The sequence below is a fragment of the Nuphar pumila genome, chromosome 14 (assembly GCF_984573655.1).
Source record: "Nuphar pumila chromosome 14, dmNupPumi1.hap1.1, whole genome shotgun sequence".
NCBI classification, from domain to species: Eukaryota; Viridiplantae; Streptophyta; class Magnoliopsida; order Nymphaeales; family Nymphaeaceae; genus Nuphar; species Nuphar pumila.
In genome coordinates, this window is record NC_143262.1 from 53,152,725 (window position 1) to 53,276,974 (window position 124,250).

The 124,250-nt window shown below is 37.6% G+C and overlaps 1 protein-coding gene, 1 long non-coding RNA gene and 1 pseudogene across 2 annotated transcripts; all 3 read right to left on the bottom strand.

Annotated features, from left to right (window-relative positions):
• Positions 1–882: 882 nt before the first annotated feature.
• LOC149816828 (HIPL1 protein pseudogene) lies at positions 883–35,049 on the bottom strand (annotated as a pseudogene).
• A 23,462-nt stretch (positions 35,050–58,511) lies between these two features.
• Positions 58,512–59,394, bottom strand: LOC149816829 (uncharacterized). The gene is made up of 3 exons (XR_016427581.1): positions 59,348–59,394; positions 58,849–58,923; positions 58,512–58,761 (listed from the first exon to the last, which is right to left on the bottom strand). It is a non-coding gene; the product is annotated as an uncharacterized LOC149816829 (long non-coding RNA).
• An 18,703-nt stretch (positions 59,395–78,097) lies between these two features.
• LOC149816830 (uncharacterized) lies at positions 78,098–79,486 on the bottom strand. The gene is made up of 2 exons (XM_089986973.1): positions 78,487–79,486; positions 78,098–78,438 (listed from the first exon to the last, which is right to left on the bottom strand). The coding sequence occupies exons 1-2, from the start codon at positions 79,484–79,486 to the stop codon at positions 78,098–78,100; spliced, it is 1,341 nt and encodes a 446-aa protein (XP_089843099.1).
• Between the last annotated feature and the right edge of the window lie 44,764 nt (positions 79,487–124,250).

The following is a 124,250-nucleotide window of genomic DNA, read 5'->3' on the forward strand; positions in this document are numbered from 1 at the left end:
ATTTTTAATATATTCATGACTATGGCCATAAATATATCTCAAATTAATTTATATTTTAAATTCTGATAGAGGAGAAAAAGGATATCCATTATTAGAAAATATGATATTTTTCAGAAAGGACCTAAAGTGTAGGTCAAATTTTATTCCATAAAAGATAAAAATCCTAAGTATTGTTCGCATTCTGACTATGGCTATAAATGTGAATCATTTACTTAGGGTTATTTACCTCTTATTAGAATGGTGCGCGTGTCATTCGTGTTATACCATAGTGCCTTTTGAAAAATAAAATAAAATAAAACATCACAAGTAATTACGAGAATTTAAAGTGCAACTATATGCTCATACATTCTAATCTAAAGAAAAAAGTAAAAATTCTCATTAATATGAAATTATTACAATCTTTAATTGAATATTGAAATTTCCTAATCTAGGAAAAGAAATCAGGGTCTTCCATGCTTTCCTGCAAATATGAGATAGCATAAGGCAACAAAAATGCAAATATAGAAAGAAATTGAAAATGCTATGTTAAAGCTAACATACATATGATTATGCCTATGCTTTTATAGAAATACATATGCATATGTGAAGATGCAATGCCTATGCATGAATGAGATGCATATGCATTTGCCTAAGTACCATGTTTATGCTAATAAGAAATGCATATGCATTTGCTTAAGTGCAATGCTTATGCTAATGAAGAAATGCATATGCATTGGCCTAAGTGCAATGCTTATGCTTATGAGAAATGCATATGCATTTGCCTAAGTGCAATGCTTATGCTAATGAAGAAATGATATGCATTTGCCTAAGTGCAATGCTTATGCCTATAGAAAGATGCATATGCTAAAGTGAAGATGCACATACTGCTAAAATGGAAAATGCCTAGGCTGCTGAAAGAGAAAAATGATTGTATTCCTGGCCAACATCTGCACAAAGGAAGTATATGGGCCTTTTGGAATCAAAATTGCAACGCCATGGATTTCTAAGTCCAAGGGCCCATATTTCAGGTCGCAACTGATTATCTTCAGAAAATGGATTGTCTTTTGGAATTGAGTAATTTCCCCAGAAACCTTATTTGATTATATCAGCAACACTTGGAATGTTATCAATATCAAGGCGCATGATCTTTCCAAGCAAAGATTTTTTATTTTGAGCAAAATTGAAAGGGTCACCCCTACTACCACCATCACCCATCATAAAGTATAAGTATCTGTCTGTGGGACCAAAAGGAATCTGTCCAGCATTATCAGATGTATAGGGAAGACCCATAGTAAATATTCTCTGTATTTCCAAAGAGTTAGCAGTTATTGCCTAGGAGGGTGGTATTGTGCCATTTGCAGAGTACTCTACAACAACACTGCCATATTGGCATGTTGTGGAACCACTGTCTGAACCAAACTTAGCAGGGTCACAGTCTACCGCAGTATTACATGCGCATCTTCCAGAACAACCTGGTGTCTTCGTCTTGCCACAGTTGTAAGAAACAAAAAAAATGCCCATTTTAACCAAATCTAGATGAAATGCTATTTCCATTAGGCCAAAATCTGAATCAAAATGTACTACATCAGTTATATCAAGAAATGGATTGGACTCATCAAGCTACAATGTTTCACCAGACCCAGCTTTAGGAACTATTGCCAACCATATTTTTCCAGCTTGGTTGGATAGAAATACATGACTGCTACCATCAGGATGGATCGCCATGTGGAGATAGGAACCATTATCAATTTTATCAATGTAAAGGCCCTTTGAAGGTGAATCTACAAAGTTAGATTTCTATCCATTATCAAAGGTCAAGGCACCTGACCTATATGAGTGTTTAGAATCAATGGAGTCAGTCTACCTACCGACAATGGTCTCACTCTGTAGATATGTCAACACAGTTGTGGAGTACAGTAAGACACTAACTCCTTATAAGGCTTCTTCAATGATTAAACTCTTGAAAAAGTATTGGGTAAAGAGAATAGAACATTGGCAAAGCTACTTTATGTTACTCTAGGCTCGATCTGTTCTCAGGCAAGGCTCTGTATTAGATCACAAAAGTGCAAAATACATGGGATATGGCTTTAGACCTCAACAACTATTGGAAGGCTCGCCATGGAGGATCCTAATCTTCAGTGTGTTGAACATACACTAGAATTCCAAACCCTTTCCAATAGCAAAGATAATTCAAGTATGAAATATGAATGATGCATAAGATGCTGATGCAATGGAGAAAACATGATCGATGAGCTAAGATGATATTTATATGAAGATGCAGCAGTAAGAGAAAACATCAGATTGCCTAATGAGAAGGAGAAAGAAGTGTAAAGAAGATGAAAAAGGTCTTAAGTGTACATGCTGCTTTCAAATAACAACTCATGGCTGAGATGCTGATGCTCAACAAATTTTGCATTGAATGTGATTCATCATATTAATGCAAATGAAATCAATGGATGTCGATGAACATAAAATGCATAGATGATGAAATGCATATGGAAGCAAATGTAGATGCAATTATTAATTGAAAATGCATCATGAATGAGATGTGCACATGTAACAATGCAATGTAACAAAAATCAAATGCAACAGAGAAATAAATAATGATTCAATGAAGCAATCACAAAAAACTGCAAGAGGGGAAGGCAACACAAACTGAAGGCACTTAAAACAGAAGACAAAATGATACATATGATGATGCAGTGAGGTTGAGACATCGAATGATATGCTATGAACGATGGATGCTCATATGTTACTCCTGAATCAAATCCAAGGCATTCACAGAGGGGTGCAGTGGACTAAGTCGATGCAAAAGTATTCATATTGTGCATGGATGGTGCTATTGCAGAGACTGGATGTAAACAAAAAGATGCCTCCCAGGAAACTGAAGCCAAAAGAGAAACAACCCTGATCCTGGATCACATTAAATGCGAATGAACTGCTGGACTTAAATGCAATGTTGAAGACTAGATGCAAATATGGATAAAAATATGTTTGCGGGATTGGAGAATGAAATGCACAAGATAAATGTCTAAAAATAAAAAAAGATATGAAAGAAAAGAAATGCAGAGTTGTGAATGTAATAATGTGATGAACAAACGGTTGATGCAGATGATGTATTGGGCTGATGATAAACAGAATGTTCAATGATGCAATACGCAATGTGCATTGATGCAAATCCGAGTGTAATAAATGATTGATGCTATGAACAGAAACTAAGATGAGGTGCAAATAAAATGTGAGGGAATGCTAAATCCCGCCCCCACCCCCCAAAAAAAAGAAAGAAAGAAAGAAATAAAAACAGACAATAAACAGAGATTGAATTTGCATACATAATCAATGGCAATGGAGAATGCTGGAGCATAAGTAATGAGAAAAGAGGAATCCACACCTTGTTGCAAACATGCATATCGATGCTGCAATGCATATCGATGCTGCAGTATATGCCTCCAATGGATGGTGGAAATTGAGGTAAAAGAGATGACTGATGTGGTGCTTATGAGGCACTGACCATTGCAATACATATCACAACATTGAGATCAAAGCAAAAGATAAAAGAAAAGAAAAGATAAAAGAAAAAAAAGAAAAAAAATGAAATGAATAGATGCTAAAGGGAAATAGCATAAACAATTTAACAAAATGGAAATTAGCAGATGAGAAGCAATCGACGCATGCAAGATCAAAGGCTGCTTAATACGTAATTTCACAAAGAAACAAAGAGAGAGAGAGAGAGAGAGAGAGAGAGAGACTCACCGTCGGTTGGTTGAGAGGAGGGGATTGCTCTTCTTTGCACTATGGCCAAAACGTCCTCCTTTTGAAGTTCAGATTCGACCAAATCAAGAAGAGAGGAGAGGGAGCTCTTCTTCTTTATGCTTCTGATGCTTGATTTTCTTCAACCATGAGAAAGAGAAATGAAAAAGTTAAGAAGAGAAAAAGGGGAAAGAGAAGAAGAAGAAGAAGAAGGGAGGAAGAGAGGAGGGAAAGAGAAAAGAGGAAAGAGGAAAGAGGAAAGAGGAAAGAGGAAAGAGGGAGAAGCAGAGAAATCGGGGGAGCTCCCCTTGTAGTGCTAGATGATTCTCCTTTGCAATGCTCGATGGTCTCCTTCCTCCTTCGTAGGTGGTTATAAAGGAGGAGGCTGTTACATTTTTTTCAAAAATGGTACAAGAATTTTTCAAAAAGGGGGTAAAGCTACTTTTTGAATTTTTTTCTTTTATATTTTTGAAAGAAAAACCTAAAAATACGAGGGAGGGGATCCAGATGAAGTTTTTAAAAGATTTTGTAAAATATTTGCTTTGAAATTTGAAGATTTTTCAAAAGGAGGGTTTTTCAAATAACAAAGTTAATTCTAAAAATTGAATTTTCAAAATAGATCTGGATTCAAGGTTTTGAGTAAATATTGAATTTGGATCTCGAATTAAGGAAAAAATGAGAGGAATGGATCCAAATGGAGATCGGACCTAGATGAAATACCTGAGCTATGTAGAGAATTGATTTTGAATTTTTTAGATTTTGAATTGAAAATAGGAGAATCGGGATCCGAATTGGATTTGGATATCTGATCTGGATCTAAGATTCGGTCAAAGATATAAAATGAAATTGGGCTTTAGATCTTAAAAAAGGAAGTGAATCTGAGAAATAATTAGAAATTAACCCAATTGCCTTTCTGACTGGCTCAAAAGGTGGGTCCTAGGGGCAAAAAAGGAAATTTTAAAACTTTGAAAAATTTGGGGTGTTTACAAATGCCCCTCTTTGCTGCTAAGTCGGTTGAAAGCCGAGCTTAGTGGCAAATAAAACACACCAAATTTAAAAAAAATGCCTCAGTCAGAAAATCTGAACTAAGTGCAGAAGAAATTGATTGTGAAAATGATTCTGATAAAGAAGAGTGGGGACATTGGGGATGAAAGTCTAAAAACTGTGAAAAGAGAGATTTTGAAGAGGTCACATGGCTGAGATGGAACAAACTTTTTGAAAAGGACTCAGGCCTAGCCCTTAACCTGGATGGGATGACAAATACCTTATAGAATGAGGCTCAGGTTTAACTCTTAACCTGACCGGGAATGGAAAATACCTCATCAGAACGAGGCAGCCACAGGCACAAAAATGAAAATGAGATTTCCTAAAGCTTTGGAAAAGAGATTGATTGGGATCTCTCATGATTTGAGACTGAATAGCTTTCTGAAAGATGTCCTTTTTGAAAATGAATCAGATTTAGCCCTTATCCTGAAGGGGAAGAAAGAAATATACCTCGTCAGAATGAGGTTCAGGTTTAACCCTTACCTGAACGGGAATGAAAGAAATATGGATTCCTCGTCAGAATGGGGAAACTATATTGGGAATGAAAGAAATACCTCATCAGAATGAGGCTCAGGTTTAACCCTTACCTAAACGAGAATGGAAAATATAGATTCTTCATCAGAATGGGGAAACCATGATGGGACGATTCTAAAAAATATCTCATGAGACGAGGCTCAGGTACAATCCTTACCTGAATGAATATGAAAAAATCCTTACCTGAATGAATATGAAAAATATGGATTCCTCATCATAATGGGGAAACCATGATGGGACTTCCAGATTTTGCACAAAGGATCCGAAAGGGGTTGTAAAAGGTAGGAAAAATTAGGGCCCTGAAACTTAAAAAGGGATACAGAATGGGGCGTCTCATGACTGAGACTGAAATAAGCTTTTAAAATGATCATTTGCGAAACCAGTCTTGCTTTTGAGCCTGAAAAAAAAATAACTGTCTATGGCGGGACAGTGGGAAAAGCAGAGAAATGTGTATATTTGAGAGCCCGGGCGCTCAGATTAGACAGAAGGGAAGGATCTTGAGAACTCCTGTTATCAAGTCCTAAAGAGGGATAAAAAAGGGTTGCCAAGATATATTAAAGGGAAATCAAATTCTTATGTCAGGAAAGCCTAAAAATTTTGCCAACAAGATAAAACTGTAGCTGATTCAAATGTTGAAAATGTGCACATATGTGCAGAAGATATTCCTTCTTTTACCCAAAATATTTCCTCCAACGAGGTTAACTCTATGGAATCCAGAGTCAAATTCAAATTTTGTTGCTATTGGGATTATTCAAGAAAGTTATCCATTTCCTTGATATAAAAAGAGAGGAATTATTCTCAGTTTCATAAAAAGCAACAAATGAAAAGATATTAATGAAGAAATTTTGCATAAGAAAAGATGATTTCTGGCAATTTTAGCAGTTTGATATCTAGTGTTTTTCCGTGATGATCTTTTTGCCTTCTTTTTGAGACATAGAAATTGAGCTTTCTTGGGGTTTGGCGAGAAGTTCATCACATCATCTTCATCTTGGAGATGTTCTGATTTTCTCTAGAACATCACACGTTCATTCAACTTGGAGGTGTTTCAAGCATTTCTTTGCCTCAAGAATTATAATGATGATATTGTCTCTTTAATTGAAATCTCTTGATGATAATCAAATATCTTTTATGGTTTGTCGGGAGGTCCATCGCATCAGCGTTCAACTTGGCTATGGTTTGAACTTTCCCTAGAAGGATCCGCCACATGCTCCTTCAGCTTGGAGATGGTCTGAATTTTCTTTGTCCCCAGGGGTCTAACTTGTCTATCGATCTTCAACTTAACGATAGTAGAGAGATCTCTTTTGCAGATAATCAATTATGCTTGCATTATTGAGAAAATGGAGTGGATTGTTTTATCGCTCAGGATATTTTCACTGCCTTATTGCCAGAAGAATTGTCTTTGAAAATGCGTCATATCTATGATCAATATCAATTCATTTCTGGCTTTTCAAAATCATTTAATGTTCCTTTGCGATCATATCAGGGATTTTTTTTCATCCTTTTGGTTGACCAACAGGAAAAAGAATTTAATTTTGCGCTTTTTCATTAAGAGTTTCACCCTTTTGAAAGGGATACTAGACGTAATTTTGGAGGTGATTCTTTTGTGCAATAAGAATTTTGAAATCAATAGATAGTTTTAGTAACAAATTGGCAAAATGTTCGAGAATCCTTTGTGAAACAATTACTCAACATCAATTTTGATGGGACTTTGGGCTGAAATTTGGAAGAAATAATATAAAAATTAGATTTTGAAAATCCTGATCAGTAAAAACTGGATTTTGATAATCCCGACCAGTGAAAATACTGGATTTTGGTAAATCCCAACTAGTTGTAAGAACTGGGTTTTGAAATCCTGAACAGTAAAAACACTGGCAATTGTAGAAACTGGATTTTAAAATCTTGACCAGCTATAATAATTGGATTTTGAAATTTTGACCAGTTGTAGAAACTGGATTTTGAAATCCAGACCAGTGAAAACATTGGATTTTGAAATCCTGACCAGTTGTAGAAACTTGATTTTAAAATCTCGATCAGTTATAGAAATTGGATTTTGAAATCTCGACCAGTTGTAAGAATTGGATTTTGAAATCCCGACCAGCTATAATAACTAGATTTTGAAATCCAGACCAGATGTAGAAATTGGATTTTGAAATTCGGACTAGTTGTAGAAACTGGATTTTGAAATCCCGACCAGTGAAAACACTGGATTTTGAAATCCTGACTAGTTGTAGAAACTGGTTTTGAAATCCTGACTAGTTGTAAAAACTGGATTTTGAAATCCTGACTAGTGAAAACACTGGATTTTGAAATCTCGACCAATTATAGAAACTGGATTTTGAAATCCTGACCAGTGAAAACATTGGATTTTGAAATCCTGACCAGTTGTAGAAACTGGAATTTGAAATCTCGACCAATGAAAACATTGGATTTTGAAATATCGACCAGTGAAAACACTGAATTTTAAAGTTCAACTAGCGAGAGTTGAAACCTTTTGAAATATTGACCAGCGAGAGCTGAAACATTTGATTGACTGATCAACGAGAGCTAGAACCTTTGATTGACTGACCAGCAAGAGCTGGAACCTTTGAGAAACTGATCAGTGAGAGCTGAAACCATTGAAATTCTAACCAGCAAGAGATGGAACCTTTGAAGTATTGACCAACAAGAGTTGAAACCTTTGAAACATTGACCAACGAGAGTTGGAACCTTTGAAATATTGACCAACGAGAGCTGGAACCTTTGAGAAACTGACCAGTGAGAGCTGGAACCATTGAAATTCTGACCAGCGAGAGCTGGAACTTTTGAAACATTGACCAGCGAGAGCTGGAACCTTTGAAATTCTGACCAGCGAGAGCTGGAATCTTTGAAATACTGACCAGTTAGAGCTGAAATCTTTGAAATACTGACCAACAAGATCTGGAACCTTTGAAATTCTGACCAGCGAGAGCTGGAACCTTTAAAATTCTGACCAACGAGAGTTGAAACCTTTGAAATTCTGACCAGTGAGAGCTAAAACCTTTGAAATACTGACCAACGAGTGCTAGAACCTTTGATTGACTGACCAACGAGAGTTAGAACCTTTGATTGACTGACCAACGAGAGCTGGGACCTTTGAAATAGTGACCAACGAGAGCTGGGACCTTTGATTTACTGACCAGCGAGAGCTGGAACTTTTGAAGAAAGTCAAATTTGGAAATTTGGATTTTTGAAAGAAAAGTCTGAGTCAAAACTCAAAACTTTCAAGAAGCCCGAGTCAAAACTCGGAGCTTTCAAGAAGAACAAACCAACTTTAAAAGTGGGATTTAGGAGGACTGATATTTGACAAGATTGTAACCCGAAGGTTTGTTTGCAAAAATTGGTTGACCTGAAGATCTGAAAATGATTGATTGAACTAGGATCTTAATGAAAGATCAGGTTAAAAAAGAATTCAACTTAAAGATCATGTTTTTTAGGAAGAAATTGGTTTAAAAAAGAATTCAACCTAAGAACCACAATTTTGAAGAAGAAATTGGTCCAAGAAGGGATTCAACCTAAGACCAACAATTTTGAAGAAAAAGATATCACTCCAATGACTAACCTCGAAAAATAGGCTTGATCTAAGATTGAAATTTTTGAGAAATAACCAGTGTGAGGACTGGGTTTTGCAAATGAGCTTGATCTTTGATTGAAAGTTTTGAGAAATAACCAGTGCAAGGACTGGGTTTTGCAAATGAGCTTGATCTTTGATTAAAAGTTTTGAGAAATAACCAGTGCGAGGACTGTATTTTTCAAATGATTCAACTTGCAAGCTGAATTTGGAAAATAAAGATTCTTGATGAAACTTTTGAATTCGATAGACCATCATAGTTAACCGTATGTGGTCCACTTTCAGGATTATCCCTTTATCCCGAATGGGTAGAAAGAAACTATTTAAGAGATGACAAAAATTGAAGGTAGAAAACTCTCTCAATCCTGTATGTCTACAGGATGTTATGGTTGAAATAATGCTTTAGAATTGCCCCTTACCCTGAATGGGGATTAAAGAAATACCTCGTTAGAATGAGGCGCAGGTTTATCCCTTAACCTGAAAGGGAAAGAAAGAAAGTTTGATGAGAATTATTAGAAATTGATGAAGAATTGTTGACAAAAAAAGATTTTGCTTGATCCTGCTCGCATATAAAAATTTTAAAGTAAGATGAATATATATATATATATATATATATATATATATATATATATATATATAAATGCCCCTGTATGATAGAGAAGAATGATAGGATAACAGAAGATCATTGCTATTAAAAAAGGCTCTTTTGAAGAGTACAAAGGATAGACTGAACATTTTAGGTATAAAATTTCTTCAAATATAGAGCATTGATAGTGTCTGACAATTCCACCCCATATGCGTTGATCAGACGATATGCATTGCAGGGAAGTGCTTCATTGACCACATAGGGACCTTCCCAATTAGGCGACCATTTGCCTTGCGAGCGATGCTTGAGATGAGCTGTTGATCTGAGAACCAGGTCATTAACTCAAAATCTTCTTTCAATGACTGACTTAGCATATTGTCAGGCTATCCTTTGCCGATAAGATTGAGCATGTTGGGCTGCCTTGAGCCTTCTTTCATCCAACAAATCAAGTTGTATCAACCTCTGTTGTTGATACTGATCAAGCGACAATTCTATAAGTGAAGCAAATTTGAGAGAAGGTTTTTGAATGTGGAGAGGTAAAATCACCTCAGTCCCATAAACGAGCTCTGAAGGAGTGGCATTGGTCGTAGTCCGAATAGTAGTTCGGCATGCCCTAAGTGCATGATGAATTTTCTCATGCCAATCATGACCCGTTCCCACGGTTCTTTTCAAAATATGATCAAAATCTTGTTGGTGGCCTCTGCCTGACTGTTCCCTTGAGGATAATAAGGTGATGGTAAAATTTGAATTTTGAATAGAAGGTTTTCATCCTCTTATTTTTAAAATGAATGTCATTGTCTGAAACAATGTCATGTGGTATGCCAAAATGATAGAGAATATTCTTGTGAATGAAGGAAACCACATGGCGGCCTTCTACTGTACGCAGAGTAATAACTTCAACTCATTTGGTGAAATATTCTGTTGCGGCAAGAAAATATTTATGACCATTGGAAGTAGAGGGAGTAATTGGGCCTACGACATCGAAACCCCACATAAAAAATGACCAAGGAGATACGACTGATTGCAAGTATGCGACCGACACATGAATGGAAGGTGCATGCATTTGGCATTTGACACACTTCTTCACAAGGCGATAGCAGTCTTGCTGCATAGTTTTCCAATAATACCCTGCCCGGATGATCTGCTTGACAAGAGTTTGGTAACCAACATGGCCACCGCAAATACTTTCATGTGCTTCTTGAATGGTTTTCATGGCTTCATCATTGTCTAAGCATCTGACATACTCAGCACTGAATCTTCAACGATAGAGAACATCGATGAGAATGAAATATTAAGCAGACATGTGCTGAATTGCTCGTTGTTCCCTTCTTGACATTCTTGGCGGAAAATCACTAGTTTCAATAAAATTCTTGATATCTTGGCACCAAGACTTCTTCTTTTGCTTAACTTGATTTATTTGCACAAATAAAATGAAAACAGGTTGATCAAGCCTACCAACTTCAAAAGAATGAAAGGATTCATTGTCTTTAAAGGATAAAATGGAGCTCAGGCTAGCTAAGTCGTCGGCTATTTGATTATGTTCCCTCCTGATGTGATTGAGCTAAAATTCTTTGAAGTTGTCTACAAGAACTAGGATAATCTTTTGATAATGGATTGATTTTGGATCCTTCACCTGCCACTCTGTTAACTTGACTGACGACAAGCAATGAATCGTCAAAGGCATGTACTCTCTTAACATTGAAGTTTTGCAAAATTTTGAGGCCTTGTATTAGAGCTTCATACTCGATCATGTTATGAGTACATTGGAAACCAAGCTTGAGAGAATAAGGGATCATGTCTTTCTCTGGTGTAATCAATAAGATTTCGATCCATATGCCAGACATATTCTTAGAGCCATCGAAGAATAGGTTTCAAATTGGAGACTATTGAACATGGCAGATGCGCTCATCAGAAAAATCATCCTCTACTTTAATTTCTTTTGTCAAAGGAAAATATGTCAACTGATCTGCGATAGCTTGGCCTTTGATTGACTTTTGATAAACATACTCTAAGTTATATTGCATTAGGAGGACTTGCCATTTTGCAATCCGTCCAGTGATAAATGGTTGTTCAAGAATGTATTTGAGAGGGTTTAGCTTTGATAAAATTTTGACTTCTGATGCCAACAAGTAATGCCTCAGTTTCTAACACATTCATACTAAAGCTAGACATGTCTTTTCCATCTGAGAATATTTCTTTTCATGAACAATGAAAGTTTTGCTCACATAATAGATGACATGTTTTATTCGACTACCTTCTTCATACCACGCAAGAAATCCACCACAAGCAACTTGATTGACTGAAATGTATAGTAGGAGCAACTTTCCCAATTCTGATGGCTTCAAAATGGGTGGATTAAGAAGATACTGCTTAATGCGCTCAAATGAAAGCTGACATTCTGGTCCTCATTCAAATTTTACTCATTTTCTCAACAAATAATTAAAAGATTCACATCTTATTGCCAAATTGGAGATGAACTGTCGAATAGACTGAATACGCCCCTGGAGGCTTTGCAACTCTTTGAGATTAGTTGGAGGTGGCATATCAATAATTGCTTTTGCTTTAGCAGGATCCACCTTTATTCCTTTCTTACTGATAATGAAGCCAAGCAATTTACCTGACTCTACGCCAAAGACACATTTTTGAGGGGTGAGTCTTAATTTGTAGAGAATAAGCCTTTCGAAGACTTGACCAAGAGCATCGAGATGATCCTCTTCTTCTTTAGATTTGACCACGATGTCATTCACATATGCATCTATGTTTTTATGCATTTGATCATGAAAAATAACGGTCATTGCTCTCTGATAGGTCGCCCCAGCATTCTTGAGTCAAAACAGCATGACTGTATAGCAAAAGGTTCCCCACGGTGTGGTGAAGGAAGTTTTTGACTAATCACGAGCGGCCAACTTAATTTGATTGTAGCCAAAATATCCATCCATAAAAGAAAATATGGCATGACTTATTGTGCTATCGATTAGAAGATCAATATTGGGGAGTGGATAATCATCTTTTGGAGTAGCCTTATTGAGATCTCTTAAATCAATGCAGATTTGAACTTTGGCGTTCTTTTTAGGAACTGCCACAATGTTTGCCAACCAACCCAAATAATCAATGGTTCGGATGAATCCTGCTTTTAGTAAATCTTCAAGTCCTTCCTTGACTTGCTGCTCAACTCGAGGATCCAATTTTCTTAGTTTTTGCTTGATTGGCCTGGAATCCGGTTTTAATTTGAGGCGATGCTCAACCAGCTTGGGATCCAATCCTGGCATATCTTCATAAGTCTAGGCAAATACTTTTTCATGCTGCTTAAGAAAGTGGATGAGTCTTCCTTTCTTATCTGAATTTAGACTTCAACCAATTTCGAGGATTTTGGATCATCTTTTGAACCAATGTTGATATCTTCTGTTGGATCCTGAACAAAAGATGATGGTTCATCTTGCTTCTGAATATGAGCAAATTCTTGCAATTCTTGAATAGTCGAGTCAAATTCTGCTGACTCTTCAATCTGTTATGTCACTTTGCTGACCTCTGCTCTTGCCTTTATCTTATAAATCTTTACTGGTGTGATTGTTGCAAAAATTTTCCCTTTTTCTTTTCTTTTCTTTTTCTCTTTTCCCTTTTGAAGAGAAAAAAAAAGAAAGAAAAGAGAGAAGGAAGGAAACTCTTTACAAGGTCTCACTTGACCTTTTTGAAAAAGATTTTGAAAAATTAACTCACCTCCATTTTGAAAATTTTGTGAGAAAAATGGAGAGACGGGATTCGCTCATTGGAATGAGGTTCAACCATTTCTGGCACCTTTACCTTGGGTAATTGAACCAAGGATCGAATCAGTGCCTTTTGCGTTGCCTAAATTTGTCTAAGTAATTATTCTGAAATCCTAAATGCACATTGAATCATACTTGTGCAATGAACTTTGAAAATGATGATTTGAAATATGATGCATACTTTGGAAATATTTCAAAAATTTGGATTTTCCAAGTAATTTTAAAACAAGTTTAAAAATATCCTTGAAGAAGTGGTTTCAAAATTTGAACTTGATTTGAGAAATTTTAGATCTAAACTTGGATCTGAAATGAATCTGAGATTTGAAAAGGAAATTTGAATTTTGGAAGTTGAAATTGTAACTGAAATCAAAGGTTGAAATGGAATTTTGAGAGTTTTTTTTTTAATTTGAAATTTGAATTAAAAAAGAAAATTTGAAATAAAAAATGAATTTTGGAAAAGATTGAAATTTGAAGAATAAGGACTGAATTTGGAGCTTTGAAATTGATAAATCAAAATTTTGAAATTGAAATAGAATCTTAAAATTAAAAAATTTGAGATTTAGAATTGAAGTCTAATTGAAACCTGGCTTTGAAATCAGAATTTAAAATTGAATTTAAAAGTTGGAATTTTAAAAAATGAAATGGAAATTGGATTCAAATTGGGATTTTGAAATTGATTTTGAAATTCGATTTGATGTTTGAAATCAGAATTGAACTTGGAAATTGGATTGGAAATTCAAATTGGAACTTTGAATTGATTTTGAAATTGAAATTTAACTTTGAAATTGGAAATAAATTTAGAAATTTAGAATTTGAGATTGAAATTGGAATTGGAATTGGAATTTAAAGAATGAATTTAGAAATTGAAAACTTAGAATTTAACATAAACTTTGAAATTGGATTTTGAAATTGAGAATAGAATTTGAATTTAGACTTGGAATTTGGAATTGAAATTGAATAGGAATTGAGCCTTGATTTTGAAATTGGAACTTAAAAATGAAATTCAAGTTAAAATATAGAATTCAAAAATGTGGAATTCAAAAACGAGAATTGAAAATTGGAATTTTGAAATAAGATTTTAAGAACTGAGTGGAATTGAGAATAAAAGATGAATTTGAATTTATAAATGGAAGTTGAAAATTATTTTTGAATTTAGAAATGAAAACTGGGTTTTTGAAAGTTTATTTCAAAATCACTTGGAATTTTGAAGATCACTTGAAATAATTTGAGAAAAAAATGCAATTCTATCCTAAATGATGAATGCTTTAAAATTTATTTAAATATTAAAATTTAAAAGCAAATTTTATTCTTTAATAGAATTGAAATAAGATTAAATCATAATACATTCATGACTATGGTCACAAACATATTATAATCTAATCTCTATTTAAATTCTAATAAAGAATAAAATAAATTTTTGTGCCTTTATAGGGTTTAAAATAAAATTAACTTTTAATATATCTATGACTATGGCCACAAATATATCTCAAAATAATTTATATCTTAAATTCTGATAGAGGAAGAAAATGTATTTAGAAAAATATGATGGAGATCAAATGTTATTCTATAAAAGATAAAAATCCTAAGTATTGTTCACATTTTGACTATGACCATAAATGTGAATCATTTACTTAGGGTTATTTACCTCTTATTAGAAAAATGCATGTACCATTCGTGTTATACCACAATGCTTTTTAAAGAATAAAATGAAATGCCATAGAAAATTATGAGAATTTAAAGCACAACTATATGCTCGTACATTCTATTCTAAACTGAAAGGTAGAAATTCTCATTAATATCAAATTATTACAGTCTTAAATTGAAATTGAAATATTAAAATTCCTAATCTAGGAAAGGAAATCAGCATCTTCAAAGCCTCCCTGCAAACATAAGATAACATAAGCAGAAGAAATGCAAAATACAGGAACGAAATTGAAAATATCCTATTAAAGCTAATATGCATGCGATTATGCCTAAGCTATAATGAAAATGCACAAATTAATGAAGATGCAATGCCTAATGCATGAATGGAATGCATATGCATTTGCCTAAGTGCAATGCTTATGCTAAATGAGAAATGCATATGTCATGCCTTATGCTAATGAGAAAATATATATATATATGAATATATATGCAATACCTTAGATTAATGAAAATCTATATAAGAAGATATAAGCAATGCCATAAGCTAATGAAAATCTATATGAGAAGATATATGCAATGTCGTAGGCTAATGAAAATCTATACGAGAAGATATATACAATGCCTTAGGCTAATGAAAATCTATATGAGAAGATATATGCAATGCCTTAGGCTAATGAAAAATACATATACATTTGCCCAAGGCCACGTACATACCTACTGATGGAATGCATATGAGAATGCAATGTATATATTTAATGAGAAAATGCATATGAATATGCATATACAAGGCTAATGTTAATGGGAAAATGCAATATGAGAGTGCATTATGCCTAAGTCCTTTTTATAATGAACTGCAACAAAGAGTTGACAAACATATACTGTGGAGGCAACAAATGAAAAATACTATAAAATTTCGATCTCTAGCAAATATTAGTTCAGCAATATAACAATAAGTTCTTCCATTTTAATCTAACTACCCATCAGCTAAAGCTAAGAAATCTAAACTATCCTGTCTCAAAGAGCAAAATCATTTGAAAGAGACAAAACAAAAAGAAAGTAATTCACCTACTGTGTGAGAAAAGAAAGCTGCAGAAAAGGTGACTGGACCGATACTTATCATTCACTGAAGTACATACTCTTTGCCTAGGAGGAACGACCAACAAATTGTGCAGGAGAACAACTGCACCACTTAGAATACTCTATTTTCCCTTCCCATGGTACTCTTCAGGTACGAGCAGCTCACATTTTGCCAGTTCTTCTTTAATTGTGAAACAAGGAAGTTAACACTAAGTTGCACATCTAGAAGATCTGCTTCTCCTCCATGGCACAATTCCCAATAGCAACTCCCATGCAGGGGTCCTTCTTAAGTTGGAACTTAACAATTGCTTTGGTTTCATTCACCTTTGATTCGAGAGACTCCTGGCATGAAACAAGGGTTGAAAACTTCCCAGCCTTGTTAAGACCTGGACCAAGGAACCTAGGAATCTATTTGATGATAGCTTCTGATGAGGAAAAGCATGATACTCCTTGGCAAGCCTCTTAACCAACTTCTTGTAATATGCTAATGATAATATACATGAGATGGAAGTATAGCAGCTCATGAGCTGCTGTGAGTGTTTATGAAATCACAGCAGCCAAGGGGCTCCTGTGCTATGAAGGCACAGGAGGCCACAAGAGCCTGCAGGGCTGCTGTGCTATGAATGCTTGGGATGAGAGGATATAGCAGGTGATGCTATGGTGTGCACAAGAAGTTACAGGAGAACATGAGAGTGCAGCAGGGTGCAACGGATGCACAGGTGTTGTAGGGATATACAGGCAAGTAGGAAATGAATTATATGCAGTGATTGATGATGTACAGGTAAAGTGTAAGTATGCATAAAATGTGCTTATGCAATACACAGTAGTATAACCAAATGACATATAATAAGACAATGTAGCAACATAACATAGTAAAATGATTATGCTATGCATGATAAATTGATACAGATGAATCAATTTTCACATAAATCGACTTCAGCAACACTATTTGAGGTTGCCAGCAGAACCATCTTTGGTATTTCAAGCACTAGTCCATACCGTTTGAAGTCCGGTAGGCCCTCAAGGATGCCATGCTCAACCTCATGACACCAAAATTCCTTTTCCATTAGCACGGTATCTGATCTTTTATCCAATCTCCCATTTCTAGCATAGCTATTTCATGCCAATACTACCTGAATTGCCATTTCCCTGCAACTCCCAACCTCGATAGCTATGCCAAGTCTTTAAAGATGACACCTTGTCACAACTGTCCTGGCAGGTCTTCCATCAACTACAATAGCCTTCCTACCTTTGATTCCCATAGGCAGTACCTCAAAAGAGGCATCTTCAGATCATCCAACAAGCTTGTATCACATCTACTGACATCAACAACAAAAGTGAAGATGCTTCGAATGTGAGGTTGACTGATGAAGTTTATTTCCTCATATGTTCTGGAGTGGATGAACCATCTGAACCTGGTGATCAAGAGAACTAACTCTTTTCTTTTCTTTTCTTTTCTTTTTTATATATGTATCAAGACTCATGATACCAGGAGATGAACCATTTTGTTTCTATAAGCAATAAGTTCATCAACACATACAATCAAAGCAAAACCTATGACACCTAAGCCCCAAACCAGATGTAGGAAATGAAATTGGATTTTGGATCTTTAACCAGTGAATTTGAGAAGTGAATAAAAATTTATATAATTGTCTTTCTGAATAACTTAGAAGGTGAGTGCTAGGGGCAAAATGAGAATTTTTGAAAATTTAAAAAATTTGGGGTGTTCACAGATGCCCTCTTTGCTGCTAAGTCGGTTGAAAGTCAAGCTTAGTAGCAAAGAAAACACACCAAATTTTAAAACAAAAATTGCCCCAGTCAGAAAATCTGAACTGAGTGCGGAAGAATTGTTTTGTGAAAAATTATTCTCAAGTTGAGCACCTTATTCTGAATGGCTTGAAAAAAGATGAAATCCTTGAAAATGAGATAATTAGATAAAAGGAAATGAGGAAATCGTAATTGGACTTTTGGATGAAGATCTTAAAATTATGGAAGAGAGATTTTGATAAAGTCTCATGGCTGAGACAAAATAAGTTTTTTGAAAAGACTTAGGTTTAGCCCTTAACCTGGATGGGACGAAAATATCTCAAAAATCTGAGATTCAGGTTTAACCCTTACCTGACTGAGAAATGAAATATCTCAAAAGCTGAGGTTCAGGTTTAACCCTTACCTGAATGAGAATAAAAAATATGGATTCCTCGTCAGAATGGGGGAAACACGCTGAGACATTTTTGAAAAATACCTCATGAGATGAGGCTCAGGTACAATCCTTACTTGAATGGATATGAAAAATATGGATTCCTCGCTAGGATGGAAAAACCATGATGGGACTGAAAGAAATACCTCATCAGAATGAGGCAACTCTTTTATAAACCATGCTAGGTTACATCAAAATAGACATTGAGTATTTATTTCATGTTTGGTTAGCCAAAAAATTTCGCCAATAAGATGAAATTGTAGTTGATTCAAATGCTTGAAAATGTTCACGTATATGCAAAAGATATTCCCTCTTTACCTAGAGTATTTCCTCCAATGAGGTTAACTCCCCAGTTTCAAGAGTCAAACTCAAATTTTAATGTTGTTGATTTTCTTCAAAGAAGCTATCAATTTCCTTGCTATGAAAAGAAAAGAGATATTCTCAATTTTTATAAAAACCAGTAGTGAAAAGATATTGATGAAAGAATTTTGCATGAGAAAATATGATTCTTTGCAATTTTGGCAATTTGATATCCGAGATATACTTTTTGCACTTCCTGAGATATAAAATTGACTTTTGTCGGGGTTTGGTGGGAATTTCATCACATCGACCTTCAACTTGGAGATGTTCCATTTTTTCCTAAAAGAACACTTCATACTCCTTCAACTTGAAGGTAATCAGGATCTTCTTTGTACCCAAAAATTGATAAAAATGTCTATTTTGATAGTATGAATCAAATATCTTTTAGAGTTGATCAAGAGGCTCATCGCATCGGCCTTCAACTTGGCAATAGTTTGAACTTTCTCTGGAAGAACATGTCATATACTCCTTCAGCTTGGAGACATTACAAGTCTTCTTTGGCCCCGAGGGTCTAACTCGCATATCAGTCTTCAACTTGACAATAGTTGAGAGATCTCTTTTGTAGATAATCAATTATACTTGCTTTATTGGGAAATTGAGTGGATTCTTTATTGCTAAGAATATTTTCATTGCTTTCTTGCCAGAAGAATCATCTTTTAAAATGCACCATAACTATGATCAATATCAATTCGCTTCTGGCTTTTCAAAATCATTGAAATTTTCTTCGCTCATCATACCAAGGATATTTCTCTTATCCTTTCGGTTGATCAACAAGAAAAAAGTTTGAATTTTGCCCTTTTTCTCAGCAAGTTTCACCTTTTTGGAAAAAAATACTAGAGATAATCTGAGGTGATTCTTTTGTGTAGTAAAATATTAAAATCAACAAATGTTTTTAAGCAAATTGGCAAAATGTTCGAGAATCCTTCGTGAAACAGATTACTCAATATCAATTTTGATGGGACCTTAGGTTGAAATTTGGAAGAAATAATATGAAAATTAGATTTTGAAATACCTACCAGTGAAAACACTGGATTTTGAAATCCCAACCAATCATAGAAACTGGATTTTGAAATCCTGACCAGTGAAAACACTGGATTTTGGTAATCCTGACCAGTTGTATAAACTAGATTTTAAAATCCTGACCAGCTATAGAAACTGGATTTTGAAATCCCGACCAGTGAAAACACTGGATTTTGAAATCCCAACCAGTTGTAGAAACTGGATTTTGAAATCCTGACTAGTAAAAATACTGGATTTTAAAATCTCAACTAGGTTAAAGCTAGATTTTGATAATCCCGACCAGTGAAAAATACTGGATTTTAAAATCCTGACCAATGAAGACACTGGATTTTGGTAATCCCGACCAATGAAAACACTGGATTTTGAAATCCTGACCAGTAAAAATACTGAATTTTTGAAATCCCGACCAGTGAAAACACCAGATTTTGAAATCCCGACCAGTGAAAACACTAGATTTCGAAATCTCGACGAGTTATAAAAACTGGATTTTGAAATCTTAACCAGTGAAAACACTGGATTTTGATAATCCTGACCAGTTATAGAAACTGAATTTTGAAATCCTGACCAGTTGTATAAACTGGATTTTGAAATCCCGACCAGTTGTAGTAACTAGGGGTGGCAATCAGGTCGGGTTGGCGGGTCGACCCGGCAGGTTGGCGGGTCGACCCGGCAGGTTGGCGGGTCAGCATATCTCAACCTGAACCTGACCCGTTTATTAAACGGGCCTGCTGTGGCAAACACGAACCCGACCCGCTTATTAAAGGTGTAACCCGACATGACCCGCCAACCCGTTTAATAAATGGGTTGGGTCGGGTAAACGGGTTGGCGGGTTGGCGGGTCGGGTTGGCGGGTTGACCCGCCTGCCTAACCCGTTTATTAAACGGGTCAGCCGGGTTGGCATACCCCTAACACGAACCCGACCTATTTAATAAACGGGTTAGGTGGGTTGACTCATTTATTAAACTGGTTAGTTTAAGCCCACCAGAACCCGCCTAAGAGGCGGGTTGGCGGGTCGGGTTGGCAGGTCATGTCAGGTTTTGCCACCCCTAGTAGTAACTGGATTTAGAAATCCTGACCAGTTGTAGAAACTGGATTTTGAAATCCCGACCAGTTATAAAAACTGGATTTTAAAATCTCGACCAGTGAAAACACTGGATTTTGGTAATCCTGACCAGTTATAGAAATTGGATTTTGAAATCCCAACCAGTTGTATAAACTGGATTTTGAAATCTCGACCAGTTATAATAATTGGATTTGAAAATCCCGACCAGTTGTAGTAACTGAATTTGGAAATCCTGACTAGTTGTAGAAACTGGATTTTGAAATCTCGACCAGTTATAAAAACTGGATTTTGATATCCCGACCAATGAAAACACTGGATTTTGATAATCCCGACCAGTTATAGAAACTGAAATTTAAAATCCTGACCAGTTGTATAAACTGGATTTTGAAATCCTGACCAGTTGTAGTAACTGTATTTGGAAATCCTGACTAGTTGTAGTAACTAGATTTGGAAATCCTGACCAGTTATAGTAACTAGATTAGGAAATCCCGATCAGTTGTAAAAACTGGATTTTAGAATCCCGACCAGTTGTATAAACCAGATTTTAAAATCCCGACCAGTTGTAAAAACTGAATTTTGAAATCTCGACCAGTGAAAACACTGAATTTTGATTGACCTGAAGGTTTAAAAATGATTGGACGAACTATGATCTTAATGAAAGATCGGGTTCAGAAAGAATGCAACTTAGAGATCATGTTTTTGAGGAAGAAATTGGTCCAAAAGGGAATTCAACACCATAACCGCAGATTTAAAAAAGAAATTGGTCCAGGAAGGGATTTATCCATAGACCAACAATTTTGAAGAAAAGATATCGGTATGAGGACTGACCTCAAGAAATAGACTTGATCTAAGATTGAGAATTTTAAGAAATAGCCAGTGCAAGGACTGAGTTTTTCAAATGAACTTGATTTTTGATTAAAATTTCTGAGAAATAACCAGTGCAAGGACTGAATTTTGATCTAAGATCAAATTTTTTGAAGATGACCAGTTCGAGGACTGGGTTCTGACAATGGTTCAATCTAGGATAATTTTTTTAAAAAATAACCAGTTCGAGGACTAGGTTTTGCGAAGGATTCAATTTGCAAACTGAATTTGGAAAATAAAGATTCTTGATAAAGATTTTGAATTTAATAGACCATCATAGTTAACTGTATGTGGTCCGCTTTCAAGATTATCCCCTTATCCTGAATGGGTATAGAGGATAGAAGAATTGATTTGATTTTGCCTGCATATGGGATTTTTAAAGTAAGATGGATATATATAAAAATAAAAATGTCCCAGTATAATGGAGAAGAATGTTAGGATGACAGAAGATCATTGTTTATTGAAAAAGGCCTTTTGAAGAATACAAAGGCTAGAATAGGCATTTTAAGTATAAAATTTCTTCAAATGTCGAGCATTGATAGGATCTAACAATTCTACCCCATCTGCGTTGATCAGACGCTATGCATTGTGAGGTAATGCTTCTTTGACCACATAGGGACCTTCCCAGTCGGCCGACCATTTGCCATGTGGGTGGTGCTTGAGATGAGTTGTTGATCTGAGTATCAGGTCATTAACTCAAAATCTTCTCTCGATGACAGATTTGGCATAATACTGAGCTATCCTTTGACGATAAGCTTGAGCATATTTTGCTGCCTTGAGTCTCCTTTCGTCTAGTAGATCGAGTTGTACCAACATCTGCTGTTGGTATTGATCAAGTGATAATTCTATAAGTGAAGCAAATTTAAGAGCTGACTTTTGAATATGAAGAGCCGTCAACTATTTGATTGTGTTCCCTTCTGATGTGGTTGAGTTGAAATTCTTCGAAGCTGTCTACAAGAGTTAGAACAATCTTTTGGTAAGGGATTAATTTTGGATCTTTAACCTGCCACTCAGTGTTAACCTAACTAACGACAAACAATGAATCGCCAAAGGCATATACTCTCTTGACATCAAAATCGTGCAGAATTTTTAGGCCTTGCATTAGAGCTTCATACTCGGCCATGTTGTGAGTACATTAGAAACCAAGTTTGAGAGAATAAGGGATCATTTCTTTCTCAGGAGAAATCAATAAAATTTTGATCCCTATGCCAGACATATTCTTAGATCCATCGAAGAATAGGTTCCAAATCAGAGATTGTTGGATACTGTAAATGTGCTCATCAGGAAAATCATCATTTTCTTTGATCTCTTCTGTCAGGGAAAAATCTGTCAACTGATCTGTGATAGCCTAGCCTTTTATTGACTTTTGAGACACATACTCTAAGTCATATTGTATTAGGAGGACTTGTCATTTAGAAATTCGCCGAGTAAGAAATGGTTATTCGAGAATATACTTAAGATGATTGAGCTTTGATAGAATTTTGACTTCTGATGCCAACAAGTAATGCCTCAGTTTCTGACACATCCATACTAAGGCTAGGCATCTCTTTTTCATTTGAGAATAATTCTTTTCATAGTCAATAAAAGTTTTGCTCACATAATAGATGACATGATCTATTTGACTGTCTTCTTTATACTGTGCAAGAAATCCACCACAAGCAACTTGATTGACTGAAATATACTGCAAGAGCGGCTTTCCTAATTCTGGTGGCTTCAGAACGGGTGGATTAAGGAGATACCCCTTGATGCACTCAAATGAAAGCTAGCACTCCGATCCCCATTCAAATTTTACTCCTTTTCTTAACAGATGATTGAAAGGCTCACACCTCATTGCCAAATTGAAGATGAACCGTCTGATCGACTGGATACGCCCCTGAAGGCTTTGCAGCTCTTTGAGATTGGTTGGAGGCGACATATCAATAATTGTTTTTGCTTTAGCAGGATTCACCTATATTCCTTTCTTGTTGATCATAAAGCCAAGCAATTTACCTGACTTCACTCCAAAGACACATTTCTGAGGGTTGAGCCTTAATTTATAGAGAATAAGCCTTTCAAAGACTTGGCCAAGAGCATTGAGATGATCCTCTTCTTCTTTGGATTTGACCTGGATGTCATCCACATAGATATCCATGTTGTTATGCATTTGATCATGAAAAATAACGGTCATTGCTCTCTGATAGGTTGCGCTGACATTCTTAAGCCTGAATGACATGATTGTGTAGCAAAAAGTTTCCCATGGTGTGGTGAAGGAAGTTTTTGACTGATCACGAGCAACTAGCTTGATTTGATTGTAACCTGAATATTCATTCATGAAGAAAAACATGGCATGACTTGCATGCTATCGATCAAAAGATCAATATTGGGCAGTGGATAGTCATCTTTTGGTGTGGCTTTATTGAGATCTCTGAAATCAATATAGATTCAGACTTTGCCATTCTTTTTGGAAACTGCCACAATATTTTTCAACCAATCCGGATAATCAATGGTCCGAATGAATCTTGCTTTTAACAAATCTTCAAGTTCTTCCTTAACTTGCTGCTCAACTCGAAGATCCACTTTCCTTAGTTTTTGCTTGATTGGCCTGAAATCTGGTTTCAACTTGAGGCGATGCTCAACCAATTTGGGATCCAATCCCGGCATATCCTCATAAGTCCAGGCAAATACTTCTTGATGCTACTTAAGAAAATAGATGAGTCTTCCTTTCTCATCTGAATTTATTCCTGAGCCAATTTTGAGGATTTTTGAATCATCTTCTGAACCAATATTGATATCTTATGTTGGATCCTGAACCAAAGATGATGGTTCATTCTGCTTCTGAATATGAGCAAATTCTGGCAATTCTTGAATAGTTGAATCAAATTTTGTTGGCTCTTTAATCTGTTATGTCACTTTGCTGACCTCTGCTCTTGCCTTTATCTTGTGAATCCTTACTTACTTGGGGTTATTTTGAGAAAATTTAGGATTGATAACAATCCTTTTTATTGATTTAGGAGTCATGATTTGATAGTCCTAAAAATGCAAAAAGATTTTTTCGAGGAAAATTGTAAACCCTAAAACAACCTTTTGTACGAAAGCAAAGAGTAATGGCATAGACAAAATATAAGCAAGGATGATAGGCATCAAGATGCGAGAGAAGATCAAATTTTCATTGACTGAGAACAACGACTGAGTATTTACAAAAAAATGACAAAGGACATAAGAGACTGGGATTGTGTCGTCCCTACAGGATGACTGAAAGACAAGAAAAGAAAGCAGAAAACTATGACATTATCCCTCTCATTTTGTTCCTTTGACGAATATGGTTCCTTTACTGGATGTATGGCCGGTGAACCCCAATCTTGAACCAGCAGAATGTCGAGCATGGATGATCGGCTCCACCTCGCCGTCTTCATTCTTTCCCATGCCTTTGGAAGGTTGATAGCCATGTTTCATTAGGAGGTCAAATCCTTTCTTTATTTTTTAGAACTGGGGGAACAAAGGGTGATCTTTGAAGGAACCACAATTGAGACGTCCCCTCAGTTTGAAGAAATGAGGTCCTTGCCATTGGACCACTGCTATGACATTTTCCTCTGTCTGAGCTTCTTTCATCTTCAACATTTTTAAGTTGTCCCTGAGATTGATTTCATCGCTTTCCCTAATGCTAGAGATGTCTGCAGTAAAGGTTTGACAGAGAATCATAGGCTGTGGTAGCCTTTCTTCGGGATCTTCACCCAAAATTGTGGTGATCATTCCTCCCTTAGACCATTTTATACATTGATGGAAGGTCGAGAGAACAACATTGGCATTGTGAATCCATGTTCATCCCAATAAAAGATTGTATGTGGGTGGCACGTTGACGACATGAAACAAAACCGTATGCATTGAGTAATTGATGAAAATTTCTAGAAAGATCTTCCCCTTCGTTGTCTGCCCATGATTATCAAAACCGTAGATAGTGATCGGGTCTGGTACATATTCTTCTTCTTTCAGGCCCAAGGCCTTGGCTGTCATTTCTGGGCAAATGTTGAGGTTGCTGCCTCCATCAACGAGCACATGCGGGATGGTCATGCCCCTAGTCCTTACCACGATATACAATGCATTATTGTGAAAAGCATGCAATTTTAGCAAATCCTTGTCAGAAAAAGTGATAGGCGCATTGGTCATCGCCTGATTCATAATTTGTGCCATATCTTCTGGAGTGGTGCCCGACTTTACTTTGATTTTTTTTAAAAGATCATTTAGCATCTCTTGATGCTTTGGAGAATCATGAGTCAGTTCCAAGATTGAAACGTTGGAAAGTGCCATAACTGGCTTCTGGAGTAGGTTAGCTCTTTCTTCAGTTGCTTTAGAAGTTTATGTTTTTTTCATAGAAATCTGCCTTTTGATAATTTTTTTGGGGAAAGCAGGGATCTTTTTGGTTTCAGCTGATGAGTTTACCCGATTCAGGATCAAGGTGATGTCCATCTTCTTGAAGGCAAGCTGGGTCTGGTGAAGAACCATAACCTGATGCTGGAGACTGATATCCTCATTAGGGCATGGACATATATGATCTTGTGGTAAGAAAGGATATTCTAAAATGGTTGTTGCTGAATGATTTGGGAATGGTGTTGACAATATTTTCAGCTTATTTTCCTCTTCGTCTTCTACGAGGAGATTTTTATCGATGCAATCCTATTGTAAACACCCTAAATTTTTTAAAATTTCAAAATTTTCCTTTTTACCCCTGGCCCCTAACTTTTGAGCAATTGGGTCAAATTCTAGTCAATTCTTGGATTCAGTTCTTGGTTGAAGATTCGAAATCCAAATTCAATTTCCATATCTGACCCAATCTCGGACCCAGATCCGATATCCTAATCCAGTTCCGAGCCTGGATCTTCTATTGTCAAAAAAATCAAAAATCAATTCTCTGTATTGAATCAGAAATTTTATCCAGATCCAATCTCATCATTCGAGATCCAAACTCGGTATTGTTGTCAAAATCTCAGATCCAGACCCATTTTGAAACCCACTTTCTGAAATTAAACCATGTATTTTAACAAAACCTCATTTTTGTAAAAACCTCGAATTTCAAAAACAAATATCTTACAAAATTTCTTAAAAATCTCATATGGATCCTCTCTCTCCCTCTCTCATATTTTTAAGTTTTTCTTTCAAAAACTTAAAAGAAAAACTTTCAGAAAAGGGATTCTACCCTTATTTTTGAAAACTATCCTTTTTTTACCCTCTTTCTGAAATTTCTTGAAAGTTGAGGGACCACTTTTGAAAAATTCCCAATGGCCTACTGTTATATAAACAACCATCGGGGTCGCTTCCTCTTCATCTGTTTCTCACCCCAGCATCCTCTCCATCCGCTCTTCACCTCTCACAACAATCCCCTCCTCCTTCTTCCTCTTCCCCCTTTTCCTTCTCTTCCACTCTTCTTTTTCTTCTCTCTCTTCCTTCTCCCTCTGGTTTTCTTCTCCTTGATCGATTAAAGAAAATCACTACAGCAATAGCATCCTAGAAGGAATAATTCCCTCCTCTCAGCCTCTGCCGAGTCACAGTGAGGATCACTCTTCTCCCTTTGTTCTCTTTCTGCGAATTCACATTTTCCTTCTTTCTTTTTCTTAGATTTTCGATCTTTTGTCCATTGACGCATAACATGCAATATCAGTCTGCCTATAGCAGCACCGGTTTGCATTTTGCAACAGAATTTTTGACCCTCTTCTGGGTTACATCTATTTCATTATTGTTTTACATATTTTTGATTTTTTTTTGTATCTTATATATTTTCATTCCATTACACATTAGCGGCGGATGAATCACCACATTTCATTCTACACCATCATATGCCTCCTTAGTTCTGACAATTGGTATTGTATTTTCATTAAATCTACTTGAGATGTCACGATTTATGTTTTTCATTTGCTATATTAGCATCCGGTTCATCTCTGCATCATCATTTTAAGACTCCTGGTCATCATCATCCCATGTTTCATTTGATTATACTGTATAAACTGCATCCAATGTTCAACATAATATAGCATTGCATATCTGTGTTTGAGTCAACATTCTCGTCAGATCAGATCTCCCTTTCAGTATTTTGAATTTTGATTCTTCTGCCAGTCTCACGGTGAAGATCTGATTCACCGTGAAGTCTTTCACATTAGCCCCTTTCATTTTAACTACAATCGTTGCAGTCATCATTAAATTCCAATCACCCTAAGAGGTGGCTTCCTCTACTCAGATCCATGCCGGATAGCAATCCAATCTGATCGGCAGTGAAGAATAGATCCATTTAACCATGAGAGTCACAGTTTGTGTTTTTTTTTGGTGTTTCAATTACTTCTGATTCACCACGAGAGCTCTGTTCATTATCAGTCTTAATGTATATTGTGCATTTTTCTAGATTTGATCTTCATCTTAGCTGCATTCCTGTCTTTTGCATTTGCTTTTGCAGGCTTTTGATTGTTTCGATTGTCTATTGCATTTCGATTTCTTGTTTGCATTTGATTTCCTGTTTTGGATTGCGTTTGACTGTCCTGATTACATTTTGTTTATCTTGTTCACTATATTGTGTTCATTTTTTGCATTTGATTGTTCACTGCATCTGATGTTCTTCCCAGTTTGATCCCATGTTTCCATTTGATTTCCAATTTGCGTTTGATTTCATGCTTTATTTTATTCATTGCCTTGTATCCATTCAGCCAGCATCAGATTCTTTTGGTTCAAAGCTCATAAAGGATAATATTTGAACCCTTTTTATCAATATTTTTTTTTATTTGTGCGCACTTAGCCGTGCTGATTTGATTCAACAATACTGGTTTGATTTAACATCATACTTTCACTGTTTAAATGTTTTCCTTGCATTGAAAAAGCATATTATTAATGGATTGTATAGTGAATTGCAGAATAGAGATCAATTTAGACCTCTGTCATTGGCTGTTTGTTATTGATGATATTACCTTTTGCAGAAACCAATTTGCACTTGCAGAAATTAACGCACATAAATTATTTTATTGCTGCTGGAAGCAATTTGCTGATTGCTTGAGTTACAAAAACCAAGTCCCATTGGTCGTTTTGCCTTTTCAAGCATTCACCATGTATAGCATTTGCTGTGTCACCCTTCATTTGCTAGAACATACTCTAGCATACCACCAGCCCAAAGCCGGTTCCACCAGTCCCTATTTTTGTGGTTGTTAGCAGGTAAGTTGTCCTATACTAGATCTGTAAATTCTTCCTGGTGGTGGGATAAGCAACTTGCTAAAAGTTTTGGATGCATCCTCTGATTGGGATGTCTTGCTTACGGCATATGGTGACCCACACCCACCTCTTGACAAGCAATGACTTAAGGTTGTAGAGTTCATTACAGTGTTGTTGAGGTTGGGTGGTAAAGAGGCTGCAAAGAAGCTAGTTAGCTTGGATGCCATGTGGAGATCCAATCATATGATTGATCATCTTTTCCAACAATGCTATTCAATTAGAAAGCTTCCTGCTGCCATAAGCATATTATTTGTGAAAGGATCTGTATGTGCATTATACCTGTTACTGATGAATATGCAGCAAAGTCCTATTCAGAAATAGATGAGAGTCTCTTCAATCCATCATGTTAGATCAGCAAAATACTTGAGAAGGGTAACCAAGTTCTACCTTTATCTTCTCGATAAAGTATTGCTTGAGTGTGATTTCTCTTAATGAAACTATCATCAGAAGGTGATATGAACGTGAACTGCTTTCAAACTTATCCCACCAACCATTTCGGGTTATGTCTAGGGTTTCTGTTTCATGGCACCTGTTGTAGTCGGTTATGCCACTTGATTTTCGTTAACTTAAGGTTCAGGCTAGGGTGTATTATGTTGTCATGTAAGTTTGGTTGCAGGTCTTCAACCTATGGGTTCTCAGTTAGTTCGAGCAGTTTGTTTTATGACTTAATCACTTGTCCCCCTGTGCACAATACTTGCACACAACACCTGCATATGTCCTTCACTTCTTACACTTCACTATTCACCATATCTTATCACATTCATCACACTGCCTTCTGCATATTGTATCTGTTGCATTTATCCATCTCACATAGAAAGAAATATCACATGCCATATTGAAAAGCCTTGCTGTTAAAAGTTAGTCAATGGAGTCAACTGCTGATAGAGATGGGTTGGAATAGCTGGAGAGAGTTTCTTTGAACATCATAGTTCGGAGATTGGCAACCTTTTGACATTTAGGTGTAATGGAACCTATATTTTACTATCTGTGTATTTGGTAAAAGCCGTTGTGAGGATGACCATGTTATCATCAATGAGCAAGCTGTAAGCCGTACAAGCAAGCCAGCAAGAATTTTTGATCTTTGGAGGCCACCTGAGGTTCTTATAATTCATCTTAAGAGGTTTTCATATAACTGTTTCATGAAAGATAAGCTGAAGTCTTTCATAAATCCTACAATTCATGTTTCGGATCCATCAAGCCATATTGCTAGGAAAATTGAACAGTCTGTACACAATGAGCAACCATTATGGAAGCATGGGAGGTGGTCACTACACTGCACATGCTGTGAACCTGCGCACTCTAGCGCATTACTAGTGATAGTAATGACTATCCTTTGAAACCAATTAGCAGAGGTCAGTTTACAGGGGTCGATTTGCTATGAGCAATCGACTCATTGCAGACCAATTTGCTGCCAAGTGATTCATCAGTTTTGCAGCAAATCAGCTTGCTGTAATTAACTTGCAGCAACTCTCAATGTTGCTACCCATGGAATATACCATCCTACTGTTGATTAATTTGAAAATCTGAATGGCTGTACACTATACTCCTAATCAACTGCATTTCCTGCATATTATTAGCTTAATACATGTTGATAACCTTCATTTACATATAAGCATAGTATTCCTACAGCTCATTACACTCAATGCCACCTGTGCATTTGCATTCAGCACATCACCATTCATTCCCTGCACAACACTTCATCACCTGCACATAAGTATGTCACTCAACATGTTAATCACCTATATTATCCTTTACCTCACCACACAACGTATTCACCATGTAGACATTCCTTAGGACACTTTCCTATGTAGACACTTCATCACATCAGTCTCAGCTCATCTTGCATCAAGTGATGCCCATGATGGGCTATTACACAGTATAACACCCTTTACATTGGCATTATCTGGATTTCCTGCAAGTATATATTTCCTTCACAACTCCGGTACATTTCCTGCAAAATCGTGTTCCATCCATCTTGTGATTGACAATGCTTTGATCTACATTAGTTATTTGTCATCTAATTTTCATCTATCATGCTTTTATATATACTATCATCATTTTATTTCCTGTTTTCACCCTCATTAATGTTTCTAATCTTTGATTCATATGTTGTAGCACTATCATTAGCATTGGCATCTCACTTAGGTATATGCATATGCATTCTTCATTTAGCATAAGCATAGCATTTTGCATATGCATTCTTCATTAGAATAGGCATAATCATATACATTTTGTTTCAATATGGCATTTTTCAATTTCTCTCTATGTTTTGGTATTTCTGTTGCCTGGTGTTATCTTATGTTTGCAGGTAAGTTTGGAAGATTCTGATTCCCTTTCTTAGATTTGAAATTTTTAATTTCAATGTAAGACTAATAATTCCATATCATTGAGAATTTCTATCTTTCTGCCTAGATTAGAATGTATGAGCATGTAGTTATGCTTTAAATTTTCATAATTTCCTGTGGTATTTCATTTTATTCTTCAAAAGCACTGTGGTATAACACAAATGACACGTGTACCTTTCTAATAAGAGGTAAATAACCCTAAGTAAATAATTTACATTTATAGCCATAGTGAAAATGTGAACAATACTTAGGATTTTTATCTTTTATGGAATAACATTTGATCTCCATCATATTTTTCTAAATATCTTTTCTTCTGCTATTAGAATTTAAGATATAAATTAACTTGAGATATATTTGTGGCTATAATCATGAATATATTAAAAGCTAATTTTATTTTAAATCCTATAAAGGCACAAAAAATTGTTTTATTCTTTATTAGAATTTAAATATAGATTAGATTATAATATGTTTGTGACCATAGTCATGAATGTATTATGATTTAATCTTATTTTAATTCTATTAAAGAATAAAATTTTCTTTTAAATTCCAATCTTTAAATAAATTCATCATTTAGGATAGAATTGCATTCTTTCCCAAATTATTTTCAAGTTATTTTTCAATTCCAAGTGATTTTTGAAATAAACTTTCAAAATACAACTTTTATTTTTAAAATTCAAAAATCATTTTTAACTTCCATTTACAAATTCAGATTTATCCCTTTTCAACTCCACTCAATTTTAAAATCCTATTTCAAATTCTAATTTTTAATTCTTACTTCTGAACTTCATATTTCTGAATTCCATATTCTAACTTTGAAATTCATCTCAAATTCAAATATTAAGGTTCAAATTCTTTGTTTCCATTTCAAAATCCAAAATCTTTAAATTCTATCCAATTTCAAATTTTGAGTTTTAATTTCCAATTCAATTCTAAATTAGATTCGTTTTGAAATTCTAAATCAAATTTTGAGATCTACTTTGAATTTCTAAATCAATTTTCAAATTCATTTCTGATTTTAAATTCCAAATCCAATTTCAAATCCTAATTCTAATATCAGAATCCAATTTCAAAGTTTATTTTCAAGATTCTAAATTTGCAATTTCTAAATTCATTCTTATGTTTCAGTTTCAACTTCAATTTCAAATTCTAACTTTAATTTCAAGTTTCAATTTCTAAATTCAATTTCAAATTCCAATTTGAATCCAATTTCCATTCTAAATTTCAATTTCCAATTCCTAAATTCAATCTTGAGCTCCAATTTCTAAATCAAATTTCAATTAGACTTCAAGTCTAAATTTCAATTTCAAAATTTTTCAATTTCAAGATTCTATTTAAATTTTAATTTCAAAACGTTGATTTATCAATTTCAAAGCTCCAAATCCAGTCCTTATTCTTCAAATTTCACTCCTTTCCAAAATTCATTTTCGATTTCAAATATTCCTTTTCAATTCAAATTTCAAAACTCTCAAAATCTCAAAATTCCATTTCAATCTTTGATTTCAGCTGCAATTTCAACTTCCAAATTTCAAATTCCCTTTTCAAAATCTCAATTTCACTTCAAATTCCAAGTTTAGATTCAAATTTCAGTTTTTTTTCCAAATCAAGTTCAATTTCTAAACCACTTCTTCGAGGATATTTTCAAACTTGTATCAAAATCACTTATGAAAACCAAACTTCAGAAATATTTACAAAGCATGAATCATATTCCAAATCATTATTTTCAAAGTTCATTGCACAAGCATGATTCAATGTGCATTTAGGATTCTAGAATAATCACTTAGTCAAATTTAGGCAAAGCAAAAGGTATTGATTCCATCATTGGTTCAATTATGTAAACACCCCAAATTTTTCTCATTCATTTCTGGACAACCCTCCTCATGCAGTGCCAACCCTATTAGGTCAATGTAGGAGTCAAACCCCGAGTCGGTTTCAGAAAACCATCACTTTACCCATTTTCATTAAGAAAATTACCATTTTACCCCTAGGTCATCCCAGACCCCAGTCAGTCGGATTCAACCAAGCTCATTGGTCAGTTCAAAACAGTTAGAATATCAGTCATTTCAAGTTCACCTGAGCTCATGATGAACAAACCATTTTCATTTCTAACCATTCCTGCCAAAAATGGGATCATTTCTTCAGAAATGAGCTCATTTCTCACTCAAATCCAAGCCAATTGTCTCCAAGTCAGTCATTCACAGTCAATCATATTCCTCTGAGTCTAGCTTAAGCTCACCAGAAGTTCAAGTGCTCCAGTTTCAGTTCAAAACCATTTCCAAGTGTCCAGAAGCCCATTTCAGCTTATTTAGCTGAAATTAAGTTGAGTTCAGTTAGTTAAGCTAGTATTCGAGCTTTGATTTTAGTTTATCTCAGTATTACTGGCCTTTGTTCTAGCTCAAACCCAGCTCAGATTCGTAATTCACTTCACTCCAATGACCATTCTGTACCATTTCTCTAAAAATGACAGCTTTTCCTGAAAATTTAGTCGGAAAGGTCAGTTGAGTCAGTGTCTGGTCAGTTCACTTGAGTTCTGAAACTCTAAAACTCAGCTCAATTCAGCTCACTTCAGTTTAATTCAGCTCAAACCCTAATTTTCAGTGTCACTCTAGCTCGATAGGGCCTGAAAACCATTTCTTGAATCATTTTGCAAATTTTATCAATTTTAACACTTTTTGAACTGGTACAAGTGTCAATCAGGTCTAATATCCAAATTTCTTCATTCAGGGTTAGCATTTCGCATGGCATTTTATGTCATTTCTCATCATTTTATATCATTTCTCAGTATTTCATAACATTTCACCACATTTCATTTCATTTTCGAAGTCCAGAACTCCAGTTTTATAAATTCCAATCCAGATTGAGTTTTAAAAGTTTTCAGAAATCAATTTCAAACCTTGGGTTTTCAAAATTGACATTTTTACCCCTGGGAGTCTAAATTTAGAATTTTTTTCTCGAGAAAAACAATCTCGATTTCTTTCAAACTCAAATTTTCAAATTCTACACTGGATTTGCTTCGCAATGGGGTATTGAACTTCAAATTCCGAGCTCGTTTCAAAAACTGCCGAAAATAGCTCGTTTCGTTTGGAAATTTTTTGAAAAGACTATTTTACCCCTCGAATCTTGAAAATGAATTTCAAAATTGGAATTTGGACCCACTCTGAGATGGCCCATCCATTTACAATTTGCTTTTAATATATATATATATATAAGAAAAAAAATATTTTCTTTATTTTCTTTCTTTATTTATTTATTTTACCTAAAGTGGGACCCACTAGGAGGTCGACCCCCCTAGCCCCCTATCTTTCCTTTCTTCCTCTACTTCTTCTTTCCTTTTCTTTCTTCCTATCCTTTCTTCTTCTTCTTTCTTTTCCTTCCTTTCTTTCTTTTTTTTCTTCTTCTTCTTTTTTTCTTCTTTCCCTTCTCCTTCCACTCACATAGGATTTCCTCCAGCCCTCCTTTCTCTCTTCCTTTCCCTCTTTTGTCTTCCCTCTTTTCTTTCCTTTCATTTTCCCTTTCCTTTCCTCTTTCCTTTCTTTTCCTTCCCTTCCTTCATTTCCCTATTGCCCAGCCCATTCACGTAAACCCTTTTCTTCCCTCTCATTGACACCTACTTCCATTAAAAACTTAGGAAGAAAATATTATTTGGCCCTAAGTTAAAAACCAAAATGGGGAGGAAGACTCGAGGATGGACGTACTCTCTCTCTCTCTCTCTCTCTCTCTCTCTCTCTCTCTCTCTCTCTCTCTCTCTCTCTCTCTCTCTTTTGGCTGTAGCCCTCATTGCTGCACCTCTACCAGCCCCTCCAAGTCCCTTCCTTGGCAGCATCTGCCAGCTAGATGCAGTGTTCTCAAGTTGTTGCAGCCACCATAGCAAGTCCATCACTACAACGGCAGCCTTGAAGTAGCATCTCCAGCCGGCGCCACTTCTTCCAAGTGCACCTCCAGCCACCTCCAAGTAGCCAACCTCCAACAGTTCCAACAGCCGATCACCTCCATTAACAGTAACCTCCATCATCTTCATTGCTGCAACCATCAGTTGTACCGAATCACCGACCCCAACCCCCCAGCTGGTCCAAGGTAAAGGTCCTCTTCTATTTCATCACTTTATATTAACTTTGCTAAAACCGTGCGATGATCATCCTTGACACCCATGAGAAGGAAGCCTTCAAGCCTTACTTCATGAAGACAACATGAAGTGTATTCAAGGTGTGGATTTGCAGTAATAGAAGGTCTGCTTCAAGGGTTTAAATATTAGAAGATAATGGATCCATCTATGTTATATGTTGATGCTACATAGATGAAAGAGATCCATTCACTCTATGAATCAGATCTTCCATCTTTATAGCCAAAATAAATAAATATTATTCACACCTCCCTGAAATTTTCTTGAAAATTTGTTTGATGCATAGATTCCATGTTTTAGTTATCGTTTTAGTCTTGCTTTATCAGTTTGTACGTGTTTTATTTACTTAGTTAGTTTCATTGAAATAAAGTTGTTGGTTTATAAGTTTTGGTTTTAGATATTCAGCCCCATCATTATTTCATGCATGATTTTTATTCATAAAATTCTAAAAAAAAATTAGGATAGTTATATTATCTTGTCTATGACATCATGCCAAAGTTTTGAATCCATTCGGATTTCAAGACTCCATTAAATGAATCAAACCCTAAATCGGGTTTTCTATACTTTGAAATTTCCAAGTTCTTTTTTAGCAGACTTGTCGGCCTGAAATCCCCTAAATGGGAGATTTGAATCTCCCCCTAAAAATTGCAGTAGATTCACGATGGAACATACTAATTGTCTGAAAATTTTAAGATTTTTATAAACATATTTGACCTCTGTTAAAAATCGATTTTCCTAGACCCCTGAGAAAACCTTGATTTTTCCTTGTCAAGTTATAGACTGACTCTAATGTGTTGTGTCCGCTCAACCCATAGCTCTAATGCAAAAACACTCAACATCAAAGTTGTTCCTAACCCTTTCCCCTGTCATCTTCCAAAATTTGGGAATTTTTGGAAAAGTCTAAATATTTTTCCCGGATTTATCTTTTCTGTCTGACAGATTCTCATGCCTGAGAATTCTAGAGATCCAGGTCTCTGATAACAGTGTGCCCATTTCCAAACCGTAATCCAAATCCCAATGTTGTAAAAAAATGAATTTTGAATCTGTTTGTCAGGGACATTTTCCCATAATTACAGTCATTTTCCCATCTGTCTGCTATTTTTCCTATAGTTTTTCCCGAAATGTTTCTGTCTACCCTAAATCCTAGAGTCGCCGAATTCCGATCCGACTTGGCGGAGCTGTCCAGCTCCGACCATGGGTCAAAACCAAAATATGTAAAAGGCAAAAATCTTTGCCTAACTGTCTTTTGTCACCCCATAAAAGTTGGGAAATTTTGATAGAAGTTTAGTATCCGAAACTCAATTTAGAATCAACATTTTAGGCAAAAATCACAAAATTTAGGGTTTTTATTTAAATTTTCATATTTAAAAATACCAAAAAAATATATTTTCAGATTATATTATGTTCCTAGGGTTAGTCTAAGTGTCCATGCCAAATTTGGCTAAATTTCAAGTTCATTTGCTTTGCATGTTAGTTTATTTTTAAAATTTAGAACCGAAAATCAAGTTAAATTCAATAATTTATGATATTTTTGCCATTTTAGGTTTTTTATCATATAAATAAGCATATAGAACCATATTAGGGTTAATTTCAATGTCATTTGCATTTCGTTTCTCATTTTTGCAAAATTTATTTCAGAAAACCCTTGTTTCAAGGCCATAGTCTTGTTATCGGGGGCATTTTGGTCATTTTAACCTAAATTTCGAAATTACAATTTCTAATTCCAAAAAATTTAATTCATATCATCTTATTTTATCATATTATGTTTGATTTATTTCATTTGATTTTCAGATTTCCAAATTTTACAAAAATTCTCTCAGAAAACCCTGATTTGAAGGTTATCAGGGGTATTTTGGTCATTTTGACCCCAATTTCAAATTTCCAAGTCTATTTTTTAATTTTATTACTCATTTATAATGTTTATATCAAAGGGGGTATGAATTTCGGTTTATATCTGAATAATATCCGATAATTTTTAATATTTTCAGATAAATTTAGATAAACCTACATTTTTGTGCTAACATGTTTTCTAGTTTTGCAGGAACATTCAAGAAGAAGACTTTTATTTCCTCTTTTATTTCAATTCAATATAAATATCAAATGTAATAATTTGGAATAAAAGTTACATTTTCTGCATAGAATAGGACTGCATTGCATATAGTTTAATTTCTGCAAAATTTCAATATCTGATGTATCATGCATGTGCATGTTTTTCCAAAATCACTATGATTGACATGAATGCCACGTACACAAGCTCTTAATGAAGTTTATAAACTGGGTGAGATTTGTATTTATGGCCATAGTCAGAATACGAAGAAAACCAAGATTTATGATTTTCGTATTAGCCACATTCAGCCTACACTCTTAGGCTAACTTCAAAAATGCACTGCATTTCTCAAAAACTCAAAAGGATTTTCCCAATTCCTCAAAGAATTCTTTTTCAAATTCATATTCATTCATTCCATTTGCATCATTTTCAAACTCTTTTCCCAATTTCATTCCAGAGAAATTGATTTTCCCAAGAATTTCCAAGTCTCTCAAGATTTGATTTTCTCAGAATTCTGAATTTTCAAATAAGATTTCAAAGTATTTCCCAAGTTCAAAATCATGATTTCCCAAGATTTCCATATTCTCAATTTCATTTTCAAATCTCAAAATTGATTTTTCCAAAGTTCAAGTTTTCCTGAGAATTCATCTTCCAATGCTACTTCTGATTTCCACTAAAATTCAAAGATTTTCCCAGGAATTCCATTTTCAAGCACTTTTTCAGTCATTTTCTAAGTACATCTCAATTTTCTAAGGCAAACATCATGTTTCTCAAATTTGCATATTTTCAAAAATCAATAGCACATGCCTGACTCTTTGTTCATTCTAGGAAAATAGAGCATGATTTAGATAATTTAACTTAGTCAAAGCACACATTTGATCCTTGGTTTGATTACCCCTGGTAAATGCGCCAGGAACGGTTGAACCTCATACCGACAGGCGGATCCCATTCCATAGAATTTTCCCGCAAATTTTTGAAACGGAGACGAGTAATTTTCAAAACCAATTTTCAAAATTTTGATCAAGTTTGACTCGCAGAATCGTTTCTCTCTCGCAGAGGGAGGGGAGGAAAAATTTTGCGATGATAACAGGTTTGGCGACCGAGATGGGACCTATCTTCGTCTGATCAACAGTGTGCTTTGACTTAGCTCAATTATCAAAATCGTGTTCTATGAACTGTCAACTTCATTTTCTGATATCATGCGAACCTAGGAGCCTAGACTTGAACCTAGCTGACATGGATTGCATGTAGACTAGGCATGGTTTGGTAGGACCAATTGAGAAGAATTATTCATGCTCACTTAGACTTAGGTCTGAAATAAACACTCCTCAATCTAGGAATTGTATGAACTTGCTTCTTCAAATATTTCAAAATTATATCTCTGTTTGTCTGCATGTAATCATATTTTAAAAACCACCCCACCTATGTCTACCTGGTCTTCATGTTGTTGGGCTCACTTCTAGAACCATAGTTCGGGACAAAGCCTCACAACTGGGCCACTTATTTGGGCTAATGCCCCCTGCCACGTACCAAGGGCCATAGTCCAACGTATATTGGCAAGTGCTCAAGAATGTTGGAAAAACACAAGCTTAGAACCGAAAATGAATTTTATGCCACGTACTTCGGGTTTCAACTCAAGTATATTAGCATAGCATGATTGGACACAACTGATCTGAGCCTAGAGTCAGGATTAGGGTCCTAAAGCTCTTTCAAAATTGATGCATTTAGAGTCAGCTTCTTAGGGAATGTTGTATGTGCATAATTGTTTGTGATTGAATGTATGATATTCATTTTCATCTTATTTCCAATATTTTCCCCAATTTTTCCAAAATACTGAACAATTTTCCAAAATATCTCATTTTCCATGTTTTGTGAAATATCTTCTTTTTCTCAAAAACACTGGATGATTTTTCCAAATTATTCACTTTTTCTTCAAAACTCCAGGTGATTTTCCATTCTTCCGTTCCTCTGGACTTCGAATTTTCAGCTTTTTCATTTTATCCTGCCTGCAATTTTCAAAATTTTTGTATTTTTCTTAAATCTAATTCCAATCTTTCTTTCAGTCCAATGGCATCCAGTCAACTCGACTCTGTCTTTCCTGAGGGTCACATCTCCTACGAGGTGCAACAAAGTCTTTCCGAGCATCGAGCTCTCAGCACCGGACCTTTCTTTCCCCGGTGGTACTATACTTGGTTCAAGAACTTCTCGCGTATGTTTTCGAACCACTTGAGCGACTGTGGGTTAGAACTGACATCCGTAGTGGGAAAGTTGACAGTCAATGGCAATCTGATCCATGCACTGGCAGAACGGTGGAATCCGCGCACTTGCACATTCTGGTTTCTATGGGGCGAGATGACCCTGCTGATGGATGAATTTTCAAAGATCATGGGACTACCTGAGCCAGCCGATCAGCCTAAAGATCCATTGGAGCAACAATTTTTTATCAATGTCAAGGGTCTGGACCCTAAAGATGCTTTAGCTCGCATGACAGAGCGTAAGTCTTGGCCACTGATTAAAGAAAATGAGAATGAATATGTGAGCCTGATCGAGCCACTGATTCATAGAAGTCAGCTCGTTATCCAGGACAGCTCGAGAGAGAATTTAGCATGCGATGGTTCTATGCACTGTGGGACTCGCTTTCTTCCCAGACAGACAAAATTATGTGGATGTTAGAATAATACAACTTCTGAGGAGATGGAGAAGTCAACAGACCAGCCGTCTCTCGATAGCCATGGCCGCACTTGCTTTCCTATACAGAGGATTGACTCGCTTCACACTTGGAGAGTCCATTTTAGTCGAGGGATGTACTTACGCACTTCAGTCTTGGTTCCTTCAGCATGTGCCGACCAAAGCTAGTTCGTTCAGATACAACGGCAAGAAGCTCATTCCAGTTGCACGGTATCGATTACTGATTGATCATCTGCAGGAAGAAGTGGTGTAGGACTATTTTGATCAAGAACTATCACCTCCTAGATACACCTATGCATACGGCAAGCGGTTCAAGCTACTTGGTTCATTCTTCTGCGCTTACTATCATCTAGAATGATGTGTTCGACAATTTTCCCAAAGACAGAAGCGCATAGAGATGCGGCTGCTATCAGGAGTTGTGCAAGAATTCGACCTTACATCAGCACAGTGATCCGGAATATACCATTCTGCTAGATATGGCTGGGATTCTTTTGTTACTCTTCCACTTTTTCCCGGTCCTTGTGTCTCTGCTGATTATAAAGAGTGGTGGCAAACTGTCTGTCTGCCTCCTCTTTCCTAAGTTTATTATTGATACAATCATGTTTTCCCTTCAATGAATAAAAAACTTGCAAATTCTTTAATTCTTTGTTTGACGACCTCGTCTAGGTAACAAGGCATATTTTTCAGTTGTTTATTTTCTTTGCAAAAGAATGACAACACAATTATCGTAATCCCAGCGATGACTCAATCTCTTGTAATGAGATATTCTTTCAATTGTCTACCAAATTTTTCATCCAATATTTTCTTCCAATCAAAATCTCTCTCAAAAGCCTAATCATCGACTTTGCCCTGCAAAGAACCTTCGTGATATTTAAATGGTTCAGACGAGGTCAGGAAAGAAAACTGCACCAGTCGAAGGCATTGCATATTCAACAACTTCAGAAGAAGAAATAGACTCACCCCGATCAGTCAAAAGTCAGGGTCAGCAAGCAGATGATGGCATCGATCCTCATATGTATGTCATGTTTAAAAAGATGATGACCAAGATGCTGGCAGAACAAGCTGAAGTCAGCACAGAGCAGACCCAGGTCAAGAAGAAGGCAAAAGGCTGGGTGGTCAAGAAAGTTTTGAAGGTAGCCAAGAAGCCTGTTCAGAATAATTATACAACTGATGAGGAAGAATCAGTGGAAGACACAGATGAAGAAATTGAAACTCAGCAGGTACTCCGCAGATCTACTCAAGGGCAGGGGTCAGCCCATAAATTTAAAGAGCAGTCTGCCAATGACTCTGACCAGCCGCAATTCAGAGATGTGGTCAGAATGGTTCGAGATCTGCAGGCCCGCGACAAGGGCAAGAAAGTCTTCACCAGCGAAGACTTCTACGATGGTTTGGACGGGGATAATAATCTCGAGAATCTCCCCAGAAAGTTTATCAAATTTGACGGTTCTGGCGACCCCAAGGCACACCTCGCCATGTTCTTCGCTGAATGTGTCAAATTCAAGCGAGATAATCAGGCTCTTTTCCTTTGTTTCCCTCGCAGTCTGGAGGGAACCGCAACTAAATGGTATTCAGAGCATGTTAACCCGATTGAATTAAAAGAATTTGACAAAGTGGTAAACATGTTCATCGAGCGATTCCTCTTCAATGTTGAGGCACTTCTCACCCTCAGTCATCTCTGCGGCCTCAGTTAAAGAGAAAATGAGAAGGCCAGAGATTTTATTCACCGCTGAAAGTCTACCTGCAATAAGATGAGAGACCTCATATCAGAGGGGCATGCTTTGTCTCTAATTTTAAGCAATTTCTCACAGCCTCTAAGAGGCCTCATCTCTACTGCACCATCCAGAACATTCATCGAGCTAATAGAACGAGCTGAATGGCTCGAGTTGAGCATTGAAAATAGAGTCTATGAAGGCTTCACATTTACTAAGAACAACAATCAAAATGAGCAGAAGAAAAAGGCTCACTTCACTCACTTTGTCAAAAATAATAATTGAAACCATCGCAAAGGACAGAACAAAGATTTTTGTTATGGTGCAGGGGGTTCAAATCCCCACAAGAGTGATCAGAAAGGAAAATCTATCCCCTAGTTCAACAAGCCACTACAGTTATGACAGAAAGTTCACTCCGCTGGACCAATCACTCAAGATTGTGCTCGAGTACATGTTGACCAAGGAGATGGTCAAATTGCCCAGGCTAGTTGATCCTCCTGTGCCCATGGGGAAGTTCAAGGATCAATTCTGCAAATTTTATATAACAGTGGGGCACAATACTGAGAATTGTTTTGTTCTCAAGAATAATGTTCAGGATCTCATCGACAAAAATCTTCTGGTAGAGGGTGCCGAAGATGAAAACATGAAAATTCTGAAGAAACCATTTCCCCATCATTCGACAGTGGTCATCTCTGAACAACCCTTTCAACCACAGGAGCATATCAGGTCATGCTCTGAAAAAGATATGAAATCCTAACATCAGGTCCTTGTGCTGCAACAGGCTCAGTCAAGTATTCAGAAGATGGACCTCATCTCAGCCTTTGGCAAAATGAAGGTATCTGCAAAGCCTGCCAAGGCATCCTCTGAGGCTACTAAAGGATATCCTGAATTCCTCAAACACTTCATCAAGCCTGCCCCAGAGAAAAATGAGACATCAACTCAAAAGCCGATAACTGCCTTGTCTAATGTCTCAATTTTGGATCTAACTCAAGCTTCCGCCAAGCATCAGCAAGTATTAGATGATCTGCTGCGGAAAATCAAGGTGAAACCGAGCATAACTCCTGAAGACATGGCCCAGATAGTCAATCAGGCCATGACAAATGCTCCAATTACTTTTTCAAATGAAGATCTTCCAAAGCCTCATGTATTCCACAACAATGCTCTATGCGTTGTGATTCGAACAAGAGGAATGACAATTTCTCATGTGCTGATAGATGGAGGCAGCAACCTCAATATATGTCCAGAAATGACAGCCAAAGCTTTGGGCATCAAAGAGGAAGAATACATCCCAGACCCAATCACCATCTACGAGTTCGATAATCATGGCCAGACTGCAAAAGGAAAAATCTTCCTAGAGATCTTCATTGATTATTCTGTCCATTCAGTTCTATTTCATGTGGTCAATGTGCCACCAACGTACAATCTGTTGTTGGGACGACTATGGATCTACAGCACGAACGCGTTGTCATTTACTCTTCATCAGTGCGTTAAGTGGTCAAAAGGTAGAATGATCACAACAGTCTTGGGCGAAAATCCGGAGCAGAGGCTAGCATAACCCATGGTTCCCAGACCCACTTTCACTACCGATATCCCTAGTATTAGGGGCATTGAAGAGGTCAGTTTTAAAGAGAATTCAGGAATACTGCAGATGGTAGTACAACCAGAGCATACAGTGGCCATGACTCGATGGAGAGGCCCACAGTTCTTCAAGATTGGAGGACGGATTGATTATAACACATTCAAGGATCATCCTCTATTCTCTCAATTTATGAAGGCCAAAAAAGGGATTTGATCTGTTAGTAAAGCATGGCTATCAGACTTTCCAAGGCCTGGGCAAGAATAGAGATGGTTGCCTAGAGCCAGTAATTCCTCAGCACTATCCTCGAGGAGTCAGATTAGGCTTCAATGGCAGAAGATCACAGAAGAGCATTGTTTTCGTCAAAGGAACGCACTGAGGACATCTGCTTGTCTTTTCATTTCTATTCTTTTGTTTCCGCACTGGGATGATACCCTGTTTCATTTCAATCATTGTCATTTGATCAATTCTATCTTTCAATAAAATTGCAAATTTCCTTCATCTGTCTGGATGTCATTTGTCTCTTTCATTCTCATTATCAAATCTTTGCAAAATTGTCATTATTTTGCTCTTTTATTCTTCCAATTATTTTCTCAATAAAAGCAATTTGTTTTATGATGGGTGATTTTCCTGAATCAATTTATTCTCCAATTTTCAGAATGTCTTCTTGATCCATCAAGAAGCTCGTTCTTAATCCAAATGCCTTTTCGAAGCCGGCAACGATCCATCAGGTCAAAATAATAGCAGAATGCAGTCAGGCTATAAAGCAGTCAGAAGAACCCACAGAGTTCGATTCAGCTCTTCAAAAATTACCAGAATTTACATCAATACAGAAACAAGATGAGCCATCATCCTTAGTTCAAGATTCAACTAAGGACATCAATATTGGATCAGAGAATGATCCTAAAATTCTCAAGATTGGCAACAGTTTGAGATCGGAAGAGAAAGAAAGGCTCACCAATTTTCTCAAACAACATGAAAAAGTGTTTGCATGGACTTATGAGAACATGCTAGGTCTGGATACCAAATTGGTTGAGCATCGTCTCATCTTAAAACCAGATGTCAAGTCAGTTAAGCAAAAGCTGAGGAAGATGGATCCCTGAGTGGAACAACAAGTTAAGGAAGGTCTAGAAGACCTACTCAAAGCAGGGTTCATTCGAACCGTTGACTATCCAGATTGGCTGACAAATATTGTCGATGTTCCCAAGAAGAATAACAAAGTTTGAATCTGCATCGACTTCAGAGATCTCAATAAAGCGACTCCTAAGGATGATTATCTGTTTCCTAATATTGATCTTTTGATCGACAGCACGACAGGTCACACTATGTTCTCTTTTATGGACGGATATTCCGGATATAATCAGATCAAGTTAGCCGCTCGTGATCAGTCCAAGACATCTTTCACTACTCCTTGGGGCACTTTCTGTTATACAATCATGTCATTTGGGCTTAAAAATGCTGAAGCCACTTATCAGCGAGCTATGACCATCATTTTCCATGATCAGATGTACAAAATAATGGATGCATATGTTGATGATATTCTGGTAAAATCCAAAGAGGATGAAGATCACATCGAAGCTCTCAATCAAGTCTTCAAGCGGCTCATTCTTTACAAGCTAAGACTCAATCCACAAAAATGTGTTTTTGGAGTTGAATCAAGCAAGTTGTTAGGCTTTTTAGTCAGTAAAAAGGGGATAGAAATGGATCCCGCTAAGGCCAAGGCCATCATTGACATGCCACCCCCGACTAATCTCAAAGAATTATGTAGCCTTCAGGGACGCATGCAATTAATTCGGCGATTCATATCTAATTTGGCCATGAGATGTGAGCCTTTCAATCATTTACTCAGAAAAGGTGTAAAGTTTGAATGAGGGTCAGAATGTCAGCAATCATTTGAACATATCAAGAAATATCTTCTCAATCTTCCCATTTTAAAGCCGCCAGAATTAGAGAAACCCTTTTTGTTATACATCTCAGTTAATCAAGTTGCTTGCGGTGGATTCTTGGCGCAATATGAAGAAGGCAGTCTGATAGAGCATGTCATTTACTATGTGAGCAAGACCTTCATTGATTATGAGAAGAAATACTCTCAGATAGAGAAGACATGTCTAGCTCTGGTTTGGATATGTCAGAAGTCGAGACACTATCTGCTGGCATCTGAAGTCAAAATTTTATCTAAATTAAATCCTCTCAAGTACATTTTAGAGCAACCATTTCTCAGCGAACAGGTTGCCAAATGGCAAATCCTATTGATGTAGTCTGATCTGGAGTAAGTCTCCCAATAATCTATCAAAGGCCAAGCAATTGCAGATCAATTGACAGATTTCCCTCTAGCAGAGCATGTTAAAGTCGAGTATGATTTTCCCGATGAGCGGATTTGCAATATTCAGCAATCTCTAATTTGGAATTTATTTTTTGATGGTTCCAAAAATATGGCAGGCATAGGAATCAGGATTATGCTAATCACACTAGAGAAGGAGATGATCCTCTTTTCTCTTAAACTGGATTTTCAGTGCACTCACAATATGGCCGAGTATGAACCTTTGATACAAGGTCTGAAAATTCTACGGTACTTCAATGTCAAGAGAGTGCATGCCTATGGCGACTCTTTGCTCGTCGTTAATCAAGTCCTAGCCGAATGACAAGTGAAGGATCAGAAATTACTTCCTTATCAGAAAATCGTCTTAGCTCTTGCCAGCAATTTCGAAGAATTCCAACTTTTCCATATCAAGAGAGACTTCAATCAAATAGCTGACAGTTTAGCCAATCTGGGTTCCATTATGACTTTCAGGAGTAGAGAATCTTGTCGCTCCTTTGAAATTGACAGACTTGATCAACCCGCTTTCGTTCTAGTAGAGCAGATAAACCAGGCTGAGCAAAAAAAGAAGCCTTGGTATCATGACATCAAGAATTTTATTGAAACTGGCGAATTTCCTCCAAAACTCTCAAAGAAAGAACAACGAGCAATTCAGCGCATGTCTGCCAGATATTTTATTCTCGCCAATGTTCTCTATCATCGTGGATTCAGTTCCAAGTATTTCATATGTCTAGACGCAGAAGAAGAGAAGCCGAAGAAATTATGCGAGAAGCACACGAAGGCATTTGCGGTGGTCATGTCGGCTACCAAACTCTGGTCAAGCAAATCATCTGAGTAGGGTATTACTGGAAGACCATGCAGCAAGACTGTTATCATTTTGTAAAGAAGTGCATTCAATGCTAGATGCATGCACCTTCCATTCATGCGCTAGCGACATACTTACAATATGTCGTCTCGCCATGACCATTTTCTATGTGGGCTTTTGATGTGGTAGGCCCCATCACTCCCTCTACTTCAAATGGTCACACGTATTTTCTTGCCACAACAGAATACTTCACTAAATGGGTCAAAGTTGTCACTCTGCGCACAGTAGAAGGTCGGCATGTGGTCTCATTCATCCACAAGAATATCCTGTGCCGCTTCGGCATACCGCATGACATTATGTCAGATAATGGCAGCCATTTCAAAAATGAGAATGAGGACATTCTGCTCAAAGTTCGGAATGCATCATCACTTCTCTGCTCCTTATTATCCTCAAGGGAATGGTCAGGCAGAGGCCACCAATAAAATTTTGATTCGAATCCTGGAGTGAACTCTGGAAACAGGTCGTGATTGACATGAAAAGATCCATGATGCATTGTGGGCATACAGAACCACCATTCGAACTCCAACTAATGCTACTCCGTCAGAACTTGTCTACGGAACTGAAGTAGTACTGTCTCTACATGTTCAAAAACATGCCTTGAAGTTTGTATCACTTCTAGAATTACCTCTTGATCAGTATCAACAACAGCGGCTAGTACAACTTGATTTGCTCGATGAAAGAAGACTCAGAGCAGCAAAGCATGCTCAGTCATATCGTCAGAGAATAGCCAGACAATACGCAAAATCAGTCATCGAAAGGAAATTTCGAGTCAATGATCTAATGCTCAGATCAACGACTTATCTCAAGCACCGCCCGGGTGGCAAATGGTCGCCGAATTGGGAAAGACCCTATGTTGTCAAAGAGGCATTACCCCGCAATTTGTATCGGCTCATCAATGCCGACGGAGTGGAATTATCAGATCCTATCAATGCTCGACATTTGAAAAAATTCTAAAATTAAAATTATCAATTTTTTTGTAAATTCTCAATATACTTCTTCAATAATAGTCAAATTCTCCTTTCCCAGTTACACTGGGGCATTTTTAAAATTTTGTTTTTATCTATAAATACCCTGTATGCAGGCAGGATAAACAAATCTTTCATTTTTGCATGCATGCGCACCCATTTACATCATTTTGCATCTATTTGCATAAATGGGCATTTAATTGCATTCATCTGCGTTCATTTGCATCAATTTGCATTTGCATCAGGAGCTACTCATTCAGGATAAGGGGTAATCCTGAGACCCCAATAATCATTCTCGTTATAATTCCCAAATATTTTGAGAGCATAGATCTCTTTCCAAAAAAAATTCGAATCTCGATTGAAAAACAATGATGATTTTCAAAATCCAGTGCTCGAACTGGTACATTTTCAAAATTCAGTGTTCGAACTGGTATATTTTCAAAATCCAGTGTTCGAACTGGTACATTTTCAAAATTCAGTGTTCGAACTGATATATTTTCAAAATCCAATGTTCGAACTGGTATATTTTCAAAATCTAGTGTTCAGACTGGTACATTTTCGAAATCCAATGTTCGAACTGGTATGTTTTCAAAATCCAGTGTTCGAACGGGTATATTTTCAAAATCCAGTGTTCAGACTAGTACATTTTCGAAATTCAGTGTTCGAACTGGTATGCTTTCAAAATCCAGTGTCCGAACTGGTACATTTTCAAAATCCAGTGCTCGAACTGGTACATTCTTAAAATCCAATGTCTATGTTGACATATTTTCAAAACCTGGTATTCATACTGGTGTTCTTTCAAAATTGAGCACTTGTGTTAGTGTCTCACCAGTTGGTCGTGTCAGTCGACCTCCTGGGTTCAGTCTTCGTGTTGATCATCCATCAGAATTCAAGTTTTGTACCAATTTTGGCCACCAGGCCACCCAATTTTCAATTCCGACCTTCGGGTCACCCAATTTCCAAATTTCTAATTTCGACCTTCGGGTCAATCAAACTCCAATTCCGACCTTCGGGTCACCCAATTTCCAAATTTCCAATTTCGACCTTCGAGTCAATTAAATTCCAATTTTGACCTTCGGGTCAATCAAATTCCAACTTCGACCTTCGGGTCAATCAAATTCCAATTTTGACCTTCGGGTCAATCAAATTCTAACTTCGACCTTTGGGTCAATCAAACTCCAATTCCGACCTTCGGGTCATCCAATTTCCAAATTTCCAATTTTGACCTTCGAGTCAATTAAATTCCAATTTTGACCTTCGGGTCAATCAAATTCCAACTTCACCTTCGGGTCAATCAAATTCCAATTTTGACCTTCGGGTCAATCAAATTCCAACTTCGACCTTTGGGTCAATCAATTTCCAATTTCCAATTTCCAATTTTCAATTTCCAATTTCCAATTTTCAATTTCCAATTTCCAATTTCCAATTTCCAATTTCCAATTTCCAATTTCCAATTTCCAATTTCTAAATTCTAAATTTCAATTTCTAAATTTCCAAATTTCCAATTTCCAATTTTCAATTTTGACCTTTTCGATCACTCAATACCAATTTCAATCATTTTCTCTTGCGAGAGACCCTTTTTACAGGGAGAGTTCGAGGGAGTTCGTTCTTTTTGCATGCTATCCTTTGTTCACTTAGCCCCTTTTTAGGGAGAGTTTGAAGGGACTCGTGTCTTTGTGAACCATTTGCAAAACAAATTTTCAATTTCATACAAAGAACCCTTAGTTCAGGGAGAGCTTCGACGGAAGCTCGCTTTCCTTGTGACCACAATTTCATACTAGGCCATTTCATCATGGAGGACCCTCTTTTTAGGGAGAGTGTGATGGACTCGTTCCTTCATGACCAATTCACCGACCTCACCATTACCGGGCCCCTTTCCATAAGAGAAGCCTAATGTTAGGAAGTTTTGATGAAAGCTTAATTTCTCTTTGAAAGTTTGTTTTGCAAACACCTCATCTTCAGGGCAGAGAGAAGAAATTTCTATTTCTCATTTTAGAATCTTCTTCTTGGGCAAAGGAGAAGAAAATTTTTTTGAGAGATGCGTTGAGTCGTGCTTCAAATGCTCGTTTTCACGAAGGATTTCAAGAACATTTTGCAATTTGTCATTAAATATTTGTTGATTTTAAAATCCTTATTGCACAAAATCTTTATCTCAGAATACCTTCAATATTATTTCCAAATGGACAAAGCTTTTACGAAGAAGGATTTAAAATTCAAAATCTTTCTATTGGCCAACCAAAAGAATGAAGAATAAATTCTCGCTATGGCCAGCAAAGGAAATTCAATGTTGTCGCAAAGCTATAAGTGATTGATATTGATTGCAGTCGATGGCACATTTTTAAAGATCATTCTTAGAAAATAAAGTAGTCGAAATATCATGGGTGATACAGAAAAATCCATTCAATTTCCATATCTCCTCAATCATTTAAGCTGCAATTAAATATCTGCAAAAAAGGATCTCTCAATTGTCGTCAAGATGAAGACAAATTATGCGAGTTAGACCCCCGGAGCCAAAGAAGATTTGGATCATCTTCAAGATGAAGGAGTTTGTGACGGATCCTTCCAGGGAAAGTTCATATCACCGTCAAGATGAAGGCGACTTCGATGAGCCTCCCGACAAACTCTAAAAGATATTTAATTTCTGCTATCATCGAGATATTTTCAACCAAAGAGCCAATAACCGTCAATATAATCCCTAAGAGAAAAGAAGGATCGAAACATCTCTGAGATGAAGGAGTTTGTGACGCCCAAAATCAAACCCCTTTTCAAGCTGTAGGGACCCCAATTTCATCCTTTTGCAAAACCCCTATCGGATTCACTATGCGAAAGTCTGAAGGTTCCATCATGGGTTCTTCTTTCAAGAATCTCATAATTTTCATTCCCGGTCAGGTTAAGGGTTAAACTTGAGCCTCATTTTGATGAGGTATTTCATTTTCCGGTCAGGTTAAGGGTTAAACATGAGCCTCATTTTGATGAGGTATTTCATTTCCCGGTCAGGTTAAGGGTCAAACCTGAGCCTTGTTTCTACACGAGATATTTATTGTCCCATCCAGGTTAAGGGCAAAACCTGAATCTCACTTCTTTGAAGTAAATTCTTTCTTCTTCATTCTCTATTTCATATCTACCATTTTTCATTAGGGCAAATTTCTTCATACCCAGTCAGATCCTTCTAACTGAGACATTTTTATAGCCCAAATTTGGTGTGTTTTCTTTGCCACTAAGTTCGACCCTAAACCGGCTTAGTAGCAAAGAGGGGCATCTGTAAACACCTCAAATTTTTCTTATTCATTTCTCGACAACCGTCCTCATGCAGTGCCAACCCTGTTAGGTCAAAGTAGGAGTCAAACCTCGAGTCAGTTTCAAAAAATCATCACTTTACCCATTTTCATTATGAAAATTACCATTTTACCCCTAGGTCATCCCAGACCCCAGACAGTCAGAGTCAACCAAGCTCATTGGTCAGTTCAGAACAGTTAGAATATCAGTCATTTCAAGCTCACCTAAACTCATGATGAACAACCCATTTTCATTTCTGACCATTCCTGCCAAAATGGGTTCATTACTTCATAAATGAGCTCATTTCTCACTCAAATCCAAGCTAATTGTCTCCGAGTCAGTCATTCACAGTCAATCATATTCCCATGAGTCTAGCTTAAGCTCACCAGGAGTTCAAGTGCTCCAGTTTCAGTTCAAAACCATTTCCAAGTGTCCAGGAGCCCATTTCAGCTCATTTAACTGAAATTGAGCTAAGTCCAGTTAGTTGAGCTAGTGTTCGAGCTTTGATTTTAGTTCATCTCAGTATTACTGACCTTTGTTCTAGCTCAAACCCAGCTCAGATTCGTAATTCACTTCACTCTAGTGACCATTATGTACCATTTCTCTAAAAATGACAGCTTTTCTTGAAAATTTAGTCGAAAAGGTCAGTTGAGTCAGTGTCTGGTCAGTTCACTTGAGTTCTAAAACTCTAAAACCCAGCTCATTTCAATTTAATTCATCTCAAACCTTAATTTTCAGTGTCACACTAGCTCGGTAAAGCCTGAAAACCATTTCTTGAATCATTTTGCAAATTTTATCAATTTTAACACTTTTTGAACTAGTACAAGTGTCAATCGGGTCTAATATCCAAATTTTTTCATTCAGGGTTAGCATTTCGCATGACATTTCATGTCATTTCTCATCATTTCATATCATTTCTCAGCATTTCATAACATTTCACCACATTTCATTTCATTTTCGAAGTCTAAAACTTCAGTTTTATAAATTCCAATCCAGATTGAGTTTTAAAGGTTTTCAAAAATCAATTTCAAACCCTGGGTTTTCAAAATTGACATTTTTATCCCTAGGAGTCTAAATTTAGAAATATTTTCTCGAGAAAAACAATCTGGATTTCTTTCAAACTCAAATTTTCAAATTCTACACTGGATTTGCTTCACAACGGGGTATTGAACTTCAAATTTTGAGCTCATTTCAAAAACTGCCGAAAATAACGCGTTTTGTCTAGAAATTTTTTGAAAAGACTATTTTACCCCTCTCATTTTCAAAATGAATTTCAAAATTGGAATTTGGACCCGCTCTGAGATGGCCCATCCATTTGCAATTTGCTTTTAATATATATATATATATATATATATATATATATATATATATATATATATATATATATATTATTTTCTTTATTTATTTTACATAAAGTGGGACCCACTAGGAGGTCGACCCCCCTAGCCCCCTATCTTTCCTTTCTTCCTCTACTTTTCTTCCTTTTCTTTATTTCTCTTCTTTCTTCTTCTTCTTTCTTTTCCTTTCTTTCTTTTTTCTTTTTTTCTTCTTCTTCCTTTTCTTCTTCTTTCCATTCTCCTTCCACTCACGTAGGATTTCCTCCATCCCTCCTTCCTCTCTTCCTTTCCCTCTTCTTTCTTCCCCTTCTTTCCTTCACTGCCTTCCTTTCCCTATTTCTCAACCCATTCACGTAAACCCTTTTCTTCCCTCTCATTTAAACCTATTTCCATTAAAAACTTTGGAAGAAAATATTATTTGGCCCTAAGTTAAAAACCAAAAAAGGGAGGAAGACTCGAGGATTGACGTACTCTCTCTCTCTCTCTCTCTCTCTCTCTCTCTCTCTCTCTCTCTCTCTCTCTCTCTCTCTCTCTCTCTCTCTCTTGGCTGTAGCCCTCATTGTTGCACCTTTACCAGCCCCTCCAAGTCCCTTCCTTGGCAGCATCTACCAGCTACTGCAGTGTTCTCAAGTTGTTGCAGCCACCACAGCAAGTCCATCACTACAACGGCAGCCTTGAAGTAGCATCTCCAGCCGGCGCCACTTCTTCCAAGTGCACCTCCAGCCACCTCCAAGTAGCCAACCTCCAACAGTTCCAACAACCGATCACCTCCATTAACAGTAACCTCCATCATCTTCATTGCTGCAACCATCAGTTGTACCGAATCACCGACCCCAACCCCCCAGCCGGTCCAAGGTAAAGGTCCTCTTCTATTTCATCACTTTATATTAACTTTGCTAAAACCGTGCGATGATCATCCTTGACACCCATGAGAAGGAAGCCTTCAAGCCTTACTTCATGAAGACAACATGAAGTGTATTCAAGGTGTGGATTTGCAGTAATAGAAGGTCTGCTTCAAGGGTTTAAATATTAGAAGATAATGGATCCATCTATGTTATATGTTGATGCTACATAGATGAAAGAGATCCATTCACTCTATGAATCAGATCTTCCATCTTTATAGCCAAAATAAATAAATATTATTCACACCTCCCTGAAATTTTCTTGAAAATTTGTTTGATGCATAGATTCCATGTTTTAGTTATCGTTTTAGTCTTGCTTTATCAGTTTGTACGTGTTTTATTTACTTAGTTAGTTTCATTGAAATAAAGTTGTTGGTTTGTAAGTCTTGGTTTTAGATATTCAGCCCCATCATTATTTCATGCATGATTTTTATTCATAAAATTCTAAAAAAAAATTAGGATAGTTATATTATCTTGTCTGTGACATCATGCCAAAGTTTTGAATCCATTCAGATTTCAGGACTCCATTAAATGAATCAAACCCTAAATCAGGTTTTCTATACTTTGGAATTTCCAAGTTCTTTTTAAGCAGACTTGTCGGCCTGAGATCCTCTTTATGGGAGATCTGAATCTCCTTCTAAAAATTGAAGCAAATTCATGGTGGAATCTACTAATTGTATAAAAATTTTGAGATTTTTATAAACATATTTGACTTCTATTAAAAATCGATTTTCCCAGACCCCTGGGAAAACCTCAATTTTTCCTTGTCAAGGTATAGACCGGCCCTAATGTGCTGTGTCCGCTCAACCCGTAGCCTAAATGCAAAAAATCTCAACATCAAAGTTGGTCCTAACCCTTTCCCTTGTCATTTCCCAAAATTTGGGAATTTTTGAAAAAGTTTAAATATTTTTCCTCGATTTATCTTTTCTGTTTGAGAGATTCTCATGCCTGAGAATTCCAGAGATTCAGGTATCTGATAACAGTGTGCTCATTTCCAAACCGTAATCCAAATTCCAATGCTGTAAAAATATGAAATTTGCCTTTGTTTGTCAAGGACATTTTTCCACAATTCCAGCTATTTTTCCATCTCTCTGCTATTTTTCCCATAGTTTTTCCCGAAGTCTGTCTACCCTAAATCCTAAAGTCGTCGGATTCCGATCAGACTTGTCGAAGCTGTCCAGCTCCGACCATAGGTCAAAACCAAAATCTATAAAAGGCACAAAACTTTCCCTAACTGTCCTCTATCACCCCATAAAATTTGGGAAATTTTTATGGAAGTTTAATATCCTAAACCCAATTTAGAATCAACATTTTAGGCAAAAATCACAAAATTTAGGGGTTTTATTTGAATTTCCATATTTAAAAGTACCAAAAAAATATATTTTCGGATTCTATTATGTTCCTAGAGTTAGTCTAGTTGTCCATGCCAAATTTGGCTAAATTCCATGTTCATTTGCTTTGCATGTTAGTTTATTTTTTAAATTTAGAAGCGAAAATCAGGCAAAAGTAAAGTTAAATTCGATAATGTATGATATTTTTGCCATTTTAGGATTTTTACATGTAAATAAGAATATAGAACCATATTAGGGTTAATTTCAATGTCATTTGCATTTCACATTTCTCATTTTTGCAAAATTTATTTTAGAAAACCCTGGTTTCAAGGTCATAGTCTTGTTATCGGGGGCATTTTTGTCATTTGACCTAAATTTCGAAATTCCAAAAATTTTAATGCATATCATCATATTTTATCATATTATGTTTGATTTATTTCATTTGATTTTCAAATTTCCAAATTTTACAAAAATTCTCAAAAAACCCTGATTTCAAGGTCATTAGGGGTATTTTGGTTATTTTGACCCCAATTTCGAATTTCCAAGTTTATTGTTTGAATTTTATTACTCATTTATAATGTTTATATCAAAGGGGGTATGAATTTGGGTTATGTCTGAATAATAACTGATAATTTTCAATATTTTTAGATAAATTCAGATAAACCTACATTTCTGTGCTAACATGTTTTCTAGTTTTGCAGGAACATTCAAGAAGAAGACTTTTATTTCCTCTTTTATTTCAATTCAATGTAAATATCAAACATAATAATTTGAAATAAGAGTTACATTTTCTGCATAGAATAGGACTGCATTGCATATAGTTTAATTTCTGCAAAATTCCAATATCTGATGTATGATGCACGTGCATATTTTTCCAAAATCACTATGGTTGACACGAATGGCACGTGCACAAGCTTTTATGAAGTTTATAAACTCGGTGGGATTCGTATTTATGGCCATAGTCAGAATACGAATAAAACCAAGATTTATGATCTTTGTATTAGCCACATTCAGCCTACACTCTTAGACTAACTTCAAAAATGCACTCCATTTCTCAAAAACTCAAAAGGATTTTCCCAATTCCTCAAAGAATTCTCTTTCAAATTCATATTCATTCATTCCATTTGCATCATTTTCAAACTCTTTTCCCAATTTCATTTCAGAGAAATCGATTTTCTCAAGAATTTTCAAGTCTTTCTCAAGATTTGATTTTCTCAGAATTTCGAATTTTCAAATGAGATTTCAAAGTATTTCCCAAGTTCAAAATCATGATTTCCCAAGATTTCCATATTCTCAATTTCATTTTCAAATCTCAAAATCGATTTTCCCAAAGTTCAAATTTTCCTGAGAATTCATCTTCCAATGCAACTTCTGATTTCCACTAAAATTCAAAGATTTTCCCAGGAATTCCATTTTCAAGCATTTTTCCAGTCATTTTCCAAGTACATCTCAATTTTCTAAGGCAAACATCATGTTTCTCAAATTTGCATATTTTCAAAAATCCATAACACATGCCTGACTCTCTGTGCATTCTATGAAAATAGAGCATGATTTAGATAATTTAACTTAGTCAAAGCACACATTTGATCCTTTGTTCGATTACCCCTGGTAAAGGCGCCAAGAACGGTTAAACCTCATACCGACAGGCGAATCCCATTCGCCGATATTTTCCTACAAATTTTCAAAATGGATGCGAGTAATTTTCAAAACCAATTTTCAAAATTTTGGTCGAGTTTGACTCGCAGAATCGTTTCTCTCTCTCGCAGAAGGAGGGGGGGATTTTGCGATGATAACAAATTACTCTTGGTAAATGCGCCAGGAACGGTTGAACCTCATACTGACAAGCGAATCCCGTCTCTCCATTTTTTCTGTAAAATTTTCAAAACGAAGGCGAATTAATTTTTCAAAATATCTTTTTCAAAAAAAGGTCAAGTGAGACCTTGCAAAGAGTTTCCTTTCTTTCTCTCTTATTTATTTCTTTCTTTTCCACCTTCAAGAAGGGAAAGGAAAGGCTGAAAGGAAAAGAAGGAAAGAGGAAAAGGAATTTTTTTTTGCAATAATCACACTTGTATCAAATGCTTGAGTACAAAGCAATATTTTGTATCATGCCCCGTTGTCCTATGGAATTTGTAAAATTGTTCTTTGAATCTTCCCATGATTATGGGAAGATCTGCGATCTTAGGGAGTTTGACCATTCCCTGAGCCAACATATATTCCAAGACTTTCTCTAGGGGTTGATTCAAAGGAGTGAATGTGCGATCTCTACTCCAATTGATGTGCTTGGGCTTTTCTTGAAGATCCGCTTTCTGCTGGGGGCCAGTTAGAGGAAGTTTATCATTGTTCTTAAAGAACCTTCCTTTCTGTCCTCTGTTTTGATCCGCTTTTGGGTCATTGCCACTATTGTTTTTATTGCTCTTACTGTTATTGCCATGACTATTGCTGAAGGTATCAGTTGAGTAGGTAAAATGTGCCTTTTTCTTTTGATCCTGGGCATTCTTGACAAGAGTAATGCCTTCATATACTCCATTTTCCATTCTCATTTCGAGTCACTCGGCTCGCTCTGTCAACTCAATGAATGATTTTGATGGGAAAGTGGAAATGAGGCTTCTTAATGGCTGCGAAAAATTGTTGAGAATAATTTGGAGGGCATGCTCTTAAGAGATAAGATTTCTCATCTTATTGCAAATACTTCTCCATTTGCGGATGAAATCTCTGGCTTTCTCATTGTTTTGCTGCTTGAGGTTGTACAGATGATTGAGCGTGGGTAGAGCTTCCATGTTGAACAAGAATCACTCAATGAACAGATTAACAACCTTGTCAAAATCTTGCAATTCAATGAGGTTGATATGCTCACCATATCACTTGGTAGTTACGCCTTCCAAACTGCGAGGGAAGCATAAGAAAAGACCACGGTTGTCCTCCTTAAATCTAGCACACTCTGCGAAAAACATTGCAAGGTGGGCTTTAGGATCGCCTGATTCATCGAACTTAATGAATTTTTTGGGGCGGTTTTCCAGACTATCATCCCCATCCAATCTAACATAGAAGTCTTGCCTGGTATACACTTTCTTCCCCTTGTCTCGAACTTGTAAGTCCTTGACCATCTTGGTTAATGCCTGGATTGGATCTTCTGTAGGGACCTCGTATCTGGGTTTGTTTACTAATTAAGGCTCTTCTGCCACCTTCTTATATTGTCGTAGAGGTTTTTGGATGAACACAGGATGTTCTTCTTCTGAGTCTTCTATATCTTCAGAAGCGCTGTCATGCTGGACTTTCTTCTTGCTGATCATGACATGCTTTTTCACGGACTTCCTCTCGATCTTGCTCTTGGAGGATACTTTCTTTAGACCGGCCCCAGCTTGTTTGGATATCATCTTGGTCATCATTTTTTAGAATAATTTGTACATGGCTGGCACTACAAGAAAAACACCAAGTAGCGACGGACGCTATCCGTCGCCAATTCCATCGCTAATGTGTTTAGCGACAGATTAGCGATGGATTTGCCACGGATAACGTCCATCGCATAATTTACTCGCTAAATCCCGACAAAATTTATTTGTCGCCAGTTGGCGCTAATTAGCGATGGATTTGTGATGGCTTATTTTTGTCGCAAAGTTGTCGCTAATTAGCGACGGCCTTGCGATAGAGTATATCCGGATAAATTCTGTAGCTAACTTTTGGTCGGCAAGTTAGCGACGTATTTGCGACGAAATACAATCTGTCGCAAAACATATCAAAGTAGCGATGGATAATATCCGTCACAAAATTTAAAAATAAAAAATAAAAAAAAGAGCCCCCGAGGCGTGCGCCTCATACGCCTTGAGGCCGCCTCATACGCCTTGAGGCGCGCCTCAAGCCGAGGCGTGCACCTATAGTACAATATAGTGCAAGTCTTGTGAAAAGGAAACAATACAAATATACATAGTAGAACAAAAATTAAAAGACTATACGATCTGCAGAATAAAAAAATAAATGACAATACTAAGTTACTAACCAAAAGGTAATACAATGAAAAAGACAAATACTTTTAATGAAATATGCAAAGGAATAACACAGGTTGATATTCTCACAGCTCCAACTCAAATGTGAAACCAAAAACATCATAGAAATACTTTATAAAATCCAAGACAGACCCGACTTCATCTTTTATCTGAAAAAAATCAATACATTTGTAATTGTACCTCGAGAAGTAGCTTTTACACGTATAGAGCAGTAAAAGGCCTCATCATCTTTTAGCATTCTCCTAAAATACATCCCATTCTTAAGGCACCTTCAGAACATGAAACCAAATCTTCATAAAGGAAAACTGTGAACAGAACAACAAATGAACTACAATGTAAAACCATTTTTTTTCCAACAGAACACAAGGACAGCCAACTGCCAAAAATTCTTGCAAAGTGATCTCTTCTCTTCTACTCTGGAAGTATCTGTTAGTTATCTGCATCACCTTCTTCTTCAATCTAAGGTTTTGATGGAGCTTGGCCAGCGTCTGCTTCTTCTTGATGCCACTCACAATATCATCAATCCTCAGAAGCATGGAAGCTGCCTCAATGGCTGTCTTGAATGCATGCACTTTCACATTATAGGCATCCCAAATCTGAAACAAAGAACGGTGGCCAAAACAATAGTCAGTGCTAGAAATATACACAAGCAAAATAAATAAATAATCAAACCATACCAGTACCTTACGCTCTTTCATGTCTGCTATTACACCTGTATTTCCATCTATCCCAGCCCAAGCATTTTCACCATTGGCATGCTGTCGCAGAAGAATACAAAACATTTTGAGGAAGCAGAATGTGTATAGAACCTAGACCAAGTTCATTCAACAATAATGTAGACACAGATACCACCATTTTTCTGACTTTAGCATTTTCAAGAACTTTTTTCTCAGAAAAGGAAAATTTGGTATTTCACTCAGGAATACAAAAATTAGTCCTCCAACGTCTTTTTTTAAGGGAATAACTTCTTACTTGAAATCGTTTTGGCTGTGTTTTTGTAGATTTACAAAAATTTTCTTTCTTCTCATTAAAAAAATGGCTTATAATAATTAGTCCTCCAAAGATAATTTACTTCAATGCCAAAAAATATTATGAAGTTCAGAGAAAATAAAAATTAAAGCAAAATGATGTTGTTACATGAATATATCTTCTAATTTGTTCACTAGTTTTGTCCACCATTACCTGAAATACCTTGGTCCCTCCCTTATGTGTAGCCTATGCATTTGATCTCATAATGCATCATAATCGGACTCAGATAACAGGTCTAAAGTGTACATTACTAATTCAAGCACAAACATTGACAGAACCGATCGTTAAAATCATTGACCATAGATTGCAGAGGAAAACTAAATTTCCACAGTATTCTCTATAGGTCTAACACATTAGGAAAAAATAGATAAAAAGAAAATTAACAATATTTAAAGATAAAGAACCATTCTTAGTGCAGAGAGAATGAACCTGAACATAAACTATAGGAAGTTAGATTCTATGATGGTCAGATTCAAATACTATGTGACGTTGCAACAAGAAATTAATAACAGAAAAGGAAAACCACATGTCAAAAGAACACAAGGAAAAGAAAAAAAGAAACGGAGATGCATGAGTATACTAACAAAAAACTTGAAATAGAAACATAAACAGAAGAAATAAGAAAAATCAACAAAGGTATGGATGTTAAATAGATCATAAGTAAATACACATGACAAAATCCAATTATGTTCACTCACCTACACCACCATTCATGATCTTCAGCAGCAAGCTGAAAATATGTCAGTGCCACAGTAATGAATGCAGTGACAATGATAAGAATGATGAAGACAATGAATAGAATGCTATAGATTGTGTAGATTCTATGACCCCATAAACTCGCAAAGATGTAGTAAAGTTCAATATAGATAGCACTGAAGGGCAAGAATTCAGCCATGGTCATCTGGGGAACAGTTCCTCTGTACCAAGACAATGGTGGAATTTCCCTGGGATACTTTGTGGTCCAAACTGGAGCTTGGAACTCGGCCTTACTGTTCTTACCAGCTATTCCACCCAAAACAAGCAAAGGCAATGTAACTAGCATCCATATGAGAAGAATAACCAGGATGGTGCCAAATGGCAATGCTGCAGTAGCGCTATACACTATAGCAACAATGTTCAGGAAACAAAACGTAAGGAACAGAGGCCCGCAGAAAAGCCATCCAGTCAACAAAAAATTCCTCACCTGTAAAACCAGATTGTGTGTCAAATAGAGTCCTCTCAGTACAACATCTAGGAAAGCATGCTTCCTGGAGGACAAAAACACATACCCAGTTTGTTCCCTCAAGCTGACGATAGAAAGAAGTTGCAGTGTAACCAGCAATACCAGATGTAAACGCATATATAAGAACCGGTGCAGTGAATAGAGCTCCTCTGTTATATGGATAGAAGACACCAACTAATGCAAGGATGAAAACGAAGATTGTTCTGGAATTGCATAGATTAGAATCAATTTTTCATACAATTGCAAAATGATTCATGAACGTTGCAAATCCGAGTGGAAATATGACACTTACAGAGTCAGCAGCTGTGTCCCGGACCCAAGAACAGCAGAAAATAAGGACTTGTATGGCGCAACCACCAAACGATCGCCATTCAAAACCTCCCCCAGAGCTTCCCTCTTCTAGGTCACGTGACCTACATTAGCGTCACCACGAACATTGAAACCAGCAACAAAAGAAACAAAGGCGAAACCCGAAACGGGAGAAGCCCAACGGAGTCGACATGGGGGAGGAGGGAGGCGAAGCGCCCTAATTTGTTTCTTTAATCGAAAATTAGCGTAACGAGAGAGAGAGAGACACACAGAGGGCGAATTTAACGCCCTAATTTAATCGAAAATTAGCGACGGATTGCCCGAGAAAAATATTCCGTTGCTGATTTACGACGAAATATTTTTCTCGCTAAATCCGTCGCTAAGTTGCTACAGTTTTTGCGACAAATTTTTTTATCCACAATCTGTCAGTAATTAGTGACGGATTTGCGATGAAATTTGTGCAGTCGCTAATTTCAAAAATATTTCAAAGATTGACGACAGATAATGTTCTCTCGCTGCTTCCGTCGCTAATTTGCGACGGAAAAAATCTGTCGCAAATGTTCGTCGCTAATCAGGTTTTTCTTGTAGTGTTTATCAATGTCGTCTTCTACTTCCTGGCCTTGTCCCCTGGATGATCTGGGGGAATTCATTTCTTCTCTCACTATCACTATGTTACTGAACTATTTTCTTTCCCGCCCTCGTCTGAACCATTATGAAATGCCAATGTTTTTTGCAGGGTAAAAGAATTGTTAGACCACTGAAAAAGTTTTAGGATGAATTTGAGAATTGGAGACTTGGTAGACAATTTAGAGAGACCATTACCAGGGATTGGGTCGTCACAAGAATTATGATAATTGCGTTATTATTTCCATAATAACTGAAAAATGTGCCTTGTTACCTAGGCGAGGTTGTCAACCATATAAAAGGTACAAAGAAGTTTTGACATTTGGAGAAAATGTTTCATTACCAGGGATAAGGTCGTCACAAGAATTATGACCATTTTGTTTGTTAAGGAGTAAAACAAGTGAAAAATAAAAATTTGGCCTGAAACTTTTGGGAGAACAGAAAAATAAATTTTATTGATGACAAATTAAAGAGAAAGATAAGACGGGCAGACAGTTTGCCACCACTCTTGATATTCAGAAAATACATTGGGTCCTGGAAATATGGAAAGAGAAATGAAAGAGTCCCAAGTGTATTTGGTCGCACGGTATGCTCTGGACCACTGGTATGACTGCAGATCAAATTCTGGCATAATACCCATCGAAAAATGAGTGTTGACATGAACCTGTCGCTGCGAAAACTGCCTGAGATACCTTTCTAGCTAATAGTCTACTCAAAAGAATGAACCAAGTAATTGATAGTGCTTACCATGCGCATAGGTGTAGCAAGGAATTGATTCCTGCCAGTTGAAATAGTCCCAAGCGATCTCTTCTTGAAGCAGACTTTTAATCAAGGCTCGATACTGAAGAGCGGACTGTGGCTTCTTGCTGTTGAATCTGAATAAACTGGCCTTTGATGGTATATGTCGCAGAAACCATGACTGTAAGGCATAAATGCATCCTTCTACTAAGATGGTCTCTCCGAGAGTAAAGCGAGTTAAGCCCCGGTAGAGGAAAACTAAGGCGGCCATAGAAATTGAGAGACGAAGGGTCTGCTTACTTCTCTATCTTCGTAGGAGTTGGACAACTCGGATATCAACAAAGTTTTGACCATCTTGAAAGAAAGTTAATCCCACTATGCATAAGATCATGGCATGTTAAATCATTTCCTTGGCTACTCGGGGCAAGGTATCAACTTCCTCGTATGCCCTATATTTGTGATAGAGCCCGAATAGATCGATGAACTGACTTCCATCAATTTCAATGAGTGACCAAGATATGCTCTTGGTTGCTCTGGCTAAGGCATCTCAAACATCTACTCCCTTAATCTACTCCCTTATGTTGATCAGGAACTGTTGCTCGATGGGATCATTTGGTTGACCAGCTGGCTCTGGTAATCCCATGATGTCATTGAATTCGTTCATCAGTAGAGTGATCTCTCCCCATGGAACCCAAAATGTGTAGGTACGCAGATTTCACCTCTCTGCCAAGACTTGAATAAGATTTCCATTGATGGTTTGCTTGTCTATTGTTGATGCCAACTCCAATCCACAATCATTCAAGTGGTCCGGGAACATACGCGAAAAGGTGGCAAACCAAGAATAATACCACTGAGGGAAGAAGGGAAGAGTCTGAATGACCCGATGATCTGAAAATCCTTCACTTATTTGATAGGAGATATGATCCTTGAGAAAGATGGTATCAAGTGAATTGAACGCCATTGAATAATACTTGGACAGAAAAAAATGAAAGGATCAGATAGAATGCAGGACTTGTGAAGAATAGAAGACAAAACTTTTGAAGAAATTGAGATCCTGGATTTTTCAAAATCAAAGGAATTTTAAAAAGGATTTTCAGGGTTTTTAGGAAAATTGATTCGAAAAGAAAAAGAAAAAATACACACTTGGGTTGAAAAAAATGGAGAGGAAACTTTGAAAGAAATACCTAGGGTTTTTTAGATAAATTATTCTGGAAAATGTAAGGAAAATATAAGAAATAAGCAAGCATCACAGAATCACAGTTGTATAAACAAGGATGCACAAACAACACTCCCTAAAAAGCTGACTCTAAATGCAATATTTGAAAAGGTTTGTAGGACCTTAATCCTAACTCTAAGGTTTAGATCATCTTATTCCAATCAAGATACGCCGATATGCTCAAGCCGAAGCTCGAAATATGTGGCATAAGAATAATTCTTTGGTTCTAAGATAATGGTTTTCCCAACATCCTTGAGCGTCTGCCGATATACTTTGTACTATGGCCCTTAGTACGTGGCAGGGGGTGTTAACCCAAATAAGTGGTCCAGTTGTGGGGCTCTTTCCCGAACTATGGTTTAGTGAGACAGCCCAACAACGTGAAGACCGGGACAATATAGGTGGGAATGTTTTTCAAAATATGCTCAACATGCAAAAAATCAGATGGCTCTAATGCAAAGTCCTAAAGAGATAGATTTTTGAAAAATCATAAAGAAGCATACACTTGCATACATTGTGTACATTCAATCCCTAAATTGAGGAGGTTGTATTTCAGACCTAAGTCTAAGTGAGCATGGATAAATCTCCTCGATATGGTCCTACCAAACCATACTTAATCCTATATGCATTATGTCAACTGGGTCAAAGTCTAGGCCCCTAAGGTTTTCATGAAATGAAGCTGACATTTTGAAGAATAATAACTTAGAAGAATTTAAACAAGGCAAAGACATTAATTCAATCAGACGAAGAAAAGTCCCATCACGGTCGCCACTTCTGTGATCATTGCAAAAAAATTTCCTTTTTCCTTTCTTTTCTTTTTCCCTTTTGAAGAAAAAAAGAAAGAAAGAAAAGAGAGAAGGAAGGAAACTCTTTGCAAGGTCTCACTTGACATTTTTGAAAAAGATTTTGAAAAATTAACTTGCCTCCATTTTAAAAATTTTGCGGGAAAAATGAAGAGACGGGATTCGCTCGTGGGTACAAGGTTCAATCGTTCCTGGCACCTTTACGAGAGGTAATTAAACTAAGGATCGAATCAATGTCTTTTGCTTTGCTAACAAAGCAACTGACTTCTGATCGATTCAAGAGGGACTCTGAAGAGGGTCATTCCTCATGAAAGAACATTTTGCAGAGAAGGACAATAAATGAAGACATCAAGCTTATGAGGAAAATTGATAATTTTATTGATGCATTGAAGGAAAAATGATAAATCAAGGAAAGATAAACAAGACTACATCATCCTTCTAAAATAAAAGCAAGATGAGAAATAGAAAACTGTTGGCATTATCAGCTTCTTGAGTGATTGAGGAAAAAGCTCAATCGGGATGATTGGTCCTCCTTTTCATCTTCAATGAGGAGATTCTTATCAATGCAATCTTGAACAATGTTCTTGAAGACAAAACAATGATCAATATCATGCCCTACTGCCCGATGGAATTTATATAATTGGTCCATGAATTTTTTCATGATCGTGGGAGGATCTGCGACTCTTGGGAGCTTTACCAATTCCTTGGTCAACATATATTTGAGGATTTCATCGAGCAGCTACTCAAGAGGAGTAAACTGACGATCGTTACCCCAACCATCCTGCTTTATCTTTTCTTTTTGTTGGCCCAATTTTTTATTCTGCTTTGAAGACTTTTCTTTTTGACATGTATGATTGCCCTTCCTATTTTTGCAGTCACTGCGACCAGCATTGGCGGAGAAGGTGAAATTTGCCTTCTTCTTTGAATCTTGATTATTCTTGATGAAGGTAATGCCATCATAGACCCCATTTTCCATTCCCATCTCGAGCCACTCGGCTCGTTTAGTAAGCTCAATGAAAGACTTAGAAGGTGAGGTGGAGATAAGACCTCTCAAAGGTTGTGAGAAGTTGTTCAGAATAATCTAGAGTGTGTGCTCCTCTGAGATGGGATTTCTCATTTTGTTGAGTGCCCCTCCATCTGCGGATGAAGTTTCTAGCTTTCTCATTATCTCTTTGCTTTGTATTGTAGAGGTGGTTGAGCGTTGGTAGCGCTTCAGTGTTGAAAATGAATCATTCAATGAACAGATTGACCACCTTATCAAACTTTCGCAGCTCAATTGGATTGATATGCTTGAAGTACCACTTGGCGGTGGTGCCCTCTAGGCTGCGAAGAAAATATCTGAACAAAGCACGATTGTCTCTCTTGAATTAATTGCATTCTGCAAAGAACATAGCCAGATGAGATTTGGGATTGCCAGTCCCATCAAATTTGACAAACTTATGAGGGAGATCCTCTAGGCTATCATCCCCGTCTAAACCATCATAGAAGTCTTCGTTTGTCAAGACCTTCTTACTCTTATTGCGAGCTTGCAAATCTATAACCATCTTGACCACGTCTCTGAGTTGTGGCTAGTCAGGGTTATTAACAGACTGATCCTTGGACTTATTAGCTGGCCTCTGTCTTTGAGTCATCTTCTGAAAAGCTGGTTGACTGCTCTGCTATTTTGTTTTCTCCTAGAATATTCTTATCAATGCGATCCTAGATGATGTTCTTGAGGACGAAAAAAAATTCTGTGTCGTGTCCTATTGCATGGTGAAACTTGCAAAATTGTTCTTTGAATCTACCCATGATTGTCGAGGAATCGGCGACCTTTGGTAAATGGGCCATGCCTTTTGCGAGCAAACATTCTAGAACAATCTCGAGTTTCTGGTCCAGAGGGGTGAACTTGCGATCAGTGCTCCAATCTTTGTGTTTTGGTTTTCTCTGATTGTTCTTTTTTTGCTGAGGGCTGGACTGGAGAGGTTGGTCATTCTGCTTGGCTGACTCATTTCTGATGCTTGACTCGGGTAGCTCCAATAGCATCTTTGTCATCATCTTTTGAAACATCTTGTACATAACTAGATCAATGTCATCTTCACTTGTCTGGTTGTGCTTCTTGACTAGTCTCGAGGAGTTCATCTCTTCGACACTGCTTGGTGTTGTTCTCTTTCTCGACCTTGTTTGAACCATAGTGAAATGTCAATGCTTTCTGCAGAGTAAAGCAATGGTTTAGACTGAAGAATTTTTGGGAGAAAGAGAGATGATGAAGGAGATATCTAAGGATGATGAAAGAGATAAAAATTTTGAATAGAATTTGGAAGACATATATAGAGAAAAGAGGTTTGACAAGAATTGAACATTTGAAAAATTGCAGGCAGGATAACAATAAGGCTGAAAATTCAAGATCCAGAGGAAATGTAGGAAAAAAAGGAAATCGCCTGGACCTTTTGAGAAAAAATATGAGGTTTTTGAAAATCATCCAGGGTTTTGATAAAACTGTTGAAAAAATAAATGAGATTTGAGAAATAATGTAAAAGGGAAATGAGAAATAAAAAAAAATGTATTCAATCACATATTGCATAAACAATTATGCACATACAACATTCCCTAATAAGCCGACTCTAAATGCATCAATTTTGAAATGATTATAGGACCCTAATCCTGACTCTAGGCTCAGATCACTTGTGTCCAATCATGTTATGCCTATATACTCGAGCCGAGACTCGATATATGAGGCATAAAAGATTTATCTCCAGTTCTAGGCTTATGTTTTCTCAACATCCTTCAGCATCTGTTGATATACGTTGGACTATGGCCTTTGGTATGTGGCAGGGGGCGTCAGCCCAAATAAGTGGCTCAGTTGTGAGGCTTTGTCCCGAACTATGGTTCTGGAAGAAAGCCTAGCAATGTGAGGACCGATAGAGATAGGTGGGGTGGTTTTTGAAATATGAGCACATGCAAGCAAACAGAGGGCTCTAAGACCTAGAGAGATAGATTTTGAAAATTTTGAAGAAGCAAACATTATTTACATACAAATCCTAGATTGAAGAGGGTTGTATGAGACCTAAGTCTATGTGAACATGAATAATTTCTCTTCAATTTGGTCCTACCAAACCATGCCTAGTCTACATGCAATCCATGTCAGTTGGGTTTGAGTCTAGGCTCCTAGGTTCACATGATATCAGAAAGTAAAAGTTGACATTGTATATAACACAATTTTGATAATTGAACTAAGCTAAGGCACACAGTTGATCAGACAAAGATAGGTCCCATCACGGTCGTCAAACCTGTTATCATCGCAAAAATTTTCTCTCCCTCTGCGAGGGAGAGAAACGATTCTACGAGTCAAACTCAACCAAAGTTTTGAAAATGGTTTTGAAAATTACTTGCCTCCATTTTTTAAATTTAAGAGAAAATTCTGTAGAACGAGACTCGTCTGTCGGTACGAGGTTCAATCATTCCTGATGCCTTTACCAGAGGTAATTGAACTAAGGATCAAAAGTGTGCTCAACTATGCTTAAATGTCTAAATTATGTTGTATTTCCTAAAATGCAAAGAGAATCAGGCATGTGCTATGAGATTTTGAAAAAAATGCAAGTTTGAGGAACATGATGTTTGCTTGAAAAAGATATTCCTTGGAAATCATGAATCATATTATAAAATAAATTTTGAATGGAAAATGGATTCTCAGGACAATTGAAACCATGAGAAAATCAATTTTTGGGATTTGGATTGCTTATTGAAATGAAAATCAATTTCTGAAGAGGATTTGAGAATTTTGGGAAAACCAATTTCAGAGATAATTCAAAGATTTTGAGAAAATCGATTTCTAAGATTTGAATCTTGAAATTGAAGATGTTAGAATATTGGAAAATCATGATTTGAACTAGGAAAATGCTTGAAATATCATTTGAAAACTCAAAGTTTTTCAGAAAATCAATTTCTAAGAACAACTTAGAAAATTTTGAGAAAATTGATTTCTCTGAATTGAAATAACAACATATGATTGTTTGAAATATTTTCATGAGGCAAATTGAATGAAATGAATGAATGAACATAGATTTGAAAGATATTTTTAAGGAATTTGGGAAAATGTTTTTGAGAAATGTAGTGCATTTTTTAAGTTAGCCTAAGAGTGTAGGCTGAATGTGGCTAATACGAAGATCACAAATATGAGTTTCATTCGTATTCTGACTATGGCCATAAATATGAATTCCATCGAGTTTGTCAACTCCCTAAGAGCTTGTGTGCATGCCATTCGTGTCAACCATAGTGGATTTGGAAAAATATGCATGAATCATACATCAGATATTAAATTACGAAAGCAAACTATATGCAATGTGTCATATTCTATATAGAAATATAACTCTTATTCCAAATATTATATTTGATATTTATATTGAATTGAAGTAAAATAAAATAATAAAGTCTTTCACTTGAATATTCATTCAAAACTAGAAAATGGGGTTAGCACAAAAATATAGGTTTATCTGGATTTATCCGACAATACCAGGAAATTATCAGATTTTACCCAGCTATAAACCCTCATTCACACCTCCTTGATATAAACATAAGAAATAAATGATGAAAATTGATTAAAAATAAGATTTGAAAATTTGAAATTGGGATGAAAATGACCAAAATGCCCCTGATAACAAGACTATGCCCTTGAAATCAGGGTTTTCAGAAAGATATTTTGTAAAATGAGAGTTTTAAAATCCAAATAAATATAAATAAAAATAAAATTAAACACAATATGATATGACATGAGTGTACGCATGAAAATACGAAAAATAAAAGTTTGGAAATTCGAAATTGAGGTAAAAATAACTTAAATACCCCTGATAGCAAGACTATGGCCTTGAAATCAGGGTTTTCAAAAATAATTTTTGTAAAAATAGAATTTTTGAAATTCAAATGAATGAAAATGAGATTGAAATCAATTATAATAGGATATGATATGATTATATGCATGTTAAAACCCTAAAATTGCAAGAATATCGCAAAAATCAAGAATTTTGCCTGAATTTGACAGTTTAACTAACACACAAGACAATTTAACTCAGAATTAAGCCAAATTTGGCATGGACACCTATTTTAATTCTAGAAATGGAATGAAATATGAAAACTTAATTTTTGGTATTTTTTTAATATGAAAATTCAAACAAAAATCCTAAAAATGGATGATTTTGCCTTTTAGCCTAGATTTGCCCTAATAACAACCTGATTTCAAATAGTAACTTACCATGGAAATGCACCAAATTTTTCAGAGTGACATAGGATAGTTAGGCAATAAATTTTTTGTATGTAGATTTAAGATTTGACCTATAGTCAGAGAATTACAACTCCAGTAAATCGGATCGAAATCCGGTGAGTTTAGGATTGAAGGCAAACTGACAAGTTTTGGTAAAAATTATAGGAAAAATAGCAAACAGTGGCTAAAAGGTCTAAAATTTTAGGGGGAGGTCACTGACACACATAGGATCAATTCCTAGTTTTACAGTTTCTTCATCCGACATACGTTTACAGCAGAAACATCAGATTATTAGACCCCTAATTCTGACAAAATTGAAATGACCGGGAATTGACCAGTGAACTTGTAAAATCTAGAAAAATAAGAATATGAGTTTTGAAATCCTGAAATTTTGAGAAATAATAGAGGATGTTTTGAGAAACAATGCCTTTTTTGATGGTCAGAGCATTCAACCTACGGATTGGGGTGCCATAGTGGATTAAGGTCGAACTAGACCCTGACAAGCCTGTAACAAGATTTTCACAAAGGTCGGCAAAACCCAAATTTTGGGAGACAATAAACTTCCTTAGAAACATCCCATAAAATACAGAAAAATAGTAGATTTCTCCACGGATCTATTGTATTTTTTAGAAGGTGAATCGAATCTCCCATGGGGGATATCTCGAATCAACAAGTCTGCTACAAGGAGATCTGGAATTTCCAGAGGGTTTAAAATTCAATTCGGTTTTAGATTTTTTTAATGGAATTAGATAACCCAAATTGATTCAAATCTTTTGCAAGAAATCACAGATAAATGAAGGCACTCACAAAAAAAAAAATTCAGATTTATTGACAGAAAACTATGCATAAAATGATGATTGGACTACGTGCCTAGAATCAAAACTATATGCTATCAATGACACTTTAATGAAATCATACTAAATAGCATAAAATAATAAAATAAAATGAATATAACATGAAGAAAAACATGAAATCTATCTAAAACTACAAATAAAATAAGAAAAAGATTAGGGAGGTATGTGATTCATATTTGATTTCGGCTATCAGTAGTAGAGGATCTGATCCATCCATTGGATGGTCCATGTAGTGTGGCGCCCCAAACCCCGACCTTGGAATAACCTTGAAAAATTTTGGGATTTTTTTTTTAAATGGTTTTACGGAAACAACGGAAAGCAAAGGGGAAAAAGGCCGCAAGCCTGAGCGGGCCACAGGTAAGTAAAGCATACATGTATCATACGAAACAAGTACAAATCTCCAGTTCAAAGGGGCATACAACCCAATAGTTTCAAAATGTACAAAATGAGACAAAGTACTACAAGTCTGTTAAAATAAAGAGAAAACATCCCCTTAAAACCTAAAACAAACAGAAGCAGAATCTGCAGCCAAGTGTGGGTCCCCAAGCCTCCACCGTGTGACATCGCATCGTTGTTGTACCTATTTATCACCTGCATCCCCATAAAACGGGGCCAGTCCTCTTGCGAGGTGGTGAAGAAACAATAACAATATACATCTCATTCCTATAAGGAAAAACAGGAAGCAATAACATGAAATAACAGGTATATGTGTCTGTGTCAGGTAAGTGCATATGTTATGAGTGCTAACCAAGTGAAACAGGTAACTGAACTAAAGCAACTATTGAGCAAGTAACTAAGAGCAGTAAGGGAATGTAACAAGAACTCAACAAGAGAGCAAGTAAAGTAACAACTACAGTATGTCAGTTGTAATTGGTTAGTCTTTAAGTTTTTCTTGTTACTCCTTCGGGTATGCGAAGGAACCTCACATTCTGTCAGTCATGCACCCGACGTCTGTTATTCAATTTCTAATGTGGTAACCGGGGATGCTATAGACCGAGTAAACCTCATGCGAGCAGCCGCAGCTGAGAGAAACTCTCTCATAGGTAAGGATTGCAATCCATTCTACTGCAGTAGTGAGGTCCTAAAAAGGTAACCTCGACCTCCCTAACTCTGAGTGACTAGAGGTCAAAGGACGCTACAACTCCTGTCAAAACACGTGTTGTAGTAACGACAAGTCACTCAGGGTTGTACCATCCACCCTCTCCAAGGTGAACCGTCTGTGAATGGGGCGAAGCAGGGTTTATCTTTCTTAGGCTCATAATTCAGTCTTACCTCTAATAGAGGAGTTTGTGCCTCATGGTCCCCGCGGGGTACGCAAACGAAGACTTAGCCTGCCCATCCACGTGCTCAGCCTCACACGGCTAACAAGAGCACATCGCTCGTGAAAGCGATCATAACACCATTTTATTATGTTCATTACTAGGGTACATTCATCCATGAGCATACTTATGAAATGAAGGGCCATCGCCCAAAGACTCTAACTAAGTCAACGATACACAACAATCTATTTCACATACCGTGTGGTGTTCAGGTTTTTGTGCATTTCTTCTCATTACATGAATAAGGTGCTTTTCATGCATTCATCGCTGCCTCAAGCACGGGCCTCACAATGTACCACACGAGGTACACACAAAGCGGTAAGAATGTCAAGATGTGCTACGTGCAAAGTGTGAACTAAGAATCACAAGATCTATGGTTAATCGCATACTATAAAGGACAGAGGCATGTTACAAATGCATAACTGAGAAACATAATGAAATCACATGATAATGTGCGTGTGAGTGTACATTTCCACAACTTCAAAAGATATGAGGTTCAAAAATATTTTGTAAGCATTATCATTAGTACAATCATGCTGAAACAATTATTATAAGTTTCCCAGCAACCATACTTCACCTTTCTAAGTTACGTAGTTTAACACACTTATGTGTTAAGAGTGGAATCTAGGATATTCCCAACTTATGGGAATAACATTAGCATTTCCATGGTTGGATGCCGTGTATGCGGACCCAACGACACAAACTATAGCCAAACCTTACGTTGGTGGAAAAGTCAACGTAGCCAAGTGACATATCACTTGCCACAGACCCATCGCGAATTTACCAAAAGAGCAGTCAGGGCACCACGTGGACTACTGTGGGTTCACCACTCAATCGGTCATCCAAAAGTTTAGAGCATCAAGGCATAAAGTGCCTTTGTGCTCGAAACACCTGACTGTGGCCTCTAGGCCACTCCGAACACATACCTACAGTGCTTGCCACAAGGCATAAGGGGACTGTCAGTCAACGATCCCGAACTTACCAAACTGACCGACACTGGGCTCAATGCCCTACCAAATCGCGGAATCTCATTTCTGTTACCAAACCTAAACTTGTAAATTTCTTTATGACATTAACAATTATCGTAGTGGCTGAGACCTTGGGTCGCCTCAAAGCCACTCGGTTTAGCCTAGGGCGCCACTTATTGCGAGGAGCACACTAACCTAGCGAAGCTGCCCAGGGTGTATCATCTCTCGGTACCCCAAACCAACCAAAACAACCCAATGGGTCGTGGTCTGGTCTTTTAAACCAGACCCCCAAAACTGACCCACAATGAGACACTCGAAAGCGAGTGCGCTCAGGTGAATGCAACACCTTGCAACATTCTACCAACGGCCAACGGCCAAAGCAAACCGCACAGGTCTAGTCCTTTAGACCAGACCCCAAAGGGCTGAAAACAAAGTTGGTCTGAACCCGCGGTTCAAACTTGTCACACCGTTATAGCGCGGTGGGGCTGAGGGGCTATCCGGGTGCGGTTAGCACCCGACGACCCTCATGGTGCCAAGGTTAACCGAACGAAAACCAATGAAGACAAACGGGTATGGTCCTCTGGACCAGACCGAACAGGCCTAGATATGCTATGGACTGAACCCTTGGATCGGTCCAGACAGGTGAGACAAAAGGGACAATGGTCCCGATAGAAGGTGACCCGGGTGCGCCTAGCACTCGACGGTCTGTCATATGCCCAAAGTTAAAACAAGGAAAAGTGGGTCTGGTCCTCTAGACAAGACCACACACATCCAATAGGTTCTAGACTGAACCCATGGTTCAGTCCAAACATGCAGAACCAATGGGCAGTTGTCCCAGAATAGGGTTGTCTGGGTGCGCCTAACACCCGACGACTTCTATGCGCCTAGATTGAAAAGAAGGCGGTTGGGCCTATGGTCTGGCCCTCTCGACCGGACCCCATGGTCTGACAGACCCCCTGGTCTAAACCCACGGCTCGGACTAGGCTCCGTCATAGGACATAGGCCCAGACCAATGCCTAGGCCGACCAGGTTACCTGGTGCCTTGGGTACCCGGTGGCCCGCCACACGCGCCAAAAGGGGAAAAGCATAAAGGCCTCAAATGGCCAAGAGAGCTGGAAGCACCTGGCCGAGCCCCGTTTCGGACCAAGATGCGCCTAACTAGGTTTATCCCAATAGGTGATAGACCAACCGAATATACCCTACAACAACAAAGAAACAAAACTTAAATTAGCTTCAAAGACAAGATGCAAGAAAACCAGGATGAAATCCCATCAAAAGCTAAACAATAACATGGTTTAATTCACGCATCAAGGGGAAACATGACATTCGATTATTGAGTCACGACAACAAGAAACCCAAGATATTTTCTAAAAAAAAACAATCATCTTCGACACTAGGAGGCATAAAACTATACTAACTCTATGCATATTTCTCTTTCTTTTTATTATTATTTTTTTTTGTTCTTAACCATAGAATGGAACCAAAACCTTCAAACCAAAAGCATAGTCGGTGGGTTTTTTTTTTTTAGTCCCTCACATCCCATGCAACGGAAAGGAGGGTTCTCAATACCCAAAGCAAGAGCTAAAATATCTAATCCACTATGGTTGAGCATCCAAAGGTGCATTGATTCCATAATTTCATGATAGCTATTTACCAATTTCTTCCAATGGGACAAAATACATGTAGATGCAACTTCACCTTAGAAGCCTGGGAGAGGAAGGATGACACGGCTGGAAGGTCTTCCTCAAAGGTGGTGGAGGTACACTCCGCGGCTGGGAGAAGGAGAAGAGAGAATGAGAGAGAGAGAGAGTCCAAAGGGAAAATCGCCCCTTTTGGAGCTCTCGTTTTTCCCAAAGGGGTCTTAAAGGTGGGTAGGTGAGATGGATGGCGGGGATTCACCTACTAGAATGGAGGGCTAGGAATGGGTCATGACTTCCCACAGCCACCCAACTCTCTCACTAGAAAAACGGGATTTGAAAGGGCTTTAAAATTTTACAAGGGTGCCATGGGGCTGCCGCCACATGCACCCAATGAGGTGGGTTCAATCCTCATTATGACCTTTCCCTTGGGAAGTGTCATTGGGATTCTCTTGAATCCCAAGGGAAAAGGCTCTTCCAACGTCATCGTGGTGCTCCCATGCACCCTCCAAGAAAGAAAAGGTCGACCCTTCCTCCTTCACATCAATAGCATTTCCTTTTTTCTTTTCTTTTTCTTTTTTTTTTTATTTGGGTAGGGCCAATCGTGGCCCTCCCTTGAAATCCATCCTTTATATATTACAAAGCTGCTACCCTCCCAGCTCGTCAACGTGACCAGATGGTCTCATGGCCAAGGTCGCCCCAAGTAGGTCCTAAGTGGTCGACCATAGGCTTGGTCGACCCTTGACCAACTTAAAAAAAAGAAACCTTTTATAATTCTTTTTATTAAATGAATTTTAAATGTTCTTCATCATGTATATTTATTTTATTTTATATTTTTAATGTAATTAGCATTTCAAAGCCTAATCAAGAGAAAAAATCTCCTCTACATACGAAATGGCTCTTGTTTGGGCCCTCGCTAAATCTCTGAGCGATCTCCCATAAATCACATGCACTGATGGATTTTTTCCGTCATTTGGGCCTCAAATTTGGGGACAACCCAAATATACGTATAATAAACTTGCTCTAAAAATTTCGGAGGTTAATTCTTCACAGATTTCCCTCAATCGCTATTTACATTAAACTTACGTGATTTTCAACTCCGTGCTCTACAAAGGTACAAACATAAAAAGCTCACAATTTAAACAAGAAATTTCTATTCACAACAATACTTCGCATAAAATTACCTTGAAATTATCGTGGACCTTACATCCTCCCCTCTTTGAAAAGGATTTTGTCTGCGAAATCACCCCAAACTAGGTTACAAAAATATCTGGATATTTCTCTCTTATGCTCGCTTCTGGTTCTCATGTGCATTCTTCGATGCCATGGTGCTGCTAACGTACTTTAACTAGAGGGATAGTCTTGGTACGCAAAACTTGATCTTGTCGATCAATAATCTCAATAGGTCATTTTGTCAATGTCAAATCTTTCTGAACTTCCACATCTTCGTAACGAATGATATGTGATGGGTCAGGAATGTACTTCCTTAGCATCGACACATGAAAAACATTGTGAATGTTGGCATACTGTTGAAGTAGCTCGACACGATATGCCACTTCACCGATCCTTGCCAACATCTTGAACGGTCTAACGTATCTAGGACTCAACTTCCCTTTCTTACTGAAACAGAACACACTATTGGTTGGTGAAACTCTCACAAAAATCATGTCACCAACTTCGAAAGATAGCTCACGTCGTCTCTTATCGACATAACTTTTTTGTCTATCTTGCGCTGCCTTCAAACGTTCTCGGATCTTTTGCACTTGCTGAGTGTAGTGCTAAAGAACAATCAGTGATTCTCTGGATCTGTCGTAGATATCGTCCCAATAAGATGGTTATCAGCAAGGTCTCCCATACAATACTTCGTACGGAGCCATCCTGATAATAGCGTGATAACTGTTATTGTATGCAAATTTAACCAAACACAGGTGTGAATCCCATTCACCCTTCCAATCGAGCATACAGGCTCGCAACATATTTTCTAGCATCTGAATAGTCTGCTCGGATTGTCCATCTGTCTGAGGGTAAAAAGCTGTATTGAACTTCAACTTTGTACCCAAAGCAGACTGCAACTGACCCCACAGTTGCGATGTGAACCAGGGATCACGATCAGAAATAATCGATCTTGGCACACCATGCAATCGTATGATCTCTCTGATATACAGGTCAGCTAAACTCTCAAGAGATTGACTGATGCTGATAGGTAAAAAATGGGCAAACTTGGTGAGTCTGTCCACGACTACCCAAATCGCATCATGCTTATGTCTTGTCTGCGGCAAACCTACCACAAAATCCATCATAACGTCTTCCCACTTCCACTGAGGAATCTCAATCCTCTACATAGAACCGCCAAAACGCTGGTATTCTACCTTGACCTGCTGACAAGTCAAGCATCTCACAACGTACGCTGCTATCTCGCGCTTCATACCGTTCCACCAATATTTTTGTTGCAAATCCTTAAACATCTTCGTTCCACCAAGATGAATCGTATATTTTGACATGTGAGCTTCATCAAGAATCTCCTTCTTCAGCTCAGGGTCGCTTGGAACCCAAAGTCAATCTCTTATACAAATACCGCTATTATCTGACACACTAAAAAATGTATCTTCTTGTCTTGCCAGGGCTAGAAACTTACCATATTGGTCATCAAGCTTTTGAGCCTCCACGATTTTAGGCAAACACTCTGATCGAATGGTCAAACCAGACAATCTGATCGATCCGCCCCCAACTGAAAAAGGCTTCCAAACTACAAAATCTTCAATCAGTTTCTGGCTCCACACGAGGCTAGCCAGGACACCACTCGACTTGCGACCAAGTGCATCTGCCACTACGTTCGCCTTACCGGGGGTGGTAAGACAATGTAAATTCGTAATCCTTGATAAACTCCAGCCAACGTCGTTGTCTCATGTTCAACTCCTTCTGAGAAAACTGGTACTTGAGACTCTTGTGGTCTGAAAAGACCTCGAACGATTCCCCATACAAATAATGTCACCAAGATTTCAAAGCAAACACAACTGCTGCCAATTCCAAATCGTGTGTCGGATAATTTCTCTCATGAGTCAATTCAACTATCTTGAAGCATAAGCAATTACCCCGCCATGCTGCATTAGCATGCAACCCAATCTTGTACCAAAGGCATCCGTGTACACCACAAAACCACCTCTGCCTGAAGTTAAAGCTAACACCGACGAGGTTGTTAGCTTTGACTTCAATATCTGGAAAATGTCTTCACAAGCGCTTTTCCACTCGAACTTGATGCCCTTAAGCAAAAGCTTTGTCAATGGTAAGGCAATCCTCAAAAAATCATGGATGAATCGTCGGTAATATCCTGCCAACCCAAGAAAACTGTGAATCTCTGAAACATTCTGGGGTTGTTTTCAGCCTAAAACTGCTTCAACATTCGTTGGATCAACTGACACTCCGTCCTTGGATATCACGTGACCCAGAAACATAACTTGCTCAAGCCAAAACTCGCACTTGGAGAACTTGGCAAACAATTGATGCTCACAAAGTATACTCAAAATGATACACAAATGTTCTTGATGTTGCTCAGAACTCTCTGAGTAGATCAAGATGTCGTCAATAAACATGATCACAAACATATCCACAAATGAATAAAAAATCCGGTTCATTAAATCCATGAATGCAGTTGGTGCATTCGTGAGGCCAAAAGGCATCTCCACGAACTTATATAAGCCATACCTCATTCGAAAAGTTGTTTTCATAATATCTTCCTCTCTAATATGAAGATGATGATAACCTGACCTGAGGTCAATCTTCGAGAAAATCCTTGCTCTCTGCAACTGATCGAAAAGGTCTTCGATTCTGGGTAACGGGTATTTGTTCTTAATTGTCGCTTGGTTGAGCATCTGGTAGTCAATGCACAACCTAAGAGATCTGTCTTTCTTCTTTACGAACAACACTGGTGCTCCCCAAGGGGAAGCACTGGGTCGAATGAAACCTTATTCTAAAAGTTCTTCCAACTACCGCTTCAATTCTTCAAGCTTTGCCGGAGCCATATGATAAAGTGCCTTGGAAATAGGGGTAGTTCCAAGCAACAACTCGATGCAAAATTTGATCTCTCGCTTCGGAGGTAAACCAGGCAATTCCTCTTGAAACACATCGGAAAACTCTCGAACCACGTCTAAGTCTTCGATCGGAACTATCTCATGTTCGACAGGGGTAATACTGACCAGAAATGCAATACCCCCATTCCGCAAATACTTTCGAGCCTTGAAGGAAGAAATCAAACGGCTATCTCGCAAGGGTCGAGGAAGCTTGATCTCCAAAACTGGACGATCATGCCGAAAAATAACAACCCTGCCTTCTCGACAGAAAACTTGAGCATGATACTCAAATAACCAATCTATGCCTAGAATGACATCGAACTCAGTCATGTCTTGTAGGATCACATCAGCTTGCAAGTTTTTCTCTGCCACTGACACCTCGATGCTCGGAATGTAGGAATCACAAAAAAACTGATCACCCGTCGGAGTACGAACCTCCAACAGGTAATTCAAAGACTCTACGATCGAAGGCAAAGTTCTAGCAAATCTAATAGCTATAAAAGAATGTGAGGCACCATAATCAAATAACGTAAAAGTTACATGTCCTGCAACTGGAATAGTACCTTGGACCAACTCCCCTTTGGTCACTTGCTCCACTGTTGCTGCGTAGGCACATCCTGCAATGGCTTTCTGGTTGCCTTGTTTTTGTTGATGTTGTTGTTGCAGCTGATATGACTGAGGTTGTCTCGGCCGCGCTGACTGAGATGTCCCTGGTGTATTTCTCCTATGATCGTCTGATAGCTTCTTCCAGCAATCCTTAATATAGTGGCCCATCTTGCCACAATAGAGACATCCGCTCGTATCACGAGGGCAAGGTCGACCTGGATGATCGACGAAACACTTCGGACAACCCGCTGCTGCAATCTGCCTCTGAGGCTGCTGATTTTGGCATTGCTGCTGCTGGTATTGGGGTCGTCGATTCTGATATTGTTGTTGGTGGTTGTTGTTTCTGTTCTTCTTTGAAGGTGGATGGAATTTCTTTTCACCTTGATGTTTCTGAAATTGACGCTTTTTAGGCCAACTCTTTTGGCCTTGTTGTTGTTGTCCTTTGAATGTTGATGTCCTCTGGGACTCTGACCAATTCTGTTTTATAAGTGAGGTTGTCTCAAGAGCCTCATCAACAGTTGTAGGTGCCTGTGTATACACCTTAGAACGCAAAACTGGCTTCAAACCTCGAGCAAACTTTAGTGCTCGATCCTTCTCGGTCGCATAGAGGTTAGGGCAGTATCTCTCAAGATTGCGAAAATGAGTGACGTACTCTGCCAACGTAGAACTTCCTTGCTGCAAGTCAAGGAATTCCTGCATCTTTCTGCTCCTCTCATGAGCTGAGAAATATGCCGCAAAGAAAGTCTCCACAAATTGTTCCCACGCGACTGACTGATTATCGAACTTGATCTCCTAGGTGGTAGCCCACCACCTTTCAACATCTTTTCGGAGATGGTATGTCCCGAAATCAACCTTTTGATCATCATTCACTTGCAAGACACGAAAGATCCGCTCTATCTCTCGCACCCAATCTTATGCTGGTTCTAGGGTCGATTTCCCGTCAAACGAAGGAGGATTCATACTCATAAACTGCTTGTATAAAACTATGGTAGCAGGAACTTGGGCAGGTGTTCCCTGTCCTTGGGCGGTCTGTTGAATGTGATCGCCCATGTTCCTCATTGCTTCCTCCTAACGGCCCACCACCTCTGTGAGGTTGTTGAGTGATTCCATCAGGTCATCGCAACGTGCATGCCACACCATCTCTAAATAAACGAAGAACATATAAGCAACGAGACAAGTTCTTAAATGTAGAAAATTCATTGCATTAATAAGAAAGTTTCATGCATTACATGACAGAAATACCCTTTATTCAGACACGGTTATCCAAAACATCACTAATAACTTAAGCAAGACTTTAAAATGAAACACTGACTCAGTGTCTCTAACAACATAACATGACATCATCAAGGCTTGCTAGTATAAAAGTCTCGGTAGTCCTTTCGGCTTCCACAATGTTGCGGCCTGATACGAGGAGGAGGAACAAGAGTTCTCAATGGCGTATTAGATATCTCTTGGACTTCCATCAGTACTGGTGGCACAGAAGGATCTGTCACATACTCTGATGAAACCATATAAGAATAAGATTCCGGAGAATATTGAGGAGAGTCTGGCGACCCATGCTTGTCTCCTTCCTGACTGTCCACTTCGATAATTATTGGTCCAATGATCAAGGATACATCATCGATATCATCAGCATTGCTCTTCCAGAGCTCATCTCGCAGCTTTGTCTGACATTCTTCTTTGATATGCCCCCAAAGACCACAGTTGAGGCAATCACACAATTCACGAGGACAAATCTGTCCTGCGTGACCCACAAGACACCTAGCACACAAAGGTGCTTGTTGTGCCAACACGTAAACATCTCGAGCTAAGTGTTGCACAACTCTGCCAAAGGACTCCTCGCCTCTGACCAAGTCCTGGAGAGCTTCCAAAATCTTGTCGTAGCTTGGGTTCGTCGACATCTAACCCATACACATAGAACCAAGCATACAATTCTAACTAAGGAGTAAGGTACATACAAATAAACAAAATTTAAACATACTTACAGTGCGATGGACGATGCACAATGAAGTCTTGGACCACACTTAACCTCTGTTCTGATACCAACCTCTGTGGCGCCCCAAACCCCGACCTTGGAATAACCTTGACAAATTCTGGTTTTTTTTTTTTGAAATGGTTTTATGAAAACAACGAAAAGCAAAGGGGAAAAAGGGTAACAAGGCCGCAAGCCTGAGCGGGCCACAGGTAAGTAAAGCATACATGTATCATATGAAACAAGTATAAATCTCCAGTTTAAAAGGTCATACAACCCAACAGTTTCAAAATTTACAAAATGAGACGAAGTACTACAAGTCTGTCAAAATATAGGAAAAACATTCCCTCAAAACCCAAAACCAACAGGAGCAGAATCTGCAGCCAAGTGTGGGTCCCCAAGCATCCACTGTGTGCCATCGCATTGTTGTTGTACCTATTCATCACCTGCATCCCCATAAAACGGGGTCAGTCCTCTTGTGAGGTGGTGAAGAAACAATAACAATATACATCTCATTCCTATAAGGAAAAACAGAAAGCAATAACACGAAATAATAAGTATATGTGTCTGGGTCAGGTAAGTGCATATGTGATGAGTGCTAACCAAGTGAAACAAGTAACTAAACTAAAGCAATTGTTGAACAAGTAACTAAGAGCAGTAAGGGAACGTAACAAGAACTGGACAAGAGAGCAAGTAAAGTAACAACTAGAGTATGTCAGTTGTGATTGGTTAGTCTTTAAGTTATTCTTGTTACTCCTTCGGGTACGCGAAGGAACCTCGCATTCTGTGAGTCATGCACCCGGCGTCTGTTATTCAATTTCTAATGTGATAACCGGGGATGCTATAGACCGAGTAAACCTCATGCGAGCAGCCGCAACTGAGAGAAACTCTCGCATAGGTAAGGATTGTAATCAATTCTACTGCAGTAGTGAGGTCCTAAAAACGTAACCTCGACCTCCCTGACTCTGAGTGACTGGAGGTCAAAGGACACTACAGCTCCTGTCAAAACACGTGTCGTAGTAACGACAAGTCACTCAGGGTTGTACCATCCACCCTCTCCAAGGTGAACCGTCTATGAATGGGGCGAAGCAGGGTTTATCTTTCTTAGGCTCATAATTCAATCTTACCTCCAATAGAGGAGTTTGTGCCCCGTGGTCCCTGCGGGGTACGCAAACGAGGACTTAGTCTGCCCATCCACGTGCTCAGCCTCACACGGTTAACAAGAGCACATCGCTCGTGAAAGCAATCATAACACCATTTTATTATGTTCATTACTAGGGTACATTCATCCATGAGCATACTTATGAAATGAAGGGCCATCACTCAAAGACTATAACTGAGTCAATGATACACAACAATCTGTTTCATATACCCTGTGGTCTTCAGGTTTTTTTGCATTTCTTTCCATTACATGAATAAGGTGCTTTTCATGCATTCATCGTTGCCTCACGCACGAGCCTCACAATGTACCACACGAGGTACGTACAAAGCGGTAAGAATGTCAAGATGTGCTACGTGCAAAGTGCAAACTAAGAACCACAAGATCTATGGTTAATCACATACTATAAGGAACAAAGGCATGTTACAAATGCATAACTGAGAAACATAATGAAATCACATGATAATATGTGTGTGTGTACATTTCCACAACTTCAGGAGATATGAGGTTCAAAAATATTTTGTAAGCATTATCATTAGTACAATCATGCTGAAACAATTATTATAAGTTTCCCAGTAACCATACTTCACCTTTCTAAGTTACGTAGTTTGACACACTTATGTGTCAAGAGTGGAATCTAGGATATTCCCAACTTATGGGAATAACATTAGCATTTCCATGGTTGGATGTCGTGTCTGCAGACCCAATGACACCAACTATAGCCAAACCTTACGTTGGTGGAAAAGTCAACATATCCGAGTGACATATCACTTGCTAGAGACCCATCGCGAATTTACCAAAAGAGCAGTCAGGGCACCACGTGGACTACTGTGGGCTCACCACTCAATCGGTCATCCAAAAGTTCAGAGCATCAAGGCACAAAGTGCCTTTGTGCTCGAAACATCCGACTGCGGCCTCTAGGCCACTTCGAACACATACCTACAGTGCATGCCACAAGGCATGAGGGGACTGTCAATCAACAATCCCGAACTTACCAAACTAACCGACACTGGGCTCGATGCCCTACCAAATCACGGAATCTCCTTTATGTTACCAAACCTAAACGTGTAGATTTCTTTATGACATTAACAATTATCATAGTGGTTGAGACCTTGGGTCGCCTCAAAGCCACTCGGTTCAGCCTAGGGCGCCACTTAGTGCGAGGAGCACACTAACCTATTGAAGCTGCCCGGGGTGTACCATCTCTCAGTACCCCGAACCAACCAAAACAACCCAATGGGTTGTGGTCTGGTCTTTTAAACTAGACCCCCAAAACTGACCCACAACGAGACACTCAAAAGCGAGTGTGCTTGGGTGAATGCAACACCCTGCAACATTCTGCCAAGGGCCAACAGCCAGAGCAAACCGCACAGGTTTGGTCCTTCAGACCAGACCCCAAAGGGCTGAAAACAAAGCTGGTCTGAACCCGCGGTTCAGACTTGTCACACTGTTATAGCATGGTGGGGCTGAGGGGCTATCCAAGTGCGGTTAGCACCCGACGACCCTCATGGCGCCAAGGCCAACCGAACGAAAACTAATGAAGACAAACAGGTATGGTCCTCTGGACCAGACCAAATAGGCCTGGATATGCTATGGACTGAACCCTTTGATCGGTCTAGATGGGTGAGACAAAAGGGACAATGGTCCCGGTACAAGGTGACCCAGGTGCGCCTAGCACTCGACGGTCTGTCATATGCCCAAAGCCAAAACAAGGAAAAGTGGGTCTGGTCCTCTGGATCAGACCACACACGTCCAATAGGTTATGGACTGAACCCATGGTTCAATCCAAACATGCAGGACCAATGGGCAGTAGTCCCGAAATAGGGCTGTCCGGGTGCGCCTAGCACCTGCCGACTTCTATGCGCCTAGGTCGAAAAGAAGGTGGTTGGGCCTATGGTCTGGCCCTCTGGACCGGACCCCTCGGTCTGACAGACCCCTTGGTCTAAACCCATGGCTCGGACTAGGCTCTGTCATAGGACATAGGCCCAGACCAACGCCTAGGCCGACCAGGTTACCCGGTGCCTTGGGTACCCGGTGGCCCGCCATACGCGCCAAAAGGGGAAAAGCATAAATGTAAGACCCACAAATTTTCAGATAACTTTTGAATAAAATTCATGAGGCATTTCCAAGTAAAAATATCATCTGAATCTGAAATACAAATCGAATCAATTTCCATGAACCAGTTATACTTAAGATATTCGTCGCTTCGCGAATATATGCTCAAACACTCTGAAAGTCATAACTTCCTACCTGGACGAAATCAAGAGATTTTTACGAACCAACTTTCTTAATTACATCAATACGAAGGGAATGGTGTACTCAGAATTTTTCAGAAAAAATCACCGAAAACCCGAAATTTTTGCGCGACCCACAAAAATGTTGGTGGGACCCACAAAAATATTCCTCAGAAAATATCTGGTGGGACCCACAAAATATCTCATAGAAATATCTGGTGGGCCCCACAAGATAAAATATCTCATCTGGATAAGATCAGTGACTCATCTGGATAAGATCAAAGGAATTTTTTGAAAAAGCTATAGACTAAAAAGGAAATTCTAGAACTTGGGGCTCAAGTTTCAGTATCTATAAATAGAGGAGCCCCCCTCCTTTGAAAAATCGTCTAGCCCTCTCTCTCTCCTCCTTTTTCAAACCTCCCCTACCTAGCCTAGCCCACCTGAGCCTACCTGACCTGGTCTGAGCTCACCTCACTTGGTCTGAACCCACTTGACCTGGTCCAAACCCAGTTGACTTGACTTGAACCTAGTTGGGTTTGAAGTCAAAGTTAAAGTTTTTTTTCGTCCCAGACTCTGGTTTGGATTTTTCTGAACTCAGACCTAGTTTGACCTCTCGAAGGAAGGATCAAACCTCATTCAAAGCGTTGGAGCGTTCAAGAATTGTTTCTTTCGCAATTTGAAGTAAGTTCGCTTCGTTGATCCATTTCTCTCGAGTGTTTGCTTGTTTGTATATAGCATATACTTTCTGAAGTAGTATATGATCCTAGTTCTTAGTTGAGCCCTCTAGGACACTTCGGTGTTCACTCGCTTGCCTTGTAACTATCGTTGAATATATATGTTCGAATACACAGTATATGCGTTCTTAAAAATGGTATCTTGCCTTAGTGTCTGATTGAGCCTTATAGGACACTTTGGTGTTCACTCGCTCACCTCATAACTATCGTTGGATACAGATCTTTGTGTATATCGTCTGGAAATGGGCAATCACGTCTTATATCACCAAGGTTGTGTAGTTTACCTTTGTCGTCGCATCGTATGATCCCAAGGCTCCCTGCTTTCTGCAATTTCTGTTTAACGCACTTTCGATTATGCATTTACTTATGCTGTCGCATTGAATGACGCCAAGGCTCCTATTTTCTGCAAATATATATGTAGAATATTTCGTTCAGTTACACACCCTGAACAATAGTATATGTATTTCCTTTACGCCGTCATTGTATAAAGCACAGGCTTCTGCTTATAGTAAATATATGGCGCGTAAATGAGCGTTCAAATGAAGATCAACTCTAAATCACCAATATGATTCTCTTACCGCTCCTCGTTCAAGATTCTGCTTGACGAATGAAGCCATATTAGAAAGGCTTCACTTTTTGGCAAAATGCTCTTTTCGTAAATACTAAATCATTTACGTATGGCCTGACTATGGCCTAAGGTTCCAAATAACCTTGATGGATGCAAGGTACACACAACGGTGCGTATCCATTTCTCGAGTTAAGCATAGCGATTTCCGACCAAAGAAGGGAGATGCCGCTGAAATAGATAAAAGAAACGCACGCTTTCTCCGTCAAAGAGAGGAAGTGCTGCAGAAATTTTTGAAGAAGCTATAAGTAGCTCAGAAAGAACGTAGCAAGATACTCTATCATATAACAGAGTGCTACCCAGTTCATGGAATGCTTTATACAACATAGAAAGGATCATCGCACAACTGCTGATAGAGCCGGGGAGGTGCTGACGAAATGGATGACAGAAGAGCTACCAGAACCGGTTGAACGACATAATGATGTCTGTTGTTGGAACGATGCTAGAATGGCTCGTCTCCCAAATGCTTGTAAGGGCACCTTACTCGTAAGGGTCGCTGAGCCAGAGTAGAGCTTGTGCCTTGACAAGGTATAGACTCGTTGCGCAAAAATACAACGAGCAGCCGATCTATTTAGATCGAGTCATATGCATGCTCATTGAGAACAGTTACATAACCAGACTCGTAAGGGACGAAGAGTCAGAGTGTGTTGTTTCCACCCAGAAGAGGTGTGATGCTTTTGATGGCAGCAGTGTCGAGAGCAGTGTTCAACATGCATATGAATAAGACTTACGGTCGCATATACCCCGCGGTTGAAAATCATGTTAGGGGTATCCCCCTCGGTTGATGACCGTGCTTGGGGCATATTGAATGGGGTCGGGTACATACTCCTGTAGTGCTAAGGCATGAGCTGCCTAAATGGCATGCAATTTCTGACCAAGTAATTGTAAGACTAGCAGACCCCTTCATGAATTATGCTCAGTGCGGAATGACAGTGATGGTACAACCTTGTGTGGCATGTATTAAACTTTGGACCTTATAGAGTCCACGATGGCCTCAGTCACTCATGGGTTTTGGGGTCATGGTTGTCCTTAAGATCTAAAGGTTGAACCCAACTGCTGCAAGTAGAGGATGCATCTGAATATGGGACTAGTAGGGTTCTCTCAGTTGAAACACACTGTCGTATTATGGATAGGGTCAACAGGCCTCTGAGGTATCTAAAATACATAGAATAATCAACCCCCAGAATATCGAGTTGATGCCTGAACAATTGTTTCGCCTGCGTACCAAGGGTGAAAGAGGTTAATTATTGAAACAATGCATTAGCTCTAGGTTCAACGATGCTTGAATATATGAGTGTATGGACATTGTTGAGTCAGTCCTACATAACCTTTGTGAATGTGTCATGATCGGTATACGACTGGACCAACTAGGCAAGACCCGTGTTGTATCCGCACGACTAAGCGAAGCTCGAGGAGCTATCCTTAGATATGTGAGATACGGATGTGCCAAGTATGAAGACTTGAGCTAGACATCCCTTTGAGACCCAGAAGAGGTCAAGGCTAAGTCGTAGATACTTGAGCAGTTATTCAAATCACAGCTCAGAAGAGGCTTGTGCTAAGTCATGAAGACTTGGGCGGATGTTCAACTCATAGGCCTGAGGAGGCGCTTGCGATATATGCTAAGTTGTGGAGACTTGAGCGTCGTTATTGCAAACTGCGACTCTGAGTGGTCAATGTATTTACTTGAGTTGAATGGATATGCATTTGCTTGCTTACCAAACCATCTAGCCCTTTTTAATGGGGATTTCAGGTGTTGGACCTGCGTGGCGATATACAGAGCAAGGCGGCATCGAGTTTCAGAGTTTCTCTAGACAGAGTTGTACTGCTTCCTTTTATTGAACTGTACTGCTTTTCCAAGCAGTGATGTTGAAATAAACATATGGGTTTCGATAAAGTGGAACCCTTTAGTGGTCAATGAGTTGCTTGGCCACATACCTGTAATGTGCTCGGAGTTTTCTAAAACTAACGACTCATTATCGTCTAATTCCGCTGCTAAAGGCTTTTCTAAGTTCTGTTGCAAAGAAAAAAAAATCATGAAAATTTTAACTTATCTTTGTTTTGGAAATACAGGGCATTACAATAAAGGCCTCAAATGGCCAAGAGAGCTGAAAGCACCTAGACGAGCCCCGTTTCGGACCAGGATGCGCCTAACTAGGTCTGTTTTAATAGGGGACAGACCAACCGAATATACCCTACAACAACAAAGAAACAAAACTTAAATTAGCTTCAAAGACAAGATGCAAGAAAATCGGGATGAAATCCCATCAAAAGCTAAGCAATAACATGGTTTAATTCACGCATCAAGGGGAAACATGACATTCGATTATTGAGTCACGACAACAAGAAACCCAAGATATTTTCTAAAAAAAACAATCATCTCCGACACTAGGAGGCATAAAACTATACTAACTCTATGCATATTTCTCTTTCTTTTTATTATTATTTTTTTTTGTTCTTAACCATAGAATGGAACCAAAACCTTCAAACCGAAAGCATAGTCAGTGGGGTTTTTTTTTAGTCCCTCACATCCCATGCAACGGAAAAGAGGGTTCTGAATACCCAAAACAGGAGCTAAAATATATAATCCACTATGGGTCGAGCAACCAAAGGTGCATCGATTCTATAATTTCATGATAGCTATTTACCAATTTCTTCCAATGGTACAAAATGCATGTAGATGCAATTTCACCTTAGAAGCCTAGGAGAGGAAGGATGTCACAGTTGGAAGGTCTTCCTCAAAGGTGGTGGAGGTACACTCCATGACTGGGAGAAGGAGAAGAGAGAATGAGAGAGAGAGAGTCCAAAGGGAAAATCGCCCCTTTTGGAGCTCTCGTTTTTCCCAAAGGGGTCTTAAAGGTGGGTAGGTGAGATGGACGGTGAGGATTCACCTACTAGGATGGAAGGCTGAGAATGGTTCACGACTTCCCACAGCCGCCCAGCTGTCCCACTAGAAAAACGAGATTTGAAAGGGCTTTAAAATTTTAAAAGGGTGCCATGGGGCTGCCGCCCCATGCACCCAATGAGGTGGGTTCAATCCTCATTATGACCTTCCCCTTGGGAAGTGTCATTGGGATTCTCTTGAATCCCAAGAGAGAAGGCTCTTCTAATGTCATCATGGTGCTCCCATGCACCCTCCAAGAAAGAAAAGGTCAACCCCTCCTCTTTCACATCAATAGCATTTCCTTTTTCTTTTCTTTTTTTTCTTCTTTTTCTTTTGATTTGGGTAGGGCCAATCGTGACCCTCCCTTGAAATCTGTCCTTTATATATTACAAAGTTGCCACCCTCCCAGCTGGTCAACGTGACCAGCTGGTCTCATGGCCAAGGTCATCGCAAGTAGGTCCTAAGTGGTCGACCCTTGACCAACTTAAAAAAAATAAACCTTTTACAATTCTTATTATTAAATGAATTTTAAATGTTCTTCATCATGTATATTTATTTTTATTTTATATTTTTAATGTAATTAGCATTTCAAAGCCTAATTAAGAGAAAAAATCTCCTCTACATATGAAATGGCTCTCGTTTGGGCCCTCGCTAAATCACTGAGCGATCTCCCGTAAATCACATGCACTGATGGGGTTTTTCCGTCGTTTGGGCCTCAAATTTGGGGACAACCCAAATATACATATAATAAACTTGCCCTAAAAAATTCGAGGTTAATTCGCGATAGATTTTTCTCAATCGTTATTTACATTAAACTTACGTGATTTTCAACTTCATGCCCTATAAAGGTACAAACATAAAAAGCTCGCAATTTAAACAAAAAATTTCTATTCACAACAATACTTCGCATAAAATTACCTTGAAATTATCGTGCACCTTACATGTAGCCTTAACAAAGCCTCTTTTTTTTTAATCTTTGCAACATAAATCTAGTTCCAAACTGGTTTTTCCTTTTTTTTGGTTTTATTGGACTCATCACAAGAAAGTGGTAAAATGGATTTTACCTTGGAAGAGGCTTGGAGGGGCTGCCGAAGGGCTGGAGTTGTTGTCACCAGTGTAGATGGCTGCTATAGTTGGGGAGTTGGAAATGGCTTGTTGTGGTTGGAGGTTGAAGCCAAGGAGATGTTGGTTGGAGCTTGTTGCACCGGTGAGAGAGCCCTTGGACGAAATGGCGCAGGCTGGAGCAAGATGGCTGTGGCAAAACTGCAACAAGGTGGTCGATCTTGCTTGCTGGAGATGCTTGAGGATGCTAGAGAGGACTGAACCAACGTGCTGCCTTGATGCTATTGGAGCAGATAGGACGGCTGCAAGGAGGGTTGCAAGGGGGGGTGTTGTTGTAGCGTGTGATCTTGAGAATGACAGTTAGAAGTGAGAGAGAGAGGTAGTATTCTATCTGTTGTAAGAGGGATGGTTGAAGGAAGGAAGTTGGGTGAAAAATCTATGTTGAAGATGGTTGGGGGCTGGAAGTAGTAGGGGAGCCAAGAGAGGGAATGGGACGTGTGTGTATTGCTCGTGAGAGAGGAGAATTAGGGTTGAGGGGGATAATGAAGAGCTAAGGGAGAGAGAGGTGAGAGGGACCCACCGTATGAGTCATAGGGGGAATAGAAAGGAGAGGAAAGGTTATAGTGTGGGCTGGACCAAGGAGGAAAGAGAGGAAGGAGGGAAAGGAAGAAGGAAAGAAAGGGAAGAAGAAGAAAGGAAAGAAAGAAGGAAAGAGAAAAGGAAAGAAGGAAGGAAGAGAAGAAGAAAAGGGGAAGAGGGGGTCGACCAAGGAGGAAGAGGGAGGAAGAAGGAAGAAAGAAAGAGAAAGAAGAAGAAGAAAGGAAAGAAAAGAGAAGAAGAAAAGAAAGAAAAGGGAAGAAGAAAGGAAGGAAAAAGAGGAGGGAAAAGAAGAGGAAAAAGAAAGAAAAGGGGAAGAGAAGAAAGAAAGAAAATGGAGGGGAAAAAGGAGTAGACCATTTTTGTTGGGCCCCACTTCTCTAAAAAAAATAAAAATGAAATAAAAATAAAATGAGAAGAAATATATATATTTTTCATTAAAAGGAAACACAAATAAAATCAATGGTGGCGGCATCTTGGAGTGGGCCCACATTATTTTGAAATTCATTTTGAAAGCCAGAGGGGTAGAATGGTTTCTCAGAAAAAATTCGGATAAATGGGCTATTTTTGGCAACTTTGAAATAAAGCTCAAAATTTGAAATCCTATACCCCTTTGCAGAGCAAATCCAGATTATAATTTGAAAATCAAGTTTTAAAAAGGAATCCAGATTGTTTTCTTAGGAAAATCTTTCTAAATTTAGAGTCCTGGGGGTAAAAATGTCTATTTTAAAAACCCAGAGGTTGAAATTGAACTTTGAAGAACTTTAAAATTCGAATCTGGATTGGAATTTTCGAAACTAGAGTTCTGGATCTCAAAAATGAAATGAAATGTAATGAAATGATATGAAATGATGGAAAATGATGAGAAATGATATGAAATGTCATGTGAAATGCTAACCCTGGATGAAAAAAATTGGATATTGGACCCCGACTGACAGTTGTACTAGTTCAAAAAGTAGTAAAATTGATAAAAATGGTTCAAGAATTTTTTTTTGTCCCTGTCGAGGCAAGAGTGACACTGAAAATTAAGGTTTGAGCTGATTTGAACTGAAATGAACTGGCATGAGCTGGGTTCTATGGTTTCAGAACTCAAATGGACTGACAAGACACTGACTCAACTATACTTCTAGACTGAATTATCGAGAAATAATGTCATTTTTAGAGAAATGGTAAGAATTGGTCACTGAAGTGAAGTGAGCTATGGACAAGAACCAGGTTTGAGCTGGAACAAAGGTCAGTAATACTAAGATGAACTAAAATTGAAGCTCAAACACTAGCTCAACTGACTGGACTTAGCTAAATTTCAACTGAAATGAGCTAAAACGGGCTCCTAGACACTGAGAAATGGATTTGAACTGAAACTGGAGCACTTGAACTCCTGGTGAGCTCAAGCTAGACTCAGGAGAATATGACTGACTGGGAATGCCTGACTCGGAGATAATTGACTTGGATTTGAGTGAGAAATGAACCCATTTTGGCAGGAATGACCAGAAATGGACATGACCTGCTCACTATGAGCTCAAGTGAGCTAGAAATGACTGACATTCTAACTGTTTTGAGCTTAAGAATGAGCTTGGTCGACTCTGACTCACATGGGTCTAGGATGACCTAGGGGTAAAATGGTAATTTTCCTAGTGAAAGTGGGTAAAATGGTAATTTTCTAAGATAGACTCGGGGTTGGACTCCTATACTGACCTGCCAGGATTGACATCCACACGAGGGGGGTGTCTAAGAAAATTTGGGGTGTTTACAGCCTTTGTAGAAGGGTGGCCGAAAAGGGAGGGTTGTTACCCTCACCTGCGGCGGCTGCGCATCCCCCTCCTTCACCCTTCAACCAACGTTAGGGTTCTGAGTGAACCCTAACACCCCGCTTTATCGGGCTTGCACAGCACCCCCCCCCCCTGATACTTATCTATTTATTTATTTTTTCTCATGCAACAACGGGTGCGGGTCTAGTTCGATCGAACCCCAACCCGTGACCCACCACAGCGGAGCCCAGGTTTTGGGCATGTCTGGATCCATCCAAGGATCCAGACCCATTTTTTTTAATGTTTAACTTATTAAATATTTAAGATTTGGATATGACCCAATTTAAAATTACTTGGATCCAATCTCATTATTATGGTTCTCCCATAACTTATTATGGATCCAAGGTTTTCTTTGTACTATGAATTGGAATTATGGATCCAAGCCAAATATTTTGGGTTTCCAAGCAACGTATCTCATATCCAATTAGAATTTTTAATTGGACCCTTACCATATTTAAATCTCTGAAGTCCAAGATCCAAATGAAGTAGTGTGGATCCAAACATTGCATAGGCTACTATGGATCCTAATAAAGTGTTATAGGTCCAAAAATAAAAAATTTCTCATTAACATTGGATTTAAATTTCGAGGATCCACTAAATTCGACCTGGATCCAATATCCCATATGATCATGATATTGAGGATCCAATATCAGAGATCTGATCCATTTGCCCAAAATCCCTTATTTGTTATTAAATTAAAATGTTCGTGATCTGCTATCTAAGATCTGAATGAAAAATCGAAGTTCTGAATCGGGTATTAAGGATCCAACATTAAAGATCCAAATAAAATATCCAAGATCCAAATACGAATAAATAATTAAAATAATAAAATATCCTTGTACCAGCCTAAGGATCTAAATCTCAAATTTATTTATCTGCTAAAATTCATGGGTATTACATCCTTTCCCCCTAAAAAGATTTTCGCCATCGAAATTCAAATATAAGGACTACTCGAAAAGACTAGGGTACTTTTCTCTCATACTGACCTCCAGTTCTTATATGGTTTTGTCGGTACCATAATATTGGCATCTAACCTTGACGGTATATAACGTTGGTGTGGTATTCTAATAACCTGTCGATATCCAATATGTCCTCCTACTTAGTGATATCGAGTAGGGTCAGGTCGGCGGTAATTTCTTCACATCCAATAATATTTACGTGTTTGGTATATCGCTTACACATCTATGAATTGTAGTATTCTTATAATTATTATAAATAAATATACACATACACCATATATATACTGTAAATGAATATGCACGTAACATAACCAAATAAAATCAAATATATACTTAGAGAGCGCTTGCAGGTGGTGCACGACCGTGATCTTTGATTTTTTGTTCTCAGACTCTGATACCATAATTGTAATGCCCCAAAATTTTAACCTAAATTTTTAGAGTTTTTTTTTTCATATTAATAACAGTGGAAACAACCATTTCATTGGGTTAAGCATTCAGACGCATTACAGGAGTAATCAAGCAACAACATTAATTTTATTCCAAATAAATACTGACATCAGAGCTTCCAAGTAACAAGAATTTTAATAGATTGAAATTTAATCTGAGATGTCTCGTGAACACAATAAACCAAACATCTCGATCAACACCCCATCCCACAGCCACTCATGATATTTTATTCTTCACCTGAAAAATGATAAATTTCTAGGAATTAGACTACAACTGTCTAAGTAGGTAATTACGATCAATTTGACAAATATACTAAGTAATAAGTATGCAAGGGATTTTTTTAATTACAGACAATAATGTATGAAACTAAGCATAGCATGAGAATATGAACATGACTAAACTACTTGTGAACACCCTAAATTTTTTAAAATTTTGTAAATATTCCCTTTTTGCCTCTGACCTCACTTTTCTGAATAAATTGAGTTATTTCAATCTAAATTCTAGTTATTTCTCAGATTCACTGGAATCCAAATTCGTTTTATATACCTGACTCAATTTTGGATCTGGATCCAGTTCAGAATCCAAATCTAAGCCTCGTTATCTAATTTTTAAACCAATTTTACAAAAATACCAAAAATAATTTTTGAAAGGCTCAGACAGTCCATCCGGTGTTCGTTTGGATCCACTGCTCAGTATTTCTCAATTTGAGGTTCAAAACTCGAATATTTCCTTAAAACCTGGATCCAAACCCGTTTTCTGAAGAAATTGCGAAAGATTAAAGCAAAATTTTCAGAAAATCCTTCTTTTGTAAAATATTCTTAAATTTTTCCAAATTAGTTTAAAACCCTTCATTTCTCACAGTTTTTGAAGTTTTAATCAAAAAATGGAAAAAATAGAAAATATCAAGAAAAGAACAAAAAAATAGTCAAAAGAAAACACAAAGAAATGAGTTTTAGAAACCACTTTTTGGGAATAGATTTTGCTAAAAAACCCTTTTGAGAAAACTTTTAAAAAGAGCCCTTCTATTGAAAATTTTAGGGAAAAGCCTTCCGTGGCAAAAACCCGCAGAAGCCTCCCTCTCTCTCTCCCACTCACTCTGAATTGGCTTGGGGAAGAGATTAGGGCTAGGGTTTTTCGGCATAGGGGATTTTCGATCGAAGGGGGCGATCAGCATCGACCCTTGATTCCCCAACCATTTTCCCATCTTCCATCGCTCTCTCTTTTACTAAAATGGCCATCCATCGATCGCCTCCTCCTCTTCATCTCCACCCTCGATCGCCAACCGTCGCCTCACTTCCAGACCTTTCCTTTCCTCTCTATAAAAAGGGCACAAAAGGAGAGGAAGGGATCATCGATCATCCATCCATCTTTTGCCAAGCTCCCTCACGCATCCCTTGCTCTTCTCCTTCGTCCTCTCCTCTGGTCTGTTTCCCAATCAAAGAAGGAGTTTGATCAGTTCAATCGGCTCTGGTCTTCTTCAGAATCCCTGTGAACAAGCAAGTTGATTTCTACTCCAGAAACTCCAAATAATCCGGGAGCTGAAATCGGGCGTCCTGTAGGTTCATAACCAGGGCTTCTGATTATGATCAAACTCGAGGTCTGTTGAATTGAAATTTGGCATTCGGTCAATCCGAAATCAATTTTATGCTTCATCGTGAGATTGATTGCCCTGCTGATCGGTAACAATGTCATAGCCTTCTCAAAAAGCCAAGCTCTACTGAGATCAGGTTCATTCATGCTCGCTTAATTTTCTTGCTAGCATGTCGTTACATCTTTACTCCCCTGCACACCAGTATTCTCATCCCAGCCACTAGAGCAAATGAGTTTTAAATGTCAGCCTTCAGCTCAAATGATGTTGAAAGGAGATCGAAAGCGATTCTCTGTGTGTTCTCTATGTGTTCCTGTCTTTTGGTTTGTTAAGGCGATAATGCATCATGAGGTATTGCCTTGCCCAGTTAATGTTGGGACTGGTGCATTCCTGTTAAGGATTTTAAAGATTTATGTCTGCTTTGGGCGTAGTGATGCTAGAAACTGGTAGTTTTGGTGTAAGCTTGAAGGGAATCCCTCATTCCACAAATATCTGGTTTGTAATTAGCTAGAACATTTCCATAAGGATTCCTTTGGCACCGATTGTTGGGCCTATCACGGGCTCTGTTTGACAAACAAGACAGATGTACACTGCCTATGTTACCTTGGTCTAAGTCTAGCTATTTCCTGAAGCTAAAACATAGTGATAGAAGAATTATGTATATACATGAGTGAGCTCATGCTCTTTGTCTCTATGTTCATTGTATAATCTGTATATAATAAGTTGTGCTGGGGTCTTGCTACTGAAGCAAGGAATCCCCAACAGTGAATCCCCTTCTTTACACATTCCCTAAAGTGCAAGATGTATATAGAATCCCGCTACAATGAGATTGTAGGCCTTAGTTTCTAATGTTGTAGTTGGTATTCCATCACTCACACCAATCTCTGTGATCACTATACTAAGCATGCATCGTTATTTACAGAATCCCTTTCTTGAAATCAATTTATGGACTTAGAGGTTTCATATTTGCCTGTATATTTATGTAATTGGTAAGCTATTTAGGTTTAGCTTGGAGTGTATGGGCCACCTGTGTACATATTGTATGAATTTTAGTCTCACCCTTCCCCAACACCGAGCACCTATTACACAACATGTCATAGCATGCATTCTTACTACTTCCCCATCTTATCACCATGTCCATTGTAGCATCCCATTAAACAATATGATGCATCTACTTACACAACATACTATCATTGTACCATCCTGCTAACTACACTTGTTGCATACCCGGTACCTGTCACAATACCATGCCACAACAACAACATTTTATAAAATTTCTTGTTAGTGGCGTTGGCTTTGTTAGATCTAATTCCATTGGCCTACTACAACCTCAACTACCTTCATAAACGACATCAGCCATCTCCACTGTATGTTCTGGATATCTACTTTAGCCACCTGCTTCATCCTCCCCTGTTACAACCTACATGGCATTAGGTGGGGTGGTTGCCCCATTTGTTTCACTTTGTTTACCTGATTCTTTAGATTTCAGCATCATTTCCTTTAGGATTGATCAAAGATCACAGAATTATGCTCGACAATATGGATTTCCTAGGTTACAAAAATAGTCATATCATTCAACCTGTCTTAGATTTGACAAGGTATCTTCATTAGCATCTATATATACCCGATTCAGTCAACATTCTATATATGTATATATCATACCATTTAAGCATCACCTATGCTTTGTAACATGTATTTTTCTTATTAGTTCGATGCATCTCCTATGCATTTTAAATTCATTTCACCATTTGTGTTTCAAATCCATTGTGATATTTGTCATCTCTCCCTGTATTTGTACATTATTTTATGCTAACCCAGTCTTTGCAGAAAATAAGTGCAGAATGCTATTTAAATTAGAGATTGTGTTGTAAATTTAATTTCAATTCAAGATTGTAATAGTTAGATATTAATGAAAACTTTACATTTCCTATACTAGATTAGAATGCATAAGCATACACATCTTCTAGAAATGCTTGTTTCATATCATTTCCTCTTTTATTGCAAAATTTCACAAATGGGAACATGAATGACACATGCACCATTTTATAAAAGGTGATTAAATCCTAAGTTGGTGATTTGCATCAATGGCCATAGTCAGGATGTGAACAAAACTTAGGATTTTCATCTTTTATGGAATAACATTGGATCTACACTAGATCTCTTTCAAAAATCATCATATTTTCAAATATTTTATTTCTTTATCAGGGTTTAATTTAAAATTAACTCAAAATATATATCAATGGCCATAGTCAAGATATATTGAGGGTTAATTTCATCTTAAATCCTATAAAGGCACCAAGAATGTGTTTTATTCTTTACTGGAATTTAAATATGATTACTATATAATACATTCAATGACCATAGTGAGGGATATATTATATCTTCAATCTTATTTCAATTCATTTAAAGAATGAAATATGCTTTTCAAAATCCAATTTTAAATTCTTCAATTTATTTCATCATTTAGGATAGAATTACATCATATTTTCAAAATTCTTTTCTTATTATTTCAAAATCCAAGTGATTTTTGAGATAACTCTTCAAACATCTTCTTCATTTCTCAAACCAATCTTCAATTTCGATTTCAATCCATCTTTCTATCTCACTTCAAAATTCAAAATTCAATTTCAAAGTCTATTTTGACTTTGAATTTTTGAATTCTCTTCTTATATTCAAAATTCAATTTCCAATTCAAGATTTCAAAGTTCAATTCAGCTTTGAAATACCAAATTCATTTTCAGGATTCAATTTCAAAATCAATTTAACATTTCAAATCAAATTTCAAAGTTCAATTTAACTTTGAAATTCCTGATTCATCTTCTGATTTCAAATTCAAACTTTTATATCAAATTTATTTTTTATCTTCAAAGTGTATCTAAAGATTGAGTCTTGATCCTCAATTCAAAATCAAGGTTTTAAGATTGATTCTGAATCTCAAAAATTTGATTTCTCTCTAAAGTTTAAAAACCTACTTTTAAATTCAAATCTGGATTTCTAAAATCCAGATCCATCAACAAGTCTCATTTGGATTTTCAAAATCCAATTCCATCTTGGATTCTAGATTTAGAATCCAGTTCCACCTTGGATTCAGATTTCTAAATCCAATTCCATTTAGGATTCCAGATTTTGGATCCAATTGCATTTTTTGGATTCCAGACTTCGGATCAAATTCCATTTATGATTCCAAACTTCGAATCTGATTCCATTTAGGATTCATATTTCAGGATTCAAATCTATCCAAGACTTCAGATTTCAGATCAAATTCTATTTCAGATTTAAAATCCAGTCCCATTTCAAATTCTCATTTCCAAAACCAATTTCAAATCTACTTCTCAAATCTAAACTCAAGATTCAATTCCTGTTTTAGGTTTTGAATTCAAAATTTCCTTTTTCAAAATTGATTCTTGAAAATTGATCCAAATTCAAAGTCCATTCTGACTTTGAAAATTTACTCTTATTAAAAAAAATCTAATTCTAAATTCCTTTTCTCTTCATCTAAAGGCTTATCTTTCCAAATTCTGATCACTCCAAGACTTAGAAATTCAAGTCTCTCTTTCCAGATATATTTCAAAATTCTAAGTTAGGTTCAAAATCTAACTTTCTCAAACCAATTTCAAATCTTTGAATCCTTTCTTCACTTCATTATCATATTTGTTTCAGAATCACTTGGAAAAATCTCAAATTTTCAAACTGTTTTCTTAAAAGCATACATTTTTGCATTTTGCATTGCACAAGCATGATTCTTTGTGTATTTAGACTTAGAATAAATTTTTAGATAATATTTAGTCAAAGCAAAAGGCATAAATTCAATCCTTGGTTTGATTACCTCTGGTAAAGGCACCAGGAACGATCGAACCTTATACTGACGAGTGAATCCCGTCTCTCCATTTTCTTGCAAATTTTCAAAACAGAGGCGAGTGATTTTCAAAACATTTCTTTGGTCAAATGAAACCTTGCAAAAGAGTTCCTCTCTCTTCCTCCTTTTCTTTTCTCTCTTCTTTTCTATCTTTTATTCCTCTTTAAAAGGGAATAGAGGCTAGAAAGGCGAAGAGAAGGAAGAAAGGAACCGAAAGGAAAATTTTGCATGATCACAGGAGTTGGCGACCGTGATGGGACTCGTCTCTGTCTGGTCGAATTTGTGCCTTTTGCTTTGCTTTGATATTATCTAAGTCTTTTTTCTCCAAATGTCAGCTTCATTTCCATGCAAACCTTAGGAGCCTAGACTTTGTCCTAAGCTGACATAATGCATATAGGATTTAAGTATGGTTTGGTAGGATCATATTGAGGAGATTATTGCATGCTCACTTAGACTTTGGTCTGAAATACAACACTTCTCAATTCTAGGGATTGAATGCAAATAATGTATGCAAGTGTATGCTTCTCTTCATTTTAATTCTATCTGTTTTAGGACTTGCATTAGAGCTTTCTGGTTTTATTGCATGTTGAACATGTTTTCGAAAACATCCCTACCTATATTGTCCTGGTCTTCACGTTGCTGGGTTGTCTCACTGAACCATAGTTCGGGAGAGAGCCTCACAACTGGACCACTTAATTGGGTTCGCGCCCCCTACAACCTACCTACGGGCCATAGTCCGAGGTATATCGATAGGTGCACAAGGATGTTGGGAAGCCATTACTTTAGAACCGGAGAAATATTTCTATACCACGTACTTCGAGCTTTGGCTTGAGTATATCGGCGTACCTTGATTAGAATCAGATGATCTGAACCATAGAGTTAGGATTAAGGTCCTACAGGCCATTTCAAAATATTGCATTTAGAGTCGGCCTTTAAGGAGTGTTGTTTGCGCATCCTTGTCTGTGCAGCTGTGATTATGCGGTGTTTTCTTATATTTCTCCTATATATATATCAAACTTTTCTCAAACCCTAGGTATATTATTCAAAATTTCCTCTTATTTTCAGAAACCCAGGTGTACATTTTCTCTCTACCTACATTTCTTTTCTCTTTTAGATCAAGTTTTCTTCAAAAAAACCCTGGAAAGTTCTTTTAAATTTCCTCAATCTTCCAAAAAAAATCCAAGTTTGTATCTATTCTTCAAGAGTCTATTCGTAAGTCCTGCATTCTATCTGATTCTCCTCATTTTTGCCCCAGTATTATTCCGATGGCGTCCAATTCCCTCGATGATGTCTTTCTCAAAGATCATGTCTTCTATCAGATAAGGGACGGATCCCCGGATCTTTGAGTTATCCAGACTCATTCCTTCTTCCCTCGGTGGTATTATTCTTGGTTCGCCACCTTCTCGCATATGTTCCCAAACCACTTAGATAACTGTGGATTGGAGATAACATCGACAGTGGGAAAGCGAACCATCATCAAAAGTCTGATTCAGGCTATGGCAGAGCGATGGAATTCGCGTACCTACACATTTTGGTTTTCATGGGGAGAGATGACTCTGTTGATGGACGAGTTCAGTGACATCATGGGATTGCCAGAACCAGCTGGTCAGCCAGATGATCTGGTCGAGCAGTAGTTCCTGATCAACATCAAAGGGGTAGATGTTCGAGAAGCATTAGCCAGAGCAACAAGAAGCAAATCTTGGCCTCTCACTGAGATCAACAGAAGTCGGTTCATTGACTTGTTTGGGCTCTATCGCAAGTATGAAGCTTATGAGGAGGTCAACACCTTGTCCCGAGCAGCAAAAGACAGAATCTAGCATGCCATGGTCCTATGCACAGTGAGATTAGCATTCTTTCAGGACGGTCAGAATTTTGACGATGTGAGAACTATTCAGGTCTTTCGAAGATGGGGAAGCAAACAGACCCGTCATCTCTCAGTTTCTATGGTGGCTTTACCCTTTCTCTACTGAGGCTTAGCTCATTTCGCCCTTGGAGAGACCATTTTGGTGGAAGCATGCACGTACGCTCTGCAGTCTTGGTTCCTACGGCATGTGCCATCGAAGGCCAGTTTCTTCAGATTCAATAGTAAGAAGCTGAAGTTTGCCATTCAGTATCAAGCTTTGATCAAGAGTCTGTATCAGGAGGAGATCCTTTGGGATTACTTCGACAGAGGAGAGTCAGTTCCTCGCTACACTTATGCTCATAGCAAGCACTACATATTGCTTGGTCCCTTCTTCTGCGTCGACTATCAGCCAGAGAGGTGTCTCAGACAGTTCTCGCAGCGGCAGGTTTGTGCCAACATTCGCTTCCCAATGGACAACATGCTAGAATTCAATCTACAGTTGGATCAGTGATCTGGGGCATACCATGTAACCAAATACACTTGGGATTCCTTTATTCCTTTGTCTGTATTTCCTGGACCCAATGTATCTACTGAATATCAAGAGTGGTGGCAAGGTGTCTGCCCACCCCCTCTTTGTCTTTGAATCCATTATCAATAATTACTTTTTGTTCTGCTAAAAAGCATTTTTGGGCCAAATATTGTTTTAAGCATAGATTGCCGCGATGTTTGTGGCGACCTTATCTCTGACAATGGGGATATTCTTTTAAATGTTCTTATCATTCTTCTTCAAATATCTTTTATCATGGTTGACGACCTCACCTAGGTAACAAGGCACATTCTTCAGTTGTCATGAAAATGATGACGTAATTGTCACAAATCTTGTGACGAACCAATCTCTGGTAATGGGATAATCATTTTAATTGTCTCCCATATCCTTCATTTTCTTCTCAAAATGTTGTTTTGGAAAATCTTCTTCCGCGCTCTAACCATTCCCCTTATTCTGCAGAAAGCATTGGCATTTTCAGAATGGTTCAGACAAGGACTAGGAAAGAAACAGCTCCTCAGCACAGTGACAGTGAGATCGAAGCAATGGACTCTCCCAAGTCAGTCAGAGGACAGAGTCAGTGCAATGGAGATGATATTGATGCTTCCGTGTATGGTTTGTTTCAGAAGATGATGGTCAGGATGATGTCCGAACAAGTTGAGGTCAGTCTGAAAAAGGTCGTTCCTAAAAATAAGCTGAAGAAGAAAGTTGCGAAAAAGCAGGTCAAAATCATCAGAAAGACGGTTCAGCGAGACACTACTTCTAAAGATTCAGAATCGGCATAGGAAGAGTCAGAAGAAGAACAGTTTGTCTTCAGTCAGAATCTTCCGCGATAATTCATAAAGATCGCTGAAGAGCCCGAATCTGTGAATAAGCCCAAAATTGGGATCCCAACTGAGGACCCGATGCATAAGCAATTGAGGCAAATGACTCGAGCAATCAAAGATATCCAGGCCAAGAGCAAAGGCAAGCAAACTTATTCAGGTGAAGATTTCTGTAACGGTCTAGACGGGATGATAATCTGAAGAATCTTCCTCAAAAATTTCTCAAGTTTGATGGAACGGGCAATCCAAAAGCCCATCTGGCCATGTTCTATGAAGAATGTGGTCACTTCAGAAAAGATAACAGAGCTTTGTTCATTTGCTTCCCTTGCAGTCTGGAAGGAGTGGAAGCCAGGTGGTATGCATATCACATCGATCCTATCGAACTACGAAAGTTTGATAAAGTTTTAAACTTGTTTATCAAGCGCTTTATGTTCAATGTTGAGGCCTCGCCAACTCTCAATCATCTGTACAATTTAAAGCAGAATGAGAACAAGAGAGCAAGAGAGTTCATCCACAGGTGGAGAAGCACCTGTAACATAATGAAGGTTCCCATTCCAGAGGAACATGCCTTGCAAATCATCCTCAATAACTTCTCTCAGCCTCTAAGGGATCTCATCTCCACGTCTCCTGCGAAATCATTTATCAAGTTGATCGAGAGAGCCGAATGGCTCGAAACAGGCTTGGATAATGGCCTCTATGAAGGTTACTCGGACCCGTTTGTCTGAGGTAACCTTGAGCAGAAAAAGAAGACACATGTTGCGTATTTAACAAAATTTTCAGGCAACAGCAGCACTTCTGGCAGTAAGTGTTACGACAATGAAGTCGTACATGATACTTCAAGTACAAGGTTTTGATGATGAACAAGTGAATCAACTGCATTTTAGCTAAGGCAATGAAAAAAGATGACAAGCATTGAAGAATTCGATGAAGAATCTTTGAAGACTAGTGTGCAAATGTTAAATTCATTAAAAGTCTTAGATTCTTGTAAAAGCCTTACTTAGAGTGCATATTTTGGTTGCATTTCACCTAAAAAGTCTTTAGAAAAACTTTTCTAAAAGAACCCTTCATGAAAATCTTTTTAGAAAACTCTTTATTTAATTTTTCGTGTTTATTAGTCGACCAATAGACTCACCAGTCGACTAATCCTTTCGCGCCAAATTTTCTAAACACAATGTCATTTTTGTCAAATTAGTCGACTGAAGGTTTTATCAGTCGACCAAAGGTTTTATCAGTCGACCAGACAGAATGTATGTTTTCTGGAAATTTAGCAGCAGTCGACTAATGATTTTATCAGTCGACCGAACAGAACATGTATTTTCAGAAAAATTTAGCAGCAGTCGACTGAAAGGTTTTTCAGTCTACTTATGAAATTATCAGTCGACTAATTTTTTCTGTAGTCGACTAAGTTTCAAAACTTCAGATTTTCAAACAGCTTGATAAACACATTAGTCGATCGACGATAACTGTCAGTCTACTAATAGCTAATTATCAGTCGACAAACTACTGTTCCAGTCGACTAATTTTGTCATTTTTCTTGTAACGTTTAAAAGGCGTGTCTTTTCATTTTTCAAAAAGTTTGATCGTTCAAAACGAACTGTTTTGACACCCTTTCATACTCTCAACGTATGGAATCTTTCAACTATAAATATGAGTGAACTCTACACTCAAAAGCACTGCAATCCAATCGAATTATATTGAATTACTCTTTGCTTTTCACTCATATTCATTTTCTCACTCACTTGATATTTTTCACTTTAGTTTTTCACTCAAATTCCTTTGAGAGATAGTGAATTCGTGAGTTGAGTATTCCAACAACCTCAAAAGCCAATTGCATCTCATTTGCATTCATAAGAAGGGCTCGTAGGTTGTTTTGTAAGTTGTTACTTATTTCAATTTTCTGTAAAAGGAAGGACTCCTTAGTTTAAAGGAGTTGTTTGCTTTCAGTAGGTGTGTTACTGAAAGTGTGACCGGATTTGGTTTGTATGATCTTGTAGTTACACAAGGTTGATAGTGGAAATCTCAAGCTGATTTTGCTTGGAGACTGAATTTAGGTTGAGAAAGACCGAACCAGGATAGATTATTGTGTTTTTTGTGTGTTTGCTTTGCGAATTGCAAAATCTGTCAAAATTCTGAAGATGATATTTAAAAGCACTATTCACCCCCCCCCTCTAGTGCTCGTTGCCTCCATCCTACTGCACTTTCATTTGGTATCAGAGCAGGTTTGCTATTATTTTGATTTGACCATCATCTAGCATGGCAACAACATCATCTCAACACAAAGAAGGATGCTCCTGTGTTCGTCCTCCTCTCTTCGACGGAACAAACTATGGATACTGGAAAGTGAGAATGACAATATTCTTACAATCCATGGATCTCGAAATTTGGAGAGTTGTTTCAGAAAGGTACCAAATGTCATCAACTGATTTCAGTGAATGGATCGATGAAAAAAAGAAGACTATTTCACTTAATGTCAAAGCTATGAATGCATTATATTATGTCGTTGACAAGGTAGAGTTCAATCGTATCTCTCAATGCTCTACAACAAATAAAATCTGGCATACTCTTCTCGTGACTCACGAAGGTACGTTAAAGGTAAAGGAATCTAAAATTGTTTCTTTAGTTCATAAATTTGAATTGTTTAAAATGAAGCAAAATGAATCTATATCGAACATGGTAATAAGAATGACCGATATCACTAACACTCTAAAATCCCTTGGAAAAGAATATTCACAAGTGGATTTAGTTAGAAAAATCCTTAGGTGTTTAACTCCTGAATGGGAGAGAAAAACCACAGCTATTGAAGAAGCAAATGATTTAAACACTCTCACTCTTGAAGATTTGGTTGGTAACTTAATGGCATATGAAGTCCAACTTCAAGACAGACAAGAAGAACTCAAGAAGAAGTCTCTTGCTTTTAAGGCTACTTCTGACTCTGAAAATTCAGAAGAAGATGAAGATATTGCCCTCATCACAAGGCAATTCAAAAGATTTATCAAAAAGAGAAGATTTCAAAGAAAGGTAAAAAAAGTGGATTCTTCTAATCCTAATGAAGTCAAGTGCTTTAACTGCAAAAAGGCAGGACACATCAAGAAAGATTGTCCTCTTCTCAAAATCAAGCCTAAGGACCAATTTAAGAAGAAAAAGGCATTTCAAGCATGTTGGGATGATAGTGACTCCTCCTCTTCTGATGAAGAATCAAATGAAGAAGTCGCCAATATGTGCTTTGTAGCACAAGAAGACTTGGTAAGTCAATTTGAGTATGATGATTTATTAGAAGCATTTAATGATTTATATGCTAAATTTAAGAGTCTAAGTTTTAAAAACAAAGAGTTAAAAACTAAAAATTCAACTCTTGACTCTCAAAACAAAGTGTTACTTCAAGAGATAGAAGATCTCAAGAAGGAAAACTCTTGTCAAGCATTTGAGATAAAAGAAATTGGAATTAGAACCAATCTCTTACAAAAAGAAATAGCTAGTCTAAAAGAAAAATCAAATGATCTTCTTTCTATAGTGACCAAATTCACAAATGGTCAAGAGAATCTAGAAAGACTTCTTGGTTCTCAAAGATGCTCGGTTAATAAAACTGGATCTGGATATAGCTTCTTTGATACTCAAAATAGGCCAAATTATGTGGTGAAGAATCAAAGATAATATTCTCAACCATTTGTTCAAAGAACTAAATTTTCTAGTTATAATAGAAATGCATCTAATCATGGAACTTATAATGCTTATAAGCCTAGACATGATTACTCTAGAAATGCTAAATCTTTTTAGCAATGGAAACCAAAATCCAAATGGATATGGGTTCCTAAGACTAACTCTCATGGACCCATAAATAGAAAAGGGTCAAATGCTTTGTCTTCTAATTTTGTTGTAGGTACACAAAATAAGGAGCAAATGGATATTGAACAGTGGTTGTTCCAAACATATGACTGGAAGGTCAGAGTTATTTTCCACCCTCCAAAGTAAGGATGGAGGAACCGTCACCTTTGGTGAAAATAACAAAGTTAAAGTAATCGGTATTGGTAACATTGGTAATCCAAATATTTCCTTGATAGAAAATGTTCTTTTAGTAGATGGTTTAATGCATAATTTATTATCCATTAGTCAATTATGTGATAAAGGTTTTCTTGTTTCTTTTGAACATGATTTATGCTTAATTTCTGATTTTCAATCTAAAAAGATCATTTTTTAAGGTAAAAGAATGAACAATGTGTATGAACTTTAAAATTATTTCTAAGTTATCCAAGAATGATCTTGTAAGAGGCCTACCTAGAATACCATATAAGAAGGATCACTTATGTGATGCTTGCCAAATGGGTAAACAAATCAAGAGTTCTTTTAAAGCAAAAGATATAGTTTCAACAAAATGTCCTCTTGAACTTTTACATTTAGATCTATTTGGACCATCTAGATTTCAAAATTTGAATGGTAGCAAGTATGCTTTTGTTATAGTAGATGATTATTCTCAATTTACATGGGTGATTTTTCTAAAAAACAAAAATGATGCTTTTTTCTGAATTTTCCAAACTTTGTAGAAGAATTACAAATGAAAAATCTATATCTATTATTAAAATTTGTAGTGATCATGGTGGTGAATTTGAAAATGAATCTTTTCTAAAGTATTGTGATTTACATGGTATATCTCACAACTTTGCTTTTCCTAGAGCGGCTCCACAAAATAGAGTTGTTGAAAAAAAGAATAGAACTTTGCAAGAATGTGCTAGAACCGTGCTTCAAGATAAAAATTTACCAAAATACTTTTGGGCTGAAGCAATAAATACATCATGTTATGTTTTAAACTGTGTTCTTATTTGACCAATTTTACATAAAACATGTTTTGAATTGTATTATGATCGTATACCAAAGATCTCATATTTCAAAATTTTTGGTAGTAAATGCTTCTTGTTAAATACCAAAGATAATCTTGATAAGTTTGATTCAAAATCAGATGAATCAATATTTCTTGCATATTCGTCTAGAAGTAAAACTTATTGTGTTTTTAATAAAAGAATATCTTGCATTGAAGAATCTTTACATGTTGCATTTGATGAGAATTGTGAGCAAGTTATACCTCTAAGCGAAGGAGAAGAAGTCATACTTCAAGAAGAACCTTTGATAGAGAGTACTTCTCAAAAAAATGTTCATCTTCAACCGGTTTGGAAAGAAGTTCCCAATCATCCACATGAACAAGTTATTGGAGAAATAAAGAGTGGTGTCCAAAGTAGAAGGCAATTGCAATATATTGCAAATATTGCTTTCATATCTAAAATAGAACCAAAGAATATCAATGAGGCTTGTGATGATGAATTTTGGCTTTTGGCCATGTCTGAAGAACTTAACCAATTTACTAAGAATGATGTATGGGATCTAGTTGATAGACCAAAGGATTATCCAGTAATTGGAACAAGATGGGTCTTCCGAAATAAGCTCGACGAAAATGGCGAAGTCATTCGAAACAAAGCAAGACTAGTAGCACAAGGCTATAATCAAGAAGAAGGCATAGATTTTGATTAAACCTATGCACCAGTGGCTCAATTGGAGTCAATTCGAATGATGCTTGCTTTTGCTAGTTACATGAATTTTAAGTTATATTAAATTGATGTTAAGAGTGCATTCTTAAATGGACACATCAATGAAGAAGTTTATGTAGAGCAACCTCCAGGCTTTGTAAATGAGAAATATCCAAAAAAAGTCTACAAATTAAAAAAAACTTTGTACGGACTTAAACAAGCACCAAGAGCGTGATATGAAAGACTACAAAATTTTCTAGAAAAATCTGGTTTTTCCATTGGTCAGGTAGACTCCACTTTATTTATTAAAAATCTTAATTCAGATATTCTTATTGTGCAAATTTATGTTGATGACATAATATTTGGTTCTACTAATGATTCTCTTTGTAAAGAATTTGTTAAAGCTATGCAGGAAGAGTTTAAAATGAGCTTGATGGGCGAATTAAACTACTTCCTTGGACTTCAAATAAACCAAACTGAAGAAGGAATCTTCATCAACCAAGCTAAGTATACAAAAGAACTTCTCAAGAGATTTAGGATGGACTCATCGAAATCAAGAAGAAATCCTATGAGTACAACTACTTCTCTTGATAAAGATGAAAATGGTAAAAATGTAGATACTAAGCTCTACAAAGGTATGATCGGATCTCTATTATACTTAACTGCTAGTCGACCTGATATAATGTTTAGTGTTTGTATGTGTGCTAGATTTCAAGCTAATCCAAAGGAATCTCATTTAACTGCAGTAAAACAAATTCTTTGTTATTTGAAAGATACTTCAGATTTTGGTTTGTTTTACCCAAAATCATCTTTCTTTGATTTAGTTTCATACAGTGATGCAGATTTTGCAGGAAGTAAATCTAATTGCAAGAGTACTAGCGGAACTTGTTATTTCTTAGGAAATTCCTTAGTCTCTTGGTTTAGTAAAAAACAAAATTCAGTGTCACTCTCAACAACTGAAGCAGAATATATATCGGCTAGTTTAGCGTGTTCACAAGTACTATGGATGAAACAGACCTTAAAAGATTTTGGTTTGAATTACTCCACAACAACTATTTATTGTGATAACACTAGTGCTATAAATCTTTTGAAAAATCCTGTTCAACACTCAAGGACTAAGCATATTGAAGTTAGACATCATTTCTTAAGAGATCATGTGTTAAAAGGAGATATTTCATGAAATTTTATATCCACTAATGAACAACATGCTGATATCTTCACTAATCCACTTAAAAATGAAGATTTTATGAGAATTAGGAGAGAACTAGGCATTTGCTCATTTTTAGATTTATAAAATGCTAATTTTTTGAACAAAATCTCAAAATCGCACCTTATTAGTCAACCAATAAACTTTTAGTCGACTGATGTTTTAAAATTTTTTACTAAAGGAATCACACCTTATTAGTTGACCGATAAAATTTTAGTCGACTGATATTTTTTTTTAATTTCAACTGAAGGGACCCGATACCCCTTGGATTTTTTTACACCCATTTTTTTTAAAAAAAAACAAAAGGGCACCATTTCATTTTTACGCCCATTCATTTTCCCTCTTCTTAAACAAAACCCTCTCTCTCTCACTCTTCTGTATCTTTCGAAAATCCCTCGGAGTGCCCGTCGCACCCGTCCTCGCCGGAATCTTCTTGCCGTGACAGGGTGCCTCTTCAGCCAACGACGCTTGTGTCAGTCTCTTCTCACCTGTCGTCATCCACCGCGTCATCCTCTATTTCTGTAGCAGACGTACTCCTCCTCGCCTCTTCACTCTTGACTAAAATCTGTGAAAACACGACATTTCTTTTGGTGGGATGTTACTGCCAATTGTTTTGGCCACTACCAACGACCTTGACCATAGAAGGCATAGTGTCTGCATCGCACAGTGTTTCTGTTGCATTGGTTCTCTGCCACGACGCCGGACAACATCTTCCTTCCGTCGGACGTCATTTTTAAAGCATTTGGAAGCTGACATCAACACCATCTCCAACTGTTCCTCTCAACGACTGTGTTGATCAATCACTCTCTGCAACTGCGATTTTTTTTAGGTGAATCTGTTTCGTTCCTTATCAACCATGCCTCGTCAGAAGACTGCATCCGCACAAGGTTCTCCTCCAACTACACCACAAGCACGTCATGGATTTTCTCTCAAACTACTCAGAAATCCTCTTTTATATGATACTTTTGGATCGATTTCTGCACTTCCTATTTTACCAGGCCGAAATGTCTTGTTTCACCTATTTTTTTGTTACAAAATTAGAGAATTATTCCCAGGCATTTTCCACCTTTTTGATGCCGGTGCAGACCCCCTTTATTATCCTTTACTGATCCACTTGTTTTACACAAATTTACAAATTGATCATAAAACTGGATTTCTTTCCTCTCTTGTTCGCGATGTTGAAATTGAGTTTGATTTGCGATGTCGTTGCATCGATTGTAAGGTTATACCAGAAGAAAGTGTAGCTACACAACATAGAGTCTTAATTTTAGATCTTAGAATTAGACAATGCCGCAAAAGGGATAGACATAGGATAGATCCTAGAATTAAGTGGTGGGCACTGAAAGGAGATAAACAAGGAATGTTTGTAGAGCAGGTAGTTAAGGAAGTTGATTGGTGTCTCGAGGAGGATTCAGAATCAATGTGGAATAAGATAGCGGGTGGTATGAGAAAAGTAGCTAAGGAGGTATTGGGTGAGTCTAAAGGCGGTGCACCACTAGGTAAGGATACATCATGGTGGAACGAGGATGTCAAATTAGCTATTAAGGTTAAAAGAGAGTGTTATAGAAATCTAAGTAAGAGTCGTGATAATGAGAATTTGGAGAACTATATGATAGCAAAGAAGGAAGCTAAAAAAGTTGTTCGAAACGCGAGGGCTAAGGTATATAAGGAGGTTTATGACAAGTTGGATACCAAAGAAGGCGAGAAGGATATTTATAGGCTTGCAAAGATGAGAGATAGGAAATCGAAGGATTTGGGTATGGTTAGATGTATCAAAGATGAAACGCAAAGGGTTTTAGTCAAAGATGAGGAGATTAAGGAGAGATGGAAAGATTATTTTGATAAGCTATTTAATGATAGTCATGCTCAAGATCTTGGAGACTTCTCCATTCCTTTTCATGAGATAAATCGTGACTTCATGCGCAAGATTCAAAAGAAAGAAATTGCAGAGGCTTTGAAGAAAATGAAATCAAGAAGGGCAGTTGGCCCAGATGGTATACCTATCGAGGCTTGGAAATGCTTGGGAGAGAAAGGTTTAGAATGGTTGACAAATCTTTTTAACTTGATTTGGCGAACAAATAAGATGCCTAATGAGTGGAGGAAGAGTACTTTGGTGCCTTTATATAAGAATAAGGGTGATATACAAGATTGCACAAACTATCGTGGTATAAAACTCATGAGTCATACTATGAAACTTTGGGAGAGGGTGATTGAGTCTAGGTTGAGGAAGGTTGTCATAATATCGGAGAATCAATTTGGTTTTATGCCTGGAAGATCAACTATGGAAGCTATACATCTTCTTAGACAACTTATTGAAAGATATAGAGAGAGGAACAAAGATTTGCATATGGTTTTTATTGATTTAGAGAAGGCATACGATAGAGTACCTAGGGACGTTCTCTGGTGGACAATGATGAAGAAAGGTGTTTCTCTCAAGTACATTAGTATAATTAAAGATATGTATGAAGGAGTAGTAACCAATGTCCGCACTTGTGGAGGGGTGACAACCAATTTTCCGATTACGGTTGGGTTACATCAAGAATCTGCTTTAAGCCCTTTCCTATTTGCGATAGTGATGGATGAGCTTACGAGATCAATTCAAGAAAATGTACTGTGGTGTATGTTGTTTGCTGATGATATTGTTTTGATTGATGAGTCTAGAGCTGGGGTTAATGCTAAGTTAGAATTATGGAGACAGACATTGGAAGCTAGAGGTTTTAAGTTGAGTAAGAGTAAGACTGAATATATGGAATGTCGGTTTAGTAAGCAACGAAGTAGTGATGGGAGTGTAGTGAAGCTTGGTGAGCAAGATATACCGGTGAATGATTATTTCAAATATTTGGGATCCATCATTCAAAAGTATGGAGAAATTGATGGAGATGTAAATCATAGGATAAAGGTTGGGTGGATGAAATGGAAAAGTGCTACTGGAGTGTTGTGCGATCGTAGAATGCCATTGCGGTTGAAGGGAAAGTTTTATAGGACGACTATTAGACCTGCTTTACTATATGGTACGGAATGTTGGGCTGCCAAGAGACATCATATTCAAAAAATGAGTGTAGCTGAGATGCGGATGCTTAGATGGATGTGTGGAAATACAATAAAAGATAAGATTCGGAACGAAGAGATACGTAAGAAGGTAGGTGTTGCACCCATTGAAAATAAGATGCGAGAGAATCGTTTACGGTGGTTTGGACATATTTGACGAAGGCCTAATGATGCTCCAGTTAGAAGGTTGGAGAAATGGGAAAATATATTAGTTAAAAGAGGTCGGGGTAGGCCTAGGAAGACTTGGATGGAGATGATAGGAAATGATATGAATGCTTTGAACCTCACCGAGGACATGGCGTTGGATAGAAATGATTGGAGGAAAAGGATTCATGTGGAAGACCCAAAATGAATTTCTTTTTTGGTTCATATCGCTGACCCCAATTGTTTTGGGATGAAGGCGTAGTTGTTGTTGTTTTGTTGTTGTTCTTCTTCCCGATGCACCTCATTGTCCTCCTTTCAAAAATATCAATCTTCAAACTCGTGCATGCATTGCTGGACGAATTCTCGCCCATAATGTTCTACCTAAAACTGGTTCTTTTGATTACTATTCCACAGATATATTTACGGCTCTTTATGTCTTATTTGGAAATATTTTTGTAAATTGGGCCAACGTGTATTTTACTAATTTGTAGAAACAAAAACCTTTTCTTCTGTATGGATGTCTTCTTACTCGTATTTTCATATATTTCAAAGTACCCTTAACCAATGAAAAATATATTGAACAAAAGGAGTTCTTTGATCAAACTATTTTTAAACATACGAAAATCAAATATCTGCCTCCTTTAAACTGGTATATTGATCAAAATGAATCATCACTCTCTGAACCCTCACCATCTTTTGTGACACCTTCATCTCAAGCAAAACGAAAGAAATTCTCTACTAGTCAAGACAATGATGAAGTTTTGCAGCGAATGGAAGCTTTGGAGCTGCATCAACACACTGTTCGTGAAGATGTGACTCAACAACTTTCTTCAATTCAAAAAGATATTGCTGAACTCAAGGAGATCATAAAGCAACACTTTTCTTGATCTTTGATTAATGTCCTTACTAAACTTTGATACTTTATGGGTTGTAATATTTTGAACTTGAATTTGCATTTTGTTTATGCTATGTCTGCCCTTACTCCTTTTTTATTATGACAAAGGAGGAGAAAAAGATAGAACTTTTATTGTATGAGAAATTAGGAGAAAAAGATAGAACTTGCATGAGAAATTAGGAGAAAAAGATAGAACTTGTATTGTATGAGAAATTAGGAGAAAAAGATAGAACTTGCATGAGAAATTAAGAGAAAAAGATAGAAATTGCATATTGCATCATGCCTTGGAAATTACATCATGTGAAAGCATTGAAAATTGCATTATTGAAAAAGTTTTAGAAATGTATGAAGTAATGATGGAAATGCAAACAAATCAATATGTGATATATGTGCTTTGAATGTACTAACTTTTAATGTTTTGCAGCATATTGATAGGGGGAGTAAAATCTTCATCTATGCATCTAAATGATCCATCTTTGATTAGTTTATCATCATAAAAAAGGGGGAGATTGTTACGACAATGAAGCCATACATGATACTTCAAGTACAAGGTTTTGATGATGAACAAGTGAATCAACTGCATTTTAGCTAAGGCAATGAAAAAAGATGACAAGCATTGAAGAATTCGATGAAGAATCTTTGAAGACTAGTGTGCAAATGTTAAATTCATTAAAAGTCTTAGATTCTTGTAAAAGCCTTACTTAGAGTGCATATTTCGGTTGCATTTCACCTAAAAAGTCTTTAGAAAAACTTTTCTAAAAGAACCCTTCATGAAAATCTTTTTAGAAAACTCTTTATTTAATTTTTCGTGTTTATTAGTCGACCAATAGACTCACCAGTCGACTAATCCTTTCGCGCCAAATTTTCTAAACACAATGTCATTTTTGTCAAATTAGTCGACCGAAGGTTTTATCAGTCGACCAGACAGAATGTATGCTTTCTGAAAATTTAGCAGCAGTCGACTAATGATTTTATCAGTCGACCGAACAGAACATGTATTTTCAGAAAAATTTAGCAGCAGTCGACTGAAAGGTTTTTCAGTCTACTTATGAAATTATCAGTCGACTAATTTTTTCTGTAGTCGACTAAGTTTCAAAACTTCAGATTTTCAAACAGCTTGATAAACACATTAGTCGATCGACGATAACTGTCAGTCTACTAATAGCTAATTATCAGTCGACTAACTACTGTTCCAGTCGACTAATTTTGTCGTTTTTCTTGTAACTTTTAAAAGGCGTGTCTTTTCATTTTTCAAAAAGTTTGATCGTTCAAAATGAACTGTTTTGACACCCTTTCATACTCTCAACGTATGGAATCTTTCAACTATAAATATGAGTGAACTCTACACTCAAAAGCACTGCAATCCAATCGAATTATATTGAATTACTCTTTGCTTTTCACTCATATTCATTTTCTCACTCACTTGATATTTTTCACTTTAGTTTTTCACTCAAATTCCTTTGAGAGATAGTGAATTCGTGAGTTGAGTATTCCAACAACCTCAAAAGCCAATTGCATCTCATTTGCATTCATAAGAAGGGCTCGTAGGTTGTTTTGTAAGTTGTTACTTATTTCAATTTTCTGTAAAAGGAAGGACTCCTTGGTTTAAAGGAGTTGTTTGCTTTCAGTAGGTGTGTTACTGAAAGTGTGACCGGATTTGGTTTGTATGATCTTGTAGTTACATAAGGTTGATAGTGGAAATCTCAAGCTGGTTTTGCTTGGAGACTGAATGTAGGTTGAGAAAGACCGAACCAAGATAGATTATTGTGTTCTTTGTGTGTTTGTTTTGCGAATTGCAAAATCCGTCAAAATTCTGAAGACGATATTTAAAAGCACTATTCACCCCCCCCCCCCCCCCCCCTCTAGTGCTTGTTGCCTCAATCTTACTGCACTTTTAGTAAGGAGAACAAGAAGAACCACAACAAGAACTCAGGACACTCTGAGAGAACGAATTCTGCAGCCTAGAAAGGGAAATTCGTCAAGCCACAGCATGTTCAACCAGTATAACAGCTTGAAGCAAAGCAGCAACTGAAACCCAAGCACGATGGCTAGAGTTATGACAGAGAATTCACAGCTCTAGAGCAATCCCGCAAAGATATCCTTGAATATATGTTGTCAAAAGGAATGGTCAAGCTCCTTAAAGTGGCGGATCCTCCAGTTGTTATAGGCAAATGGACAGAAAAATTATGCAAATTCCATCAAACTGTGGGACATGACACAGAGCATTGTTTTATCCTCAAAAACATCATCCAAGACTGTATTGATAAGAATTTGTTGATCAAGGATGAGGATGAAGAACAACCTAAAATCTTGTCCAAACCTTTCTTCAAGCATTTAGCTTCAGTCATTTCAGAGCAAGCAGTCTTTCTTCAAAACAATATTCAGCCATGTTTCAGCTAGGACGTTTAGGATCAACATCAGGTCCTAGTTATACGTCAGACACAGTCTTCCACTAAGAGGGTGGATATCACTTCAATTCTTGGCAACAAGAAACCAGTCGGTAAGCAAGCAAAGGCAACGACATAGGTTGTCAAGCAGATTCTCAGGATTCTGAAGCGCTTCATCAAGACAGCTTCAGCGAAAAGTGAGGTATCAGAATCAATTCAGAAGCAAATCACAACTCTATCAAACATTTCCATCTTGGATTTGACTCTTACTTCCCCGGAACATCAGCAAGTTATAAATGACTTGTTGAGAAAAATCAAGGTCAAGCCAAGCGCAACCCCGTAGGATATGGTGCAGATCGTTAATCAAGCTATGACGAATGCACCAATAACCTTTTCAGATGAGGATTTGGCAAAACCTCATTCATTTCACAATAATGCTCTCTATATAGTGGTGCGGACCAGAGGCATGACAGTCCTTCATGTGCTTGTTGATGGAGGCAACAACCTCAATATCTGTCCGGAGATGACAGCTAAGGCCTTGGGTCTGAAAGAAGAGAAATATACCCCAGATCTGATAACGATCTACGGTTTTGACAACCATGGACAGACAGCCAAAGGGAAAATCTTCTTTGAAATTTTCATCAATTATTCGGTGCACATTGTGTTGTTCCATGTGGTGAATGTGCCACCCACATACAATCTTCTTTTGGGACGCACTTGGATTCACAATGTCAATGATGTTCCTTCTACCCTTCACCAATTCATTAAGTGGTCAAAGGGAGGCATGATTACCACCGTTTTGGGAGAGGACCCAGAAGAAAGACTCTCGCAGCCGATGATTCATCGCCCTACTTTCACGACCGACATCCCGAGCATCCGGGAAGTGGACAAAATTAATTTGAGTGACAGATTGAACATGCTAAAACTGAAGGAAGTCTAGCCATCAGAGAATATCACAACAGTGGTTCAGTGGCAGGGACCTCCCTTCTACAAAATCGGAGGGTGCCTCAATTGCGTTTCTCTCAAAGATCACCCTCTTTTTCCTCAGTTTTCTAAAGCCAAGAAAGGGTTCGATCTCTTGATGAAGCATGGCTACCAGCCCTTCAGGGGCCTCGGTAAGAATGAGGACGACATTCTGGAGCCGATCATCCCCGTTCGACACATCATTGGTGCAGGTCTTGTTTCACAGGTCAGTCATCAGGCAAAGAAACTACCTTCATCAAGGGAGCAGAATGAGGAGGACAATGCTAGTGTTTTCTGTTCTCTCTTTCTTTTTATCATCTTATAGGGACAACTTAGTCCCAGTTTTTCCTTTCTCTTGTCAAATCTCATGTAAATATCAAGTTGTTGTTCTCAGCTTTAATCAATCAATGAAATTTTGATTTCCTATTCATATCTTGGTGTATATCATTCAAAGCTTTACATTTTGTCTATGTCATCATTCTTTGTTTCTGCACAAAAGGCCATTCTTGAATTTCTCACCTTCTTTGAAAAATCTTTTTTGTGATTTACAGGATTGCCAAATCATGGCTCCTAAATTTCTCAAAAGGCTCGTTATCAATCCCGATTTCTCTCAGAGTAATTCCAAACCAGTCAGAATCGGCAAGGCAAAGGAAGGGGCAGGAGTCAGCAAGATGACAGAGCAGATTAAAGAGCTAGCAGAGTTTGACTCAGCAATCCAAGAGTTGTCAGAATTTGCCAGTATTCAAAAGCACGATGAAACATCACCATTGGTTCAGGATCCGGCAGAGGATGTCAATATTAGTTCAGAAGATGATCTGAAAATCCTCAAGATTGGCTACAACTTAAGTTCAGATGAGAATGAAAGGCTCATCCATTTTCTCAAGCAACATCAAGAAGTCTTCGCTTGGACTTATGAGGATATGCCAGGTTTGGATCCCAAGCTGGTCGAGCATCGTCTTGTGCTGAAACCAGACTTCAAGCCAATCAAGCAGAAACTCAGGAAAATGGATCCTCGAGTAGCACTACAAGTTAAAGAAGGACTTGAGGAGTTGTTAAAGGCATGATTCATCCGGACTATTGATTATCTAGATTGGTTGGCGAACATCGTAGCAGTTCTCAAAAAGAATGGCAAAGTTTAAATCTCCATTGATTTCAGGAATCTAAAAAATGCTACCCCAAAAGATGATTATCCACTTCCTAACATTGATCTTTTGATCGATAGCACGGCGGGCCACGCTATGTTCTTTTTTATGGACGAATACTCAGGCTACAACCAAATCAAACTGGCCGCTCGTGACCAATCAAAAACTTCTTTTACCACGCCTTGGAGTACATTTTGCTATACAGTCATGCCGTTTGGGCTCAAGAATGCTGGGGCAACTTATCAAAGAACAATGAAAGTTATTTTTCATGACCAGATGCACTAAAACATGGATGCCTATGTGGATGACATCCTGGTCAAGTCCAAAGAAGGAGAGGATCATCTCGATGCTCTCGGCCAAGTATTTAAAAGATTCATTTTGTATAAGCTGAGACTCAACCCGCAGAAGTGTGTCTTCGGAGTAGAGTCAGGCAAACTGCTTGGCTTTATGATCAGCAAGAAAGGTATAGAGGTGGATCCAGCTAAGGCAAAAGTGATCATTGATATGCCGCCTCCTAGCAATCTTAGAGAGCTGAGGAGCCTTCAAGGGCGTATTCAGTCTATTCAGCGCTTCATCTCCAATTTGGCCATGAGATGCGAGCCCTTCAATCACTTGTTGAGAAAAGAAGTGAAATTTGAGTGAGGACCAGAATGTCAGCTCTCGTTTGAGCGCATCAAGCAGTATCTCCTCAATATGTCAGTTCTGAAGCCACCAGAACTTGGCAAACCACTTCACTTATATATTTCTGTCAATCAAAATGCTTGGGGTGAATTTCTTGCACAATATGAGGAAGGCAGCCGGATAGAGCAAGCCATCTACTACGTGAGCAAGACTTTTATTGATTATGAGAAGAGATATTCTCAGATGGAAAAGACATGTCTAGCCTTAGTGTGGATGTGTCAGAAGCTGAGACATTATCTGCTGGCCTTAGAAATCAAAATTTTGTCAAGGCTCAATCCTCTCAAGTACATTCTTAAGCAGCCTTTCCTCACTGGACGAATTGCGAAGTAGCAAGTTCTCCTGATGCAATACGACTTGGAATATGTGTCTCAAAAGTCGGTGAAGGGTCAATCTATCGCAGATCAGTTGGCGGACTTCCCGCTGACAGAAGAGATCAAGGCAGAAGATGATTTTCCCGACGATCGCATCTGCAATGTTAAGGAATCTCCAGTATGGACGCTATTCTTTGATGGAGCCAGGAATATGTCCGGCATAGGGATCAAAATCTTATTGATCACTCCTGAAAAGGAGATGATTCCTTATTCTCTCAAACTCAACTTTCAATGTACTCCTAACATGGCCGAGTATGAAGCTTTAATATAAGGCCTCAAGATTTTACAAGACTTTAATGTCAAGAGAGTACATGCCTTCGGCGACTCATTGCTTGTTGTCAGTCAAGTTAATGCTGAATGGCAAGTCAAGGATTCAAAATTGATCCCCTATCAGAAGATTGCCTTAGCTCTCATAGGCAACTTTGAAGAATTTCAGCTCAATCATGTCAAGAGGGAATACAATCATATAGCCGATGGCCTAGCATGTCTGGGTTCCATTTTGTCATTCAAAGACAGTGAATCTTGTCATTCATTCGAGATTGGCAAACTTGATCAACCTGCCTTCATTTCAGTTGAGCAAGTAAACCAAGCTGCTCAGAAAGAGAAGCCTTGGTACCAAGACATCAAAAACTTTATTGAAACTGGTGAATTTCCACCAGAGATGTCAAGAAAGGTGCAACATGCAATCCAGCGCATGTCAACCCGCTATTTTATCCTTGCCAATACTCTCTACAGTCGTGGGTTCACTGTTGAGTACGCAGATGCTTAGACTGAGACGAAGCGATGGAAGTTGTCCGAGAGGCACACGAGAGAATTTATGGTGGTCATGTCGGTTACCAAACACTCGTCAAGCAGATTATCCGGGCAGGGTATTACTGAAAAACCATGCAGCAGGATTGCCATCGATTTGTAAGGAAGTGCGTCAAATGCACACACCTTTTATTCATGTGTCAGCTGCATACTTGTAGTCTGTGGTTTCTCCTTGGCATTTTTCAATGTGAGCCTTCGACGTGGTGGGTCTAATCACTCCTTCGGCTTCTAATGGCCACAGATATTTTCTTGCAGCTACAAAATACTTCACCAAATGGATCGAGGTTGTAACTCTACGAACAATGGAAGGTCGGCATGTGGTTTCTTTTATTCATAAGAATCTTCTTTGTCGTTTCGGCGTGCCGCACGATATTGTGACAGATAATGGCAGTCACTTCAAGAATGAAGACCTTCTGTTCGAAGTTTAGGATTCATCATCATTTCTCGACTTCGTATTATCCTCAAGGGACCACCAACAAGATCTTGATCCGCATTCTGGAAAGAACTGTAGAGACAGACCATGATTGGCACGAGAAGATGCACGATGCACTTTGGGCGTACCGAACTACCATTCAGACTCCAACCAATGCTACGCCTTCAGAGCTTGTCTATGGGACCGAGGTGGTATTACTTCTCCACGTTCAGAAGCCCGCATTCAAATTTGCGTTGCTCATTGAGCGCCCGCTTAATCAATATCAACAATAGAGGTTGGTACAACTTGATTTGTTGGACAAGAAAAGGCTCAAAGCAGCAGATCATGCTCAAGCTTATCGTTAAAGGATAACTCAACACTATGCCAAGTCCGTTATTGAGAGAAAAATCTGAGTTAACGATTTGGTGCTCAGATCAATATCTCATCTCAAGCATCAACCACAGGGCAAATGTTCACCTAATTGGGAAGGCCTCTATGTGGTTAAGGAAGCACTGCCTCGCAATTCCTATCATTTGATCAACGCAGACGGGGTGAAACTGCCAGATTCAATCAATGCTCTGCACTTGAAGAAGTTTTATACTTGAAATGTTCATTCTAGCCTTTTGTACTCTTCAAAGAGCCTTTCAATAAAATAATAATCTATCAATTCTCACATTCTTCTCCATGATACTGGGGCATTTTTATTTATTATTTTTATACCTCTATATTCTTTTCATCATGTGCAGGCAGGATCAGACAAACTCTTTGCTTCAATTTTGTCAATTTTTTATTAAATCTTTGATCAATCTTTATTTTATTAATTTTATTTAATTTTATCAATTTTTATCAATTTTTCATCAATTTTATTAAATTTTATCAGATCCTTATTCTCTAACCCTTTCAGGTTAAGGGATAAACCTGATGCCTCTTTTCAATGAGGTACTCCTTTGCTCTTTTTCCCTCTCAGGTTAAGGGATAAACCTGAAGCTCGTCCTGCGAGGTCCTTTTCTTTTAGGACAGAGGATAATCCTGAAGTCGTTTATCATCAATTTTTCCTCAAATTTTTGTCGATTTCTCACCAATCTTTTTCAATTTTTATTGCCAATTTCATCAATTTTATTGATTCTTTTTCTTCTTTATTAATTCCTTTTATCTTTATCAATCTCTATCAATTTTGTCAATTTTGTCAAATTTCTATTCAGGATTAGGGATAATCCTGGAAACCATCATAAATAAAATTCAAATCTTAGGCCACCTTGGGTCGAGGATCTTGAATAAGCTTCTCATCTTCGTCATAATCGTCAAAATCTATTCATGACTTTTGTCAATCCTTCCGGAATCCGACTCCAGGGTTGGAATTATTTCCTTCCCATCTAAGTTCCGACTCAGGTTTTTGTTTTTAATTTTTATATTTTTACTTTAAAAGATCTAGGTTCCGACTCGGATCTCACTTTTATATCGCATTTCTGGAGTTTCGACTTCTGACTCGAGCTTCCTTTTGGATCCGATGTTCGCATTGGACCAATTGTTATGTCAAAAAATCGAGTTCTCAAACTCGATTTTCTCTTCTATCATTTAGATGAGAAAAATATCATAACAGCAAGTAACCTTTTTTATTTTAACAACGATTTTAAAGCTTGAAAATCCTGATTTGATGTCTGCTTTTTCTGATGGGGTTCCCGAATCCCAAAACCTCTGATTTTTTTACAGTAGTTCATTTACACATCCATATATCACATATAAAAAAATCAGAAATTAACAGTGAATATTTCAATCTGAAACATCATGCTTTTTTCTGTTCTAAACTAAAAACACACTGAAATTTGATAAAACCTAATAAATCATGCTTTAACTAATGAAAATAATAATAAAAAATACCAAACAACAAAACGAAATTAATTTCTATGCTAAAACACATGTAATAAACATAAATAAGTAAAAAAAAAATAAACACAGAGAATCCATGGCTGGAATTTGATTTTACCCTAAAAAGCATGGATTTTACCCATTTAACGGGTAAATCGCATGTTTTAATGGTTAAGAACATGAAAAACCACACTATAATCGATTCTAATGGATTAGAATCCCTGGAAAAATATCAAAATAGAGTTAGATCATCTTCTTGAACCACTCTTGAGGTTCTTGGACTTGAATCCATGGTTTAATCCATAGAATAGATGGAGCCAATGGTTAAAATTGATTTAAAACCATTAAAAACATTAAATAAACTAAAGAAATTAGAAGAAATAATTACCTTGGAGTTGCAGCAATGGAGGAAGGGCTGGAGAGGAGAGAGAAGCTCCAAGAATTGCCAAATAGGTAGCTTAGAAAATCGTCCCCCCTATAGCCTCTATTTATAGTAATTTTTTAGGTTTTAAAAATCACACTTTTAAAAATTTTGGACTCTTCTAAGGGGGGGCGATTTTGGGGTGGAGTTATCTATCTACCCCTAGTCTAAATTATCCTAATTATGTCCTAATTAACCCCTAGCTAATCCTAAAAAGCCCTCAAATGTGGTGCCACTTGGCATTTTCTCACATTGGGGTTTTAAAGTTTTAACTAAAACTTTTAAAAACAACAATTTAAAAACCAAACTTTAAAAATGAGTTTTCAAAATAGATTTTGACTCTTCTAAACTTCTAAAACTAACCAAGACAATGACTAAGCCTAAACTAACCCTGACTTTCTCAAATGTGGCGCCACCCCGAGTGGGCCCTACTTGAGTTTTTCAAAAAGTGATTTTAAAACTTGAAATTAAGAGAATTTTCAAAAGATTTTCAAAAGTAAACTTGAAATTAAAAGTTTTGAAATGGCATAGAGTTCCAACTGGGTTAGAACTCCTCTGGATGTGGCGCCAACTGAGTGGGCTCACACTAGGTTTTGAGAAATTTGAAATAAACACTGAAATAAACTTTGAAAAGAGGTTAAAATCAATAATTAAAATTCAAAATCTTTGAAAATAGAGTCTCAGTCGAACTGGAACTCCGGGTTAGAGACCTGGATTTATAGGACTCTAAGATTTTGGGTTTTAAAAGCCAAATGAAGGAGTTTCTAAAAAGACTTTATCAAAATAATGAAATAAGTCAGAAAATATTGTCAGGGTTATACTCCTAACTCAATCAGGACTCTGAAATAGAGTCCTGGATTAACTAGACTCTACAAAATGACCTAAATTTTGAAAACAAATAGAAAGAAATGAAAATGGAAGTAAAAATAGACTTCAAAACAGACTCCTGACTGGATTAGGACTCTGGGACAGAGTCCTGATCGGACTGAAACTCTAGATTTTTTTAGTATTTTCTGAAAAACAGTTGAAAGAACTTGTGAAAATAGCGAAAACAATAACAAATATTGGAATAAAACAGAGTTCTGATTCAACTAAGACTCTAAGGACAGAGCCCTGATTGAACTACGACTCTCAGATTTTTGGATCTTCTAAGAAAACAAATGAGAGAATTTTGAAAAACAGTTAAAAACAGGATGAAATCGAAGTTTGGTTCAGAGTCCTGATCTGATTAGGACTCTGAGAAAGAGTCCTGATTCGATCAAAACTCTAATAATTTTGGCTTTTTGATAAGCAAATGATGAAATTTGGGCAAAGCTTTTGAAAACCAGTGAAAATGAAGTATGAAAACCAATTTTGGATAGAGTCCTAATTCGATCAGGACTCTAGGATAGAGTCCCGATTTGATCAGGACTCTGGGATAAAACCTCAGAATTTTGAAATTCTTTGATAAAAGTGTAACAGTTTTGATAGATGAAAAGATTTTTGAAAGATTCTTTCAAAATTGAAATCAGGATCAGAGTCCTGATCCAACTAGGACTCTCTGAACAGAGTCCTGTTTTGACTAAAACTCTGAGTTTCTGACTCATTTTGAAAGATTTTAAAAGATTTGATTGAAAATAGATAAAATAACTGTAAAAGATTAGAGTCCTAATCCGATTAAAACTCTGAAGAAGAGTCCTGATCCGACTGGATTCCAAAAAAGAGTCATGATTCAACTAGGACTCTAAAATTTTGGGTCAAAACAGAAAATTTTAAAAGGTTTTCTCCGAAAACAGGTAAAAAGGTAGTGAAAAGTAGAGTTCTAATCTGACTGGATTCTGAAAAAGAGTCATCATCCCACTAGGACTCTAAAATTTTGGAGATTTTTGACAAGTAAAGGAATCCAGAAGCGACACCACCTAAATGGGTCTCATCTGAGAATTAAAATCAGTTGAAAATTGGGTTTAAAACGAATCCAGATTGTTTTCTGAGAAAAACACTTCAAAATATAATGTCCTGGGGGTTGGCGAATGATATAATGTTGATTAAAAACCTAGGTTTTGAAATTGATTTTGAAAGAAAAAGTTTTAAAACCCGAATCTGGATTAAATATTTTGAAAACAAGAGTGTTGGATCTCGAAAATGAGATGCAATGCCATGCAATGGTATGCCGAATGCATGCAATGATATGCAATGACACATGAAATATATGAGCACTGGATGAGGGTGAAAATTTGGGGTGTTTACAATTCCTATTAAGGATTTTAAAGATTTATGTCTGCTTTGGGCGTAGTGATGCTAGAAGCTGGTAGTTTTGGTGTTAGCTTGAAGGGAATCCCTCATTCCACGAATATCTGGTTTGTAATTAGCTAGAACATTTCCACAAGGATTCCTTTGGCACGAATTGTTGGGCCTATCACGGGCTCTGTTTGACAAACAAGACATTATCTCTTGATGTACACTGCCTATGTTACCTTGGTCTAAGTCTAGT

Bases quoted from the DNA above. Each gene is read 5' to 3' on its own strand.
- LOC149816830 (XM_089986973.1), bottom strand. From the start codon at position 79,486: ATGCAGGAATTCCTTGACTTGCAGCAAGGAAGTTCTACGTTGGCAGAG. The intron at 78,439-78,486 runs GCATAGATTGGT...TCTGTCGAGAAG, and splicing joins TGAGTTCGATGTCATTCTAG to GCAGGGTTGTTATTTTTCGG.